The following is a 144179-nucleotide window of genomic DNA, read 5'->3' on the forward strand; positions in this document are numbered from 1 at the left end:
AAACTTTTCCAGGTTAGGTATTGAAGAACTAAGCTGGAATCCTCTGTAATCTTCAATTCAATCTCAGAGTTCGATATCATTTTGGAGAGTTGCAGATTGCCCATCAGAAACTTAAAATTCCCAGACAATTCCTGTGTGCTCAGGTGCCTTGGGACTTCTGCCTGCTTCCACAAGCATATCCAGTTACACTGCTGCAACAGCCATCTTCCTATCGGAAGATCTGGGCCATCATTTTTAATTTGCCTTCATTATTTCTGATTTGTGTGTTCTTTCATTCTTGTTGAATGCCAAACAACAGACAATTTGGCAAAGTAGACACAAACAGACTGACTCATTTTAAATGAGCATATGAATCAAACAAATGCCATTTTCAAAGTGAGGTTTTTCTTATTTCTTATTGCTCCTTGCAACATGAAAATTGGTAAGTTGCATAAAATTGGCCTTTTTCATACAAACTTCCTGCAGTCAGAAATCATCATTACTCTCCTCCCCATCCTTGATGTTGATGTCAATCATGTTGTTAAAGCAATTAGAGCCCTGCATCCTTGCACCTCTGAATAGAAACTAATACAAAATGAGAGATGCAAACATCTCTGGACCATACATGTGATTTAACCCTTCCCTACCACTTCTCCCCAAATCATCTCATTGACTATCATGATACGGTATTGTGAAATTGTACATGTGTGTGCATCCCAGATACAAGTTACAATCAACCTGCTGGACAATTTAATGTGTATCTGTGAGTTAACCCATCATAAACCAAATTCCTCTTCAAAGCAGCATCATAATATGAAATTAGTCTAGATTCCATCCTCGAGGAGAAAGTGAGGTCTGCAGATACTGGAGATCAGAGCTGAAAATGTGTGCTGGAAAAGCGCAGCAGGTCAGGCAGCATCCAAGGAACAGGAAATTCGACATTTCGGGCATAAGCCCTTCATCAGGATGACGGGCTTATGCCCGAAACATCAAATTTCCTGTTCATTGGATGCTGCCTGACCTGCTGCGCTTTTCCAGCAACACATTTTCAGCTAGATTCCATCCTAGACAATATAACAAAACAATCTTGGAGATGTGATATTTCTTCCTACTCTGAGGCATTGTTGAGTATCTATCATGTCTGAAATAGTGATGGGGTAAATGGGGAAGCTTACCAAGTTACACAATGCTGTTATATTCAAGACCATATCACCATAATACAACTTGCCTTCAAGGTCACATTCTGTATAAACTGCCAACAAATCACAACTGCAAATGTTGTAAACAGTGTACAAATATTGAACCTCCTGGTTTCTTTGATTTTTAGGCAACTTGCATCTTCCAGAAATTAACAAGCCAAACTTCTGCCAATCTACAGAAGTTCTGAACAGCCTCCAATGTTTGGACGACTTGCCCTTCGAAATTACCTATTTCAGTAGCTTTAAAGTAACAAGTCAAAATAAATCCAGTGTCATCTCAGGTCTTCTCCAGCCCCAGGCATTTCTCACAGGGTCGAACAACAAAAAGACATTCTTATTCTCCTTAACATTAAATAAAACATATTTTAGAATCTGGAGACAAAATCTATTATACGAACATTGAGAGACTAATATCGTTTAATGCAAATAAATCTGCAACTTTGGACAAGGAGAAGATGTACAGTTAAATTCAAATATTTAAAAGTTACTGCCAGGATGTGGACTCAATGATTAGCTTCTTAAAAAGATCATATTGACTGCCTTACTCTGGAATTGTACTGTAGAACATGAAGTTATTGTATTCACACTCCATCCAGGGAGAAGGAGAGTCTCAACATTTCAAATATAAGAATCCCTTTATCAATGTGATCCATGTTTTTATTGTTCTTAAATGTCTTTGGCTGTGAAAATCAAATATTAAAATTATGGTATCTTATGTCTTCATATTTTCGTTTTTGCTCGATGTTCGTAAAATATTGAATTAATTTTCTTCGCTTCTCCATTACACCTCTGTCTTCTGCTTCTCAATGTTTTCACCTTTCCTCTCTCTGTCTTTTTTTGTCCTGGATTGGGTTTTGAATTGACCCATTCTAATGTGCATGACCTTCTCATTGCATGGTTATTTTCGTAGTCATTTAGTTTCCTAGTTAGGAAAGCTGTTTGCCATGTTCACTCACAATCCAGACACCCTGCTTCCCTCGCCACACCAATATTACCTGGTACAAGTAAACAACCCTTTATCCAAAATCCGAAAACCGAAGGTTTTATTTTACCAACAAGGCTGTTTGGCGTGCAAACAGTTAACCCAACCCCACACCTACTCGATGCGTGTCACTCAAATGTGACGTGAGAGGGTGTGGCCCAGCACTGGCGGGCTTCAATTCTGTCTCAGGGCCCCTAGTACTCACTGCATGCATGACAACAGTTAATGCTGCCCACAGCCAAACTGCACAGACCACAGAAAAATTAATCACAATTGGATGAAATTCAAGGCAGCAATGTTTGCAGGTTAATAGAATCCATCACTTTTTTATTATCATTTTGTGTGCAATTGCATTTATCTGACACGGAAATGTATGTTCTCAGTAACTCCAGCGAGTAATTCAGTCAACTTAAGCCCATGTCCACAAGACAGGATGTTTCCATGGACTATTAGATAGGTAAGAAAGGGAGACACAGTGGGATTACATAAACTAAAGTACTGGGATAAATGGTTTTATCATGCACCTTAATGTCTTGAAACTGTGTTACAAAGATTGCTTGTGATGGTTCATGTACTAGGGATTTTATTAAGTCCAATTTTGTTTTGGTGGATTAAAATGATCCTGTCTTCAGACCGTGAAACTCAGCGCTATGGTCATTGAGAGATTTTCTGGGTAAGTACGCATGAAATTAAAATAAACTGCTCCATCAATAATATTCAAACACATATTAAAGCTTTGGCAGGGGAAAGTTCCACAGGGATTGGTGCTTCTGCAAAGCCTCACCCCTTGTGATCTGTATGCCTCGGCTCCATCAGTAAGCCTTGTGAGATTCACAGTATATGTAGGTATGTAGGCATTTATTGCCCTTGGGAAGGTGGTGAAGAGCTGTCTTCTTGAACATTTGGGTGGGTACAGCCACAAGCCTATTGGGGAGGGTGTCCCATGATTTTGACCAAATGACAGTGAAGGATATATTTGCAAGTTAGGATATGCAGGAGAACTTTCAGGGGTTGGCGCTCCCATCTATCTGCTGCCCTCATCTCCCTCAATGGTCATGGTGGTTGGTTTTGGAAGGTGCTGTCTAAGCAGTCATAGTGAATTCCTCCAATGCATTCTGTGGCTGGGACACAATGCTGTTCCTGAATGTCAGTGGTAGAGGGAGTGAATATTTGTAGATATGATGCTAATCAAGCAGGTTGTGGGTCTATCACTTTCGTGTTTGATTTTGTCAACACATGCATAATCCCAGCAATTAATATATAGTGTAGATCAGGAGTGAACTCGGTGAAGATTGGTAGGGGAGTGTTTTGGCTAACTCAGCTGTTAGACAAGGAGAGAGTCAATGAAATGATTGATTGAGTAGCAGTCAATGTGAACTAGGGGTGGTGGGAGAACAGTTGAAAATAGATTCTGACTGCAAAGCTCTCTAGGGTTGCTTGTTTGTGAAATACCTCTAAAGAAGAAATATATGAAATTTAAGACAAGGGTAGTTATGGTTTGGAACATGATTTATTCCTGTTTAGCGTTTCACAGGGGATAGTCACAACATTGTTTGACCACCTTCACATCAACCATCATTTTTGGATTTGATGACTGGACTTTCAGGCAGATGCCAGTATCTTACCCCATTTATGTTCCCAGTTGGGGAACATCAATGATACACCCTCACTTGTTTGGTTTTGATATATTACTAACTAAATATTCTGGAATTCAGACAATAGACATCCTGATTACTACACCATCCAGCATGGAGGACATCTGCAGATTCTTTGAGTGCAAAAAAAAAGGTTATCAAAGGATGAATACAGCTAAGACAAATCATGAAAAAAAAGAGTGACTAAAACATAGATAGTGTCACACAAACATACTGAAAGGAGTTCTAAAACTTCTAACATTCTCAGTATGTTACATATATGTCGACTAAAATGTCAACTAATCATGTCTAAAATGAAGTTGAAGCTTTTCTTTTGTTAACTAAACAATTATTTTTTCATCACATTTTTCATCACGCACAATGATCCGAAGACTAGGAAAGGTAAACACACAAAAACTCTGTGGGACTCGGGCAAATGTAGGTCAGGTAGACTGTGGATTTATGACTCTTCTTTAAAACTCCTCACAGTATTGGCACTGATAGAAATTCTGTAAGTAGTGAATAGAGTTCTAGGGCTAGAAAATATTACTCAGACACTTCAGTGTTCTCAAACTTCTTTAAAGAAACCCATAAAGAGTCAACATTTAACTGATATGAGGCAAAACCCTAAGAAGCGTTATTTGAGTAATGGTGTATTTTTTTCATGGGAGGCCGACTGTCTAAAAAACATTTTGGGTTGAGGTAAACAAGGCAGTGTACAGTCCTCCAGCTGCACTAGACTGTACTCTGGCTCGGAAGCACTTTATTAGGCTTTTAAATGGAAATTTTCTAATTTGCAGCAATCAGTTGAAAAGTACATAATGAAAAGTTGTATCCATTGAATGACAGGGCAATGAGATGGTACAAGCTTACGATGACCACTAAAACATTGAAGGAAAATGGAGTCAGAATATAAAACTCTCATTCTTAAAGTCCGTGAAGTCTGTTAAATGGTAATCAGCCATTGCAGTGAATTTATAGTGGGCTGCATTACTTAAAAGGGAGAATTCTGGGACTGTTACTCATTGTTCTTCAATAACTCATTCTTTTGGAATTTTACCAATCAGTCAGGAAGAAAATGGCACTACTATTGAAACTAACTGGGCATTAGAAGCTTAAACTTTGGAATCTTGTAATTATTGAGTGGAGGATTTGTTGATGCACACTGTTCTGATTGTTTGGTGGGTCGATTTTGTGACCACCCTGGAGCATCAAGTACGTGGATTACAGGAGGACAAGAACACATGAGCGACTGCCAACGGTTGGTGGTATCAATGGCAGGGGATTTCGGGAGGTAAATGGTGCAGGAAAAGAACAATGAGCATAAAGGGAAGCCTGACAACAAAGTTACCTTGGCTGGAACAGGTGAGGCAATGGCACAGTTTGCAATGTGGAAGAATGGGAAGGGGTGGAGGGAGAATGCATGGCAGATATGGAATAGTAGGTGGCATGGGAGAGGTGGGATGAAACTGGAACATGAAAAAGCATTGGGATGGTGGAATAGGATAGGAATTATATTAGAAGAAGGGAAGGAAGGGAAGAATAGAATAGCATGCAAAGAACATTGCTACAAAAAAGGCATTATTTTAGTGTAAATGTTTTTTGTGGGTACCTCTAGTTCAAAATAAAGCTGTTTCAAATTGTTTCTGAATTCTGGAGGGTATGAGATTTAATTGAAAAGAAGTTCTTTGACCTATTACAGGTGGGGGCCACTGATGGAATGCAGCTCAATGAGATTGGCTAATACTATAGACCCTCACGTAGAAACATAATAGAAACTTGCAAGTGAGAATGGTGCCAGGGTTTAAATGATAAAGCCTAGTGGAATAAACACAGTTTCTATTCCTCAAGTTTGGAAGATTGAGTAGCTCTAATAACAAGGTTTCTAAAATAATGAGAAGAATTTCTAAGATTGATCCAGATAAATTATTTCCCCTGGTGGAGGAACCCAGAATAAATAGGCACCACCAATAAATTATACCAAAGTATTTAGAAGTCAGTTCAGGAAGTACTTGCTTAATAAAGGGTGGTGGAAACCTGGAACTCTCTCTAAGACCTGTGGATGCTAAGTCAAATTAAATTTTCTAAGACTGAAGTTGATAATGATTTGTTTGATAAATATATGGAGGGATTTGAATATAGGAAAAGTAGAAGTCGGGCTATGGATCAGCCAAGATCTAACTGAACGGCAGAATAGGCTTAAGGGTCTACACGGTCCTAACCTGTATAAACTGTTCTCCAGCTTCAACACTGGGAAGTTTATACAGGAATAAGGTTTGTTTCCCCCCACCCCCTGCATGGTTACCTTCTCTACCTGTTTAACTTCCTGGGGAAAATGTCTTGGTCACCAAACTTAATCAAAGAACAATCCATCTTGTCTATTCATCCAAGTTGTTCCCTGTCTCCAACGTGATGATGTGACTGTATCAATGTCACTACAATGGATATTCGCAAGGTGTGGAACAACAGAGAACACTTAAAGCCACAGTTAAGTAGAACACAGCCATTAGTGTCTCAGTGCCAATGAGTATCTGGCTCAATACACCTGGATTGAAATATTTAAAGAAGCAGCAGAAGTTTGGGGAAGGGTCAGATATCATTCAATGATGCCACATGAGCACCTGGGCACAGTGGCTCAGTGGTTAGCACTGCTACCTCACAGTAGTAGGGTCCTGGGTTCAATTCCAGCCTCAGGTGATTGTGTGGAGTTTGCACGTTCTCCCTGTGTCTGTGCGGGTTTGCTTCAGTTTCCTCCCATAATCCATAAAAGCACAGGTTAGATGAGTTGGCCCTGCTAAATTGCTCATAGCATTCAGGGATGTTAGTCAGGGGTAAATGTAGAGTAATGAAGTAGGTGGAATGGGTCTGGATGGGATAATCTTTGGAGGGCCAAATGGCCTGTTTCCACACTGTTGGGATTCTAAAAAGCAAATGGTAACCCAGAAAGTATCAAGGCAGATTGTGTAAAATTGTAAATAATGGCCCTTGACGAATAAAGGACATTCAAATTCACTTATTACAGGCAGGATGAATGGGCTTATAAAAGAATGGCATTGATAATTGTAACTCCTGCTTTCACACAGCACCTCCATAAAAATTTATTCCAACAACTTACTGCCTCCGAAGCATTTCAGCCACGTTGTTAGCCAACAAAACTTCACTGTTTGAGAGGCGGGCAAGCTGCCCATCTGGGAATTGTTTGGTTTAGCAAAGTATGGGAAAAGACATGTTTGCTTGGGTACGGGTGCATTGCTGAGAAAGTAATGATTCACAAAATGGACCGATCCAACTGTGAAATTGTCTACTGGTAAGACAATCTCTCTGTGAGCCTCGCTGCAGTGTAAATACTTCCACATGAATGAGATGTGATGACTGTTTTTAATGGATCAAACTCTGAAAAAGGGAAATCAGAGAGTGACCATGGGGCTTTTTTACAATAAAGCTGAAGCATTTTACAAATCAGTGAAGGGGTCTCGTTGAGAAAATATCAGCTGTTCTCACCAATACACACTCTCAGCAAGGAGCAGCTCTTACATCAGGAATTGATGGCTCAGACTATGTTGTGACAGTACATCTAACAGCCTCTGCCATCTGTTAGAAATGTCCTCCAACAGTTAGGGTTTAAATATCTTTGTGTGGCAAGTTGCTGAAACTGCAAGCAGGCAATGACAGAGTGAGGGAAGACAGGAACCTGGTTCCTGCAGGAACAGGACACACAACCTTGTTTCCTTAACTGATCAGTTTGAGAGACAGTGAAATGTAAAGTGTAGGCACTGAGAAGGAATTGTAGATGAGAGTGGATGAATTCCGTAACAAATCAGGCGCAGAAAAGCGAAGTAATGAGACAAAGAGAGACCAGGTTATGAGAGCGGGAAAAAAGAGACAGAAAGGAAATGTCAAAAAAAATGATGTTTTTAAGAACTTTGAACACAAAATTCTTAATAGTACAGCGAAGGTCATCTGCCAATTGCATCTGCACCAGCTCTCTGAATAACGATTAGGACTGACTGCCATTGTCTGGCCTTTTCCCCATAACCCTGAATATTGTTTCTATTTAAATAATCATTAAATGCCTCCTGAATGCTTCAATGGAACCTGCCTCCACCACATACCCGGCAGTTCATTCCAGACCCAAACTACTCGTTGTGTGAGTGAGTTTGCTGCTTTTGGAAATTACCTTATGTCTATGCCTTCTTGTTCTCAACCATTTTATGAGAGGGAACAGTTTCACCCTAATTCTCTGAATAGCTCCAATGTGATTTTGAAAACTTTCATCAAATTTCCTCTGAGCCTTCTCTCCAAGAAAAATGGTCCCAACGTCTCCAATCTATCTTCATCAGTGAAGTTTGTCATCCCTGGAAATATTCTCATAAACCATATCTGGACTTTCTCCATGCTTTAACCTTCTTCTTAAAGCGTGACATCCCAGAACTATGCACAATACTCCAGCAGAGGTCTACCTAGTGTCTTGAACAAATTCACCATAACCTTCATTCTCCTGTACTCTATATGTCTCGCTTAATGCTGTATGGCTTATTAACTGCTAGCTCTGTCCTGTGACCTTTAGTGACTCTGCATCCAGGTCTCTCTCTGCTCCTGCAAACTCTTTATTTTATACTAATTCTGAAATAATTCCACAGAGGTTGGTATCCTGTCACCAAGTCACCCGTTCTGTACATATGTCTAGTACTTGATACTGATCCAGTTCCCTCAGTGCTAGCTCTCAGAGTGACCAAAACCTCTGACACTCCTGTTTTTATCTCAGGATTACAGTGGTGCTGGAAATGCACAGCAGGTCAGGCAGCATCCAAGGAGCAGGAAAATCGTCATTTCTGCCTCCTGATGAAAGGCTCCTCCCTGAAACATCGATTTTCCTGCTCCTCAGATGCTGCCTGACCTAAAGTTTCTGCACAATTTACACCTGAGTACCACTCTAATCTTAACTCTAATCTCCAGCATCTGCAGTCCTTACTTTTGTCCTATTTATATCTGTCAGCCAGGGCTCCCTGATTGGACCAGATTAATCAAGGAAAACATATTCTATGAGGTACACTGGCTGATCTCGTTACAATCCGTACAATCTCCATGTTCTTTTGACTAAAATGTACCACCTCACACTTAATCTCATCGAAACTAACATTGCAACCTTTTTGAACAAAGTGTTACATTTGAGATTTTCCTGTCCCCTGGAACCACCTCTGAGCCCAGGAAAGAGTTAATGGTAGTGAATGGAGTGAATAACCTTGGACCCAGTGCCTTATCAACGTCAAGAATTAGCAGCCCATCCAATACCTCTTCACTATCTGAAACCCTCCTAGTGCATGAGTTACTTCTACTGACACTGTGATTTGGACAGCATCTCCTTTCTTAGTAACTACACAGGCAGAGTATTTATTTGACTCCACAGCCATGATCACACTTAAAATCTGAAGGTATGAGATGCCACACTTGAACTGTTCAATTTTCAGTGCCAAACAATACTAAACACATTATTAGATTTGAACTAATTTCCAGCTGAAAATTAATTTTGCATCTACAGAGCAAACACAGCAACTTCATGCCAATCAATGCCAAACTGAAGTAACACAAAGGGCGGCTTGGTGGCTCAGTGGTTAGCACTGCTGTCTCACAGCACCAGGGACCCGGGTTTGATCCCAGCCTTGGATGACTGTCTGTATGGAGTTTGCACGTTCTCCCGTGTCTGTGTGGGTTTCCTCTTGGTGCTCCGGTTTCCTCCCACAGTCCAAAGATGTACAGGTCAGGTGGATTGGCCATGTTAAATTGCATTAGTCAGGGGGAATGAGTCTGGGTGGGCTATTCTTCGGAGGGTCGGTGTGGACTTGTTGGGCCAAAGGGCCTGTTTCCACACTATAGGGAATCTAATCTAATCTAACTCAAACTGCAGTGCTAAGATATTTATATTGAACGGCACCATGACACTCACTCTAAAGTTTCTGCACAATTCACACCTGAGTAACACCATGAGTTAATACTCTCCATGAAAACAAATCAGCCAAACCTAGGCACATGGAACATTTTTAATATAAATGAGGAGCCTGTTTTGCACACTCTCTGAGGAAACATCTACTTGTCCACTTCTTATACACTTTGGGGAAATTGTCTAAAAAAATCCTGACGAGACAAGTAAGAGTGCATTCTGTTAAAGTAAAAATGCTTTTTTTCTTATTGAAATCTAGGTCATAAATCTTGTCATTTATTATACTAATAAGGAATATAGTTACAATGCTGGTTCGCTGCTCGTTGGATGCTGCCTGAACTGCTGTGCTCTTCCAGCACCACTGATCCAGAGTGTGGAAAATTGACCAGATTTGCCCTGTCCTTAATAAACAGAGCAGATTAATCTGCCTCAAATAGACAAGTTGAAAATTATTGTAAAACTGCAGGTTTGATTCTGTCACATTGTAAATGTCATATGAATTGTTTAAAGTACAAAGGAACATGTTAGTTACTTTTAATATAACTTTCATTTTCCTAAATCATATTAAATCAGATACTGCCGTACCAGTCTATTCTCCTGATGGAAGAGGTGAGGAATCAATTAAGCAGCACCTGCAAGGGAATAACCTGCTCATTGACACTCGGTTTGGATTTCACCAGGGTCACTCAGCTCTTGACCTCATTATAACCTTGGTCCAAATATGCATGAGAGTGCTAAACCCCAGAGTTGAAGGAGAGTTTTTGACATCAAGGCAGCACGCGACTGAGTGTAACACAATGAAGCCCTTTCAAAATTGAACTCCAAAGGAATCTGGGTCGGGAGGGGAGCAACTCTCTACTGGTTAGAAGGATACCTGGGGCAAAGAAGGATAGTTTGTAGTTATAGAAAGTCAATCATCTCATATCCAGGAATTCCTCAGGATAGCGTCCTCAGACTAACTACTTTCAACTTCTTCATCAGTGACCTCCCCTCCATTAGAAGGTCAGAAATGAATCACAACGTTCAATGCCATTGCGACTTCTCTACAAGCACATAGCCACCAATTGTTCGCTTCCTCATATGCAAGTAGCCACCAAGTTTCTAAGTCACAAGATTTTTGGAACAAGTCCCTCTTCAAGACCTGAGCATAAATATGAAGACTGAAATTCTAGTGCAGTACTGAAGGAGGTGCTGCACTGTCCCAGATACTGCCTATCTACTGGACAGTATGAACTGATGCCCCATCTGTTTACTTGAGTGAATGTAAAAGATTGCCTGGAATTATTAGGAAAAGAACAGGAATTAACTCTGGTGTAAACATCATAAAAACAAATTATGTGTTCAGTACCACACTGTTGTTTGTGGGATCTTGTTGTGTACCAGTAAGCCATTTAAAGCAGAGGTTATTCTTTAAAAAGATAGTAGTTTGCTGAATGTAAAACACTTTCAGATGTCATACAGTCATGAAAACATGCTACATAAATTCAAATATTTATTTTTCCTTTCAAGCCATTTTAAGAAAATGAAAGTTATATTAAAAGTAACTACCATGTTCCTTTCTACTTTAAACAATTCATATGACATTCACAATGTGACAGAATCAAACCTGCAGTTTTACAATAATTTTCAACTCGTCTATTTGAGGTGATCCAGTCCTCAGCAGCTTGAAGTATTGGGGATTTCAGCAAAGTGGAACAGAATCAAGTCTGCAATGTGCTCCCTCCCCAACAGCCAACCAGTCAGTGTCAGAATTGTAGCAACATCTGTAGCTGACCAGGTCTCCTATCAGAAGAGCTCATTGTTAATTAAATCTGACTCAGTGGGTTAGTTATTATCTTCCAAATTGTTTTCAGTCCCCAACATGGAAAAAAAACTGTCTTCTGATGAAAGCTTTATTTGATCCCCCCTCTCCCTGCCACAACAACCCACGGAATTAGAAACAAAACACAGCAACTGCTGGAAAAGCTCAACATCTGTCAAGAGAAATCGGATTTAATGTTTCAGGTCAAGTGATCCTCCCTCAAAACTGTTCTCCACAAATCTGAGGAAAGGTCACTCAACCCAAAACTTTAACTCTGATTACTCTCCACACATGCTGAGCTTTTCCAACAATTTCAGGTTTTGTTTCTGATTTACAGCGTCCATCGTTCTTTTGGCTTTTCTTTAGCCCCTAGAATTGTCTCTGTTATGGTGACTAATTAACAAAAGCATAAACCCTACCACCTACCCCTCCTGACAGAAAAGCCAGCAAAATATTAATAATGCTTAGAAATGAACAAACAGCAGCTCCATTTTGGGGTATACACAATGAATCAGAACAAGAGGCGTCTTTTGCTTGTTTTACTGGTTTTATTTAACCCCACAGTAAAATAACTCATACAAGTTGCATATTGAATGCCATTTTGCAGAAGGGTAAGTAATTAGAGATCATAATTACAACTTGTTATGGACCAACCAAACTCTCTCAAAATGCATCAAGAAGATAGCCTAGACCCTCACGTTTTCTTATTTTAAAGGCATTGCCTTCCAGATGTAATTTGATTCATCCAACTATCAGGCTTGAAGCAAAACACGCTTTATTCAGACGCTATAGTTAAAATATCGACAAAACAAAAAGAAAAGAATTGACTTCATTGTAATTCTATGGAGATACCTAACAAAACAATAAATCACTCATTAACTGTGCCGATACAGGAACATTCCATAAACACATCTTTGGCAAAGACAAATTCAGAAAAATAGGTTGTCTTACATGCAATTCTAGCAGCAGGAAGAGGAAAAAGAAAGCTTCCACATCCAGCTTCTTAATCCCAGCAACAGTTACTGAAAGCTAAACTAAAAATGTGGTTCTGTGGGAGCTTGACCCCACCCATTCAGGCTGCTTCTATTGTTCCATCTTTTTTTAAGAAACCCCAAGGACTCACAAAGCTATTTACTAGCTTGGAGCTGACCACTCAGCACCTCTGTCTCAACCGCTCTTCATAAAAACAGGACAAAATATGCGTCTTAAAGCCAGAGTCTCGTCACAAACCTAAGGAAAATAAATGCATTATATCATCAGGTTCCCCCTGGTGTCTGTAATGAGTATGGAGAATAATCTCCCTGACTAGGTAGCAGAATGATAGAATTAGGAATTGTTCTAATGCCGTTTGGACATTGAATTAAAGTCTATTAAGGCCAAGAGGTTTGGTGGATGAAGTAACCTCTTAACTTTTCTCATGTTCTCATCTGTATTTGTACTTTTTTAGAGAATTCAACTCCTTGGAATGAAATGATAATTTCATTCATGAACAATAACATTTACTTTCATGGAGAAGAGGGGTATTAAAGCTAGACAAGCTGTGACCATTATTGGAAGACAGTGGAGACTTGGGCAGTGTAATTAATTTGGGTTGAGCAGAAAAGCAGATGTGCAAAGTTGCATCATCAACATGATTTAAGATAGATTTAGATTAAATTCCCTACAGTGTGGGAACAGGCCCTTTGGCTCAACCAGTCCACACCGACCCTCCAAAGAGTAACCCACTCAGACCCATTTCCCTCTGTCTAATGCAGCTCACACTATGGGCAATTTAGCATGGACAATTCACCTGACCTGCACATCTTAGGACTGTGGGAGGAAACCGGAGCAAACCCACACAGACATGAGGAGAATGTGCAAACTCCACACAGACAGTCACCCGAGGCTGGACTTCAACCTGGGACCATGGTGCTATGAGGCAGCAGTGCTAACCACTGAGCCACCGTGTTGCACCAAAGGAAAGACATTTTTCTTTATTCTCTGTGGAATAAGTTTATCCATAGAATCCCAACAGCATGGAAACAAGCCCACACCGACCCTCTGAACAGTATCCCACCCAAACCCATTCCCCTACCCGATTACTCTACATTTACGAGAGTATGGTGCTGGAAAAGCACAGCAGGTCAGGCAGCATCCGAGGACCAGGAAAAACAACGTTTCGGGCATAAGCCCTTCATCACGAAAGCAATGCTGCCTGACCTGCTGTGCCTTTCCAGCACCATACTGTCAACTCTGATCTCCAGCGTCTGCCGTCCTCACTTTCTCCTACCCTACATTTACTCCTGACTAATGCACCTAACCTACAGATCCCTGAACACTATGGGCATTTTAGCATGGCCAATTCACCTAACCTGCACATCTTTGAACTGTGGGAGGAAACTACAGCACCCGGAGGAAACCTGCACAAACACGGGGAGAATGTGCAAACTCCACACAGACAGTCGCCTGAGACTGGAATCTGTAGAATGTTTATTCTCCGTGGAATAAGGCCTGTGCACCACAAAGTATCAACTTGGCCTTTGGGGAGTTGCAATAATCAGCCTATCAGCATGAAATAAATGCATCTGGAAGAAGTTCAGAAACCCTGAAAACTGTTCCCACTTGAAGGCAACTCACACTCAGGAGAACTGACCAAATTAACTGAGGCCATCTTCCAATGGGGCCAGTAATGTCCAAGCTGGAGTAGGAAGGATCACTCAGCTTTTATTGTCAGTACTGTGCTTCAGAAATAACATCATTTGGAAAGCTACTGTTGAATCTGATTGTATTGGAAGCCATGAAGTCATTGACTCAGGGTAACATCAAAGGAAGCTTTTCATCCTGTCAAATCCATGCTGCCTCTCTATAAAATAATCGAGTCAATCCCATTCTCCTCCTCTGTCCTTGTGACCCTGTAAGTTTATTTCCCTTCATTCTCAGTTCTCTCCAAACTAAAATATCTGCTTATTCTTAGCTGGTTGCAATAAACATTGCAACAGGTGAGTTGCTTTCAGCATCTTTGTTATCAGTCTTTTAATTAGTAGAAATTATTTTGCCATAATTTCATCCTTGAATAGCCTTCGGCAGAGGTCCCCACCATCACTGAGGCCCGTCTACAACCAATCAATTCACTCCACACGACCATCCAGAAAGGCTGAAGACACTAGCTGTGATCCCTGACAATATTCCAGCCATGGTACAGAAAGTGTGGGAAAAGACTTGCTAACCCACAATAGGCCCACAAACACAAAATTGACCAAACTATACCAGAACACTCAGAATTCCTGAGCAACACACAAGCTGGGTCAGACAGCATGCAGACAATGGAATACACTTTAAGCTCCCATGGACTTGACAGAGCACCACAGATATCTCAAAGCACTAAGAGCAGTTTCACAACCCAGCAATATCAAAGCCACACAAAGAGCAGGACAGACAGACAGGCACCAGCAAGGACATGCTCCAGGAACAGGACAATGGAAGCGCCTCACCACTTTAGAAGAGACTTTAACACCTACCTGTGAAGATGAATGGAACCATCGATACTGTCAGGATGTTGCATTGTGTGAAAGAACAGGACATTTATCCGATATTTATTTTCCAATTAGCATCCTTGTAACTAAATCACTCCATTTCCAGATATATTGTAGTTTCCCATTTCTTCATCAATGTCATTGTGCAGCATTACTATAAAACTGGCCTCATCCTCAGCTATGGGAGGAGAAATCTGATCTACCTGTCAGTTCTGTGTCAGTCTAGTCAATTTCTCCTCCAGTGATATCGCTTGCAGTAAACTGTTTGTCAATTTCACTTTGAGCTGAGTTTTATGATCTCTAACCTATTGGGCAAATTTCTCCGACAGTTTGGTGTAATTGGCAGGTCCTTAAGAACAAGGTAGGAGATGCTCTTGTTACACCTGGGTCACTGGCAGACACCATGCGAAAGACACCCGTTACGTTATCCCCTTCACAATGGACCTTTATACCTGGTCCGAAGGGAATTGGCCATATGGGGGGTCCTTCAAAATTGATTACTGGATCACAACCATTACAGGTGGGCACGGAGATCCTGCATGGGACACTGTCCACATGTTGCAGTGTCTCGCAAATTTCAGGACATTGCCAAACACCACCAGCCCCCTAAAGTTAAAGCCCGCAGCAATAAAACCCCGACTGCTGAGACCCTTGCCAGTCCGGGCACAGCCCTGCCACCATATGCCCCGCAATACCCTAAACCTCCCCTAGCGGCCCCAGAGCCAGACCCGCTGCTAAATGAAGTGACTGCCTTTGTTACCAAGCAGCCCACGAGAAGCTCGCAGCAGAATGTAACAGTCGCTGGGCAGCCTCCACTCACTACCGCCTCCCAACTCAGATAATAACCCCAGGCTCACAAACAGCACGGTCACTGCCCTGAGAAACCAGGGCATTGAATGCCAGCTTCCATGCATTATGATTGGATCTACTCCCCTTGATAAGCCCTGGACCCGCGCAGAGGTCCGGGCCATATTGCAAGATGCCCCAGACGCATTGAAAAGACCACACTGATAAAAATCACCCAAGAAACAGGAATGAGCTGGCCAGACACTTTGCCACTTGCCCTCTATACTATACATGCGCAGGCAAACTGCACATCTGCGCTCACCCCTTTTGAAGTACTTAGGGGACAGCCTATGCCCACTGTGGCCAAACCCCCGAAATTCACCACAGACAGGGCCTTCTTCTGACACAAGAGGCCCTACTAGAGTATGTCCAGGCCCTTAGCAGGAGCATTAGTGCTACACACAACCGGATTAAGGCCGTGTTGCCCACACCCCAATCAGTGCCCATTCATCTGTTCTGACCCGGGCACTATGTCATGATTAAATCACTAGTAAAAGATTCTCTCTCCCCTAGGTGGAAAGGCCCGTACCTGATCCTGATGATGACCAGGACAGCTGTGAAACTGGAAGGACAGCCCGAATGGACACATGCCACCTGCTGCAAGAGGGCTTCACAACCAATGAACAGTGACCACAGAGAGGAAGACACCACTCTGACCACTGAGGATGGATCCAACTGCTCGCAGCAGCCATCGGCCATCAGCACCCTCAGCCTGACCTGTCTGGCCATCACACTGTGGCTTGCTGGTAAACAGGAACAAGGGCAACACATTTCTTAATGCGCTGTGACTTACGGGCCAACACCTTCCTCAAAATGGCCCATGGGTATGCCCAGAGATTTAATCACACCCCCTGCTGCCTCTGCACTAGGATCCCTGTCCACTCTCATAAAGGCATTCCCTTAGCCTCAATCCCCTTAAACATCTCTGACATGGCGGAGTGGTGGCTAGACCCAGACAGATCCCCTGAACTTACCACACTGGCCAAGTCCAGCTATGGGGACAACAGCCCAGCCCGCTGGAGGTTGGCGGGGTACCACCTGGACAAATTTAAAGAGTGGTTTTACCCGGCCTACAACCTCTCCCATGAGCCCCCAGCCCTGACCATTGCAGGCACTAACACACACTGGCCACCAGCAGGAGCCATCTGTTTAAAAAGCACACAGCCATCTGGGTGGGAGGCTGGCTGGAGCTGGTGCACTGACACCCTGCTCCTAACTCTCACAGCACATCAAAGGCAGCATTTTAAATCTACAGGTCCTCAGCAGGACCAGCCAGAACATCACTTTCCTCACCATTTGGATATGGACCCAGACCCATCATCTCCGGACCTACAATGGCACCTATTTTATCTGTGGTCGCAAAGCCTACCCCTGTTTGCCATTATCCGGAACTAGGAGCTGTTGTGTCGGGTACGCCATACCATTCATGTATCACTCCCAGTCCTCTCCCTTCCCAAAGCCCATGACCCGCAGCAGACGAGCCCTCACTGCCACTGAAGCAGCTCTCTACCTGATGTCACCCCACTCTGCAACCCTATGGTTACAGGTAGAAGCGCACAAACTCGCAGCCACACTCAAGCAAACTCCACAGCAGGCGCACTCGCCCAGCTGAATGCGGAGGCTGTTGCCATCTGTACTATGTCTCTGGAGAACAGGATAGCCCTGGACTACCTGCTCGCTGTGAAAGGGGGCACATGCGCCCTCATTGGTGCTGACTGCTGACCCCAGTGAAAACATCACAGACCTGGCCCAACGTATCTGGCAGGGAGCTTCTGTCCTGCATGATCAGAACACCCGTTGGCACTCATGGGAATGAGCAGTCTCCTGGCTGGGGTCACGGGGCACAGCCCTACTGCAGGGACTGATAGCCCTCATTGCTATCATTGCTGGCCTTATAGTGCTAGCCATGACCATCCGACTGGGCTGCTCACATCCATGTGCAATCCTGTTACCCTCTGGCCCCCTCATCACTCAGCTAGCACAGATCCACTGGGAGAAAACCCTGCCCCTGGGATAGCCTCTACTGGGCCAGACACGGATACTGAGAGCTATCTGTCCAAAACAGAGCTCCCCTCCCCCCACCTCCCAACCCCACCTGACAACTGATAATCTCCCTGGCTCTGGCTATGTTGCCCCCTTCTTGACTCTCCCCTAAGCAAAATAGAAAGAAAGAGGGGGGATTGTGAGAAAAGACTTGTTAACCCACAATAGGCCCACAAACGCAAAATTGGCCAAACTGTCCCAGAACACTCAGAATTCTCAGAACACACAAGCTGGGTCAGACAGCATGCAGACAATGGAATACACTTTAAGCTCCCATGGACATGACAGAGCACCACAGATATCTCAAAGCACTAAGGGCAGTTTCACAACCCAGCAATACCAAAGCCACACAAAGAGCAGGACAGACAGACAGGTACCAGCAAGGACATGCTCCAGGAACAGGACAATGGAAACGCCTCACCACTTTAGAAGAGACTTTAACACCTACCTGTGAAGATGAATGGAACCATCGATACTGTCAGGATGTTGCATTGTGTGAAGGAACGGGACATTTATCCGATATTTGTTTTCCAATTAGCATCCTTGTAACTAAATCACTCCATTTCCAGATACGTTGTAGTTTCCCATTTCTTAATCAATGTCATTGTGCAGCATTACTATAAAACTGGCCTCATCCTCAGCTCTGGGAGGAGAAATCTGATCTACCTGTCATTTCTGTGTCAGCCTAGTCAATTTCTCCTCCAGCGATATAGCTTGCTGTAAACTGTTTGTCAATTTCACTTTGAGCTGAGTTTTGTGATCTCTAACCTATTGGGCAAATTTGTCTGACAGAAAGTCCAGGCTCTAGAACAATCTGTGCTGTCAGGTAAGATGTTCAACATTGGCATCTCACTGACAATTTTTAAAATTGTCTATGTATGTCCTGTCTACAGAAAGCAGGTCAAATCCAATCTGGTTGATTCTCATCCCAACAGTCTCCTCTCAATCAGCAAAGTGACAAAGGGGTTGTCCACAGTGCTATCAAACAGCATTTACTGATGAAGGGCTTATGCCAGAAACATCAACTCTCCTGCTCCGCAGATGCTGAATGACCTGTTGTGCTTTTCCAGCGCCACCCTTTTTGACTCAGTGTTTACAGAGGAGTGACCTGTTCTCCAACAGTCAATTTGGGTTCCACCACTTGGAGCCTGATCTCGTTGCAGCCATTGTACAAACACAGACAAAGCAGCTGAACTTCAAAGTGGAAACAGACCTTTTGGTCCAACTTGTCCATGCCAACCAGATATTCTAAATTAATCTAGTCCCATTTGTCAGCATTTAGCCCATATCCCTCTAAAGCCTTCCCATTTATATACACATCCAGATGCCTTTTAAATGTTGCAATTATCCTAGCCTTCACCACTTTCTCTGGCAGCTCATTCAATACACGCACCACCCTCTGCGTGGAAAAGTTACCCCTCAGGTCCCGTTTAAGTCTTTCCCCTCCCACCCTAAACCTATTCTGTCTAATTTTGGACTCCTCCATCCAGGGAAAATACTTTGTCTATTTACCCTATCCATGACCTTCATGATCTTATAAACCTCTATAAAGACATCGCTCAGCCTCCGACGCTCCAAGAAAACAGCCCCAGTCTATTTAGCCTTTCCTTATAGCTCAACCCTCCAATCCTGGTGATATCCTTGTAAGCTTTTTCTGAACCCTTTCAAGTTTCACAACATTCTTCCTATAGCAGGGACAATTACAAGCATTATTCCAAAGAGCCCTCCCCAGTATCCTGTAGAGCCAGAACATGATCCCCCAAATCCTATACTCAATCCACTGACCAATGAAGGAAAGTGTACCAAATGTCTTTTTCACTATCCTGATGACTTGCAACTCTACTTTTAAGGAACTATAAACCTGCCTCCCCCTCCGCGCCCCCCCCCCCCCCCCCCCCAAAAAACGCCCCAAGGTCTCTGTTCAGCAACAATTCCAGGGCCCAACTATTAGCTATGTAAGTCCTGCCCTGATTTGCCTTACAAAATGCAACACCTCATATTTATTTAAATTAAACTCCATCTACCACTCCTTGGCCCATTGGCCCATCTGATCAAGATCCTATTGTAATCTGAGGTAACCTTCTTCGCTGTCCACTACACTGCCTATTTTGGTGTCACCTGTAAACTTACTAATCATACCTCCTGTAGTCACATCCAAATCATTTGCATAAATGATGAAAAGCAGTGGACCCAACACTGATCCTTATGGAACACTGATGGTCACAGGCCTCCAGTCTGAAAAGCAATCCGCCACCACCACTCTCTGTCTCTTACTTTCAAGCCAGTTTTGTATCTAACTGGCTAGTTTCCCCTGGATTCCGTGTGATCTAACCTTACTAACCACTCTATGGTAGTATGTCAACTGGTCTCTCAGTGGCTTATGACGTTGTCCCAGTTTGGCATCCAAATGAATCCTGCCTGGGCATGTTCCCACAGTTTTAGCACCTGCGACAGTATCTCTGGCAGCAAGAATAGACACCTGAGGTCTCCCAGAGAGTGAGGTAAGTGGACCATTCATCAAAGACACTTGAACTTTTAACTTATTCCTTTGTTTTCCTAGTTTAAACTATGAAAGACTTTAATGTAAATTATTACTTTTTTTTATTTTCCCACTATTCCATAATGTAATGCTTAACTTTTTAACTCCCATTTCTCTTACTACAGAGGAACCTTGATTATCCAAATATCAATTATCTCAATTGGATCTCAAGGTTCAAATAAGAACATTACATCAAAAAGATGTTACCAACACTGATTGCATCTTTTGTTTACTGTGGGATATAGGTAAATTAATGTTACTTCTGCAATTCTGCAATTATAATTGATTATATAAAAATAAATGAACTCACATCAGTGTGTAATTGTTTCAGCCAAGAGCTGAGTCAACAAAAATGGGAACTATGTGGAAGAAATGCATAATTGTTTTCTTGTATTAGCTAAAAATATATGCAAGAAAGAAACGGGACTGCAAGACAATATTACAGGCACTAGATAAAAAGCTGTGAAGAGAGGCAGTTAAACTAGATACGCCTGTATAAACAGTAGGTATAAACATCTGTCTCCCACTTTTACAGAAACACAGGAACAAACCCCAATTAAAAGGGCTTAGTGATAAGATGCTATGAGGGGCAGCACAGATGGAGGGAGTAGATAATGGTAAGGCAAGAAATACCTAACAATAACCCACAGCAGGATGAGGTCAAATGGTCTTGTGAGGCTAGAAATAAGCATTTTGTCACAGACAAGGCCGGATAAGACAAGAGATAAACCGGAGTAATGGGTACCGGTCTTAGGGAAGTGGAGGATGTAAACGGGGGGGAAACAATGAAATAAGAAAAAAATATGTAGGAACCAAATTATATAAATATCGAGTATTTGTTGAATTCAGTGTGTTTTGTCCCTGCCTTGCGGACATCACACCGACTTGCAAGTGTGAAATAAATGACACTACTGATTCAGATCTTGTCTCAGACAGAAATTATTGAAGTGAGTGAGCTTTGTTTCTCACATTTACAATGATTAAAAGTGGACCCAGCTTACAGAAATGCTGCCGAGAACGGTCCTGGACATGAATGGGAGGCTAGGCACCATCTCCAAATGACTGCCCTGCCGTCTTCTCTCTCGCTCTTTCTCCCCACATTTTCCCTGGAGTTCTGGACAGGGGTGTACCCTAAACCCACCTTTCCCCAGATAATCTCCCCAAAATTGTCCTGTACAGGGCAGAATTGGAACTTGTCAAAAAGGTGTGTGTGTATATGTGTGTATGTCTGTGTGTGTGTGTGTGTGTGTGTGTGTGTATATGTGTGTATGTCTGTGTGTGTGTGTGTGTCAGTGTGTGTGTGTGTGTATGCGATTGTGTCTGTGTACGTGCATGTGCATGTGTATGTGCATCTGTATGTGTGTGTGTATGTATGTGTGTCTGTGTCTGTGTCTGTTTGTGCGTGTGCATATGTGTGTGTGTCTGTGTCTGTTTGTGTGTGTGTGGGTGTGCATGTGCGCATGCACTATTTTGAGACTCACCCCGCCAAAGGCAGCAACAATCTTACTGTTGGTGTCCAGGTCAGCCGTCATCTCCATTCCGTTGCTTCATTTTGTTCTGAAGAGCCATCGGGGAGAAGAGATACGAGGCATCTGGCCAATTCATACCATCCACTGGCTGGAAACGTGGAGAGTTGAAAGCACACAGTAGGGAGTGGTTTGGTGGGGGTGGCGGGGGTGGGGGGGTAGTGTGGAGGGGTGATGCAGGCGTAGTGTGTGTGCATGGTGTGCTGCTGCCTAATCTCCTGAATAGGAAGCGGACATAACAAGTGGTCACCCTATCAATCCCATTGAACCGAAGCAGCGGCGGGGAGATGCTTTAGCAACGCTGCAGGTTCCTTACACACAAGTGTGTGTCCACTCAAAAACAAACCCTGAGACAGAGAGGGGGAGCAAGGCAGATAGAGCGAGGAGAAAGAAAACTCCAAGTCCCACAGAATAGGTATTGAATCAGTTATCTGAATAATCAATTAAACGAACGAAATACTGCCCACCCATCTCGTTCAGATAATCACGGTTCCTCTTTACTTTGTATCAAAGTGGTTTTTTTGTACCTGGGTACCTTGGTATCTAAGATGGTGCCATGTGGGTGACATTGTACACTGTTCACTGTACTCCTGTACTTCTGTACTTGAGTACACGTGACAATAAAATCTAAAATCTAAATCCATGCGGAACCTTGTTGAATACCTTGCTAAAGTCCACATAAATAATGTCTACTGCTCTGCCTTCATCAATCTTCATTCTGCCTTCATCTCTTTGAACAATTCAATCAAGTTAATGCGATATGATTTCCCACGCACAAAGCCATGTTGACTATCCCTAATTAGTCCTTGCCTTTCCAAGTGCATGCGAATTCTATCCCTGAGAATTCTGCTCAACAATTTACCCTGATGTCAGGCTCACTGGTTTATAGTTCTCTGGCTATTCCTTCCCACCTTTCTTAAATAATAGCACCACATTGCCACCCTCCATCTTCCGGCAGCTTACCTGTGGCTGCTGATGATACAAATATCTCAGCAAGGGGCCAGCAATCCCCTTCCCAGCTTCCTACAAAGTTCTGGGATACACCTGATCGCAACCTGGGGATTTATCTACTTTTATGCAATGTAAGACCTCCAGCACCTCCTCTTCTGTAGCAAGGGCAATTTTCAAGATATCACTATTTATTTCTCCAAGTTCCCTAGTTTCAATGTACTTTGACACAGTAAATACTGACTCAAAATATTTGTTTAGTATCTCAGTCATATCTTGCGGTTCCACCCATAGACGGCCTCATTGATTTTTAGAATGTTTTATTCTCTCCCTAGTTACGCTTTTGCCCTTAATGTATTTCGAGTCATAGAGCCATAGAGATGTACAGCATGGAAACAGACCCTTCGGTCCAACCTACCCATGCCGACCAGATATCCCAACCCAATCTAGTCCCACCTGCCAGCACCCGGCCCATATCCTTCCAAACCCTTCCTATTCATATACCCATCCAAATGCCTCTTAAATGTTGCAATTGTACCAGCCTCCACCACATCCTCTGGCACTCATTCCATACACGTACCACCCTCTTTGTAAAAACGTTGCCCCTTAGGTCTCTTTTATATCTTTCCCCTCTCACCCTAAACCTATGCCCTCTAGCTTGGGACTCCCCAACCCCAGGGAAAAGACTTTGTCTATTTATCCTATCCATGCCCCTCATAATTTTGCAAACCTCTATAAGGTCACCCCTCAGACTCCGATGCTCTAGGGAAAACAGCCCCAGCTTGTTCAGCCTGTCCTTGTAGCTCAAATCCTCCAACCCTGGCAACATCCTTGTAAATCTTTGTTGAACCCTTTCAAGTTTCATAACATCTTTCCGATAGGAAGGAGACCAGAATTGCATGCAATATTCCAACAGTGGCCTAACCAATGTCCTGTACAGCCGCAACATGACCTCCCAACTCATGTACTTAATACTCTGACCAATAAAGGAAAGCATACCAAATGCCTTCTTCACTATCCTATTTACCTGCACTCCACTTTCAAGGAGCTATGAACCTGCACTCCAAGGTCTCTTTGTTAAGCAACACTCCCTAGGACCTTATCATTAAGTGTATTAGTCCTGCTAAGATTTGCTTTCCCAAGATGTAGTACCTCGCATCTATCTGAATTAAACTCCATCTGCCACTTCTCAGCCCATTGGCCCATCTGGTCAAGATCCTGTTGTAATCTGAGGTAACCCTCTTCGCTGTCCACTACACTCCCAATTTTGGTGTCATCTGCAAACTTACTAACTGTACCTCTTATGCTCGCATCCAAATCATTTATGTAAATGACAAAAAATAGAGGGCCCAGCACCGATCCTTATGGCACTCCACTGGTCACAGGCCTCCAGTCTGAAAAACAACCCTCCACCACCACCCTCGACTCTTCTTAATCCTATTTGCCAACGCTAGCTCATGTCCCCCTTTTGCCCTCCTGAGTTCCCTCTAAAGTAAACTCCTGCTGCCCTTTCATTCCTCCAGGGCTCCTTCATTTTCTTGACCACAGCCCAAATTTTCTCTATTCATTTGACATTCTCTACACTTAACCCTTTGCATTAATAGGAACATACTGTCTCTGGACTCTCATTATCTCATTTTTGATGACTTCTCATTTTCCAACCATCCCTTTACCTGTGAAAATCCACCCTCAATCAATTTTTGAAAGTTCCTGCCTAATATTGTCAAAAGTGGCCTTGCTATAATTTAGAAATTCAACTGTTCGATAAGGTCTATCATTTTCCCTCACTATTGTAAAACAAATGGAACTATGATCACTTGCCCCAAAATGGTCCCCCACTGACATATCAGTCATTTGCCTGACTTTTTTCCCCGAGAGAAGATCAAGATTTGCTCCATCTCTAATAGGTACACCCACATATCAAACACAAAATGTTTCTTGTACACGCTTAACAAACTCCTCTCCATCAAGTCCTGAACACGATGGCAGTCCCAGTCTATGTCTAGCAAGTTAAAATCCCTTACCATTACAACCCTATTATTCTTACATATATCTGAGGGCTCATTACATACTTGCTTCTCAATTTGCCACTGATTATTGGGAAGGGGGGGTCTATAGTACAATCCAAATAAGGTGATCATCCCTTTTTTTATTTCTCAGTTCTACCTATCTAACTTCACTGGACATTCTGCCAGGAATATCCTCCGTAAGTACAACTATAATGTTATTCTTAACCAAACGTCACTCCTCCTCCTTTCTCAATCCTCTTTCTATCCTTCATATAGCATCTACACCTTAGAACATTAAGCTGCCAGACTTGTCCATCCCTCAGCCATGTTTCTGTAATAGCTATGATATCTCAATCCCATATTCCCAACCATGCCCTAAGTTTGTCTGCCTTATTTTTCAGGCCTCTTGCATTGAAGTAAATGCAGTATAATTTTTCAGTCTTACTTCATTCTCTGCCTTGATCTTGCTTGCCTTAACTATTTAACTTTCTCACCTTCTCTACTGTAACAGTCTCAGATTTATCGCGTTTCCTGCTATTTCTTTGCATAAACTTATATCCTCCCAAATAGCACTGCCAGGATATTGGTCTACATCTAATTCAGGTGCAACCCCTCCCCTTATACAGGTTACTTCTACCCCTGAAGATATCCCAATGGTCAAAAATTGTGAATCCTTGCCCTTTACACCAGCTCCTTAGCTATACATTCATCTGACATATCCTCCTATTCCCACTCTCACTAGAACATGGCACCTGGAATAATCCAGATATTACCACCATCAAGGACCAGCCTTTGACCTCCTGCCTAATTTCCTGTATTTCTTCAGCAGAACCTCATCCCTTTCTCTACCTGCCGGCAGAAGCTGTGGAAATGATAATGGGGAACAAAGAAATGACAGAAGAATTGAACACACACTTTGGTTCTATCTTCACAAAAGAAGAACAAAGAAACTCTGAGAAATGTTAGGGAACTCAGCATCCAGTGAGAGGGTGGAATTTAAGAAAATCAGTATTATTAAGAAAATGCTGCTGGACAATTACTGAAGTAATTATCCCAGAGTACTAAAGGAAGTGGGAGTGGAACTATTGGATGTATTTATTGGTGGTCAACTTTGCAAAATTATTCGGAATCTGAAACAGTTCCTACAGGTTTAAGGGTGGCAAATATAACACCATTTAAACACTATTTGAAAAGAGAGGCAGATAAAACACAGAATCACAAATCAGTTAGCCCAACTTCAGTAGCAGAGAAAAGGCATGAGAGATGTGATTGCAGTACATTTGGGAAGCACTGACCAGTGGGGTAATGCACAGATCAGTCCTTGGGCTCCAGCTGTACACAATATGTATGAATAAGGGAATCAAATGCAACATTTTCAGGTTTGCTGATGATACTGGGCAGGTTTGTGAGTTGTGAGGAGGAGAATTTAGATTGGTTATGAATGGGCAAACACATGGCAGATGCAGTACACTATGGCCTTTGGGGTGTAAAATGGAAAGGAAGAGTATTATGATATATTGACATGAACAAAGGGAACCAGGTGTCCTTGTACACCAGTCAATGAAGATAGTCAGGCAGGTGCAGCAAGCAATTATGAAAACAAATGGTATCTCGACCTTCATTGCAAGGCAAGTTGAGTTCAGAAGTAGGGATGGCTTACTGCAATTATACAGGGCCTTGGTGAAACCACACAGAATATTGTGAGCAAGTTTGGTCTCCCTGCCTAGGAAAGGATAGAGTTGACATAGAGAGAGTGCAGTGGAGATTCACTAGGCTGATACCAGGGGTGGTAGGACTGACCTATGAGAAAAGGCATGAGAGACTGTGCCTGTATTCACTGGAGTTTATATGGATGAGTGGGGACCTTATTGAAATGCATATAAGTCTAATATGTCTAGACAGACAAGATGCAGAGAGGATGGTTTCTCTGGGTGGGCTACAGTCTCAGTGTACAAGGTAGACCATTTAGACCTAAGATGGAGAAGATCTTCTTACACTACTAATCCAATTTCCTGTGCAATACACCCCCAAATATAATAACCTAAATGTTACTTTTAAAATGGGTTAATCCCCAAATTCATGAGACAAGAAATGTTTGGGCTGTTTTCCTTGGAGCAAGGAAAGTTGAGGAGGGATCGGATTGAAGTTTACGTGATAGTGAGAGGCATGGATTGATTCAACGTTAATGAAGTTTTGCCCTTAGAAGAGGGATCAGTTACCGGAGGCATAAATTTAGGAAAAGGGACAGGAGATTCAGAAAAGTTTTAAGGAGAACATTTTATCACCCAAAATAGGTGATGGGTATCTGTTAAACACTATGCAGAAATCTCACAACAGTTACAAAGTATTTAGATGAATATCTGAAACTTAACAGCACAGATTGTTAAATGTTATAGAGGCTGAGATTGACAGATTTCTAATCAGTAAGGGAATCAAAGGTAATGGGAATAAGGCCGGAAAGTGGAGTTGAGGATTATCAGATCAGATCTCTTTGAAAATGGGAGAGCAGAGTCAAGGGCTGAATAGTCTACTTCTGCTCCTATATCTTATGATCTTGATACATCATAGTATAGCTATGGATGATGTGCTGGAAATGGATTAGAATGGATAGGTGCTTGATAATGGGAGCAGACTCAATAGGCTGAAGGATCTCTTTCCATACTCTGTACTATAAGGTTTAGGGTGAGAGGCGAAAGATATAAAAGAGACCTAAGGGGCAATGTTTTTACAAAGAGGGTGGTACGTGTATGGAATGAGCTGCCAGAGGATGTGGTGGAGGCTGGTACAATTGCAACATTTAAGAGGCATTTGGATGGGTATATGAATAGGAAGGGTTTGGAGGGATATGGGCCGGGTGCTGGCAGGTGGGACTAGATTGGGTTGGGATATCTGGTCAGCATGGATGGGTTGGACTGAAGGGGCTGTTTCCATGCTGTACATCTCTATGACTCTATGACTAAAGCACTTCTCTGTGTTTCAGTTTATCGTTCAGTTATATGTGTCAGCCTAGAGTAGATATATAGCAGTGGGAGTGCAGTTCAAAATTACCCTTCTGGAATTAGTTGCATTTTCTCTAAACTGCACTTAAAAAAAAGCAAAAAAAAGGCAGTAAGGCAAAAATAGAAGTGTGAGTACATCACATTTTCTTTAAGGCTGTGGTTTCCTTGAAACGTTCAAATTAAAAGTAGATAATTGTTTTTTTTATGTACTGTGGTTAGAGCTGTCAAAATAGTGCATAATTTAATTCAAAAACATGCAGGGTCTTTCAATCTACAGGAAATATCGGCTAATTTTGACGTATCAGGTACCCTTTAGACAAAAAGAGATTGACACAGATATATTATATTCTGCCAATCATAGCTACTTACGACAAACTGCCTTCAAACACAAACTGACTTTAATTCAAATGTTCAGACACCCTGACTGAATCTTAGTCCTAATCCTACTGAAAAAAAAATCAATGTGTTTATTGGATTTCAGTTTCAGTAGTTTTGAAATGTAGGGCAGCATTTTAACTGCTTGGGCTGGTAGGTCAGAACTTGACCCCACCCATTTCTGGGTTAATCTAAAGTGGGTTTGGAAGCAAATGGGAAGCACCCTGAGAAGAGAATGGGTCAGTTGGCTAAAATATTTTTAAAATTATTGATAAATTCAGCACACACTTTTCCTGGGGTGGGTGGAATTCATTAGGATCGAAAAGGCCAGTGTTATTGGTGAAACAGTCAAGTAGAGCGCAGGGTGGGGTGGGGCAGGGAGGCGATATTCTAAATAAAGTCTTATGACTTGTGCTCAGAAACATAAGAAGGGACAGCCACACTGTTTGGTTTAAACTGTGCATCTCCCAAACAGTGGAACAAGTTACAGGAGTGAACATACAAGGAATTTCTGAGTGCAAAATAGTAGGGGCTTCAACTCACCAAATATCCACGAGATACAAATGAGTGGCACAGTTGCTCAATTATTCAAGTCTCCCCTTAAGCGGCTGTCCGTGTGGAATTTGCACTTTCTCTCCATGTCTGTGTGGGTTTCCTCTGGGTGTTCCAGTTTCATCTCAAAGTCCAAAAATGTGCATGTCAGGTAGGATAGCCATGAGAAATGCAGGGTTACAGGTAAGTCTGGGTGGAAAGCTCTTCAGAGGATTGATATGGACTTTTGGTCCTTTTCCATCTTTGTCTCTTTCTATAATGATGCTAAATCTAACTCTGTCATGGACCAAATGGCCTGCTTCCACACTGTAGAGATTCTGGGGGATTCTAGGGGATTTTAGGGGATTCTAGACAATGTCAAAGGTACAGAGGACAACCAACTCTTGAACTACATTTAAGACAAGTTTTTTTTAGCCAGCACATAAGAAGCGTAACTAAAGAGGGTACAGTTCTAGATTCATTCTTCTTAAGAAACACTGACTAGAAAATAAATAGCATTAGGTGTCCATTTTGGAAATAGCAATCATGACAGAGTTAGATTTAGCATCATTATAGAAAGAGACAAAGTTGGAAGAGGACTAAAAGTTCTAAACGGCTGGAAGGCAAATTTTAGAAGCTGAGAGGTGATCTGACAAAAGTAAGTTGGATATAGCACCTAGAATGTACATCAGTGGGAAGAATTCAAAAGCAAGATTTTATGGGCACATTCTGGAGATATGTCCCAAGAAAGAAAAGGCTTGTACTGCCAAATCTGGAGCCCCATCCCCTGGCTGTCATTAAGATACAGGGTAAGATAAAGTAGAAAAATAGAGATGATGTCAATCTCAAAAAATATAATACTTTCGGAAGCTTGGAAGAGTATAGAAAGTACATGAGTGACATGCAAAGAGGAATAAGGAAAGCAAAGAGAAGATATGAGAGAACATTGGTTCATAAAATCAGGGAAAATTCAAAGATGTCTCCTCAGTACAATAAAAGCAAAAAAAACTGACTTGGGAAAGGGTAGGTATTATCAGAAATGTACTGGAAACTTTGATGCAGAAGATGTGGGCAGGGTTCTCAATGAGTATTTTGTCTCTGTCTTCACAAAATGGAGGGAGGTTTCAGGCATTTTTAGTTGAAAAGGAAGAGTGTGAAGTATCAGATTAAATAAGCAAATGAGAAGGGTGCTAATGGAGGGACTGGCCTCCTTGAAGGTGGACAAAGCACCAGGGAGAGAGAGATTGTATCCTCAACTCAAACAGAAATTGCTGGAGAAACTCAGCAGGTCTGGCAGCATCTATGGAGAGAAGGCAGAGTTAATGTTTCAGGGCCAAGACCCTTCTTCAAAACCAGATTGTATCCTGGAATATTAAAAGAGAACAGAGAGAAAGTATTGGATGCTCTCAGGAGATACAGGTGAAATACCAGAGGGCTGGAGGTCAGTAACTGTCCTAACATTTATTCATAAATGGTGTGAGGGATAGCCCAAATGATAGGCCAATCAATCTGACCTCAGGTGTGGGCAGTTTACTCTTATCAATGTTGAGAAGTAGGTTTTACTGTTACTTAGGCAGGTGTGGATTAAACAATGATAGTCAGCATGGTGTTGTTAAGGGAAGGTCATGCCTTACCAACTTGTTTGACTTTTGTGGAAGTAACAAGGAGCCTCTTTGAGGATGAGGATAGTGCAGTGGACTTTGTCTACATGGACTATAGCGAGGAATTTGACAAGGTCCCACATGGCAGACTGGCCAGTAAAATTACAGCTCGTGGGATACAGGGAAATGTGGTGAGTTAGATCTAAAATGGCTCAGTTACAGGAAACAAAGGGTAGTGGTAAATGAGGCATGATTGGAAAATTTGCAGATGACACAAAGTTGGCCAAGAAATTGCTAGGAAGGAGGATGACTATCAACTGCAGGAAGGTATCAGTGATTTGATTCCGTGGGCAGAATAGCAGAAAATGGCATTCAGAATACAAAAGTGTGAGGTTATATAAATGGCAAAGTCAACAAAGCAAAGGCATAAACTGGAGGATCTTGAGAGAGTGCACCTTGAGATGCATGACCACATGCATGGAGAAAGATTGGACAGGTCAGGATTGATTTCCTTAGAACCAAGTGACTTAATTGAGCTATACAAAATAAAGAGGGTCTTGGATAGTGTACACAGGGCAGACCTGCTTCTCCAGCGGTGAGGTCAGGGTGCACAGATTTAAGGTGATTGGTAGAAGGATTAGAGGGGACATGAGGAAACAATCTTTCACTCAGAGGAGAGTGGTCGTCTGGTGGTTGAGGCAGAAATCCTCAACTCCTTCGAATGGACCCTGAATCTGCTGCTGAGCTGTTGTAGCCTGCAAGGCTGTGGGCCATTGACTGGAAATGGGATTAGAATGGGAAATTAGGTTATTCAGTCAGCACTGGGATGATGGACTGAATGGCCTGTTTCTGTGCTGTATCCTTTCTACAGTTCTTCGGTGGAAAATCAGAGAAAAAAATCTGTATAGTCGCTGGCCAGCCTATCTGAAAGGGGCAGCTCTCTGCATGTGTTCTGAAGATGTCTTTTGCTCATTCACAAGTGATTCCCAACATTTTTTAAACCGTTTCACGAACCTCAGAGTTTGGGCACCTTGGTCTGAAGCTCCTGGATGGCAGTCATCACTGCAGCAAGTGACTGATGTGCCCACAGCAACAGAATCCATACCACTACCTACAGCAGCACCTGGATGTACAACCAGAGCTATAAAGTAGATCATCAAGATGAAAGCTACTGCCTGTATTGCATCCCTATTGCCACTACACAGGACTAAGGAGATCCATACAGAGTTCCAGATGAAGGTAATTCAGTGCAGTTGCCCTGAGCATGCTGTGCAGGGGATTACAGGAGAAATCCATCAAATCATTCAAGCAACTTGCCCCCCTCCCTAGTGTGATGGAGTTACTAAAACCATTCACAGCTCATAGAGTCATAGAGAAATACAGTATAGGAACAGACCCTTTGGTCTAGCTTGTCCAAATATTCTAAACTAACCTAGTCCCAGCACTTGGCCCATTTCCCTCTAAACCCTTCCTATTCATATACCCATTCAGATGCCTTTGAAATGCTGTATTTGTACCAGCCTCCACCAGTTCCTCTGGCAAATCATTCCATATACGTACCACCCTCTGTGTGAAAATGTTGCCCCTTAGGTCCCTTCTAAATCTTTCCCCTCTCACCTTAAACTTACGCCCACTGGTTTTGGACTGTGCCACTCCATGGAAAAGACCTTGTCTATTTACCCTGTCCATGCCCCTCATGATTTTGTAAACCTCTATAAGGCCACCCCTCAGCCTCTGACACTCCAGGGATAACAGCCCCAGCCTTTTCAGCCTCTCCCTATAGCTCAAACCCTCCACTCCTGGCAACATTCTTGTCAATGTTTTCTGAACCCTTTCAAGTTTAACAACATCCTTCCTATAAGAGGGGGACCACAATTGCTCACAATATCCAGAGGTGGTTTCCTTGGGATTGTACTCCTGACAATACCTGTCTGCACCTCTTTGGTCCCCTGGGACTGCCATCCACCAGTAACAGTGTTTCCAGTTTGGTTCACACTATCTCCAGCATCACTTCCAGTGGGAAGTGGGAAACAGGGAGGAGGACCGTTTCCTCCTATTTCAATCCTTCCTCAGACTGTCACTATGACTACACTCCGGCCTGAAAACCAGGAAGCAGGGTATTAATGCCATAGCTGTGTTAGTGAGTCAGAACAATGCGTGCTTTGACTGTTGATTGAAAGATAAGTAATGGCCATGTCATAAGGGGGAATTTATTCACTTCTCCATCAGAAAAGTGACTGATCCCTACTTCTTCCAGAGTAGCTAAGATTAGATACCTTTCACTGAGCTACAGACATGGAGCTTAGCATCGTGTGGTATAAAATATCAAAATTCCAGCTCCAATTTCGGTCGAGGCTAATGAAGTTACCAACTCTATCATTAATCTCAATTAACTCAGAAAAAAATCCTCGGAGAGAGCCAGCCAAAGGGTTAATTGATGCTATTGGCTTGAAAACTGAAACTACAATAAGAAACAAGGATAACAAGGGCGAGGCAAACTGCTTAGAACTAACCGTGTAGTTTCCTTTTCGATAAAACTTTAATTTGAAATGGCGAATCATTGAGCAGTGCGTGGGTGTAATTCTACCTCAACTCATTACCTTGCACCCATGGAAATATTTACGTCAAAATATGGTTTTGACTGTTTACGCTAAATGCTATTATCTAGACCATCCACAAAACCTCAAAACTGCTTCAGTTTTGAACCAACCAAAAGTGACAAGTTGGATAACTAATAGAGAGAAATAAAGGTTTGAACATCTTTTAACAGATCGAAATATATGGGACGTAATCAAGAGGTGCTGTGTGATGGACAGATTATTGATGGACCATACTACTGAAAGGTAAGATTTCAGTTAGCGGATGGCAAATTCCTTGTGTGGCCATTTACAGGATGTTTAGAATGTGCATTATCTTGAAAACTGAGCATTTATTGTCTGTGTGCACAATACTAAAAGAGCTGGCATGTTGACAGCTAGTTAAGGTGTGTGTAAGGATTTAGCATTTTATTTCTGAGGGATATGAGTTAGACTGATTGGCTTTAGTTTAGGAATGATGCTTCAACTGTTGGAATAGCAACAAACATTGGCATAGAGACAATGGGATTGGCACTTGAAGAAGATGTGCCTTTATGTAGCATCCATTCTAAAGTGTTTTACAGCCAATGATGTGCATTTTGAAGTGTAGTAATGTAAGAAATCTGCCATTTCCCCCACCCTTTCCTTCTGCTCTCCAAGCCAAGTCAATCAATGCATTGCAGGATCTTCACCCACAAAGCAAAGGAGCAGGGTGAGCGAAAGGTTGGGAATACTCAACTGGTTTGGCTGCACCTTTAGAGAGAGAGAAAAACAGCTAAAGCCTGAGGTTAACTTTCCTTAGAATGATCCTTATGAAAGGCCATCAACCGAAAACACTGGCTTTGTTTCTCTGTCCAGAGAAGCTGCCTGACATTCTGAACAGTTCCAGTATTCACTGTTTTTATTTCAGATGCCCAGCTTCTGCAGTATTTTGGCTTTGTGCAGGAGAAGGATTTAATTCAGACTTCAGCCATAGGTAAGAAAAAACTGAAAGTGCTGGAGAAACTTAGCAGATGTGTGGAAGCACCTGCGGAGAGGGAAACAGAGTTAACTTTTTTGAGTCGAACAGCTTCAGATCCAATTCATGTTGGATTTTTCTTCATTCTCAGGAGTTAAAAAAGAGCCATACTGGACTCAAAACGTTAACGCTGTTGCTCTCTCCACAGATGCATCCACAGCTGCTTGGTTTCTCCAGCAATTTCAGTTTTTATTTCAGATCTAGTGCTAATGTAGGAGGTGATGCTTGGGGGTGTGTAGTGCACCATGAAGCCAGGAATAAGGGAGTATGTGCACAATGCAGAAATGAAAGGCAATATAAATATTACCAGTGATAGAATTAATTCCAAATGCTGAAAATGTAAATACAACATCACAAGCGAATCAGGATGTGAATATATTGCTGTCTGTTTTCTTTCCAAAGGGTAAACACTACCAGTAAACTTTTCAGTAAACTTTTTAACCCTTTCTGGTCCAACACGGCACAGTCCTGCACAAGTGGCCAACAGATAATACATTCCTTATAGAAAGGTCTAATTTTAATTCCTGAGTGGTAACAAACTTCGCAATGTGGTTGCTTTTCATTTTTACAATGTTTGTAGCAATAGGTTATTTCTTAAGTCACACTCCACACTATAAGTGTGGAATTGTTTTAGCTTCTCAATACTGCCTGCACCAATGAAGATGTAATGAGTGATCTATTAGAATGGGAGAATTGGGAGGCCCCCTCTCCACAGCAGTAACTGCAGTATAGACCCTACAAATAGTGACAGATTGATGGGTCACGCAGTCGGAAATATTCAAGTCTGTAAGGCAGCAATGAGCTGCTGACATATTGAAATTGTTTAAATTCAGAATAGATGGAGGTGATTAACTGCTGAAATATGAGGCCATAACATAATGTGAAATTACACTGGAGCTCCAAATTAATTAATTTGGCAGAACATGTTTAATAGTAGAAAATGTGAGAGAAAGGGAACAATTTAGTTTTCATTAAGAATAAGGATACTAACTCCATTGTTCTGTGGTTAGACAATACTAATTGCGTCTTGCAACCTCTTGGCTTGGACAGTAGATCAGGGGAATGGATGGCAGAAGCCAAATTCCATGGCACGACATGTAGTCTCTCCAATATAATTCATGATTTAATTCCCATCCCATCAAAACAATTTCTAAATGTATAAATTGTTTAAACATCAAGGTTAACAGTTATAACAGCCTGCATTTATATAGCAACGTTAATGTTGTGGGATGTTTTAAGGCACTTCAATAGAGGATTTGAATTTGACACCAAGCTGTATAAGGACATTTTAGTCTAGGTGGCAAATGCATGGCCAAAAGGGTAGGTTTTAGAAGTACCTTAAAGGAGGAAAGAAAGCAGAGCGACAGAGAGCTCTAGACAGAGAATTCTAGAGTTTAGGGCCTAGTTGAAGTATGCCTGCCAAATGGTGGAACGATAAAAATCAGGATTGTGCAAGAACCAAAATATTCTAGATAACTACATACCAAAGGCTTTTATAGCAACTAATAATCCAAAGAGCATTTATAGTAAAAAGTGTCAGACTTGATATAGCATCATTGTCAAATGGAGACTAATGAGCAAAAAGCTGTGTATCATAGTAGATACTTCAAATAGATCATTCTAAGGACAACGTCAATTGGTATATTTACCTCAATGAATATCTCTACTTTATGAGTTCAGCTTCAAACGTAAAGAGCAGCACTTTGATTATATTGATAAAAACATGTGAGTGGCATTTGAGTATTGCAAAAGTAAACATGTCATGGAAAAATGACTATGCAGCAACTTGTTCAAAACTTTACCTCTGATCTATGTTGTTCATAGCTGAATGCTTGCTGTGACTTACATTGGCCACATTAGCTTAACAAAATATGTTAGTATAAGTCGCTAAATTGCAATTCTGGATATTTCAGACCCACTGTACGATGGTCCAATTTGCATTAGCAACAGAAAGATCTGGTCTTTCTGAAATGTCATGAACTAACCATTCCCCCTAATTGTACTAACAACAACTTGACTTTATATAACTTCTCTAAAGTAATAAGCTGCCCAGACGTGCTTCTCAAATTATGCTTGATATGGAGCCATGCAAGGAGGCATAAGGAGAGGTAACCAAAGCCTTGACAAAGAGATAGGTTTCAAGCAATGAAAGATGATAAGAGAGATAGTGGGACTGAGAGGTTTAGGGAGGATGTTGCAGAGCTCAGGGCTTTGACAGTTGAAGACATGGCCACCATTGGTTGAGCAATTAAAATCATGGATAACTAATTGGCCAGAATAGGATATCTTGGGGGGTCAGGAAGCTGGAGGTGATTACAGAGGTAGGTAAAGCTTAGGCCGTGGGACTAGAATGAGAAAACTAGGAGGAGCATTTTAAAATGGAGACGTGGTTTAACTGGGAATTGACACAGGTTAACGAGCACAGGAGTGATAGGGCAAGGGCAACAACACTTTACAAGGTCTCTAGTTAAGAGAGGATAAACATAGAAGACTGGCCAGGACTAATTAGAACAGTTCCAAATAAAGATAAAGCCACTGTAGTCCCAGTGGATTATCGACTGTGCTCTCATTAGACAGAGACAGCTGGTGGTGAGTGTGACCTGAGAGTTACCGTGCCTCAGGCAAGGGCTAAGGTTGAGAAGGGAGGACCTTCCTGGTAGATACTGAACCCGTGTTGCTGGCGTTATTGGCAAACCAGCTGAGCAGCCAAATGAGCTAACCAAGACACCCCCCTTCCCCCACCACCTCCTCCACAAGGTTAGAAAGGGCTTGGGTGAGGGCTTCTGCTTCAAATAAGCTAAGGTAGGGGCAGATCCAGACAATAAATCAGAGCTGGAAGAGTTTACCTTAGCAACAATGTAGATATGGGGTCAAAAGCCCATTGCAAAAGAGTGTGGTGCTGGAGAAGCATCCGAGGAGCAGGAGAATCGACGTTTCGAGCATAAGCTCTTCTGTCATTCCTGATGAAGAGCTTATGGTCGAAATGTCAACTCTCCTACTCCTCGGATGCGGCCTAACCTGCTGTGCTTTTCCAGCACCACACTCTTCGACTCTGATCTCCAGCATCTGTTTCCCTTTCTCCTGCTCAAAAACTCAAGATCAAGATCATATATGTTCCTGAGGCTGCGAGCAGTCCTATTCAATCTTGGAAAATTGCCAGGGAAAGAGTTGAGATCCATGGATGTTGGAAGAGGCAAGGGCTCATTATAATGTCTTTGCTCTTCGCAATGCCTCGTTGGATGAAATCCCTGCTCACCCAGTACAGTACTTGAGGTCATTAAGGTTGTGTGACCATTGAGAAGCAACAAGGCCTCCATAGAACTGGTACTGAAGTAGCTCTGAGTGTTGCCAACAGGTTCGTAAAACTGAGCCTGCATTTGTGGGTGATTTTCAACAGCACCTTCCATTACTGTGACCTTGACTACTCAGAACAGCAAGGCCAGTCAGGATCTCAACTCTAACCCTTGTGCTTTTGTTTCTTTCATACAAGCAGAAAACACTGAAGATGCTCAAGATTTGTAGCAGCAGCTGTGGCCAGACAAACAGAGTTAATGTTTCTCTCTCCATAGATACAATCATACCTGCTGAGTTCCTCCAACACTTCCAGTTTTTATTTCTGATTTCCAACATTCTCAGTTTTGTTTTTGGTCCCTCCATGCACTTGTTTAACGGAATCTATCAAGCTCAGTTTCTAGCATTTTCAATTTTTCTCAAAAGCCTTTTAGTCCAGCAAGTTGCAGCTTTCCCCTATCCTTCATCTGAACACAGTCAATGATCAGGTTTCACTCAATGCCCCCTTTTTTTTCTGGATTCCCACTCTCCTCCCAACCAGACAAAATGGTTTCTTCCAATCTTCTCCATCATTCCTTTCAGTCATATTAATAGGTCATTCCCTTAAGTCTATAAGCAAATTAATATATTTTTGGAATTGCTGTAAAAAGGCAGTTTATCAAGTTCTTTTGTCTTGTTCTCATGAAGACAATTTGCAAGAAATACTAATTTAAATGGAAATCAACATTTATGCTGTATGAAAGTAGAGGTGTCACTATGGACCAGTTAGATGATGACTGACAGTTAACTGTCAAACTTTGTTTAAATTTTAAGTTTTAAACCATACTGTTTGATTCTGATTGGTCAAAGTGTTGCCCCAAGGGATACACCATGGAAGGGCTGACTACTATTTTAAGTTCAAATAGGAACAGTACTCTTTTCTGTCTGTATAAAACAGGACGCTGCATATTCGTACTCAGGATCCCAGTGCTGCAAGAAAAGCTTCAACAAAGTCCATCTATTTTTCAGCAATACTCAATTTCTGTATTAACAACAGGCTATTTGTATTCTTGGTCTGGGGAGCTGGGTATCAATCTCCTGACTAGATTGCTGTTTTACCAACTGAGATTTCATTTGGGCAGCAGAAACAACAGATATATCCAAGGCATGGGAATATATTGATTTATAATCTCATTAGGGAAGGCAATGGCCTAGTAATATTATCACTGGACTATCAATCCAGAGACCCTGGTAATGTCCTGGGGACCCAGGTTCAAATCCCACCACAGCAGATGGTGAAATTTGAATTCAGTTAAAAATAAAAATCTAGAATTAAGAGTGAATCCATTGCCAATTATCTGGTTCACTAATGCTCTTTAGGGAAGGAAACTGACCTCCTTACCTGATGTGTCTCCCGACCCACAGCCAATGGTTGACTCCCAACCTCTCTCTGGACAATTAGGGTTGAGTAATAAATGCTGACTAGCTAGCGATGTCCTCATCGTGTGAAAGAATAAATAAAGCAAGACATCAGCTTCTCCTATGAGAGTAGATCACTTCAATCAGAACACGACACTGCCTTTGTTCCACAAAGGCCGCACTTTCCCTGGAAACATTCCATCTTCACTTTTGGCACAGCTCTATTCGGCCTACAAAGGCCAACATTTTTGGATGAACATTCACTTGACTAAAAGCATCTCAGCTAAACTATTTTGGGCATGCATTCAGAGACTACAATTGTTGAGGAGTCTCCTAAAACTGTTTTCTCATTGTCTTGCACATTTCCCAAAACATGCAAGTCTGTCAAGGGGCAGCCTGGTGGCTCAGTGATTAGCACTGCTGCCTCACAGCACTGGGGACCCAGCTTCAATAAACCATCAGGCGACTATCTGTGTGGAGTTTGCACATTCTCCCCACGTCTGCCTTTCTGGTGCTTCAGTTTCCTCCCGGAGATGTGCAATTTGGGTGGATTGGCCACGGGAAATTATCCATAATGCCCAGGGATGTGCAGGCTAGGTGGCTTAGCCCTGGGAAAAGCAGGATTACAGGATAGCTTAGGGGGAAGGTCTGGGTGGGATGTTCTTCAGAGGTCTGGAATGATCTGGAAGAGGGCACTGTTGGTAGTGGTCAGTAAGTTTGCAGATAACATGAAGATTGGTGGAGTAGCAGAAAGCATAAGGGACTGTCAAAGAATACAGGAGAATATAGATAGACTGAAGAGTTGGGCAGGGAAGTGGCAGGTGGAGTTCAATCCAGGCAAATGTGAGATGATGCATTTTGGTAAGTCTAATTCTAGAACAAATTATACAGTAAATGGAGATCCTTGGGAAACATTGATGAACAGAGAAAGCTGGGAGTTCAGGTCCATTGTACCCTGAAGGTGGCTGTGCAGGTGGATAGAGTGGTCATGAAGGCATATGGTATGCTTGCCTTCATTGGACGGGGTATTAAGTATAAGAGCTGGCAGGTCATGTTAAAATTATACAAGTCTTTGGTTCGGCCGCATTTAGAATGCTGTGTACAGTTCTGGTGGCCACATTACCAAAAGGATGTGGACGCTTTGAAGAGGGTGCAGAGAAGGTTTACAAGGTAGTTGCCTGATATGGAAGGTGCTAGCTATGAAGAGAGGTTGAGTAGGTTAGGTTTGTTTTCATTAGAAAAAAGAAATTTGAGAGGGGACCTGATTGAGGCCTACTAAATCATGATGGATATAGGCAGGGTGGATAGAGATGAGCTTTTTCCCAGGGTGAAGGATTCAATAATGAGAGGTCATGCGTTTAAGGTGAGAGGTGAAAAGTTTAAGGGGGATAGACACAGCAAGTACTTTACACAGAGGGTGGTGGGTGCCTGGAACGCATTGCCAGCAGAGGTAGTAGAGGCAGGCACGGTAGATTCATTTAAGGTGAGTCTGGACAGATGCATGAGTAGGTGAGGAGCAGAGGGATATAGACGCTGAGGAATTGGGCAACAGGTTAAGACAGTAGATTTCAATCGTCTCAGGCTCGGAGGGCCAAAGGGCCTGTTCCAGGACTATAAATTGTCTTTGTTCTTTTCTTTGTCCGGTGTGGACTTGATGAGTCAAATGGCCTGCTTCCAGACTGTAGGAATTCTATACATATATATGTTATACTGGTTAAGAAATCTTAGCAGAAGGAATGTGAATAACATGGGCTATGGAGAGATTTGAGGCAGAGTCCTGTGAGAAGTCCAGCGAAGCCTCTTGTGATGGGCATTATGGCTTGTTTAACGTCTTATTAATGCCACAACTCACCTCATTAGTATTCAGCTACCTGTATAAACCAAACAAGGTCAACGTTAAGAATTGTCAGTGCTGGAGTCCAAGTGGGTACGTGGTGACTCCAGCTCACGGCTGGCTGTAAGGAGTGTCCATGTTGCTCAGCACCAAACAGCATCTATAAGCACCAACCACACATTGCCCTTGGGTATCCAACATCTCTCAAAAGCTTCATGCCAGCTCTCTAACACAAACACAGTGTGCTCAGGAAACATTGACTTGCATTGGAGGGGACACTGGTAATTCATGTTGAAGGGCTTCTGCAGGACACTCTGCACACTCATGGCTTGGACCAGGCTGCATCTCAGGACTGCTCACTCGCTGTCTTAGCACTCACTCACTCAGTGCCTACCTGCATGCTCAAAGTATCCCTGCCTTGCCTCACGTAACTGTTAGTGCATTGGTGCTTCAGCCAAAACCAAAGGCTATTTGCACCACTGTATTGCACAGACACATGGGCCGGCTCTTATCATTAGGGGTCAGTTTTGGATGGGCGGGGATGACTTGCAGCATGCTACTTTGAGGCTTCAATCTAGCAAGAAGCAATAGGCCAGTTAACATCAGAAATGGGCAAGTTGTTGAAATCAGTCATGCAAATCATTATAGCAAAGCAGCTGGGAAAGATTCAATGTAATCAGGGCAGAGTCAACAGGGTTTTGTGAAAAGGAAATCGTGTTTAACCAATATACTGGATGTCTTTGAGAAAATTATGTGCTATAGGCAAAGGATGTATTGTGCTTCATTAAAGGTTATTGAAAAAGATATAAGCTCAGGGTGGAGCGGGTAATGTATCAGTGTGGATAGAAAGCTGGCTAGCTAACAGGAAACTGACAGTAGTCTGAAACAGATCATTTTCTATAAGAAGTGGGGGGCCACTGGAATTGGTGCAGGGGCCTTAGTGGCTTGTAGTTTATATAAATGACTTGAATGAACAGCTGGAATGCAGGGTAGCTACATTTCCTGATGACAAAAAGATAGACAGGGAAGTAAATTGCAAAGGGGAGCTAAGGAATCTAAAAAGGGAGACAGCTGATTGAGTTGAGTGGCAAAGACCTGGCAAATGGAATGGAATGTGACAAAATATGAAATTGTCCACTTTGACAGGAAGAACAAAAACAAAACAAACTGTTGAAATGGTCAGAGGTTTGCACAGGTCTGAGATGCAGAGGGTTTTCGCTCATAGTGAATGAAACAAAAAAGATTACGATACAAGTTCAGCAAGTACTTAGGGAAGTTAATAGAATGATATGATTTATAGTGAGGGAAATTGAATACAATGGTAGGGAGGTTATGCTTCAGTTACACAGGCCATCAGTGAGACCACACCTATACTGTGTACAGCATTAACCACCATGTTTAAGGTATTGGAAGCAGGTGAAAATTTCTGAAGATTAGTTAAAGATTAACATCTGGAAAAGAGCTGATTGTTTTAAGAGGAAAGGTTGAACGGCTGGACTGTACCCATTGGAATGTACAAAACAAACAGGTAACTTGACTGAACATGTAAGATGTTGAGGGGTATTAATAGGATGGATGTGTAAAGGATAATTCCTCTTGTGGGAGAATCCAGAATTGCTTAGCCTTAAAGCATGCCCATTTAAGACAAAGATAAGGAGAATTTATTTTCTCACGAGTCTTTGGAACTCTTCCTCCAAAGGCAGTAGAAGCAGAGTCTTTGAATATTTTTGCAGTAGGGGTAGATAGATTCTTGATAAACAAACAGTAAGCGGTTAGTGCGGGGAGGTGGGAATGTGAGGTAATCTGATCAGCCATCATCTTATTGAATGGGGGAGCAGACGTGAGGGGTCAAGTTGTTAATTTGTATCTTTATTTATCAGATATAAACACACCCAGTAATGTTAGCACAGCTCAGTGGTAGGACTCTTGCCTCTGAGTCAAAAGATTCTTTGTTCTAGTGCCACTCCAGAGGACTGAATGTTAAAAATCAAAGCTATCACTCTTGTGTCAGGCTGAGGGAATGCAGCACTGTCAGGGGTGCCATCTTTCAGATTAAGTGCTAAGCTGAGGCTCCATGTACCAGGGTGGCATGAAAGATCCTATGGTATTAATACACATTAAAAAAAACGATTTCTGGACACCAGTGATATCAAAGGATATGGAGGTCATACAGGAAAGAGGCATGGAGGTAGATGATTAGCTATGGTCCAAGCTTGAATGGTGGAGCAGCATTGATGGACTGAATGACCAACTCCTGCTCCTGAGACAAAGTTATCTCTGGTGTGCTAAACAAATGTACCTCCATTGCCTCGTTGCTGATGGTGGCAGCTTCCTGTGTGTAAAATTGACTGCTGCATTACCGTAGTGACTGCACTTTGAACGTATTTCCTTGACTGTACGGTGCTTTGGGACATCCACAATTTGCCAAAGCTGTCAATCCGAGGTAAAGTCTTTCCATTCAACAGATACATTTCTTTTTGTGAATCTTCCTTAGAACATGCTAGAGGTGAACATTGGCTGAATTCTGAAAACGTGGTTGCTACATGTGGGTGTGATTTTGGTCACCAGAATTTATTCACATCTAGTAGCATAACTCTGACTGCTTTTTTTAACATGTGGCCAAAGGTTTCTCCACAGACAATGACGCAACAGCAGCAAAGCAAGTTTCTTGTATGGGGAAAGAAGTGGGGTCTGTTCTCCCTCTGGCCAATCTTCTCCCTGTAAGGAATGCAGTATCCTCTTTTAATGGGATCATTAGGATAGCATTTATTCGAGCCCAATAGCTCTAGATCAGGTACGTGTATCTCCTGAAAAGCAGGCTCCCAGAAAAATAGAATGGGGAACTCACCTGAACTAATCTGGATGTGAATAGATAAGGCAGTCCATGTATTCCATCAAACTGTCAATTACTCCATTACCTGAGGGAGCAAACTTCAAAGGAGAATTTTATTACTTGTCCAGCCATGAAATAATTTAAGCTGAAAATGTGTTGCTGGAAAAGCGCAGCAGGTCAGGCAGCATCCAAGGAGCAGGAGAGTCGATGTTTCGGGCATGAGCCCTTCTTCAGGAATGAGGAAAGTGTGTCCAGCAGGCTAAGATAAAAGGTAAGAAGGAGGGACTTGGGGGAGGGGCGTTGGAAATGTGATAGGTGGAAGGAGGTGAGGGTGATAGGCTGGAGTGGGGGTGGGGGCGGAGAGGTCAGGAAGAACCGGAAGGTCCGTCCCCACCCCCACTCCAGCCTATCACCCTCACCTTGACCTCCTTCCACCTATCGCATTTCCAACGCTCCTCCCCCAACTCCCTCCTTCCTACCCTTTATCTTAGCCTGCTGGACACACTTTCCTCATTCCTGAAGAAGGGCTCATGCCCAAAACGTCGACTCTCCTGCTCCTTGGATGCTGCCTGACCTGCTGTGCTTTTCCAGCAACACATTTTCAGCTCTGATCTCCAGCATCTACAGTCCTCACTTTCTCCATGAAATAATTTAACCCTACCCATTGAGGTTAAGCAAGCCTTTCTCAAGGGCAATTGAGAACAAGCAATAAATGTTGGTCTTGCCTATGGTATCCACAAGCTAGGGATGAAGATTTTTATTTAAACATCCTGTGGTCACCATGTTCTGCCATCCATTATGATCCAGCAGCTGGCAAATTAGTTTTGAGGGGCTGAATGGCCTGGCATTATTGTGGTAATCCAAACACCAGGAATCAGAATGTGAGAAAGCAGTGAGACAGTTCCTACCCAGTTGCAACATCAAGTTTGGAACAGGACTATTCTGCCTAATTTATTTCTTACAGCTAAATTAAGCATCTGTGATCACAGGCACATGGAGCTAGATCTTAATTGAGAAAATCAGCCAGCAACTGTGTGGATTTGCTTAAATTTCTACCTACGAGCAAGCTCAACAACCTCCAACCTTTCCTTAATCAATCTTGGTTTTCATCCTCATCCCTCATAGACCTTGACCATATCCTATGACAAGTTGGGGAACCTACTGAAAGCTTGTCATAGCAGGTACCATGTATTTCTGGCATGTGTTAAGACGATGGAAAATGTTTTACCCGTGGCCTGACCACTGAGACCACAATTCATAACCCGCAGCAATTAAGTTCCTTTCTGGTAACGAGCTAAATTATTTTCATTGAGTGTACTTTCCCCTATTCTAGCATGATCTAGTTATAAAACAACCTCATAAACGTTTGCTCTTTAACCACATTTCTTAACTCTTACATTCTTCAATCTTTTTTATAAACACCAGAGCCCACTTGCACCAAGTAGAATATTGCAAACAACATGTAGAAAGTGGGCCGACAAGAAGTAAGAAACTGAAGAAACATAGCCCTTGCAGTGATGTTTGATGTAACTTAGCTGTGTGGCATTTTTCTGGTGCCATTATCTCTCAATTAAGAGGAGCCCATTACAATGCACATTATCTGGGAGTATCCTGATAGTTGTTGGATGTAATGGAGGAATGGATAGATACAGGTATCAAGGAGGTAAGCAGCAAACACAAAGTGATTATAAGGGATCATTTCAATTTTTGCATCATCTGAGGAGAAGCAAAACAGGCTGTGCAATGAACGAAATGCATTTCTGGGAGTGCATTCAAATTTTCTAGAAAAAAAATTTAAATTATACAAGATATAAAAGCAATCCAGATTGAATTTAGTGGTGAAAGACAAAACAAATTATTTGATGGTGGAAGTCCCTTTTGCAAGTATGATTCAATTTGATAATGGCCAAGATTTCCAGGTTGTAATGTCAGGGTAATGGTCAGTATTGATTGTTATTAGTTTCACTTATTCTCTCATGGGACGAGGGTATCGCCGGATAGGCCAGCATTTATCATCCTTCACAAACTGCCCTGAGGGAGGCGATGGTGAGCTATGTCGGCTAGGGGAACGCACAGTACTGTTAGGGAGGAAGTTCCAACATTTTGTCTCAGCAGCATTGATGGAACGGCAATAAGGTTCCAAATCGGGAAGATGTGTGGATTGGGAGGGCACTGGAAGGTGTTCCAATGCACTTACAGACCTCTCATGGGTTTGGAAGGTGCTGTTGATGGAGTATTGGTGAACTTCTGCTGTGCATCTTGTAGCTACATACTGCTGCTGAGTGTCAGTGGTGGAGGGACTGAATATCTGAGGATGCGTGGCCAATCGAATGGTCTGGTTTGTTTTGTGTGGTATCAAGCTGCATTCATCCAAGTGGAAAGTATCCAATCACGTTCCTGACCTTTGCTGTGTGGATGATGGAGAGGCAGGAGGTGAATTACCCACTACAGAATCCACAGTTCTAACCTGTTCTTGCAGCTACCATATTTATAAAGTTAGTCTAGTCAGTTTCTGGTCAATATTACCCCTAGGATGTCAGCAATGAGAGGTAGCAGTGGCAATGTCACTGAATAACAAGGGGAGATGATCAGATTGCCTTGTGTTGATGGCTATTGCCTAGCCTCTGAAATTGACAGAAATATTTGGATCCTGTGTATGGTTGGTAAGTCAGCAAGTTCTGCCAGTCACTTTACAATTCTCCACGGGGTTGAGCTGTGGAAGTCTTCCACTGACTGCAAAAATTAAAAATCACTGAATGGACAATCCTTTTGCATTGTTCATTTGTTGAAACATCCTTGAAAGTATTACACGTTGTTTAAAGAAGAACTAAAATTTTGATGTTGCTCCATTCTCACAATATATTGTTGAACAACATCTCTGGTCCTGAAAAGAAACTTAAGTTGTGGAAAGCCCCTTGTAGATAAAATAACCATACAGATATATTAAAATAATAATTTTAACTTTAAATTTTAAAAAAAATTCTGCTCCTACCTAGACTCATATGTGGTCCAACCACTTATTTTTGCTCTCGGCAAAATGTCAGTACCAGTGAAGGCTAATGAACGTATTTTACTTCCTGGGTTTCCATCTATAAGATTCCTGCAATGTGATTGGCTGGAGATAGCAATATTTCCTGGAGTTCCCCTCAAGTTGGTGCCATTTTCAAACTGAACTCAGGAGAAAGGGGGAAGAAAGGGTTAATGTGCAACACCACAGAGGTCAAGGGGAATTTGAGGACAGCTTGCTTCAAAATCAGCAGCAAACATTACTATCACCTTGGTGCTGATTGCAAAATCTAGCCTAATAGGTTTAAGAGAGAGAAGGGAAGGTTGCAGTGTGACAGTGGTTAGCACTGCTGCCTCACAGCACCAGAGACCCAGATTCAATTCCCACCTCAGGCAACTGTTTGTGTCGAGTTTGCACATTCTCCCTGCGTCTGCGTGGGTTTCCTCCAGGTGCTCCAGTTTCCTCCCACAGTCCAAAAATGTGCAGGTTAGGTGAATTGGCCATGCTAAGTTGTCCATAGTGTTAGGTGAAGGGGTAAATGTAGGGGAATGGGTCTGGGTGGGTTGCTCTTCGGAGGGTCGGTGTGGACTTGTTAGGCCGAAGGGCCTGCTTCCATACTGTAAGTAATCTAACTTATCTAAATTTAAGTAGGGGATGTTAAAAAGGAATTAGAAATTACTTGATCTGGTATTAAAGAGTGAACACTATTCAAAGAAAGTAAGCTATTTCCTCCATTATTCAAAGAAATGTCGAGCACAATACAACACATTCCCCAAAAATGAAAATAATTTTCTTGAGTAATTCAGCGAGGTGATCAACAATTGAGGTCGCAATCGTATGAAGCTAAAAGCAATTCCTTACATCAGTTTGCAAAAACAAAAATGGAAATCTGGAAGTCTGAGGAAACTAAGGAAGAGATAGGAATCAGAATGAAGCAATTCAGAAAGGTCTGCATTTTGATGGCGATGCTAGTGATGAAGACCCACCAGGATCAATAGCAGGAGCCAACTCCATTTCGTTTGGAGGTGGCATCCTGAGTGGCATTTGCCAGGATTAGCCAATTAAGAGATCACTGGCAGAGCCTCTATCCGATTTAAGATAATGACTCAGACCCCAAGCACTGCCAGCCAATCAGAGAACTGCCAGCTCAGCAGCGCCACCTCTGACAACACCAGAGACAGCATGTCCACAGAGTTGCATCTTTTTGTCTCATAAAATGATGGTCTGCCCTGTGGTGATCACCTGTGTAAAGCATCTCCCAGCATGACTCAGCGGCCCCATTCTGGCATGGCAGTCTCTGCTGCATTTGGATCAGTGAGCTGAGAATGTGCCTTATTCACTGATCTCTGTTTTCCCTGAATTTCCTTCTCCACTACCTGAGCTTTCCTCTCCTGCTGACCTCTTCCAACATGCTTCAAAATAGTCAGCCTCCGGAGTCAAGGCTGTCATTGACAATGTCTACCATCCTCATATCTCACACACAGTGTGCTGTCCGTGTTGTGGAGCTGTCAATTTCCGGGAGGTCATGACCCAGCGACACGTTCACCACACAGGGTGTCTTTGAGAAGACTCTGATTGGTAGAGTGTTGATTCATCCTTCAAAGACCACTTGCCAACTAATCAGCACTCTCATCTCATATGGTATAAACACTGGTTTTCTCCTTGAACTGGCATTCTTGTGAAAAGTCCTGATGATTGCCAAATGAAAAGAGTCTTTTTTCAGCAATACTCAAGTTCTGTTCTACTAAATGACTAATTTTTTGGACTTCTTTGAGGGAGTAAAAAGCAAGAACAATAAAGACGAACCTTAGATATGCAGTACTTGGATTTCCAAAAGCCATATATGCAGATGCAACAAGATGAGAGTGGGAATGAATGGTTCATTTATTAAACTGCTGACCTGCAACAAATGGGGTGTGATGGGGATTGGTACTGATTTATAATCTCTGTCAATGACTCAGATGAAGGCATGGAGTAAATCGATGATACCAAAATACATAGGAAAGTAAATTGTCAAGAGGAGATAAAGTGTGTGAAAATGGATGTAATTAAGAAAAGTGAATGGGCAAAAGTCTGGAGGTGGTGGTCTTCCTTTGAGAGGGAAGTAATTATTTTTTCTTCTCTGCCCAATAAATATTGAATGATTTTCATATTCATGTATCTACTGCCCTGACCTTCTAGATATTATTGTTATGTGTACTAAAGTATAGGAATGCATGGGTACAGTAAAAACTGTACAAAGTCGCCATTCTCCAGGACCACCTTGGTTAAAAAAACAAAATGAAAAAACATCACCGAAAAAAATATTTTAAAGAGAGCCAAAAGGTAAGAAAATGTCTAGGCCTTAAAGTTGAAAGTCTCATCTCCATGACAGCGTTAGGAATGCTCAGCCACCAATGCAGGCAGCCGGGCCTAGCCACAGCCTGGAATCTAGGTCAGCCTGCTGTCTTTGTGGGCATGCTGTCTCTGGTGTTGTCAGAGGTGGCGCTGCTGAGCTGGCAGTTCTCTGATTGGCTGGCAGTGCTTGGGGGCTGAGTCATCATCTTAAATCGGATCACTGGGGGAACCACATTCTCGTTGCCACTGACGATGCCACTGCCTCCCAATCGCCAGGAGAAGGTTTACAGCTGCCTCCCCCAGAATGCGGGAAGGAGCTGTGTCATTGCTGCCATCACCGCATGCTACTGCCAGGCCTGATGGAAGGCTGCCGCCATTAGGCAAGAGGTCCCCTCTCGCTGCCGGTGCCTGGGAGGCTGCTGCCTGCGATCCCATCACCGGCTCCAACCACTGGGAGGCTGCAGGTGCAGGGCCCACTTTCTCTTCCATACCATTCTGTCGAATCACTGCAAAGAGTTTTAAATAAAAGAAGAAGAAAAGCAAGAAAATGTAGCAAAAGTGAAAAGAATAAGAAAGAAAGCAGACGAGCCCTGGTTCATGCCCCGTTACTCCAGGTAATAAATGGTAGTGGTCGTGGTTTGTCCCAGGTCCGTTAACTAATTTGATTCTAATGAAAATCTCTCGATCTTAGGTACTATATTAACCATTGCTTCAGCAGCAATGGTCTTTTGTGGAAGGGAAAGTGTCAAACATCTCCTGTCCAGTTAGAGAATTCTGTGGCATTAAATTGAGAAGAGCCTGAAAATACAAAAATGCTCCTTTTGTAAAGTAACAATAGGAGCCACTGAAAGTGTAAAGCTGAACAGACCGGGCCCTCCCTAGCCCATCTACAATCGCCTCTATTCCTATTGATTCTCCTAATCCCTTCTCAGTCGCATGAAAGAGTCAGTTAAACTCGGCTATTTTCCCCCAGTGCAGAGAAGCAAATATTTAACACAGTGTGGTTTTAAATGGAAATCAGTTTCTCAAGTTAATGAACCATTGCTGGTCCCACCCTCCTCGTCTGACACAAACATTGTTATTCAGTTTGTGAATTTACGTCCCCTCTCATCTTAATCAACATCGCTGCTTAACTTTGGAAACATTTGTCTTCTCAGCTCCTGCCATGATTGAGCTACTTTTCCAAAGATGTGCACGATTTCACTCTTATTTCCTTTCAACCTTTGCCCTTTGCCTGATGACCTGAGAGTCAAAAGCTTTTAGTAAGATGTTGCTGGCCGCAGGGGTCTGGGGAATGGAACCTCTGCTTCCTCGTAGCTTCTTCCTCTTGGGCAGTCTCCTAGGAACAAGGATGATTTTCTTCCAGCTCGGGCCTGGGACTTGGATGTGACTAAACAGCCTGATGCTGGGCACAGACCCCAGTCCCGTGTGGGTCAGGAAGTCAGTAAAAATGAGAGCATCATTTGGAACTGAAGGTACTGGTTGAACTGGAGCACTGTTTTGAGGTGTACAACATGAGATGGACCATTCTCATTCATCAGAGGTACTGGTTCTTCCTTCTGGGACACTCGTGATTTTGCAAGCTCCTTCTATTATGGATTCATCCGGGTCCATCAGAGTCGGTCTGAACAGTCAGCACGTTTGCAAATGTTCCTCTCCAACTTAGAGATTCCCAATAGTTGGAGAGAACATTGCTTTTGTCTCCTTCAAGCCTCTGCCTTCCTGTTGCACGTTACCATGACAATGCTCGGAATAAAGAGCATGACCTTTGGATGGTGCAGCCAACTTACTCCACAATTCACACAGTGCCATTGGTTTGTCCTCACTTAGACCTGGAGTTACTCAGAGGTGACAGTCGCCCTGTCTAAAGGTCCAGATTGACATTGCTTTGATTAGATTAGATTAGATTACTTACAGTGTGGAGGCTTCCTTCCCTTCTGTCATTTTTGTGCCTGTCGTTGAGGTCTCCGAATCTCCATAACTCCTATTGATTTATTCTTTCCGCAAATCATTAACTCTAACTGCAAGGCAGCTGCTGCCAATATCCTCCCCCATCTCACCCTTCCTAAAAATGTACACCTTGTAGGGATTAATAAATGGTCCAACAGAGAAGGAATGATATTTACCACTGACCGCCCTGGCAACAGCCTACAACGTTTCCCTGGACTTAGCAGCAAACAAACATCAGGGGGCCGTACCCATGTGACAGAGATTGTGGGTTTTGTAAATGGGTTTTGTCAACCAGTCAGTGAAGAATCTCGATGGCCCAAACCATTAAGTATAAAGCAAGATTAGAAATTAAACCCATCTCTTGGATAGGAAGCCAAAAGCAACTTATTTAATATCTTCAAATCTAGAGTCATGGAGTTATACAGCACAGAAACAGACCCTTTGGTCCAACTAGTCCATACAGACCAAGTTTTCCAAACTCAACTAGTTCCACTAGCCTGTATTTGGCCCATATCCCTCTCAAATTTCCTATTCACGTACCTATCCAAATGGCTTTTAAATATTGTAACTGTACCTGCATTCATCACTTTCTCTGGCAGTTCATTCCACACAAGATCCAACTTCTGTGAGAAAAAGTTGCCCCTCAGGTCCCTTTTAAACTTTTCTCTTCTCACCTTAAAAATATGCCCCCTAATCTCAACCTCCCCACGCAAGAGAAAAGACATTTGCTATTCACCTCATCTCTGCTCCTCATGATTTTATAAACCTCCACAAGATCACCCCTCAACCTCCGATGTTCCACGGTTAAAAGTCCCCATTTATCCAGGCTATGCTTGTGACTCAAACCCTCCATTCCCAGCAACATCCTGGTAAATCTTTTCTGAACCGTCTCTAGTCTAATAATATCCTTCCTATAATAGGGCGACGAGAACTGCATATAGTACTCCTGTACTAACTGAACACGCTGTCCCACCTCTCATACACAAAGTGCTGAGCAATGAAGGCAAGTGTGCTAAATGCCTTCTTAACCACACTGTGATGCAACTGTCAAAGGATTATGTCCCTGAACCCTTAGGTTTCTCTGTTTGATAACACTACCCAGGGCCTTACCATTAATTGTATAAGTCCTGCCCTTGTTTATTTTACCAAAATGAAATGCATTGCATTTATCCGAATTAAACTCCATCTGCTATCTCTCATCCCATTGACCCAAGTGACCAAGATCCATTTCTAATCTCAGATAAACTTTCTTCACTATCCACTACACCTCCAATTTTGGCGTCACTTGCAAACTTACTAACCATGTCTCCTGCGGTCTCATTTTCATATAAATAGCAACAAAGTGATCTCTGTGAAACACCACAGGCTTCCAGTCTGAAAATCAAACCACCCACCACCACCCTCTGTCTCCTACCATAAAGCCAATTTTGTCTCCAGTTGGCAAGCTGTCCCTGAATCCCACGTGATCTAACTTTCCTAATTAGTCTACCATGTGGAACCTTGCCAAAGGCTTTACTAACGTCCATGTAGACAATGTCTACTGCTCTGCCCTCATCCATCTTTTTGGTTACGTTCTCAAAAAACTTAATTAAGTCAGTGAGATACCATTTTCCCAACTATCCCCAACCAATCCTTGCCTCTCCAAATGCATATAAATCCCAACCCTCGGAATCCCCTCCAATAACTTACCCACCACTAATGTCAGACTCATAGGTCTATAATTTCTCATTGAATGAATGAGTCTCCACATTTGTAGAAAGAGAAATCAGGATCAGACAGTCTGTGTAGCAGTAATTATCACTGACAGAACTCTTACAACCTTATTTACTCCCGTAGTCAGAATCCCTGCTTTTTTTTATGCCGTTAGAGTCCAGACATAGTGAGTAAGTACACCATGTTTGTATTGTTGTAGTGAAGTCAGTGCCAAGCCTACCAGAAAGGACACAAGAGCACACCTTCAGGAGGAGCAGGGTGGTTTCTGACAGCACATCAAACTCTGAATTTGCATATTTTCCTGTGCATTTGTGAACACCAGAGGTTTCCTGTTCAAGTTATTTTGTGATGACAGCAAATGCTGATGTTCCTATCACAGTAACATCCAGGCCAGTACTTCTGTGAGAACAGTATATAAAAAAAACATACACATTTGCTTGTCATAAATGTCCCAGAGCATCCCTTCAAACAATAAAGATGTGTGTGGTTCAGGCTTATTAAACTCGAGATCTCATTCATTAGCTTTTCATCAGCATGTGTACACAGGCACCATTGTGTGGAGGGACAGGACTGCCCCAGGATTTCCCCATTCAGGTGTGTATATACTGCCCACTAGTGGGAAAACCAAGTCACAGTCAGCTTTGGTTGGTGTCGTTGGGAAATGTAAACCAAAAGGGCTCCTGTTCAAACATTATCAAAATATCTTTATGATTGTAATATATGCTGAACTGTTAGGTCAAATCATTGCTGGATAATTCTGGTAAACAATATATCCAATGAAACAGGTGGGCCTTGGCACTCTTTGTGATCCACTTCTCAACAAATCAACTTTGCAGATTGTCTGGTAGGAAGTCTGCAAGGTTCACTCCAAATTCTGTAGCTGCCCCTAACAGATTTGCAGCATTATTTTCACTTTTCATCCTTTTGGGTTTTGTAAATTTACAAGATTAAAGCATGCTGAGCAATCCAATCATTCTTATGTCTTTAATCCCTGTCTCTGAGATCTGTGATAGATACATTTTTCTTAAGCAAAGGCCATATGGAATTAGGTCATGGATCAGCCATGATCCCATTGAATGGTGGAACAGGTTTGAGGGGCTGAATGACCCACTCATGGTCCTATGTTCCTTCTGCTCCAAAACTGTAGATAGCAACTTTGAATGTTTTATATGAATCACACAGCAACCAAATTAGATTACTTACAGTGTGGAAACAGGCCCTTCGGCCCAACAAGTCCACACCGACCCGCCACCCACCCATACCCCTAACCTAACACTACAGGCAATTTAGCATAACCAATTCACCTGACCCGCACATCTTTTGGACTGTGGGAGGAAACTGGAGCACCCGGAGGAAACCCATGCAGACACTGGGAGAACGTGCAAACTCCACACAGTCAGTCGCCTGAGGCGGGAATTGAACCCAGGTCTCTGGCGCTGTGAGGCAGCAGTGCTAACCACTGTGCCACCGTGCCACCCACCAAATGTTCAGGGTGCTTTCTTCACAGGATTTCACTGAATGTTTTGAACTGGACTGTGTTTCTCTGGGACTTCTATGGTGAACATTGCCTGGCCTCAGTCAGAAGTTCCAATCATGGGCGTATTCTCCATAGCAAAGCCACTTCAAGCAGAGCACACATGCCAATCAATCAGCACTCTCCTCTCCTGCAGTGTATACGTTGTTTCCCCCGACATTGGCATTCTTGTGAAGTATCCTGATAGGGAGCAAGATTAGGAGCTTTGACAAAATGTGTCATTTCCTTTTAGGAAGACTCGAGTTCCATTTTATAAAAGTTGAAGGGTAAATGCGAATTCGAGGCTGGCTCAATTGCAGTAGCATGCAATAATCCAGCATCAGCCTGCATTTGGATTGCACCACATGACACTGGTGTCCTTTATTGTGAGAGGATTTGAGTAGAGAAGACTTGTTGCTTTGTACAGGGCCTTGGTGAGAACAGATCTGGTATACTGTATCTAGTTTGGATCTCCTTACCCCAGCAAGGATACACTGCCCTTAGACAAAGCAAAATAAATATTCACTGGATTGACTTCTGAGATCGTGGAATTGTTCTGAGGAGAAATTGAGGGAATTGGTCCTAAATCTCTGGAGCTTAAATGAATTAGAGGTGATTTCTTTGAAATATACAACATTCCTTACAGGGCTTGATAGGACAGATGTAGGAAGGATACTTCCAATAACTGGGGTGGGAGTGTGTAGAACCAAGAAACACAATCTCTGAAAATGGCAAGAGCTATTCAGGATTGAGATGGGCCATTCAGGACTGGGGTGGCATAATTCCTTATTGGTTAGTGTTGCTACCTCACACTACAAGGGATCTAGGTATAATTCAACCCTCAGGTGTGTGGAGTTTGCATGTTCTCCCCGTGTCTGCGTGGGTTTCCTCTCACAGTCCAAATTTGTGCAGGTTAGGTTAGGTAGAAAGGCCGATGCTAAATTGTCAGTAGTATCCAGGGATGTGCAGGTTGGGATTAGCCATGGGGAATATAGGGTTATGGGGTAGGGGGAGTGCAATGCCCTTCAAAGGGTAGGTGTGGACTCGATGGGCTGAATGACCACATTGTCAGGATTTGATGAGATGAGGTGGAGTTTCTTCACTAAGAGGATTCCTTGGAGGAATGTGCAAATTCTGCCTTGCATAGATTCAAAAAAGGTGATCAATAGATTTGGATATCAAATGATATTGGTATGGTGTGGGAACATTGAGTCAGTGAATCAGCTGTGATCCAGTGGAACAACAAGTTCAGCGCACTGGACAGCCTGCTCCTTATCCCTATGTTTTTATGCCCAAATGAACTTCACAAATCAGATTAGCATCAAGCACCAGATGGGAGTAGAGTTTGACTGTGCATCCACAAGCACCAACTGAAAGAAGGAACCTACCCCAGCGTGCTGTGGTCATTCTTATCATCCTCACTGTAGCCCAGGTAGGGATAAGGCTAACACAGCACAGACTGGGGTCTTGGCACCCATGTGGTTCAGAGATTGAGAAACATGACCAAAAAGCTGACCATAGCGGTAGGTTTCACAGCAGGGAGGTTCCAATCAGGAGAGGAAGGAACGGGCTGCAGATCTTTCAACTTGAAATAAAAAGGCTGAGAGGTGACTTGACAGAAGTCTTTATAATGAAGAAAGACTTTGGTAGCCTGAATGCCGGGAGAATATTTCCTCTTGTGGAAAAGAGTCTGAGGAGTGGTCTCCAGACAGGAAAGTCTGAGAGGGAATTCTGAATAATTCCCTCTTACCTTAGAATGAGACAAATGAGGACCTTTGTCATAGTGAGCTAGGATTTCACTTTGGCTTTTGGTCAGTGTTGTTTTGTTGCTCTGTCGGGAATGGTTTTTACAGCACTCCTGTCAGGTGTATGCTTGCACAAAGGTCCGAGTGTGAAAGAAATCTGGTGTGCCTCCCCTCCGGCCACCCGAGCTGTCCTGACAACATCAGGGTGGAAAAAGTGAGGTCTGCAGATGTTGGAGATCAGAGCTGAAAATGTGTTGCTGGTTAAACCTGCTGCGCTTTAACCAGCAACACATTTTCAACATCAGGGCGGCCAGACCCCAAAGTTTGCAGCTTGCATCACATTCCAACCAAAACTTTAGGGTCAACTGAACTTGTTGAGCTTCATTGAGCTCTCCCCAGCCACACCTTTAATGCATGGGCAGATGAGCAGAAACGGTCAGCCTGATGGGAAATTGGGGCATTGGCCAGGCTATAGTGTCCAGGGATGTGCAGGTTAGAGTGAATTGGCCAGGCTATAGTGTCCAAGGATATGCAGGTTAGAGTGGATTGGCCAGGCTATAGTGTCCAGGGATGTGTAGGGTGGGGTGGATTGGCCAGGCTATAGTGCCCAAGGATGTGCAGGTTAGGGTGGATTGGCCAGGCTATAGTGTCCAGGGATGTGCAGGTTAGAGTTGATTGGCCAGGCTATAGTGTCCAGGGATGTGCAGGGTGGGGTGGATTGGCCTTGGGGAAACAGTAGGGTAGGGTAGAGTAGGTGGGGGTGGGGGGGAGGGGAAGCGGTGGTGGTGTTGGGATGCCCGTTAAGGAGCTGGTGTGCACTCAATGTTAATTGTCCTTCTGATCATCTTTAAATAAACATTAAGCAGGTCGACCGCCTTCAGTTGACAAAACCAAAGCCCAGAAAGTAAACTTACCAAAATGGAACAGAAACTTATCGAAACAAAATTAAAACATCATCTCTCAGGAAGGATACTGCAGCCCCTTTAGAGAATGTTGCCCCCTACAGGTCAATCTCCATAAGTGTTTCATTATTGGTGATAGAGCGTAAACAGCCTGACAATCTTAGCAAGAAGACTTGACTTAAATAACAAGGTGCAGATTATTGCAATTTTTTAAAAAATTGCTTTGATGATCCATCTCTAAATGCCCAGAGGGCAGCTAAGTGTTAACTACAATGCTGTGGGTCTGGACCAGTAGATTTTATCCCTTAAAGGCCGTTAGCAAACCAGAGGAACTTTACAGTGATGGACCATGGTCACCGAAAAGGCGGCTAACCTTCAGATTATTTTTAAAAATTGAAATCAAATCTTATCATTTGCCATTATGGGCTTTGAACCCAGAACCTCAGCACAGCAGCCAGGGGCTGAGGACTACTTACCCAGTCATATACCACCATCCCTATTAAAGTCAATGTTACCAATTCTGAGGTCTTACTTCAGCTCTTAGTCAGAATGTCTGCTTAATTTTGTCCTTCTTTCTCCTTCACTCTCCTGTGGGTGGCATGGTGTCTCAGTGGCTACCACAGTGTCAGAGACCTGGACTCGGTTCCACTCTGAGGTGACTGTCTATGTGGAGTTTGCACATTCTCCATGCATGAGTTTCCTCTGGGTGCTCAGGTTTCCTCCCATAGTATAAAGATGTGTAGGCTAGAGGGATTAGCCGTGGGAATTACAGGGATAGGACAGGGTGATGGGTCTGGGTGGGATATTCTTTGGAGGGCTGCTTCCACATAGTAGAATTCTATGATTTTTGAGCATCTCAAAGAGTTGACCTTCTCATCAGATTCCAGCCTCGAAAATATCAGAGAGGTGGAAGCCCCTCCCTGCTCAGTGCCCCCCAAACCTGATGGGGCTCCACCTTGGTTATAATCATGGCAGCATTCAGTGCCAAACCATTGCCAATGAGTCAGATTGGCTGAGGATGCCAGAGAGTGAGACCAAATGACTAGTGCCTCATTCTCCACCAACTGAGACCTTCCACTAGGTCAGGCAGCAACTTGAGGGGTGTGGGGGAGGGAGGGGCTAACAGTCCAAGCTGGAGGAAGAAGAGGAGACTCTGGCACGAAAGTCCTTAAAGAACTTGCCTTAATTTGCAAAGAAGAGAAGGTTGTTTCCCCTTGGGGGCGAGTCTCGGACAAAAGGGCATCACCTCAGAGTGACAGGGTTGCATATTTAAGGCTGAGGTGAGGAGTTTCTTCTCTCAGAATTTCGTGAGTCTGTGGAATTCTTTACCACGGAGGGCTATGGAGACTTTGTCATCAACTACATTCGAGGCTGAGATGGATAGATCTTTAATCAGTAACGGAATCAAGGGATATGGGGAATAGGCAGGAAATTAGAGTCAAGGATTAGATTAGATTCCCTGCAATGTGGAAACACGCCCTTCACCCAACCAGTCCACACCAACCATGCTAAATTGCCCATAGTGTTAGGTGGATTAGTCAGGGGTAAATATAGGGGGGTGGGTTTCTCTTCAGAGGGTCGGTGTGGACCTGTTGGGGCAAAGGACCTGGTTCCACACTGTAGGTAATCTAATCTAATCTAATCTAATCAACCCTCCGAGGTGTAATCCACCCAGACCCACTTCCCTCTGACTAACGCACCTAACACTATGGGCAATTTAGCATGGCCAATTCACCTGGCCTGCACATCTTTGGACTGTGGAAGGAAACCGGAGCACTCGGAGGAAACCCACGCAGACACGGGGAGAATGTGCAAACTCCACACAGTCAGTCGCCTGAGGCAGGAATTGAACCTGGGGCCCTGGTGCTGTGAGGCAGCAGTGGTAAACACTGAGCCACCATTCCACCCCTATCAGCATGGATCTCATCGAATGGTGAGATAGACTGTATGCAAGAAAGTGAGGACTCAGATGCTGGAGATCAGAGTCAAAAAGTGTGGTGCTAGAAAAGCACAGCTGGTCAGGCAGCATCTGAGGAGCAGGACAGTCAACAATTTGAGCATAAGCCCTTCATCAGGAATATGCTAAATGGCCTAATTCTGCTCTTCTGTCTTACAGTCTGTTACTGCCAGATAAACTTCCCAGCCAAATATCCATTCTAGGCTTTGCCCATGTTCTACTCCACACACAGGTTATAAAGGGCATCACAGTATGCGGGGACTGTGGGGTTGGGTGAGCTGGTCTGGATGGGAGGAGGTAATATCACTGACTTTCCTCCCTATTAGAAATATGCAAATGTGAATGTGAATGTGAAATGAGAACAGCAGTAGGCTCAACTTGGGTAACTATCACAGCTAAATCCTCACTGTTCAGGTATGGTACTGAAGAATGTTACACATTATACTATAACCCAGTCGACAACCCTTCTGTGCTTAGCAGAGCTGCAAACAAAATCTCAAAACTAAAGTTTGAATGAAAACTAATGTTGTAACAATGCTGGCATCCACCTGGTGGCAGTCTCCACCATGCTGAACAATAGGCTTTGTCAAACATAAATTTTTAATAAATCACACAATACCAGTTTATAGTCCAACAGGTCTATTTGGAAGCACTAGCTTTCAGACCGTTGCTCCTTGACAACTACCTGATGAAGGAGCAGTGCTCTGAAAGCTAGTGATTCCAAATAAATCTATTTGACTACCACCTGGTGTTGTGTGATTTTTAACTTTGTACACTTCAGTCTAACAATGGCATCTGCAAATCATTTTTTTCAAACAGTGGGACACTGTCTCCTTTTGACCAAAAGAGTCCAAAGTATTTCACTCGTCTTTCACTCAGAGAGTACCAGATCATAAAAAAGCGACTTTCCTGAAATCACATTTTCAAGTCATAATATGAGGCAAAGCTTTATTGGCTCCACATCCACAACCATTCACTCTCTCCACCACTGACATTAAGTAGCAGCAATGTGTCCTGTACTATCTACAAGCTTCAGTGCATATATTCACCAAAGATCATCTGACAGCACCTTTCAAACCCATGACCACTTCCATCTGAAAGGGCAAGGGCCGATACATGGGAACACCACCACATGTAAGTTCCTCTCCGAGCCACTCACCATCCAGACTTGGAAATGTAACACCATTCCTTCACTGTCACTGGGTCGAAATCCTGCCTCCCCCCCCCTCCAATAGCATTGTGGGTGTACAAACACCAAATGGACCGCAGCAGTTCAAGAAGACAACTTACCAGCGACACCCATACCAAGTGAATGAATCCACTTTGGAACTCTGCAAAGTCATTATCAAAATGTCTATCTTTGTCCTCTAGTTGGGCTGCTATCTTTATATCAAAGGTACGCCAGTCTTTCCTGTGATAATGCTGCAATGTCAGAGGTGCCAACGTTTGGATGTGATGCACATTGAGGCCTCAACTGCCCCCTCATGGTCGATTGTGCTTTTTAAAGAAGAGCAAATATTCAGGCAACTATTCATCCTACAACCCACATCTTTAAAAACAGATTATTAGGATAAGGTGCCTTTGCGTCCCTGTGGGATCTTGCTGCACATAAACTGCTGCCTTTCCAACACTGCAACAGTGACTGCACCTCAAAGATATCTAATCTGCAGAAAATTATTGGGGTTGCTCTGAGGTCAGGAAAGGTGCTATATGAATGCAAGTTTTTTCCGAAATTGCTCACAGAAACATACCCAAGATTCCCACTCTGCCTGTCCAGCGCACATCTCCTTTGAAAGGGTTACATTAGAATGTCTACTCTCCGGGCCTGTGCAAAAAGCAATGGGAGAGTGGAACTAGTTTGATAGGTCCTTCAAAAAAACCAGCTGTAGCCAAGATGGGTTGAATGGCCTCCTGTGCTATGCAATTCTAGGATTCATTGTGCACAGGCTCTTATTCTGATTTACAAACATCAAGCTCTGAATTCCATGCTAATCCTGGACAGAAAAACAAAATGTCTCTTCAAATACAATGTTCTGCCAGGTTTGATGATGCATGCTTAATGTTCATGCTACATCAACTAGGGGTTTAATTCTTTTCAAACAATTGCTATTCATTAGGTAATACAAAACAACAATGTGGTTTGCTGTACTATGGGGAGATGAAATGCAGACTAGGTGACTGCTTTGCAGAACACCTACGTTCTGTCCGCAAGAATGACCCTGAGCTTCCTGTCCCCTGCCACTTCAACACACACCCCTGTTCTCTGGCCAACATCTCTGTCTCAGACAATGGTGCAGTGCTCCAGTGAAGCTCAGTGCACACTGGAAGAACAACACCTAATTTTCCTCTTGGACACCCTGCAATCTGAGGACTCAACATCGAGTTCAATAACTTTTGAACTTGGACACCTTCCTCTATGCCCTTTACACGGCCCCACATCCCAAGCCTTGTCACGACATGGGCTGCTTTTCTCAACTACTCATGGTTCCCATTATCAGCTTCTCTCCTTCAGTGGTTTACCATTATCCATCTCATTGTCTGCCTAATTGTCTTTCTTTCTCTCTGGCCTTAGACTCTTCCTATCCTCTCATTCCTTTGCCTCTCCCCACACCCTCTGCCATCAGCGTAAGCACTAGCTTTTCCAAGCAGCTATCAGTCCCAAAGATGGGTCACTGGACTTGAAGCGCCAACTCTGCTTTCTCTTCACAGATGGGACCAACCCTGTTGTGTTTCTCCAGCAATTTCTGCTATTAATTGGGAACTCATCTGTAAATATATATGTGAGTATACACAGCAGATTGAAAGAGAGCTTCTTGGTTGAAGATGTATGATAGGGAAATGGCATCTTTAAATAAACATTTGTGAGTGTGTAAAAGATTGAGATCTGTTAACTATTGCTCACATGTGAGTTCTAACACTTTGCCTATGATTACGTGACATTATCTCCAATAGTGTGAGGGGAGTGTAATTTTTTGCTCCTTCCTGAATTCAGATTTTATTCTTTTAATCCAGTAATTGTAATGATAGTCTTTTAAATACCCTGAACCGCTCTAACAGGTTCACACTACAATGAGCATTCTCCACTTACCTGCCTCAGGTCATTAGGTAGTGACTGTGCCAATGTGCCATTAGTCCTTTTAGAATCATCAAGTCATAAAGATGCACAATACAGAAACAGACCCTTCGGTCCAACTCATCCATGCTGACCAGATATCCCAACCCAATCTAGTCCCATTTGCCTCCACCACATCCTCTGGCAGCTCATTCCATACACGCACCATCCTCTGTGTGAAAAAGTTGCCCCTCAGGTCTCTTATATATCTTTCCTCTCTTACCCTAAACCTATGCCCTCTAGTTCTGGACTCCCCCAGCCCAGGGAAAAGACTTTGTCTATTTATCCTATCCAAACCCCTCATAATTTTGTAAACCTCTATAAGGTCACCCCTCAGCCTCCGACGCTCCAGGGAAAACAACCCCAGCCTATTCAACCTTTCCCTATAGCTCAAACCCTCCAACCCTGGCAACATCCTTGTAAATCTTTTCTGAACTCTGTCAAGTTTCACTTTTATCACAAAGCATTTCCTTGATTTGTGAAGCTATTTGTGGTTATTGATGGAATGTCAATGGAATAACACTGAATATCTTCCAGGAGATTCTCAGTCCTGTCTCACTGTTGTACATTTAAATCCACAATGTTTCCACCTGTCTACCACATAAGGTTCTCCTTTTCAACCTCTCCCCATGCCTGAGGCATGGTAAGTGTCAGGTTAAACCACCACTAGTCATCCTTCTCTTTCTCGGTCATGAGAGGCAGCCCTATAGTCCGGTAAGACTGTGATGACATTACCTTTCACTGGTGAATGGCCGAGGTAATGAAAACTTTACTTTGTTCCACCATGGTTTGCACACACTAGAACACTTGCCTCTGTGATCACCATGGTATTGGCTAGTGATATAAAAACCCTACAGTGTGGAAACAGGCCCTTTGACCCTCCAAAGAGTAACCCACCCAGACCCATTTCCCCTGTGTTCTACATTTACCCCAGACTAATACATCTAACCTACACATCCCTGAACACTATGGGCAATTTAGAATGGCCAATTCACTTAACCTGACTGATGTATTCGCCTAACCTGCACATCTTTGGATTGTGGGAGGAAACCGGAGCACCCGGAGGAAACCCACACAGACACGGGGAGAATGTGTAAACTCCCTCAGTACTGACCCTTCAACAGTGCTGAACTCCCTCACTACTGACTCTCTGACAGTGAGGCACTCCCTCAGTACTGACCCTCTGACAATGTAGCACTCCCTCAGTACTGACCTTCTGACAGTGCAGCTCTCCCTCAGTGCTGACCTTCTGACAGTGCAGCACTCCCTCAGTACTGGCCCTCTGACAGTGCAGCACTCCCTCACTACTGACCCTCTGATAGTGCAGTACTCCCTCAGTACTGACCTTCTGACAGTGCAGTACTCCCTCAGTACTGACCTTCTGACAGTGCAGCACTCCCTCAGTACTGACCTTCTGACAGTGCAGCGCACCATAAGGTAAACATTCAGATAATACCTTTTTAAAATCTATAATGGTTTAATTCTGAAATCTGAACCACCGGTGCTATAACAATTCAAAGCCACACTCCTCTCCTAATTAGGGACCGTGTATTCAGAAGGTGTAAAGGCAAATTACTGCGGATGCTGGAATCTGAAACCAAAAGAGAAAATGCTGGAAAATCTCAGCAGGTCTGGCAGCACCTGGAAGGAGAGAAAAGAGCTGACGTTTCGAGTCTAACTGACCCTTTGTCAAAGCTGGACCAGCTCTTTTCTCTCCTTCCAGATGCTGCCAGACTTGCTGAGATTTTCCAGCGTTTTCTCTTTTATATTCAGAAGGTGGTTGTGTCAGTGACTGGTTCTGTAGGAGAGGAGTGTGGCTTTGAATTGTTATAACATGCAGATGATCTTGGAGCTGCATGCCTATTATGTCCGTGCTGTGGATGTTTATTCAGTTCTGTAGCAGCTTTCAGATAACTCCCTTTGCTTTTAACAAAGTCTCTTTGTTTCCCAGGAGTCAGCCTTTGTCTTTGGGATACAGAAAGACACTAACCTCACACCTTTAATGCATTGTCCGAGCTGAGATGTTACCTTTTTTTTCTAAGTTGCGAATCACACAACACCAGGTTATGGCCCAGCAGGTTTATTTGGAAGCACTAGCTTTCAGAGTACTGCTCCTTCATCAGGTAGTTGTGGAACAGGACCATGAGACCAAAAGGTTGCCTTTTGCTATAAAATCTGTGTCTTATGGTCCTGCTTCACAACTACCTGATGAAGGAGCAGCACTCCGAAAGCTAGTGCTTCCAAATAAACCTGCTGGGCCATAACCTGGTGTTGTGTGATTTTTAACTTTGTCCACCCCAGTCCAACACCGGCATCTCCACAACACCCTTTGTCTAGTTAACTTTTTCACCACTTTAGTCTTGGTGCTTTTAACTTTATCCCACCTTCCCAGACATTTGCTAATTTCTTTTTCTGTTCGAACAGAGTCACATAATCATCCCATGGTTGAAGTGTTTTTAACTAACTGACTGGTGATATTCTGTCTGAACCAAAATACTGTGATAAGTATAAGTCCCTTCTCTGTAAGGAAAGATACACTGGCAATGGAAGCAGTCCAGAAACGGTTCTATTGATTGAACCTGGACACGGAGGGATTTTCTATAATGAGAGGTTAAACGAGTTGAGCCTGAATTTGTTGGATTTTTGGAGAATGAGAGGCAACCTTATTAATACTGAGAAGGTTCTGGCAGGGCTTGACAGGTTAGATTCAGAAAGGTCATTTTCCCTTATGGGGGAGTCTCAGTCAAAAGGACATCATCTCAGAATAGGGGGTCACATATATAAGGAGGAGAAAGTGAGGTCTGCAGATGCTGGAGATCAGAGCTGAAAATGTGTTGCTGGAAAAGCGCAGCAGGTCAGGCAGCATCCAAGGAACAGGAGAATCGACGTTTCGGGCATAAGCCCTTCATTCCTGAAGAAGGGCTCATGCCCAAAACGTCGATTCTCCTGTTCCTTGGATGCTGCCTGACCTGCTGCGCTTTTCCAGCAACACATTTTCAGGTCACATATATAAGACAGAGATGAGGAGGAATTTCTTTGCCCAGAAGAATCTGTGGAATTTCTTAATGCAGACAGCTTCTAAGATGATACCATTAAGTATACTTGAGACTGCAATAAGCAGATTTTTGATCAGTAACAGAGTCAAGGGTTACAGGGAAAAGGCAGGAAAGAAGAGTTGAGGATTATCAGATCAGTCATGATCTCATTGAATGGCCATGCAGACTCGATGGGCTGAATGGTCTACTTCTGCTCCTCTGTCCAATGATTTATATGGGCATGCAGCAGTGCAAAACCTTTAAATCTGTGGGATCAAACGATCTGCACATGCGACGTAGTCCGTTTAAGATGCTAACATGAGCAGCAACCCAGCGGTCTTAAAGGGGTCACGCAGTGCAGGGAGCACACGGGGACATGAGATGGTCTTCAGCATGTGTGTAACTAATCCGTCCCTGCCTTCAGCTTCACAGTAGGTTACAGCTTTATTACTTCTTCAGTATCGGCGAGGCACATCCTGTGTGATTTGTTTAGCATTCTGAGACTCACGTGGAATCCTAAAGCTTTAACACACAGCTCAGCTGCGGAGGTTTCACACTCAACTCATGTCTTTTATCTGCAACAGCTTTTCAGCCTCCTACAGTTTGACTTTTTTTTCTGCGACAGTGTCTCTAGTTTCTGAACTTTCTTATTCTATTTAGAGGCAAAAACCCAACCAATACAAAACCAGTTGCCCATCTCTCTAAAAGCAAAATCTGAAATTAAAGAAAACAAATATGCAGGAAGTTGTCATACAGTCAGGGAGCATCAGAAAAAGAATGAATTGTTCAGGACAGTGACCTTTAGAGAGATTGTTGATTTGAAACATTTTAGCGACATTCATTCTCTCTGCAGAAACTGCAGAGATTTTCAAGAATTTCCTTCAACAGCAACTTTTATTTCTAAAATCCTTTTATATAATGAAATAGCTCCAGGGGTTACACACCCAAATTTGACAAAGCAGAACAAACAATTAAGGCAATTAGGACAGATGATCAAAACTTGTTCAGAAGTAATATACACCAATTGTGGTGGTGGTGTCCCTACCTCTGAGCCCTGAGGCCCAAGTCCAAGTCGCAGAAGTGTGTCAAGACTTACCTGAACAGGTTGACTGAGAATATCTGTCTTGAGGAGAGATGGCAATGGTTGCTAGGGCTGAGGTAGCTGGAGGTAAACCCAGTGGTGAAATTCTTAAGAGACAAGTATTTGAGCTGCAGATATCTCAGAGCCGTGTGGGTTTGGAGGAGATTACAGAGGAGAGGAGAGGGTTTACATCAAGGTGTTGCTTGACCAGCATCCAAATGTCGGTCAGCATGCTCCAAGGAACTGGGTAAATGGGACTTGGATCACATGAAGGTACGTGCAGCAGAGACTTGGACAATCTCAAGGTTCCTGAGAGCTGAAGCCAAGAGGCGAGCCAGGAGAGCATAGTCAAGTCTGGAAGTACCAAAAATATGAATGAGGGCTTCAGTAGTGGATGTGCTGAGGAGCAGTGAGGCTAGACATTGTTACGGGAATGTAGGTGGACTTGGTGATGATGAAGATAGGTGGTCGCAAGCTCATATTGAGGTCAAATAGAAAAACAAGGTTGCAAGCTGTCTGGTCTAGAGTCAGACTGCTGACTAGGTGTAGGGTGGCTCTGGTCATGAGGGATCAGTTCCCTTTCCCTGCTGTCCTGAGGGGAAGGGACGCCAGAACTGCAGCCATCCATCAACACCCAATCCTCCCCCCCCCCCCCCCCCACCCCCCCCCACTCCAAATGACCAGGTAACTTTTCCAGGAGTTAGGTAAATGGGATTTGGAGTACATTAAGGTGCAGGCAACACTCCTTGTAATGGTGGTCCTTCGACACTAGTGTTGGGTTGGAAATTCCAGGCTATTGGCCCAGCGACAGTGAAGAAACGATGAATCATCCAAGTCAGGATGGTCTGAGTGTCGGAGGACATGGTATTCCCACACACGGCTGTTCTTTAGTGATAAGTACACTCAAAGTGGACGATTGTGTTCCATTTGTTTGAAAGGATGAAGCTCATTAGTGATATAGTGCAGCCATTCTCTACGGGGGTCTTATGGCCCCCACCCCCCCAGGGGCCCTGGCACATTTGAAGGTAGCCACAGACTAATAACTGTGAGAAGGGGAGCGCCAAGGGTTATCTAATCTGGTGCCCAATATCATGAAACTTACAGAACAGCACCAAGCACAGGGATTGCAGTAGGCCTGATGGATGTTTAATTGCAGTAGGCCTGATGGATGTTTAATTTCATTTTTTAAAGTTTTGTCCAATGTGTCAGAATGTTCAAATTTTCTTGGTATTCAATAATAAAGGATTTTCTGCCTATCTGTTTGTGTTGTATCCCTGTTGAAAGGGGGGCCCTGGAACCTGAGAAGAGTTCCTAGGGGAGTCATGGCCAAAGAACAGTTGAGAATCACATCTATAGTGGATCCAGTATATAGGCAAGAAATTCACTGTTATACCCCATTTATGCATGAGACAATCTGTGCCACGTGTGTCTGAGAATTTGGGCCACTGCAAATCTGATCAGGGCTTCTTTTTATAGATAACCATGGGAGCTACTTAAAAAGGAGCAGAGGCCATAGATTCGAGGACCTGTAACACTGGTCAGAGCATACTCTGTGCATGTGGCAATCCTGTTACAAACTAACGGGCAGTTCCTATGGGGACCACTTGACGCTCATGGGAGGTGTGGAGAAGTATATTTTCTTTCAGTTTTCGTTCTGTTGGGCCAAGGGGAAGTGGAAGTAGGAAGTGTGTTCCTTCTGGTTGTGCAACACCATTCAGATGTGTGCCAGCCAATCACCCCCACCTCCAGCACTCCCACTCCTGCCCCCTCTAGTCTGTACCTCCACGCTGGGTCCATGCTGAGTGGCTCAGAGGCAAACAGCTCACAATTCATCGGGCTAATGAAGGGGAGGTCCCAGAGGCACATACAACACATCCCAAATACTGCAATGACACCTAGGCAACATGTGGTTACACTTCAATGATTTGGGGACTATTACTTTAATATCTCGGAGGTTTGTTACATTCTTTCGACAGAATGATATCACAGCACTCGTAATGCAGAAGGCTGAGGTAATGTTCTGGAGAAAGAATCGTCTCAGATGACTGAAACTGAAAAGAAGCAGATCAGACAAACCGACAGACTGGATAGGAACGGAAAATTTCTCGTGATTTTGATGGACTGTAAAGTGATGGTGTTAAGAAGCAGGTGTCATTTTGCAGAGTATTTTTTTAGATTAGATTTACAGTGTGGAAACAGGCCCTTCAGCCCAACAAGTCCACACCGACCCGCCGAAGCGCAACCCACCCATACCCCTTACCTAACACTACGGGCAATTTAGCATGGCCAATTCACCTGACCCGCACATCTTTGTGACTGTGGGAGGAAACCGGAGCACCCGGAGGAAACCCACGCAGACACGGGGAGAACGTGCAAACTCCACACAGTTAGTCGCCTGAGTCGGGAATTGAACCCGGGTCTACAGGCGCTGTGAGGCAGCAGTGCTAACCACTGTGCCACCGTGCCACCCACCAAATCTTACAAGCTACGACACATGTAGATAACTGTTTTATTTTGACTTCTTTGAGTAACAAACTTCTGTTGTATTGTTAAAACCAAGTCTGCAGCCTCATGTGCTTATGTTTCAGTGAAGGCTCACCTAGTTACAAAACAGACAAACCAGATTTCATTCTAGAATCTGACTTGTGCAGCAAGTACATCAGCGGAGATCGTAACAGCAGGGATGTAACAACTGAATTATCTCTGTCGCTAAAGCGGATGAGGGAGAACCACCAGCAACAACTTATGTTTATGCAGCCCCTTTAATGCAGTAAAATTATCTAAATACTTCACAACAGGCATAAACCTAGAAGGACAATACTGATGTTGTGGCCCTGTCAGAATGCAGAAAAACCAAATATTTTGAAAATTAAACAGATTACATTTGAGACCAATTACTCAGCATTTGCAAAGAAACCTTGCAATAAAGTTTCACAGCAGCGGAGTAACCTTTTTTTTACCATTTATGCTTTTATATTATATTCAATGTAAACTACTCAAACACTGAGATGGTTCCATACTGCTACAGAAACATGATCAAAAGCTACTGACTTGTTTCTTGAATAACTGTATCAAGAATTCCTTGGAAATTCATTGCCAAAGTTGCAGTTTCAAAGGTCGATTGCCTTCGTTTTCCTCAGTAAACCTATGCTCAGATCTAAATTAGAAAGCAGAACAGAGAGTTTCAGAATGCCAGGTGATAATACCAGATTTCCACATATGCACATGTACGGTGCTGCTTTATGCAAACACCATTAAGGGGATCTCATTATAGTATTGTAAAGCAGTACAGAACAGTCTGAAATGACGCCTTCAAGTTTGTTCACTCCTCTGCTCTTTCACCTAAACCGCATATCGTTTTCCTCATTTAAGTTTTTTTCCATTCGTTTTTGTTCATATGTAGGATGTGGGCATCATAGTGTGGACCTACACTTATCGCTCATCCCTAATTTCCTTTGCAAAGTTCATGGTCATGGTACCTTCATGAACCACAACAGGTCTTACAGTTAAAGGACACCCACATCTCCGTAAGAAAGGGCTTTGACCCAGTGACAGTGAAGTAACAGCAGTAATGTTTTCTGTCAGGGTGTTGTGTGGCTTGGAGGGGAACCTGCAGGCAGTGGTGTTTGCATGCATCTGCACCTCTTGTCCTCCGAGATGGTAGGGGTCACAGGTTTGGAAGATGCTTGATTGAAAGAGCCTTGATGAGTTGCTATGGTGCATCTTGTAGATTGTACACACTGCTGTCACGGTGGTGCAGGGAGTGAATGTTGAGAGAGGTGGCAATCAATTCGGGTGCTAATCAAGTAAGCTGCTTTGTCCTGAATGGAGTCAAGCTTTGTGAGTGTTGTTGGAGCTGCCCCCACCCAGTCATGTTGCTTGTCATCTGTGTGTGTGGCTACTAGGGATAGCTGAATTTAACTGGGACAACACTACTATTATAGGACAAGCCAAACAGAGAACAGCCAGGGAATTCTTCGAGGCATGGCACTCATCCACAGATTCAATCAATAAGCACATCGACCTGGACCCAGTATACTGACCACTGCAGCGGACAGCTGGAACTGACAACCGGAAGCGGCAGAGACAAACCACTATAAATGCCAGAGGAAAGATCACAGAAGCGCTTCACAGGAGGTTCCCAAGCAACTGAGGATGTCACCTAGACAGGGGACGAAATGTCTGCAACACAAATTCCCAGCTCGGCAAACAGAACCACAATAACGAGCACCCGAGCTACAAATCTTCTCACAGACTTTGAAGTTCACCTGAGAGCTGGAGACCTCAGGAGAAGGCACAGGTGGATTAACCACTCAGCACTTCTGGTGAAGATGGATGTAAACACTTCAGCCTTTATCGAATGTCTTTTGTTGAAAATGTACCCACCCTTACAAATCGTGCCTTTTACATCCTAAATACTTGTTACATATTTGCTATTTTGGGGTCTGGTAATGTGTGATGAGGAAAGTTTAATTTACATTATTTGAATGAGCTCAGACTAAAAGATTCCCTAGAAAACGGTGACTATAAGGTGGAGGAGTTTAGCATTCAATGTGAGAGTGGGAAATGTGGATCAGAAGCAACTGTGCTAAACTTAAACAGTGATGTGCGCAGGGTTGGCTGCAGTGGGCTGGGAAAGGAGGTTAGCACAATTGAGATGATTTAGTAACAACGGCAGATATTTAAGAAAATAGTTCATGCTCACGACAAAGATATATCCCTGTATGGAAGATGGATTTTAGGAAGAACATACACTAACCATGATAAACCGAGGATGCTAAGAGAGCATCAAATTGGAAGCAAAAAAAAGCAAAGGGTAATGGTTAGCTCTAGGATTGATAGTTTTCAAAAACGAACAAAAGATTATCAAAAAACAGGGAGAAAATAAACTTTGAAGGTAAACTTGCTACTAATGAAAACACAGGCAGCAAGAATGTCTTTGCTGGGGAAGTAATAATTGGGAACCAGAAATGGCGGTACTTAATTAAAAATTGAAATAAGTATTTTGCATCAATCTATCAGTGTTCACAGTAGAAGATACTAACAGCATTCCAAAATGACGAAGTTATCAAAAGCGAGAGTGGGAGAGGAAATAAATAATTGGTAAAAATAATTAAATAGAAAAATAAAGTTAGTAAGTTAGTGAGTAAATAAATGTGCGTGAGTGAATAAGTGAGTGAGTGAGTGAGTAAGAAATTTCAAAAATAGAGTCGAAAACCAGATGACATTATCTCAGAATCAGGGATTGTCCAGTTAGGACAGAAATGAGGAGGATATTTTTTCTCTCAGAGGATAGTCAACCTGTGGAATTCTTTACACAGGGGGTTGTTGAGGCTGAGTCGTTAAGTATATTCAAGTGTGAGTCAGACTGGTTTTCAGTAAGTACAAGTCGCTCTGCTATAATACACATTACATTGACATGAATTCACTCTAACGCAATTGATGAATTGGGGACACTGTTCGTAAGGCACGAACTTTTAAAACCTGTATTGGCTGTAATGCCATTACATCACCAACACTTTAAGCACTGTTTCTAAAGTCTGATTTTTCTATAATGCAGGGTTGCACAAGAATGCAACTATTGTGTTTAGAAGATCTGAATGTAAGGGAATTTAGTGTTGTGGGGATAAGGCAGGGAAGTGGAGTTGAGGATTATCAGAACAGCCATGATCTCAATAATTGGTAAACAGACTTCTGTTCCTACATCTAATGGCCTTATGAATGAGGAGTGCAGTAATTTGCTCTTGTCCCCCATTTTCATCAATACAACATGATGGCTGCCTGAGATAGAAATGAGTAATTTGCATAGTTATCATATCTGAGCATATTATCGTTTCATGGAAATATTAAGATGGAAGTTGCATTGTTGAATACTGGGAACTTTGCATTCCCATGAAATCTCAGTGTCTACTATTAATCTAATAATCTCAATGTTTTAAGTAGTGTGACTTAAAACTATTACTCAGTTTTTGAAAAGTGCAATAAAACAATTGACTGGGAAAAGTAGAATAAAAAAGATCCCTCACGTAACACTAGGAGATCTTAAACTTACTGCCAGACAGCCAGTGAATTACAGTCAAAAAGTATAGTGATGGAAAGCACAGCTGGTCAGGCAGCATCTGAGGGGCAAGGGCATCGACATTTTGAGCACACACTCTTCATCAGGAAGAGCTGATGACGAGCTTATGCTTGAAATGTCAACTTTCCTCCTCGGATGCTGCCTGATCTGCTGAGCTTTTCCAGTACCACACCTTTTGACTCTGATCTCCAGCATCTGCTTTCCTCACTTTCTCCTAGCCAGTGAATTACAAGTTTTCTATCATCAGAAATTAATTATTTTGTGACATTCTTTTATTCTTTGAATGCACTACACACATTATGCATTCTGATTGATTGATTTACTGTTGTCACATGTACCAAAATACAGGGAAAAGTGTTGTTATGCTTGCTATACAGGCAGATGGTGCCATATAAGATGCGTCAGGATAGAGGAGCAGCGTGCAAAATACAATGTTACAGCTGCAAAGAAGGTGCAGAAAGAGATCATAATTAACATTTGAGAGGTCTGTTCAAAAGTCTGATAACAGTGGGGAATCATATGGGGATTCAAAATGTTATCTCCTCCGACCAACGGAAGAGGGTAGAAGAGAGTATAACCGGGGTGGGAGGGGTCTTTGACTATGTTGGTTGCTTTCCCAAGGTAGCTGGAAGTAAAGATTGAGTCAATGGATGGAAGGCTGGTTTGCATGATGGACAGAGCTGTGTTCGTGACTCTCTGTAGTTTGTTGTGGCCTTGGAAGAGCAGTTATCATACCATCCAGATAGGATGCTTTCTGTGGTGCATCTATAAAATTTGGTAAGAGTCCTATGGACGTGCCGAATTTTGTTAGCATCTTGAGGAAGTAGAGATATTGTTGTGCTTCCTTGCATTCAATTATTTAAATTGTCGCACGTCTAAAGTGTGAATTAAAACAATATATTACCTGAAAAAAATACCGTCAGCTTGATTGCCTCCTGTTGATTATGTTGACAAATGTGTTTCCAAAACTAGTGCCACACAATATATCATTCATTTAGTGATGGTGTCATCAATATAGCCATAAAACAAAGGCAAAGCTAATCCTATTAATGTTCGTTGTGCTCAAAGTCAAAATCGGAAGTGCCCAATTTGCTGTTGAGGTGGGTTCAGCAAAGTCAAGCCTTGTGTATCACCTGATGTATACGTCATACTTCAAATGCAATCTCATATTGTGAGATCGATTGAGAGCGTGGTAGTTGGTGTTTACGTGGCTTCAAAATGGCGGTACCATACTTTGAAGTTACCACTGAGGTTTGTAATTGAAAATATTTTACAACATTTTCAGCGATTGCAACTTGTTAAGTTTGCTCTGTGAATTTTTTGCTGTTTAGTGCACGACGGGCAGGATTGAGGACTTCGGAATGAAGATAAATACTTTGCTTTGGTAACAGACAACTGACAATTAAATTTGATAAAAATGAATAATTCTATTTATGACATTTTTTATGTAATGACTAAGGTAACGGAGGTGTGTGTCACGTATTAGTAATCATTTGAAAATGTATAGATCAATTTTTTGTGGTCTCCTGAACAGATTTCCTTCTGTGTATTTCATTTCATTAGATATCACAAAGTTCTCATGCTATAAAAGTTAATTAGGAGATTTGAATACTTTGTGGTAAAGAGCATTTAAAATTAAGCTCATGCATTGATGTTTCATGATCGAGAGAGGATTGCCTTCACAGTTCTTGTATCTTATCAGCCAAAGGATCTACACAAAGCGGCTGTTAGCACACAGTGGTCATTGTCAGCAGACCTGGTCGTGAAATTAACAAGCTATAACTCCTTTCACACTTGCCTTATACTTCTCTATCAAAATGTGCACTATGGTTTTTTGAAAAATCTCTGTTAATTAAATGTTCATTGTTATGGAGGTTTCAGTCGAATCTAACTTTTTGTCAATAGTGGGTTATTTGTATTTCAAAGAACGTTGGATGAGTTGATGTTTTGCTTAAGTTTTGAGATTCAGACATAAAGTGAATGTTTTGACTTCAGCTGTCAGACATCTTCGAAATAGAGAGCTTGTCATCTAGCGTTTTCTGAAACTAATGTTCAGTGGGATCTTAAGAATAGAATGAGTTTTCCAATCTTGTGCGTTTGTCAAGAATCTGCAGTTTAAAAAAAGCACCTCTTTTGGAATGCTGCAGAATAAAAGTTGTAAGTTGCATTTCCAATGGAATCATTTGATCAGTTTTAGTCATGAGATGTGGTTTAATCAGATACAGAAGGATTGTGTAAGTAGAGAAACATTTAATTTTCCAGTGTTTGAACAAATTTATCCAGTGAGCAGTTGGGCACATAAAAGTTATGAAGGTCTATGTTTTAATCCCTAGGGTGTGCTGCATGAGTGAATCTCAACTAGAGACAGGAATGTTACAACTAGGATCATAGCTATTAGATTAGAAAGGGAGAAACACATCCCACTTTCAATTACTATTGAGTAATACATGGAAGCAGAAGAGAACTTTTCTCAATAACAGTGTAAGGAAAAACTTTTAATTGTGTTAACGTCAGTCAAGTGGAAGGCTCCTTCCTGTGGAACTATATACGTGGGTCCTTGCATTATTGAAATCTATAGGTATATCTGTCCTCCAAGAAAAGTACACACAGGGTTGTTGAATCTTGATGGACAATTCCAGCATTTCTTGCCTAGCAATCTTAAATTTAAAAACCCATCTACTGTCATCCTGCTCTGTCACCACACTCGGACATGACACAGAATGCCAGTTAGTGCATGGGCAATGGAGGATGGGGAGCATTGTCAACAATGCCCAGATCCCATGAATTAACTATTAAAAAAATAAGCAAACTACTGCAAATGCTGGAAATCTGGAAAAAACACCCAGAAAATGTTGGAAATACTTGGCAGGTCAGGTAGCTCCTCTGGAGACATAGATAGAGTTAATGTTTTAGGTCAATGACCTTTCATTAGAATTCCATAATCTGTTATATAGTATTATTTTGATGTGATAAAATGCAGGATTTTGATTCAGTCAAGGGCTTTTTAAAATCAAGTTGATAAGATGCAGTAAGAAGCAAAATCTATGAAAGGGGAATCTAAAATAAATCAAGGTGTGCTTGCTAGAATGTATGTGAGTCAAACTGAAATATGATACTTAGGGGAGAGCACCTACATATTTTCAGTTTAATTAGCACTTTTGGTGTAACCGCTTTGTCATGAAATAGAGCTGATTCGGCATGGTTATCATCACAGAGATAGACAAATTTAAATATGGTAGGGAATACTATTATTATTTCAGAGCTGGTTACATCATGCTTGTGCAATATGCCAGTCGATTGAGCATATATTGTTTACTCATGCTTGACCTACTTTTAGAGTCAAGGAGAAAGTTTGCAAGTTTGTTTCTTATAAGGAAAGATAAATTGGGGGGAATTCATTATGTTTAATCTGATTTACTGCTACACTTTAGGCGTAACAAACATTCATACCCCACTAACATACATGCAGGTGCAAATATGACCCTCCAGAAATGGTAGTCCTAGTTAGAAAAAGAGATCTGATTGTATGCTGATGCTTAGGTGTGGTATTTTGTTCACAATGCTATCATAATTAGATCTGGTTATTTAATGATAATTATAATAGAATTTGAATTCAGGTGGCAAAGTAGAACTCACTGCTCTCCCATTTCTCATTAAAATTCAGAATTGAATTTTCAGAGTTGGTTGTATAAGTATTTAACACAATTATATCATATTTCCCATTTTAACAACAGGCAGAGTGGAAACAGTAAACTGAGGTATCTCAAATTACTGAGTGAAGTATCACTGTGCCAGTGTTATTAATTCCCAGGTTTAGACGCTGGGCGACATTGTTGAAGACAGTTGCATAAGTGCAATTAATGTCCTGGGACCAAGGTGATTTTTATTGCTGCTCATCCATTTATTCTTTGGGAATGGGACATATTAATGTTGTGAACTATTTTTTATTGAACATTTGTGAGGAAGATGAGCACAGTGACGAAAGTTCCTTACACAATAGTTTTACTACAGATTCCCAAAGTGCCAAGTTAACTCTGGTAAATTCCATAACTTTAACAGGAATGTTGCCAATCAATGCCGGAAAATGCTCTTGCACATTTTTCTGGAGCATTACCAAAACCCAACAGTATCAGGCAAGTGAGCCCAATTTGTAAGAATAGTGCAAGGTACAGAGGATTACTAAGAAGGAAATACACACAACTGAGGATTACTAAGAAGGAAATACGCAGAGAAAAAATGAGGTACAAAGGTAAACTGGCCAAAAATATAAAGGAGGATAGTAAAAGATTTTTAGGTATGTGAAAGGCAAAAAAAATGGTTAAGACTAAAATTGGGCCCTTGAAGACAGAAACAGGGGAATATATTATGGGGAACAAAGAAATGGCAGAAGAATTGAATTGGTACTTCAGATCTGTGTTCACTGGGGAAGACACAAGCAAGGTAACAGTGGCTGAAGGACCTGAACTTAAGGGAATTTATATTTGCCAGGAATTGGTGTTGGAGAGACTGTTAGGTCTGAAGGTTGATAAATCCCCGGGGCCTGATGGTCTACATCCCAGGGTACTGAAGGAGGTGGCTCTAGAAATCGTGGATGCGTTGGTGATTATTTTCCAGAGTTCGTTAGATTCAGGATCAGTTCCTGCAGACTGGAGGGTGGCTAATGTTGTACCACTTTTTAAGAAAGGTGGGAGAGAGAAAGCAGGAAATTATAGACCAGTTAGTCTGACCTCAGTGGTGAGAAAGATACTGGAGTCTATTATAAAGGATGAAATTACGACACATCTGGATAGTAGTAACAGGATAGGTCAGAGTCAGCATGGATTTATGAAGGGGAAATCATGCTTGACTAATCTTCTGGAATTTTTGAGGATGTAACTCTGAAGATGGACGAGGGAGATCCAGTAGATGTAGTGTACCTGGACTTTCAGAAAGCTTTTGATAAAGTCCCACATAGGAGGTTAGTGAGCAAAATTAGGGCTCATGGTATTGGGGGCAAAGTACTAACTTGGATTGAAAGTTGGTTGGCTGACAGGAAACAAAGAGTAGTGATAAACGGCTCCATTTCAGAATGGCAGGCAGTGGGGTACCGCAGGGATCAGTGCTGGGACCGCAGCTTTTTACAATATATATTAATGATATAGAAGATGGTATTAGTAATAACATTAGCAAATTTGTTGATGATACAAAGCTGGGTGTCAGGGTGAAATATGAGAAGGGTGTTAGGAGATTACAGGGTGACCTGGACAGGTTAGGTGGGTGGTCAGATGCATGACAGGTGCAGTTTAATGTGGATAAATGTATGGTTATCCACTTTGGTGGCAAGAACAGGAAGGCAGATTACTACCTAAATGGAGTCAATTTAGGTAACGGGGCAGTACAAAGAGATCTGGGTGTTCTGGTACACCAGTCAATGAAGGTAAGCATGCAGGTACAGCAGGTAGTGAAGAAGGCTAATAGCATGCTGGCCTTCATAACAAGAGGTATTGAGTATAGAAGCAAAGAGGTTCTTCTGCAGTTGTACAGGGCCCTGGTGAGACCACACCTGGAGTATTGTGTGCAGTTCTGGTATCCATATTTGAGGAAAGAGATTCTGGCTATTGAGGGAGTGCAGCATAGGTTCACGAGGTCAATTCCCGGAATGGCGGGACTACCTTACGCTGAAAGACTGGAGCGACTGGGCTTGTATACCCTTGGGTTTAGAAGACTGAGAGGGGATCTGATTGAGACATATAAGATTATTAAAGGATTGGACACACTGGAGGCAGGAAACATGTTTCCGCTGATGGGTAAGTGCCAAACCAGAGCACACAGCTTAAAAATATGGGGTAGACCATTTAGGATAGAGAGGAGGAGAAACTTCTTCACCCAGAGAGTGGTGGCTGTGTGGAATGCTCTGCCCCAAGGGCAGTGGAGGCCCAGTCTCTGGATTCATTTAAGAAAGAGTTGGATAGAGCTCTCAAGGATAGTGGAATAAAGGGTTATGGAGATAAGGCAGGAACAGGATCCTGATTAAGGATGATCAGCCATGATCATATTGAATAGTGGTGCAGGCCCGAAGGGCAGAATGGCCTACTCCTGCACCTATTGTCTATTGTCTATTTTCCCTGTTTATGTACAATTTACATGATTAATCCCTTTATCATGGATGTGGTTAGAATCTTGTTGCACAAAGTACCGTGCCATATGCCAATTAGTGTTCCCTCTAAGTTTTATCCTTTCTGTGTGCACTTCTGGGTTTGTGTGTGGTACATCAAACCAGAGTGGAAATCATAACGGCAGAGGGAACATTGATGATGATGTTAAGTATGGAGTAATCCAACAAACATAGTTGATCCATCAAATTTATCTCAGTCAATGGCACATAGACTCTCAGACTTTGCCTGGAAAGTGCTGTCAGTTCCCATTACACATTGTTTACTTACACTTTATTAAAGGCTTTGACAAGGTTCTGCATGGTAAATTAAAAATTGAAGTTTGGAGAAAGTGAGGACTGCAATTGCTGGAGATCAGAATCAAGAATGTGTGGTGGTGGAAAAGCACAGCAGGTCAGGCAGCATCCAAGGAGCAGAAGAATTGATGTTTCGGGCAGGAGCTCTTCATCAGAATTATTGAAGTTTGATCATATGGGATTCGGGATGAGCTTGACAACTGGATACAAAATTGGCTTAACAGTAGGAGACAGAGGGTAGTATTGGAGGGTTATTTTTTGGACAGGATAAGTACACAAGTAAGAACTTATTGGGGTGATATGGGCCAAGGAGAGGCAGATGGGACTCATTTAGTTTGGGATTATGGTCAACGTGGACTGGTTGAACCAAAGGGTCTGTTTCCATGCTGTATGACTTCATGACTCTATGGTAGTACATCTTGCTCATGTCCAACTCTCTAATCTGGGCTGTCAGAGACCAGCTTTAAAAATTGTACAAATTGTGTTATCTTGATCCGTATTAGCAAGTCAGCACATTTTCAATATTGATCTGCACTGCATTCCCCAGTCGATACACTAATATGTGATGTAACTGAAAGTCATGGTGTCACTTAAACATGTGAATGTTTCGGTGGTCTTAATAAAGGGAAGTTATTTTATTGAACCTGCTTTGGGGATTCCCACTATGAAGGACCAAACATCTGAAAAGATTTGAAAGCCATTTCATGTGTGTGTAAATGTGTTAAATTGCCCTGCTTCTTTGTACCCACACCAAATAAAATCAGGTCAATAATCCTTTTAATGACAAATAAAGAACATAAAATTACAAACGTAGATCAGACCATCAGTACTTTTTCTTGAAAATCAGTTTTATTTTCACTGTTATCAAATACCTACAATGCACACAGTCACTTTTATTGTTAATTTATCTTTAATCATTCTCATTTAAATTGAGATTTAAAGTGGTTCAACAGCACCACATCATGAACTAGCTTTTTTTCCTAAAAACAAAGACAAGTTGCTGAAAAAAAAATTATTCACTTAAATTTTGCAAGCTTATGTTTCTGAAGAAATTGAAATGGAGTTGATGGAATCATGGAGTCATAGAGATGTACAGCATGGAAACATACCCTTCGGTCCAACCCATCCAGATATCCCGACCCAATCTAGTCCCACCTGCCAGCACCCGGCCCATATCCCTCCAAACCCTTCCTATTCATATACCCATCCAAATGCTTTTTAAATGTTGCAATTGTATCAGCCTCCACCACTTCCTCTGGCAGCTCATTCCATATACGTACCACCCTCTGCGTGAAAAAGTTGCCCTTTAGGTCTCTTTTATATTTTCCCCTCTCACCCTAAACCTATGCCCTCTAGTTCTGGACTCCACCACCCCAGGGAAGAGACTTTGTCTATTTATCCTATCCATGCCCCTCATGATTTTTTAAACCTCTACAAGGTCACTCCTCAGCCTCCAATGCTCCAGGCAAAACAGCCCCGGCCTATTCAGCCTCTCCCTGTAGCTCATATCCTCCAACTCTGGCAACATCCTTGTAAATCTACTTTGAACCCTTTCAAGTTTCATAACATCTTTTCAGTAGGAAGGAGACCAGATTTGCATGCAATATTCCAAAAGTGGCCTCACCAATGTCCTGTACAGCAGCAACATGACCTCCCAACTCCTGTACTCAATACTCTGACCAATAAAGGAAAGCATACCAAATGCCTTCTTCACTATCCTATCTACCTGTGACTCCACTTTCAAAGAGCTATGAACCTGCACTCCAAGGTCTCTTTGTTCAGCAACACTCCCTAGGACATTATCACTAAGTGTATAAGCCCTGCTAAGATCTCCTTTCCCAAAATGCAACATTTCACATTTATCTAAATTAAACTCCATCTGCAACTTCTCGGCCAATTGGCCCATCTAGTCCAGATCCTGTTGTAATCTGAGGTAACCTTCTTTGCTGTTCACTGCACCTCCAATTTTGGTGTCATCTGCAAACTTACTAACTAAACCTCTTATGCTCACATCCAAATCATTTATGTAAATGACAAAAAGTAGAGGACCCAGCACCGATCCTTGTGGCACTCCACTGGTCACAGACCTCCAGTCTGAAAAACAACCCTCCGCCACCACCCTCTGTCTTCTACCTTTGAGCCAGTTCTGTATCCAAATGGCTAGTTCACCCTATATTCCATGAAATCTAACTTTGCTAACCAGTCTCCCATGGGGAACCTTGCTGAATGCCTTACTGAAGTCCATATCAATCACATCTACCACTCTGCCCTCATCAATCCTCTTTATTACTTCTTCAAAAAACTCAATCAAGTGTGTGAGACATGATTTCCCATGCACAAATAAATAACTGAAACTTCAGGAAGTTTCAGCTGTTAGATTAAATAAAACCCCAAGAACACTTAATTGAGATTGGATGATTTATGTCTTACCACAGTTGACTGTGCCTTTCTGAGCACTTTTATTGTTATAAAGTTCTAACTTATAAAAGTAATCTGTTTGTCTTCTCCACCATCTTGTTCTCCTGATGACTCATTCCTCCACCCTGGCTTGATCGGAAAAGTTCATAATTTTGACTTCTTTCACCAATTTACACAGATTCAAATCTCTGTCTTATCACTGTGGTACAGTGCATAACATCAGTGATTCATTATGTCTTACTGTGGGTCATTTAGAGGAATCTGGCTTGTTGCAATGATACCAGAGCAGATGAGATCTGACCAAGCAATTAAGATAATGATTAAAGATATCAGTGTATGTGTTTTATTACAGTTAGAAGCAAATCAACCTTCAATCACAACTAATGTGAAGAAAGAATGGTTTCCTATAATTTTATTGCTTGCTAACTGGTAGTTGTCAGATTCAGAACAATGTGTGATTGTTAGTAAAATGTAAGATTTTAATTTATTGGAATGTTAGGATTGAATCAGAGGAATATCGCTCCAACCTTCAGTGTAAGTGGCAGTTTTAAATTTACTAAATCAATCTCTCATTTCCTTATATTTCGACATAGGAAAAATATCATAGATGACAAGTTGAATTTATATAATGACTTTAATGTAGCAAAATGTCACAAGGTATTTAGAATGCTCCCACAGGAGGGTATAAAAAATAAATTATTCAGTGGTTGTAAAACAGAAGTATATTGTTTGAAAGCTTAGTACCAATGAATGTGGAAAAATATTTTCACACTTTTAAAATTACTGTTAGCATTTGGCATTTTTCTCAAAACTCACAAAAAAAGTCCATTGCAAGTCAAGATTAGATTACATACAGTGTGGAAACAGGCCCTTCGGCCCAACAAGTCCACACTGACCCACTGAAGCACACCCCACCCATACCCTTACATTTACCTCACACTACGGGCAATTTAGCATAGCCAATTCACCTGACCCACACATCTTTGGACTGTGGGAGGAAACCGGAGCACCCGGAGGAAACCCACGCAGACACGGGGAGAATGTGCAAACTCCACACAGTCAGTCGCCTGAGTCGGGAATTGAACCCAGGTCTCTGGCTCTGTGAGGCAGCAGTGCTAACCACTGTGCCACCGTGCCACCCTCAAGTTTCACATTATATAGCTCATGAGAGAAAAAGCTACATTTGGTTATATGATCAAGTCAAACATACCATTCTTTTAAGAATACACACAATCAGCATCAGTTTTACTTGTACTGAATAGATGAAAATCTCAATTTTTGCATTGTGGTCTCAATAAAAAGATTTCTTGTGATACAACTGGAATATTTCACTGTCATATTATTATCAATGTTTAGTGATAAAATGATGGCAAAGATACATAACCTCATAGGAGTGGTTTGTTTGACCTAATCATATAACTAAATGCAAATTTTGTCAAATGTCTAGGGAGAACATTCATTTTGGCAAAAGAGCCAAAAAGTAACTTTAACTGGGAACTTTGGGAGTAACAGGAATAAATCTAATATCTGTTTAAGAGTTTAGATGATAAGCTATTAACTTGCTACTCAGGAGTTAAACTGTCATTGGAAATCAGCTGTCCCTTAAGGATACCGCCATTGATTACAAAGAATCTGAACATTGGGTAGTTTCTGTAATGAATGACCAACTCAGCCTCAGTCTTGCACACCAATGGCAAGTTGAAAATCTACCTATCAAAAAAAATGGATTTAATATTTGAGTTTGGGATTGTATGCAGAAGCACATGGTACTGAATGGAAACATATCAAGGAGATATTTAGCTTGTGCTGTCTTTATTCATAAGTTGAGATGAGTCTTGCTAAAGTGATACTCTTTCTTTTCTTGGCAGAAACCAGTGCAGCCTGTGGATGATCCCTATGGGCTAAATGCTGTCATTGTTTTTGGAACTTTCTCTGTCCCATTAGCAGACATGTATCCTGAAATTACACATTTGGAGTAAGTGGAGCTGCTTTATATTTTATCGTGGTGTCTTCAAACTGGCCGTATAGTTTTTTTTAAGTGCATAGAAACAAGTTCTTTACACTTAGAACTCCACTCCCTATTCCTTGGAGCGGCCTCTATTTCTCCTGATGTTTACAGTGATCTTCAGAGCAACATTCCATTATTCATGAAAATTATCATTTTTTTATGGAGGTCTTTGTGAACTTCTCTGTGTTGTTTACAGATATTTGAGCAGACCATATAATAATCATCAAAAGCAGTTTGATTTCTCCCTTCTCTTTCCTCTTTGTCAAGTAACATCTACTGTCCCAACTCAACACAACCTGAAGATCAGATAACTTCCTGGTTTGAGATTTAAAGCCAATGTCCTATTCTGTATTAAGTTTTGTTGTTTGCTTTTCATTTCAGTAACAGTGATCATTTTTGCCCTTAATTCATTCCCATTGCTGAGACCCACACCGTATTTAATGTTCAACCCCTCAATCTTCCATTCTCCACCCTACCTAACATCTCCAAAACAGCACCATGTGCCAGCGACCTCATTAGCACCTACCACCTAGAACCTCCTTTCTCAGATACACACACTGACTCCATGTCTTATAATTCATTTGATTCAATATCATGGTTTTCTTTTATTGTTACCTACTCAGTGTTATGCTAGTTTAATTCCACATTCATCTCTATCCTTATGTCCCACCTGGACTCTCCCATCTCCTCACTCTTCTGGATTACTGTGTCCAGTTCTGGTTGCCCTGTTATAGGAAGGAAATTATTAGACTGGAGAAGGTTCCAAAAAGATTTACCAAGATGTTGATGGGACTGGGGGCTTTGAAGTACAAAAATAGACTGGGTAATTTTTCACTGGACCGTAGGAGGTTGAGGAGAGACCTTATTGAGTCTTATAATATCATGAGGGGCAGAGATAAGATGAATGACAAGATAGGGTGGGTGAGTTCAAAACTCAGGGGCATATTTTTAAGGTGAGAGGAGCAAGATTTTAAAAACACATGGGGGCAACTTCTTTTACACAGAAAGCGGTTCATTTGTGGAATGAGCTGCCAGAGAAAGTGATGGATGCAGATACAGTTCCAATGTTTAAGACATTTGCGTAAGTTCATGAACAGGACAGGTTTGGAGGGATATGGGCTAGAAGCAGGCAGGCGGGGCTAGTTTAGTTTGGGAACATGGCTGGCAATGATGTATTGGACCGAAGGATCTGTTTCATGCCATATGACTTTACGTCTCTGTGAGTCTGGATCTATAACACAGGCTTCCTCTTTCTCACCATTTTCCAGCTTTCCAATGTCGGATATAGAGTCTTCAACCATCTCAGCTCTAATTTCAGGAATTCATCTTAATCTCTCATCTACCATCACCAAAGATCATATTTTCAGCTACACCTTTTGTTACCTTCCTATAATACACTTCCTTCCATTACTGATATTGGCTTTAGTTGTTCACTAGAATAAAGTTGTCATAGTTCCAGATGATCTACATAAATGCAAATAAAACCAACACATTAAAACTTGATCCACAGATAACTTCCCCAATCAGAAATCACGTTTGTTGTTAAATGGCAGCATATCTTAAAGTGACATCCCAATCACTTCCATATCTTTAATAGAAAACAAAAAATCCTTACTTTAAATACCAAATGCTATTGTCTTCATTGCCACATGTATCCTAATGAGATTAAAACATAGAACAGTATAGCACAGTACAGGCCCTTCAGCCCTTGATGTTGTCCCAACCTTTTATTTTACTCTAAGATCAAACTAACCCACATACCCTTCATATTACTACCATCCATGTACCGAGTTGCTTAAGTGTCTCTAATGTATCTGACTCTACTACCACTTTTGGCAGTGCATTCCACCAGATGGTGGCATCTGTTAGTTTCACGAGACCATGAATCTGCACCAGGGAGGTCTTGCTTCAATCTTTGTTGGCAGAGCAGCGTCTGTTGTGGCTGTAGAGGCCTACATGGGAGTGGCAGTCTCAGCTGCAGCGACTGCACTTGACAGCGCTGTCCCCCGGTGTTGTATTGGCGCTGTGTTCATGGTGGGTGTGCTTTTCTTCAGCAGCAACCTCAGCTTCTCTTCTCCTCTTTTTAGACCATTTCGTAATTCCAGCTTCCAACAAGAGCAATCGCCCTCAATGTCCACCCACCTCTCAAAATTCATGTTCAGTGACTTCATGTCTCTCTTGCAGACATCTTTGAAATGAAGATGGGGCCGTCTTTGTGCTCTCTTGCCAGAGACTAGTTCTCCACTCTCTGTCTAAAGAACTTATCTCAGACATCTCCCCTAAACCTTCCTCTAATCACCTTAACATTATGCCCCCTTGTGATAGCCATTTCTGCCCTGGGAAAAAGTCTCTGAGTATTCACCCTATCTATGCCTCTCATCATCTTGTACACCTCTATCAAGTCATCCTTCTTTGCTCCAATGAGAAAAGCCTTAGCTTCCTCAACCTTTCTTCATAAGACATGCCCCCCAGCCCAGGCAGCAGCTCCTCTGCACCCTCTCTAAAGCTTCCATATCCTTCTTGTAATGAGGTGAACAGAACTGAACACAATATTCCAAGTGTGGTCTAACCAGGACTTTATAGAGCTGCAGCATAACCTCACGGCTCTTAAACTCAATCCCCATGCCAATGATAGCCAACACACCATACGCCTTCTTAACAACCCTATCAACTTGGAGGAATCTATGGACATGAACCCGAAGATCCCTCTGTTCCTCCACATCGCCAAGAAATGAATCACTCCACACTTTTCCAGGTTGAACTCCATCTGCCACTTATCAGCTCAGCTCTGCATCCTGCCAATATCCTGTTGCAATCTGCAACAGCCCTCCACACTATCCACAACTCCACCGGCTTCATGTCATCAGCAAACTTACAAATCCACCCTTCCACCTCCTCATCCAAGTTATTGATAAAAATTACAAAGAGCAGACGTGCCAGAACAGATCCCTGCGGAGCACCATTGGTTACAGTGCTCCAGGCTATATACTTTCCATCTACAATCACCTTCTGTATTCTATGGGCCAGTGATTTCATTATCCAGACAGCCAAATTTCCTTGTATCCCATGCCTCCTTATTTTCTGAATGAGCCTACCATGGGGAACCTTATCAAATGCCTTGCTAAAATCTATATACGCCACATCCATTGCTCTACCTTCATCAACATGTTTTGTCATATTTTTAAAGAATTCAATAAGGTTTGTGAGGCATGACCTACCCTTCACAAAGCCATGCTGACTATCTCTCATCAAATATGATTTTTCACGTAATCAAAAGTCCGATCTCTCAGAAACCCCTCCAATAATTTGCCCACCACAAATATAAGACTGACTGGTCTGTAATTCCCAGGATTATCCCTACTCCCTTTCTTGAACAAAGGAATAACATTTGTCATCCTCCAATCATCTGACACTACTCCAGTGCACAGTAAGGATGCAAAGATCATCACTAAAGGCACAGCAGTCACTTCCCTCACTTCCTGAAGTAACCTTGGGTATATCCCATTTGGCCCAGGGGACTTATCTATCCTCACATTTTTCAAAATTTTCAGCACATTCTCTCTCTTAACATCAACCTGTCCAGCATATCAGCCTGGTTTATGCTGTCCTCATAAATGATAAGGTCCCTGTCACTAGTGAATACTGAAGCAAAGTATTCATTAAAGACCTCCCCTAACTCCTCCAACTCCAGCCACATGTTCCCTCTACCATCCCTGATCAGCCCTGCCCTCACTCTGGCCATTCTCTTGTTCCTCATGTAAGTGTAGAATGCCTTAGTATTTTCCTTAATCTTATCGCTAAAGCTTTTCCATGCCCCCTTCTAGCTCTCCTAAGTCCATTCTTCAGTTCTTTCCTGGCTACCTTGTAACCCATTAGAGCCCTGCCTGATCCTGCCTCCTCAACCTTAAGTAAGCTTCCTTCTTCCTCTTGACGAGTTGTTCCACATCCCTTGTCATTCAAGGTTCCTTCACCCTACCACCCCTTCCTTGCCTCAGTGGGACAAACCTATCCAGCACTATCAACAAGTGCTCCCTAAACTAACCATTCTCAAGGGGGGGCCATATGGCCCTCTTAGGGGCCCTGGCATATTTGAAGGGGTGTTGCACAGACTGAAAGCTATGAGAAAGGAAGCCCCAAAGGTTGTCTAATTTGGAGCCTGATATCATGACACTTGCGGAAAAGCACCAAGTTCAACGATCACATTAGGCCTAATATTTGTTTAATTTCATACAGTCTTTTTTTTTAAAGTTTTGTCCAGTACATCAGAATGTTTTGTTCATGTTCAGTAATAAATGATTTTCTGTCTATCTGTTCATTTTGTATCCTTGTCTGAAAGAGGGAACCTGAGAAGAGCTATGAGGGAGACCGTGGCTAAAAAATGGTTGAGAACACTGCCCTAAACAACAACCACTTTTCTGTCATGCATTTTCTTGAGAACATTTGTTCCCAATTTAGATGCCCCAATTCCTGCCTAATAGCATTGTAATTTCCCCTCCCCCAATTAAATACTTTCCCATACTGTCTGCTCCTATCCGTCTTCATGACTATAGTAAAGGTCAAGGAGTTGTGATCACTCTGACCAAAATGCTCTTCCACCAGAAGATCTAATACCTGGCCTGGTTTATTGCCGAGCACCAAATCCAATACGGCCACCCCTCTAGTGGCCAAACTACATATTGAGTCAGGAATCCTTCCTGGACACACCTGACAAAAAGTGCCCCGATCCAAACTATTTGAACTAAGGAGGTTCCAATCAATATTGGGAAGTTAAAGTCATCCATAACAACAACTCTGTTACTTCTACACCTTTCCAAAATCTGCCTCCCAATCTGCTTCTCAGTGTCTCTTTTGGAGGATCTTTAGGAAACTCCCAATAAAGTGACTGCTCCTTTCCTGTTTCTGACTTCCACCCATACTGACTCAGTCGACAAACAATATTGTAAAGCTCAATTGCCCAAAGTAGCTTCAATAACTCAGGGTTATGTTAAGTTAATATTTTTCTTCCATTATTAGTTTCCTTCATACAATCTGGCTGAGTGACACCCCCAAGTCCAATATTTTTCATTTATTATTGGATTAACAATAATAGGACCTGTTGAAAAGCTATCATGCCTGGGCAGGTTGTTTCTGTTAACAAAGAACAGAGTCCGTGTGTGAACGTATGTAATTTCCAGCACACTCTGGCCCTGAATGATAGTTTTAAACTGGGCATTGGTATAATTCTTAGCACAATTAAGATTATTTAACAAGATGTCTCCAATAATGACCAACATACAGTAATGTTCATCCAAATTCTCAGTAATTGGTGTTTGAAAAGGGAAATAGGTGGTAAAACACAGTTGATATGAAACTGTTAAATGATGGATTCATTATTTGTTAGCTGTAGTCAAGAGGTATTGATGCCAGGACCATATTATGTACTTTCACAGGTGAATAAAGAATTAAGTTAAGAAATATTGTGGGACCATTTTAATTTTGGGGGATTGTGTAAAACAGAGGAGATCAGGGGTAGTTATGTTAGCTCTTATAACATGAATACTGAGATGGGGTTCTGACAAAGAACAATCACCTGAAGATTTATTCCTAGGACTAAATGGATTACAATCTTATCAGAGATATTTATATAGTCTGGATTCTATTGATGAACCTGATGTTCCTGATGGATATTCCTGATGGATTACAAAGCACAAAGGCAAGTATTCAAGATGAGGCTGATGCCTAGATACGCAAATGTCACATGACACTATCTCATGGTTTGATTACACTATTAGTTCTCTTAAAGTCGCACATTTGCTCAATCATTGATATATGCAATTTCACAACAATTAGATTAGTTGCTTTCAAGTTAGCTCCAACAGAAACAAAAATGAAGAGAGGTCAAAGCATAATTAATGGTAACTTTCTAAAGGAAATTGGAATAATATTTGAAGAGGAAAAAGATGCCCACATAGTACAGGAAGAAATTGGGTAGTCGGATTATCTTTCAAAAAGCTGTCGCAAACATGATCAGCCAAATAGCCTCCAGGCTTTCTGTATTACTCTTGAATCATAGGACATTATCTTGAGGTTGCTATGTGGTAGTATCCCTCCCACTGAGCTGGGAGGCTTGGGTTCAAGACTTACCTACTCCAGAGATGTATAATAAAAATATCAGAATCTTATTTTGAATTTTCTTTCAGGCAGAGGTAATTCTTGAGGCAGTTTTCAAAGTCTACATTATTTCAATAGTCACTAGATTGATCATCTGGAAAATTCATCCTCACTGTTGTTCATGACTTTCAATGGCTATTCCAACATTTCCACCTAAACATCTAATGTAGGATTAATACAATGCGATCAGATCAATCACCTCATCACCAATCCTTTATATGAATCACTTTTTCTGCATCCTGATAAGATTACAGGCTAGATTTTTCCACTAATTTTCTGGACCTCATACCAGATTGATACCATTCTCTAAGGATTGATACCAGTTGAACAATTCATTTGTAATAATCAATACAAGATGACAATTGCATTTAAATTTCAGAGAACCAACAGTTGGAATTCCTGAACCTGAGGAAGAGAATTCTGCATCTTAGGCAGCACCAGTGGAACAGGTTAGTCTTCAACCTTTCACACATTTTTTTTAACTTTCCTTAATTTGTAAGTCTTTTCAAGACTGGAAACATCCAACAAATTATTAATGAGAAATCAGAGAATTATCAGAGAAATGAACTCTGGCAAGGAATTTTAATATGAATAAAAACTGAGAATACTGGAGAAACTCAGCAGGTCTGGCAGTGTCTGAGGAGAGAGAAACAGAGTTAACATTTTGAGGTTCTCCTTCGGAACTGATACCGCAATTGGTTTGTTTGCGGGTAATATACTGAATAGATGAATATCACAATAGAGTGTATATATAATCTCATAATTTTGCCTATGTGAAGACAAAGACTATGTTTAAGGTGGTTGAAAATTGTGTACTCTAAATATATTATTTTAAGGTAGATTTATTGGCAGACTTTTCTCTACTTGCGCCCAATTTCTTAGGACACTATCTAGAGAAAAATCAAATGGACTCCCTTTCACAGCTATACAGTCTCTCTGTCAAATCTGTCCCGAATCAATCTGTGAAGGTGAGCTAATGTGCCTGGGTGGAAGAGCAGGGAGGTTGGTCTAACACTTCAGCGTTCTTTTACAGACAAATGAAAATCCATCAGTCCTCTAACCTCCCTCCCAAGTGTCTGAACAATGAACATAAAGTGCATCCTAATTTTACAACTCATCAACTAAAGACCCTACGTTTAAAATTACCACAACGCTTGGTAAATTCCAAAGACTGTCATCAAAGTATCTTGATGTCTTAAAGCAGTATATTGCTCCCTGCAAGAGCACCCATGCTACGCATCTGTTATTGACTGCTAACCATTGAGAACACCAGAAAAGGCACACTTCACAAAATGGTTTATAGGCATTGAAACATTACTACAAGAGAAATGACTTAATTACACACTCTGGCCCCATGACTGACCTAAAACATCTCAATGCCCAGCATTCATTTTTGTTTCCATATACTTCTAACAAGCACATTGGGGTTTTGTAATACATTAGAACGTGCTGCATAAACTTTGCACACCAAATGAATGTTATTGTGAACAATACAACATTTAGAAATTTAAGAACTTCTTCCATTGGATGACTAAATATTGCCTACCTGTTTTCACCTTAATTTGCCAGTTATTAAGTTCTTGTATCCCTCTCATGCTGGTGTTATATAACATTTCCCAAGATTAATGGGAAGACAGGCAATGTACTGCCCCTGTTTCATTCACAAATAGGAGATATACCAAAAGTTGTTGTGGTTTTTCACCTCCGAATTCCTCCTTCCCACTCAGTGAGGAAGCACACTCTCTGCAGATCCTAACATCTTTCTATTGTTCCTTTGCTAGACAAAAACATGGCAAGTCACTTCACAGGAACATTAAAAATCAAAACTTGACACTAAGCCACAAAAGGAGATATTAGAGCCGGTCACGAAACTGGATGGTCATTGAGGTGGTGGGGCTAACATGGACAGCATTTGGTGCCTTTGTTATGGTGTATTAATGAGTTTGGGACAAATAAGATGCTGCTGTTATTAAGGACCATGTCAGATTACAAAACACAGTAACTGCAAATGCAGGCCAGTGTATGTTGAAAATTATTTCCAGACCATTTGCAATTAAAGCCTGAAGCAGAACAAGAAAAAGAATTTCATTTAAACATGTCTGTGTCAGATATGTATACCATGAAGACTAAAAGGTGTAGGTTTAGATGAGAGGGGTCAGATTTAAAAGGAAGCAGAGGGGCAACTTTTTCATACAGTGGGTGGTGTGTATATGGAACCAATTGCCGGAGGAACTGATAGAGGTGGGTACAGTTACAGCATGTAAAAGACATTCGGACAGGTACATGTTTAGGAAAGACTTAGAGGAATATGGGCCATGCACAGACAAAGGGACTAGTTCAGTTTAGGAAAAGTTGGTCGGCATAGACGAATTGGGCCAAAAGGCCTGTATCCAAGCTGCAGGACTCTACAATCTATGGCAGCAAAAAGCCTTCATCCAAATTTCAAAAGGGAATGAACTCTAGCATTGTGATGAGAAACAGTGCGATTTGAGTTGGCCTGAAGGGTCTGTTTTCCATGCTGTACATATCTATGACGCTATAACTGTTGACCAAAATGTTTGCCTTATTTGTTATATGAGCCAGCTTACTGCCAAGGATGTGCAGCGGCTTTGAGGCATAGAACAATAAGCAACATTCGTTAAAATTAAGTAACTAGTAACAGCATTGCTAGTGCTGAGGTTCTATGACGTTAATAATGACGTCAATGTGATGCCAGTGAATTGGGACTTAGAGTGATGCTTATTCAGTAAGGACAACCAGTTACAGTTTCATCCAAAGCATTAAAGCAAATTGAACAATATTACATTCAGATCAAGAAAGAATGTCTAGTTATTGTCTCTAATTGTGAACATTTTCACCAACACTTACTGGAACAGACAAAATGACATTGACTCCAACCACAGTGCACTTCAAAACATTTTTCCTTCAATTGCAACCATCTGCTCTGAAGTATCTTCAAAGAATTTTACTCTGATTGGAGACACCATCTGACTGGGACAAATGAGAAAGGGACAAAGAGGCATATTGTTGGCCCGCTGCCAAGAGTGGCACTCCTTACGAGAAAAGTCGAGGATGTCAATACAGAGTGTGAAATTATCCAGACTCCATGAGAAGTAACAGCTAGACAGAAAGTCAATAATTCAGCAGAGACATTGAAGAGAGAGAAGGAGAGACGTTAAAGTGGAGCCATATACAACACCAAAGGAATTAGATCGAGTTGGATTAAAAGAGAAATGTGGTATGACCAAACATAGGCAATGAGATTAAGTACCACATCAACTAGAGTGGTACATGTAATAAGTTTCAAGCAAACCAATCTACACAGCGGACCTCTTCACTCTCGTATGGACTGGTTCACCTTGTTACTATAGACTACTATTCTGACTATTGAGAGTTAGACAGATCTCAATAACTACTTTTGAAACTGCAGAATGCCTCAAAACACACTTCAGTCAATATAGATTTCCAGACACTGAAATGAGTAGCAATGTTCCTCAGTTCAGAGTGAAAAATTTAGCCACTTCCTAAATAATTGGGTAATTTAACACTACACAGTCACTACCGAGTCAAATGGTAAGGCTAATGTGGCAAAGAAAAATGTTAGTAGAATTATAAAGAATCTGAGCAGAGCCAACACAGCTCAGTTCACGGCATTCTGAAACTAAATTGCAAACTGTTACCAAATTACTCTCCTAACAATGACTAAACTGCTGAAGGCAGAAATAAAAATATGCATGAGTTTCAAAATCATGGTGAAACAACAAAAGAGCCAAATTTCATTTTCACAAAAGTGCCAAACCATTTCAAATTTAAGCACTGGATAGACAGTCAGGGTACAAACCCTCATTGCTCTCAACAAGATTCTGGATCAGTGGTGCTGGAAGAGCACAGCAGTTCAGGCAGCATCCAAGGAGCAGTGAAATCGATGTTTCGGGCAAAAGCCCTGCATCAGGAATAAAGGCAGAGAACCTGAAGCGTGGAGAGATAAGCTAGAGGAGTGTGGGGGTGGGGAGAAAGTAGCATAGAATACAATGGGTGAGTGGGGGAGGGGATGAAGGTGATAGGTCAGGGAGGAGAGAATGGAGTGGATAAGGAGATAGGCAAGTAGGACAAGTCCGGACAAGTCATGGGGACAGTGCAGAGCAGGAAGTTTGGAACTAGAGTGAGGTGGGGGAAGGGAAAATGAGGAAACTGTTGAAGTCCACACTGATGCCTTGGGGTTGAAGTGCTCCAAGGCGGAAGATGAGGCGTTCTTCCTCCAGGCGTCTGGTGGTGAGGAAGCGGCGGTGAAGGAGGCCCAGGACCTCCATGTCCTCGGCAGAGTGGGAGGGGGAGTTGAAATGTTGGGCTATGGGGCCGTGTGATTGATTGGTGCGGGTGTCACGGAGATGTTCTCTAAAGCGCTCTGCTAGGAGGCGCCCAGTCTCCCCAATGTAGAGGAGACCGCATCGGGAGCAACGGATACAATAAATGATATTAGTGGATGTGCAGATAAAACTTTGATGGATGCGGAAGGCTCCTTTAGGGCCTTGGATAGAGGTGAGGGAGGAGGTGTGGACGCAGGTTTTACAGTTCCTGCGGTGGCAGGGGAAGGTGCCAGGATGGGAGAGTGGGTTGTACGGGGGCGTGGACATGACCAGATAGTCATGGAGGGAACGGTCTTTGCGGAAGGCGGAAAGAGGTGGGGAGGGAAATATATCCCTGGTGGTGGGGTCTTTTTGGAGGTGGTGGAAATGTCGGCGGATGATTTGGTTTATGCGAAGGTATGTAGGGTGGAAGGTGAGCACCAGGGGTGTTCTGTCCTTGTTACGGTTGGAGGGGTGAGGTCTGAGGATGGAGGTGCGGGATGTGGACGAGATGTGTTGGAGGGCATATTTAACCACGTGGGAAGTGAAATTGCAGTCTTTAAAGAAGGAGGCCATCTGGTGTGTTCTGTGGTGAAACTGGTCCTCCTGGGAGCAAGATACAGCGGAGGCGGAGGAATTGGGAATACGGGATGGCATTTTTGCAAGAGGTAGGGTGGGAAGAGGTGTAATCCAGGTAGCTGTGAGAGTCGGTGGGTTTGTAAAAAATGTTGGTGTCAAGTCGGTCGTCACTAATGGAGATGGAGAGGTCCAGGAAGGGGAGGGAGGTGTCAGAGATGGTCCAGGTAAATTTAAGGTCAGGGTGGAATGTGTTGGTGAAGTTGGTGAATTGCTCAACCTCCTCGCGGGAGCACGAGGTGGCGCCAATGCAGTCATCAATGTAGCGGAGGAAGAGGTGGGGAGTGGTGCCGGTGTAATTACAGAAGATCACTTGTTCTACGTAGCCACCAAAGAGACAGGCATAGCTGGGGCCCATACGTGTGCCCATGTCTACCCCTTTGGTCTGGAGGAAGTGAGAGGATTCGAAGGAGAAATTCTTAAGGGTGAGGACCAGTTCGGCCAAACGAATGAGAGTGTCAGTGGAAGGGTACTGTTGGGGACGTCTGGAAAAGAAAATGCGGCTGGCTTGGAGGCCCTGGTCATGGCGGATGGAGGTGTAGAGGGATTGGATATCCATGGTGAAGATGAGGCATTGGGGGCCGGGGAAACAGAAGTCTTGGAGGAGGTGGAGGGCATGGGTGATGTCTCGAATGTATGTGGGGAGTTCCTGGACTAGGGGGGATAGGACAGTGTTGAGGTAGGTAGAGATGAGTTCAGTGGGGCAGGAGCATGCTGAGACAATGGGGTCGGCCAGGGTGGTCAGGCTTGTGGATCTTGGGAAGGAGGTAGAACCGGGCAGTGCGGGGTTTCCGGACTATGAGGTTGGAAGCTGTGAGTGGGAGATCTCCTGAGGTGATGAGGTTCTGTATGGCCTGGGAGATGATGGTTTGGTGATGGGGGGGTGGGGTCATGGTCGAGGGGCAGTATTCAACAAGAGTCAGCCTGAGTAGCAACACGGAACCAATGTACAGTGGTTGTCACCTCAAGCTTACACTGTGACATGAATGAAAAGATCAAACATCTCAAACACAGGAACATGGGCAGAACTAAGAAAATTGCTCTTTTGCTGCAGGCAGCCAGTCGAGAAACTGTGAACTCATCTTGTGCATAGAACTTGATCAAACATTAATCTCGGAGGTCCACAGCTCCCTAACAAATGAAATGGAACAATCGTTAATATGACAACTACAAGTAACACAGTGATACTCCCCTGAGAGGTAACATAACCCAGACAAAAAGCCAAAAACATTGCTTTAGTGTGCCAATAAGGAATGAGCACAATTTAAAGATTATGACCTGATTTTTGGAATAAGGCCATTCAGCCCATTGAATCTGCTCTGCTATTCGATCATGGCTGATTTGCTTCTCAACCCCATTCTCTGCCTTCTCCCTTTAACCCTTGATCCCCTCACTAATCAAACTCTACCTTCAATAGATTGAATGATTTGGCCTCCACTGCCCTTCGCAGTTTTGAGCTCGACACATTCACCATTCTCTGGCTGAAAGAATTACCTCCTCATTTTTCTTTATATAGAAATGACTGAAAGACCAGGTAAGAGTGTAGGTGGGTGAAAATGTTTTGGCCTTGGGAGAAATTGTTCTCTATTAATACTAATAATCGTCAAGTCTAGATTGATTGAAAAAATTGAGATTGCAGTCAATAACAAACTAATCCTTCAGCAAGTGTGCAACAAAAACAAATCTGTTTTCTGTAAATCCTGCTTTGAACTGACTGTCATGAATACTGAGAAGCAGTCCCCTCTAAAATGTGGTATTGTAGTGGTTAGATATTGGCACGAAAGAAACATGAGCAGCAGAAAAGCCACAGCAATAAAATTCATTTGAAATGTAAGAGTTTAAAGTTGTAGGTTACCTGGACTGGGGATACCAAAGCTATGTTATACCATGATACATACACAGTCATAAATTAGTCACAAATTAAAGTAATAGGACTGATCCTGTAGTATACAGACCTTTACCAATTATAAGACAGGGATAATGTTACTATTGGTAGAAGGAAGCATATGTAAGGTATCGATAGGATAGATCGAGTGAATCCTTAGAAGAGAGAATAAAGGCAGTAGGAGTATACTTAAGAGAGAAATCAGGAGGGCAAAAAGGGGACATGAGATAGCTTTGGCAAGTAGATTTAAGGAGAATCCAAAGAGGTTTTACAAATACGTAAAAGACAAAAGGATAACGAGGGAGAGAATAGGGCCCCTCAAAGATCAGCAAGATAGCCCTTGTGTGGAGCCGCAGAAAATGGGGGAGATACTAAATGAATATTTTGCATCAGTATTTACTGTGGAAAAGGATATGGAAGATACAGACTATAGGGAAATAGATGGTGACATCTTGCAAAATGTCCATATTAGAGAGGAGGAAGTGCTGGATGTCTTGAAATGGGTAAAAGTAGATAAATCGCCAGGACCTGATCAGGTGTACCCTAGAACTCTGTGGGAAGCTAGAAAAGTAATTGCTGGGCCCCTTGCTGAGATATTTGTATCATCGATAGTCACAGGTGAGGTGCTGGAAGACTGGAGGTTGGCAAACATGGTGCCACTATTTAAGAAGGTTGGAAGGACAAACCAGGGAACTGTAGACCAGTGAGCCTGACCTCGGTGGTGGGCAAATTGTTGGAGGGAACCCTGAGGGACAGGATGTACATGTATTTGGAAAAGCAAAAACTGATTAGGGATAGTCAACATGGCTTTGTGCATGGAAAATCATGTCTCACAAACTTAATTGAGTTTTTTGAGGAAGTAACAAAGAGGATTGATGAGGGCAGAGTGGTAGGTGTGATCTATATGGACTTCAGTAAGGCGTTCAACAAGGTTCCCCATGGGAGACTGGTTAGCAAGGTTAGATCTCATGGAATATAGGGAGAACTAGCCATTTGGGTACAGAACCAGTTCAAAGATAGAAGACAGAGGGTGGTGGTGGAGGGTTGTTTTTCAGACTGGAGGCCTGTGACCAGTGGAGTGCCACAAGGATTGGTGCTGGGTCCTCTACTTTTTGTCACTTAAATAAATGATTTGGATGCGAGCATAAGAGGTACAGTTAGTAAGTTTGCAGATGACACCAAAATTGGAGGTGTAGTGGACAGCGAAGAGGGTTACCTCAGATTACAACAGGATCTGGACCAGATGGGCCAATGGGCAGAGAAGTGGCAGATGGAATTTAATTCAGATAAATGCGAGGTGCTGCATTTTGGGAAAGCAAATCTTGTCAGGACTTATACACTTAATGGTAAGTGTAGCTGAATAAAGAGACATTGGAGTGCAGGTTCATAGCTCCTTGAAAGTGGAGTCGCAGGTCGATAGGATAGTGAAGAAGGCATTTGGTATGCTTTCCTTTATTGGTCAGAGTATTGAGTACAGGAGTTGGGAGGTCATTTTGCTGCTGTACAGGACATTGCTTAGGCCACTGTTGGAATATTGCATGCAATTCTGTCTCCTTCCTATTGGAAAGATGTTGTGAAAGTTGAAAGGGTTCAGAAAAAATTTACAAGGCTGTTGCCAGGTTTGGAGTACTTGAGCTAAAGAGAGAGGCTGAACAGGCTGGGGCTGTTTTCCCTGGAGTGTCAGAGGCTGAGGGGTGAACTTATAGAGGTTTACAAAATTATGAGGGGCATGGATGGGGTAAATAGATAAAGTCTTTTCCCTGGGGTCGGGGAGTCCAGGACTAGAGGGTATAGGTTGAGGGTGAGAGGGGAAAGATATAAAAGAGACCTAAGGGGGAACGTTTTCACACAGTGAGTGGTATGTGTATGGATTGAGCTGCCAGAAGATGTGATGGAGGCTGGTACAATTGTAACATTTAAGAGGCATTTGGATGGATATATGAATATGAAGGGTTTGGAGGAATATGGGCTGAGTACTGGCAGGTGGAACTAGATTGGATTGGGATATCTGATCGGCATGGATGGGTTGGACCAAAGGGTCTGTTTCCATGCTGTACATCTCTATGACTCTCTAACTCGATGGTAATCAAGATTTATAACATAGGGAATGGACAAGGCGGTTTTTTGGCTCAATTATTTGAACTGGTTGCATGAGGGATATTATGACCAGGGTGAAGTTCTCCAGTTTATTACAGTTCCAGATGGGATGCTCAAAAACATTAAGCTTCCTGCTGTGGTGGGATGAATTAGCAGCTCTTCTTTATTGAACCACGGCCTCCATTGGTCACAGCAAGGTTAACTTAAGAAACATCACTTCCCATGGAGATACCTTTACCCAAACAAAGGAACTCAGCTTTTAAAAGGAGCCACTTTAAACAGGTTTCCTTGATAAAAGAGTGAGTTAATTAATTACTAACCATGAGATAACACAACACAGAAACATAGTGGTTAGGAATAAGAAGTGAACCCACAAAAAAGATAAACTTTTTTTTAGAAAAATGAATCAGTCTGAATCGTTTGTGAAGAATAGATGTAGCCATTACATCGGATGACATCGGTAGTATTAACATTGATGTCTGAATAATCAGTTTCAAGATGCTTGTCTCATTTGTAGCTTTTAGGTTTCTCCTGTCCTTGTTCCATTTGGCAGTAGCTGGTTGGCAGAACACAGTGTGAAGGTGTTATCTTTATAACAGAGCAGTCTGTACATTAGTATTTCGGGGTTACTTGTATACTGAGGCCAAGATTGAAACTTACTTTTTGCCTCTGTCCGTTTGTACTCCAGAAAGAGAAAAAGACAAGTTTGTCTCTTGCTCAAACTGCTGTCTTTTTTGCCCACCATGTTCAGAGTCTGGGAAAATTACCATGGATTTCTGTTCAGCTTGTAGCATATTTCTCTGTTTGATGCTTCATTGACACCTTCAGGTGGAACATTCCAGTATTCCTCTCCAGACAGCCACTAGATTCACATCTGCTATCATGTCTTGGTTGTATCAGTCCTCCTTTGAAAATATATGTTGGAATCAAAAGTTCAATACATTCGTAGGTGATCTAGGTTAGCATTCATAGTCATGACAGGGAGAACCAAGAGTCACACCAGACATGTTATGTATGTTAAAACTATCTTAATTTACTGACTGATTGGTGATGGACTGCATGGTATGAGACACTGTAACATAACAACTGACCGAAAAAGACTCACAGCTCTATCCAGCTTGTCACATATACATTTGATCACATTGGCATCATGATGCTTCCTTTCCCTCAGGTGCCATGTGATCTCTTGGAAGGTGTAAAAATAAAATATAAAAATCCAAGTAAATTTGAAAAGACTGGATAAAATCCTCTCCAATTGCTTTAGGGGATAAACGCTCGCACAGGATGTCGCATTGGCCCTGATTTTTATGATAGGGCACTACGCTCTTGTACAAGGTCAGTCCCCCAGACAGAAGCAGCTCCGCTTTGTAAAAATGCAGCAACTCAGCACACGTGAGACAGCAGCCCATTTAATATCCTGGAGGAATCGAAGGAACATCCAATCTAGCCCTACTTTTTACTTAATTTGTAAACACAATTATTGTTTCACCTTGACCCAGCTAACTGATACATAATTAATTTGATATGAATGGTCCAGTTTAAATACAATCTATTTTCTGCATTATCTTATGAATCTCAGTCAGTTCTCCACTGAATATACTTGACTGGGATTCAGGTATTTTACACTGGGTTCTTTTCCAAAGCCTCAAAATCAGCCACCTTCTAAGGGGATAAAACCATGACACCATGTTGCCATGGTGTCATGAGATCTTCTCTATCCATGCAAGACAGCAGACAAGATCTAGTTTTAACAACATGTCCGAGAGGCAGCCCCTCTGACCATGCAGCACCCCTTCTGTACTGTAGTGGAGTATTGCCTACCTGAAGTCATTAGAGTGGGACTTGAATTCACAAGCTTGACACAAAAGGAAATGTGTTACTTGCCTAGCAACAGCTTATATCTGCACTGTTTCTTTTCAGACGTCATTTCAGACACCCATTCTCCTGCCCAAGGTTTACACAAGATCTCAACACAACACTGAAAGATGTTAATTTGGGGAACATCTTTACAAGTGTGGTGAGATATTATGCAAAAGATTGTTTTTAACCTCCAAATCATCAGAACATTCTTCTTTAAATCTTCTATCTTGTGCCTGAAAGTCATCATAGTCTCAGAGAACCATAGGGCTGCTCCCTGATTAGAGGGAAATGACTGGTCGTGAGTTTAACCTAAGGGTCAACACACTTCAGGACAGGTTGAGGAGGCATGGCCTTCATGGTGACCTCTATCTTCTGCAGCATCTCCTTAGCTATGCCCAGACTTGTAACTATCCACTGACGGTGTGTAAGTACAACCAAGATTAACTCACTCCCTAATTTATTTCATCGCCTGCAAGCATCTCCCTTGGGGTTGGAAAATCTAACCCCCCACCCCACCACCATCACCACCACCCCTCTCAGAAATTCCAGGCAAAACCCTTCCCTAAATACTCAATTATGACAAATATACAAAAGAAAAGTTAGCATATTTTAAGTGATTGTGGATTGCATTTAAAATAGCTCTGGAATATAAACTTCCATTGTTGCTTTCAGAAATAAGTAAATGCACATTAAAATACTTGTAAGATAAGAGATTAGTTTCTAAACCAAAATTGGAGGTGTAGTGGACAGTGAAGAGGGTTACCTCAGATTACAACAGGATCTTGAACAGATGGGCCAATAGGCTGAGAAGTGGCAGGTGGAGTTTAATTCAGATAAATGCGAGGTGCTGCATTTTGGGAAAGCAAATCTTAGCAGGACTTATACACTTAATGATAAGATCCTAGGGAGTGTTGCTGAACAAAGAGACCTTGGAGTGCAGGGTCATAGCTCCTTGAAAGTCGAGTCGCAGGTAAATAGGATAGTGAAGAAGGCATTTGGTCTGCTTTCCTTTATTGGTCAGAGTATTGAGTACAGGAGTTGGGAGGTCATGTTGCTGCTGTACAGGACATTGGTTAGGCCACTGTTGGAATATTGCATGCAATTCTGGTTTTCTTCAGAAAGATGTTGTGAAGCTTGAAAGGGTTCGGAAAAGATTTACAAGGATGTTGACAGGGTTGGAGGATTTGAGCTATAGGGAGACACTGAACTGGCTGGGGCTGTTTTCCCTGGAATGTCAGAGGGGTGACCTTATAAAGGTTTACAAAATTATGAGGGGCATGGATAGGGTAAATAGACAAAGTCTTTTCACTGGGGTTGGGGATTAGATTAGATAGATTACTTACAGTGTGGAAAAAGGCCCTTCGGCCCAACAAGTCCATACTGACCCCCCCAAGAGCAACCCACCCAGCCCCATTCCCCTACATTTACCCCTTCACCTAACACTACAGGCAATTTAGCATGGCCAATTCACCTAACGTGCACATTTTTGGACTGTGGGAGAAAACTAGAGAACCTGGAGGAAAGCCATGCATACACAGGGAGAATGTGCAAACTCCACACAGACAGTTGCCCAAGGCAGGAATTGAACCTGGGTCTCTGGGGCTGTCAGGCAGCAGTGCTAACCACTGTGCCACCGTGCGGGGAGTCCAGAACTAGAGGACATAGGTTTAGGGTGAGAGGGGAAAGATTTAAAAGAGACTTACGGGGCAACTTTTTCACACAGAGGGTGGTACGGATATGGAATGAGCTGCCAGAGGAAGTGATGGAGGCTGGTACAATTGCAACATTTAAGAGGCATTTGGATGGATACATGAATAGGAAGAATTTGGAGGGATATGGGCTGGGTGCTGACAGGTGGGACTAGATTGGGTTGGGATATCTGGTCGGCATGGATGGGTTGGACCGAAGGGTCTGTTTCCATGCTGTACATCTCTATGAATCTCTGACTCTATTAACATCTGTTCTCCAGTTGTGAAAATTGTGGGCATTTTAAGATATTGTACCACATGCATTATTACATGCGTAAACATCCCCAGTTAATTCAACTGAGTGAGATTATACTGCACCTGCCCATGATTTAGCAGGAACAGCTGTAGCATGCATCCAGTCTTTAATGTTATGTATTTATATATATATATTGACTGTTTTAGATTCACCAATATCCAATATGACCACAATCTAAAATGGGTTTTTGTAAACCACATTATGTGCAAGGAAGGCACTTTTTGGTTTTAAGTGCCCATAATTTTCTGCATGTAAATATATACATAATTAGAAAAAAATTGAGCTACTGTGCACTTTTAAGGCTTGTTTTTAGGAGCAGATGGGTTCACCTGTACCTGACATTCCCCAATCCCTAATACACATTATTGCTCAACAGGGAAACACATAAGAAACTGAGCATCTAGAAAACAAGGAGAATTTGAACAAAAGGTACTCTCCCTAAAATATCCTGTGTCTTTATATAGAGGTGGCCAATGACTTGTTCTGGTATCATGAGAGCTCTTCCCATGCAATTAGAAAGAAGGACAATAGAACAGGATGTTTCACCCTTGAACCTACTCTTCCTCTCATTTTGCAGAATGTCTGAAATCATGAGTGAAAAGTTCACTCCATGCAGTAAGTTACAAGAACAAAAAACATTGTACAGCTTGGCATCAGACATGATTGAGTGTCTTCATCAAAGGTGGGACTGGAGTGAGATTTGTAAAAATGCAACAAATAAAATTGAGCCTCATGAATTATTTTGACAAACATTAATTTCTAATTTCCTATCTTAAACTTTTATTTTCTGTTACAGAATTTACAATATGGCTCCTTCCTACCATTTCAATCTGAAGACACATTATTTGCACAAGGAAATTAAACATCATCAACACAATCATTTAAAAGCTAGATAAAAGTAGTTTAATTTTGTAGCATTGTTGTTTTCCAATTAAATGGTGCTTTTCCTTTATCCAGCATTCAGAAATGTTCAAAAGAAGCAACATTTGTAATGTTTATAGTGGATTACTCTGTAAGTTAATAAGTGAAAACGAAAGAGGCAAGAGGTGTGCTTTTTTGGATGGAGATAGCTGGGTTTGGAAAACAAGGTGTTATTTCACATTGCTGTGAAAAAGCCAGCTGTCTCCCAATGGGAGAGGGATGTAATGGACCAATGATAGAAACCGTTCATTGAACCATTGTTGCAAGTGTCCAATCCCTGCTCTGGAAGGAAAGAAAGTGAAGGTTTCAGAGCAATCACCTTCCACACTGTGAGCTGGAAGCAATATAACCATAATACAACCATAGCAGAAACAGTGAAACATATTAAATGTGTAAAATATGCTCAAACATAATCAGTGATATCTTTATAAAATATCATCTATAACTGCAATGCAATCCCCCACACCTTCCCAACAATTCCTGAACATTTTTTGCACCTTCAGTGGCACCTCTTGCTAATGTCCATTGCATTATGTATGATTCAGTATTATTTTATATAGAATTAGCATGTATTTTAGCTCAGAGTCACTAAATTATCCTGAGTGCAATGTTATTGTTAATTATTATCTACATTATTGTATGGATTGAAATGTGTGAATGTGTAAGTTTTAAAGTGTACAAATGTTTGGACTGCACTTTGACAAATGAGTCCTGGTGGTTAATCAGGCTGTGAACTATTTGAATGTTTTCATCTCCTTGAAATGACTGCAAAGGCAGGATATAGGAACTTTGGGCTAATTACATTCTGGGCATTTATGGTTATCAATGGTGATGGGATGGTATACAGACAATCTGAAAAACAAATGAGAATAAAGGTTACAATGAATGGATCAGCAATTGTGCTGTCAGCCCCAAATTCTATTTGGATACAGGTCGTTCTGCTATATTGCAACAGTTACGTTCCTCTGCAACCTCACGCTATAGCAAATTGTGCTGTACAACACCACTATAGAAAATTGCTATACCCGTTTGGTCAAAGATTGGCATTGTCCAAACATCGTTCACAATTCACCAATCGTGTTATTGTCAATTTGTGTTGATAAACTACACATTATACTGGAACGTTATACTTTACTCTCAGTATGTTTCCATTTATGCTCAGTGACCACTCAGCTTCCTAAATTTGGGAGGATAGAACTACAATCAAAAGGAGGAGACAGTGTCCTAGTGGAATTATCAGTGGGCTATTATTCCAGGGACACAGGTAAAGGTTCCAGGGACCTGGGTTTGAATCCCACCACAGAACATGATGGAAATTGCATCCAGTAAAAAAATCTGGAATGAAGATTCAATTGTTGGAAAAATATCATCTAGTTCACCATGTCCTTTAAGGAAGAAAAGTGCCATCCTTACCTATGTATGACTCTCAATTGCACCCTCAACAATTAGGGATGAGCAAAAAATGTTGCCCCAGCCAAAGAAACTCTCATCTTGGGAATTCCATGAACTTCAGCTCAAGCTGTGCCTGCCCAGCATTCCTCTCTTTACTTGAACTAAAGTGACACAAACTTCCTAGTTTTATATTTAGAACCTTTTGTAAATCTATTTATAAATATTTATAAATTGCCTCTGACTGAGCCGTTACCTATGTCTGTGTTTGTCTCTGCCCAAGAAACACACTTCAATATATTTCATTCAGCAACTCTGGCTTTTGTACTCATTGCTACCAACATTTATGGCTGTGCCTTCAGCACCTTTGGTCTTACTCTTTTCAGTTTTCTTCCTCTAACTTTCTCTTTTAATACTTTTATCACACCCATGTTTTTATTAAAACTTGTAATAACCCTTTCTAATCATCTAGGTTTGACTCAGTGTAAACGTTCTTCACACCTTTGGATAATTCTACATTTAAACAATGGTGACTATTGACATTGTCACCACGCTAATCTTTACTTGTATTTTAAAATTTAAAAATCAGGACTTTTTGTTCATAACTATCTCTAGTTGTCCTTCAGTCATTTTGTTTGTGAAAAATGTTACCTTTGTGCTATTACTGTCAGATTTTAAATAATATATTACAAAATCTGCTAACTGCTTACTACCTAAAAATGTAAGCTAAATCATGTTTTGTTGCATAATGTTGCAGGTTTTTTCTCTTAAATTGTAATAAATTCCATTCAATCTTGCATTGTAAGGCAGTAAAACATTGATTGTTACTTCTGAAGTGAAATCTTTCATGAATGTCAAGAATATGCTTCAAGCAGCATGGATTGAGTGTATTGATCCTAATATTGCAAAAATAAAACTTGATTGAAGAACAAAATTCCATAAATAAGCATCTCTTCATTTGACTCAAAAACTTCAATGGCATGATTTACAGCTTTTTAGAATTGAAATAAAGCTCATTTATCAAAAAAATCCATAAATAAGTTCCACAAAACAATAAAGAACACAACACAAACATATTTTCAATAGGCCAAGAGCTGTAATACTCCATCATATCCCAGTTAAAGTATGCCTAAACAGAGTAACTTGGCACTTCAAAAACTAGAAAAACTAGAGCAGAGGGATACAGATACTTAGGAATTGGGCGACAGGTTTAGGCAGTAGATTTGGATCAGCTCAGGCTTGGAGGGCTGAAGGGCCTGTTCCTGGGCTGTAAATTTTCTTTGTTCTTTGTTCTTTGTATTGCCTTACATTCAGCGCTTATCAGGACAGACACAAGAATACTACATTTCAAAAGGAATAACAAGTTACACTGCATGAAAAGAGGATACCATTTGAACTCTGATTGGTTAAGATGTTGCCATGGAGACTACGCCAGGTGGCAACTATATATATGCTGTTTAATTTCAAAAGTCACAAATTGACCCTGAAAGATCAAAATATCACAATGGGGAATGCACCAAGTAATACATAGCTTTTGTTTAACTGAGAAAAGCACAATGCCCTGACATGTTCTTTCTTTTGGGACCAGGCCATTCATATGAATACATGTAGCTACTAGCATGATTAAGTGAGCCATACTACAAGCCTAATTTATAATATTAAATTGGTTGGTAGTGCAATTCTTAGTACACTCATGATTTTACAGTCAGCAATATCCAATCAGCATTTATGTTGGATACAGTGTAGTGAATTTTGCAGCAATGGACTGGTTGAAAAATGGTCAGTTCTCTTTCTCTCATGAACATTCAAAGGGACATGCTGTTATTATATTATCCAGCAATCGCTGGAGCATACAGCCTATAAATTTGACAACATGTTGGCACTGAAATTCATATACCACATTACTTATTTGTGAGCTGTTATTAGAAAATACCATGCATCTTGATACAAATTAGTAGAGAATAAAATAACTAGCATCACCTGTTGCTGAAACCTGTTTCATTGCTCACCTGTTCCAAAAATAAGACACTGCCTTTAAGCCAAACAATCAGCTTGCAATGTATTTCTCAGACTCACTCAAGCAATGATGTGGAAAGTATTAGCCAAAGATGTAAATATACCAGTATATTCAACTATCCAGTAATGCAGAAAAAGACAGGAACACCATCCCCCTCAAATTAGATGATCAAACTCTGTCATGTATCTGGTCTTAAAACTTGGCAAAGTAGCAAATAAAACCAAGAGTGGATAGGATTTGCAGCTTGTTCAAAGGTTTTTTTTCAAGTTAGACTGCCACTTGCCTGACAGTACATGCCAGGATTGATTTTCTTACTGTCGCAGTCATTCTGCAGTACTGGCTGGGGTGATTCTCTTGGAGACAGTCAAGTTGATTTGGAATTCTCTCTTAAGAAATTTCGGGTTGCTGTAATGAAGACTTCTGGTGGGCCTCCAAGTCACAACTCAGCTTTAACAGATGCTTCAAAAATGGTGAGAAAAGCTTTCCTTTCTGTTCCATGGCAGTCTGTCTGCCTCTCTGATTGTTTGTTCAAAATGCAATAAGGTTTTAACCCCTTACAGAAGCTCCGTCATGAGAGCACTATCCAAGAGCTTTGTACAGTTTGGACCTCCAAAGCAAAAGTTTGCATTCTTCACAAATACAAGATCTTAGCTAGTGTGACCCAGAATCCTATGCTTTTAGAAGCGTTCTTTTTAACTATTTGACTATACATATAAAATATCATAGATCATTCTAAACTTTTACTTTCTAACGAGAGTTCAATTGAAGTTAAAAAAAATCAATTCACAATTGTGAAGTTTCGTGGCCAGTTTCTAACCCTCAGTCAACATTGCGAGAGATGATTACTTGGTCATTGCTGTTTTGCATGAGTTTGCTGCATGCAAATTGGTTGCTCTGTTTATTACATTACAACATTAAAGTCAAAAATCACATGACATCGGGTTGTAACAGTGAGAATACTATGAAAAGTACTTGAAATAATGTAAATCACTTTGGAATGCCCTAACGTCATGAAAAGCACTAGATAGAAATGTTTCTCTTCATTCAGAGTATTTCACATCGGTCTGTATATTAATTAAACAATGTCTTTGCATGACATGAATTTATTTGGTGATTGGGAAAACATTGTAATTATCAGCTGGAGAATATCCTTTCGCAGTGTTGGTAGGAATTCAGTAAGAATCCGATTAGGATAATGTAGTTTGTATGTTGTTACATGACTTTTTCTTATTTCAAAAATAATTTTTATTCATAAAAGATATTTTTATATGTATATATAGTCACACATGCATTTTGGTTCTGTACAGTAGCATATCAAAGAAACAAATAAACATTGGAGTTTGACTCTATCCAAATAAACCAAAGACATCTCTTACATGTACAAGAGTATATTACATGTACAAGACAATACTAACATGTAAAAGACAATATTTACATGCATTTCTGGCACCGGGACAGTTCAATAACTGAATGGAGCCCCTTTTAACTTCAGCAGAAAGACCTCAGACTGTGACCCCCACCTTTTCCTCCGCTACTACATTGGCACCACCCCCCACCTTTTCCTCCGCTACATCGATGACTGTGTCGGCGCTGCCTCGTGCTCCCACGAGGAGGTTGAACAGTTCATCAACTTTACCAACACCTTCCATCCCGACCTCAAATTCACCTGGACTGTCTCAGACTCCTCCCTCCCCTTCCTAGACCTTTCCATTTCTATCTCGGGCAACCGACTCAATACTATAAACCGACTGACTCCCACAGCTACCTGGACTACACCTCCTCCCACCCTGCCCCCTGTAAAAACGCCATCCCATATTCCCAATTCCTTCGTCTCCGCCGCATCTGCTCCCAGGAGGACCAGTTCCAATACCGTACAGCCCAGATGGCCTCCTTCTTCAAGGACCGCAGATTCCCCCCAGACGTGATTGACGATGCCCTCCACCGCATCTCCTCCACTTCCTGCTCCACCGCCCTTGAGCCCCACCCCTCCAACCGCCACCAAGACAGAACCCCACTGGTTCTCACCTACCACCCCACCAACCTCCGTATACAGCGTATCATCCGCCTTCATTTCTGCCAACTCCAAACGGACCCCACCACCAGGGATATATTTCCCTCCCCTCCCCTATCAGCATTCCGCAAAGACCACTCCCTTCGTGACTCCCTCGTCAGGTCTACCCCCCCACCAACCCAATCTCCACTCCCGGCACCTTCCCCTGCAACCGCAGGAAATGCAAAACTTGCGCCCACACTTCCTCCCTTACTTCTCTCCAAGGCCCCAAGGGATCCTTCCATATCCGCCACAAATTCACCTGCACCTCCACACACATCATCTACTGCATCCGCTGCACTCGATGTGGCCTCCTCTATATTGGGGAGATGGGCCGCATACTTGCGGAACGCTTCAGAGAATACCTCTGGGACGCCCGGACCAACCCAACCATCCCGTGGCTCAACACTTTAACTCTCCCTCCCACTCCACCGAGGACATGCAGGTCCTTGGACTCCTCCATCGCCAGAACATAACAACACGATTGTTGGAGGAAGAGCGCCTCATCTTCCGCCTGGGAACCCTCCAATCACAAGGGATGAACTCAGATTTCTCCAGTTTCCTCATTTCCCCTCCCCCCACCTTGTCTCAGTCGATTCCCTCGAACTCAGCACCGCCCTCCTAACCTGCAATCTTCTTCCTGACCTCTCCGGCCCCACCCCACTCCGGCCTATCACCTTCACCTTGACCTCCTTCCACCTATCACATCTCCATCGCCCCTCCCCCAAGTCCCTCCTCCCTACCTTTTATCTTAGCCTGCCTGGCACACTCTCCTCATTCGTGATGAAGGGCTCTGGCCCGAAACGTCGAATTTCCTGTTCCTTGGATGCTGCCTAACCTGCTGTGCTTTAACCAGCAACACATTTTCAGCTGTGGCCTTGATTGATCTAGTTCAGGAGCTCAACCAGATTTAATTACTGGACAATGTACCCATTGAATACATTTACCATTGAGAGCATAATGTTATGTTTAGCATAAGACCACATCACCTAAAAACAAAGTAAGAAAGCACTTCTGTTTACTTCTGGATTACGGCTGAAAACGTGGAAAATGGACACTGCTTTAAATAGGAAAGAATGTCCAAGGAGTTGTTCACATTTTGAACTTGCAAGTTAAGTTAATTGATGCATTTGATATAATGTTACCTTTGGGGGACTTTGAGTCCAGACAAATTGACACCAATTGTTATGAGTTGAGGAAAACTCAGCATAGCAACGGCCCTCTGATTGTTCAGGTTGGAGCTAAACAAAGACTCTGTGAGGGGACTGAAATCCAGGAGTTAGTTGCATCGATCTTTCTCTTGCCTCTTTCTACGTAAAGTTTCTCTGTTTAATTTTCATTCAAAAGTACAGAAAAGACTGTATTTGAGATGCTGAAAGAAATGATTCTAAAATCTAAAGACAACCAGAAAGACCCACAATGAACTGATCACTGTTCTGCAGATAACATCAAGAAATCATCGCAGAATAGAAAGGATTGTGACACAAACACATCTAGTTTAGTGATTTGGGCTGGTGATTTGGGGTGGCATGGTGGCTCACTGCTGCCTCACTGTGCCAGGGACCCGGGTTCAATATCCACCTTGGGCAACTGCCTGTGTGGAGTTGGCACATTCTCCGGTTTCCTCCCACAGTCCAAAGATGTGCCGGTTAGGTGAATTAGTCAGGGGTATATGTAGGTGAATGGGTCTGCTTGGGTTGCTCTTCGGTGTGGACTTGTTGTGCCAAAGGGCCTGTTTCCACACTGTAGGGAATCTAATCTAAGAAAAACAAACTGCATTTTCCTGACTATTTTCTGTCATTAGACCATACAACAAAACATAGGACCAGAAGTAGTCCATGCAGCCCATCAATACTGCTCTACATTTCAATGAGATCCTCAGGGAAAATCATAATCTTTAACTCTACTCTCCTATCTTTTCACTATAATCCTTGATTCCCTTACTGATTAAAAATCTACCCAACCTCTACAGCCCTCTGCAGTACCGAATCCCACAGATTCACTACCTTTTGAGAGGAAAAAAATTATTTTTAAATGGGTGACCACTATTCTGAGATCATGCCCTCTCGTCTCCAACAAAGAGAGTCAACCTCGCTGCATCCCCTTATCAAGCTGCCTAAGGAGCTTACATGTTCTAAATATGTACACCTCTCATTCTTCTGAACCTCAATGATTACAGATCCAACCTATTCAATCTATCTTCATACAGAAATCCTTCTATGCCCAGGATCAACACTGTGAACCTCTCTAGATTGCCTTCAATGTCAACTTTCCTCTGATGTCATTTTTCCTTAGATAAGTGCCCCCCAAAGTGTTCACAGTGCTCCAATGTGGTCTTGTGCATTCTTAGCTGAACTTCTCCATTTTTATACTTTATTACTATTAAAATAATGGCCAAGGAACTATTGGCCTTCTCCATCACCGGCTGAAGTTGAATGCTGACTTTTTGTTATTTACACCCAAATCCCTCTATGCTGAAAATTTCTGCATCTTGCTCCATTCAAATAATATGAGTTTGATAATATATTTCCTGCCAAAGTGCATAACCTCATATTTTCCCACAATATATTCCATCTGCCAAGTTTTTGCTCTGTCACTTAAACTATCAATATTCCTCTGTAGACCCCTTGTCTCATCCTTACCACTTGCCTTCCCTCCAGTTTGTGTGTCTTCTGCAAACTTGGCAATCATACATTCATCCATATATGTTGAAAATTAATGTGGCCAAACACAGATCTTTGTGTCTCTTCAAGAGTTACAGGTTGCTATTCTAAAAATACACTGCTTGTACCAAATCTCTGTCTCCTATTAGTGAACGTTCCTCTATCCACACTGTTATACTACCATCAATGCCACGTGCATTCTTTACTTATTAAGCAGCTTCAAGGTGTACCTTGATGAAAGCCTTTTACAATCTAAATGCATTACATCTGCTGCTTCCCCTTTATCTGACCTAATCATTACCTCCTCAAAGAATTTTAACAATTTTTCCTCCACTCATCATATTATGGTTTAGCCTGTTTTTATTCTCTTTCTGTATCTCTGTGTGGGAACATTTAAGAATAAAGCTTAATTTATGCAAATCAAAAACCTACTCTTTTCAGTTTGTGTTAAACGTTAGAGAATGGTAATAAATAGAGTTACTGCTTACTGTTACAAAAAAAAATGTCTGGTGTGATTTGCTTTTATTCTTCAAAGGCAAATTGCGATTTTTAATCGTTACGTTAAGTCCTCACATCTGTTGCAACTCTAGGAACATTGAGGCTTGGTTTCCAGCGTGCTACCTCAGTGAGTCGTGACAACAAATATTGTAGAATGAAAACGATACAGTCCAAAGAGCAGAATTGGGAATGTGAGTCGGAAGGGAAAACTGAGAACCATTGAAAATACTGCAATTGTATGCTCGCTGTTGCCATGGGCAATTCAAGCATTCAGTTTTGTAAGCAGATACCAAAGCAAATGCAAGCATGGAATTGGGGGATGAAATAACCCACAGAAATAGTAAAATAACTGTATCTATCCATATCGTAAGACAGGTTTTAAAAATATGAAAGAAACCAATCAGGCAGATGAGGAAATTGCAGACTTTGAACCAGAGCAGAACCATGAGTAACCATCAGAAGTAACATTCCTTCCTTGAGACAGTAATCTGATATCAGAGCTGACCCCATGGTATGTCAAGACACTTATCTTCAAAAGCCGATCAGCAACGATGGTCCAGTGAATGGTGATATTCTGAGTGGACGAGTTGTGGGAAGCATCTTATATGTCTGTAACAGTAGGCTCTGAAGTTGTAACCAGTTAGACTTCTACATATTTTTGTACAAAACGGAGGGTCCTCAAAGTTTTGACTTATGCCAATCTACAGTCAAATTAGTGGAATTTCAACATAAGGAAATAAGCTGTATTCCAAAACAGGCCAACAGAAACGTTGAGCTGAATTTTGCCCAAAATGAAATGAGTGCCAATTTCAGAGATTTTTATGGAGGGGTCCTCTTTGTGAGCTCCAGTGATTTTTCTCAAGTAGTTGTCTATTGCTCACCCCAGTTTGTATACATATCACCTCTATGGTGCCCTGCCCATGATTTCAACCACACGACAGCAGAAGTACTCGTTATTGCTGGGAACTCCAGGATCTTTTTCTTCTGGACTGCCAGTGGAGACCATGGTACCAGACCATGCCAGCCTGGTTCAGAGCTGCCACCTGCCACAGAACCATGTCCATGGTCCAGACCACGTGCAGTTGCAGAAAAAAGCTTGTCACCTTGTGCGCTCTGCAATACTCAGGGTCACTACCTTCTTTTTGCTGCCCTCACAATCACTCTGACTCTGCTACTGCACACACCTCCCACAAAAGCTTATGCTCCACCACTCTCACTGTTGAAGACAGCATCTTCTTGCACTAGCATTCAGCAACCACACCCCCCCCCCACACACACACACCCAACCCCACAAACTGCTAACCCTGCATGCCATTTCACTGCCAACTCACTCATTGAGGACACTAGGATCCAAGCACTGATCTTTAGGCACTCAGATGGTCACTGGCTGCCACTTGGAAAATGGCCTACTCTTTGTTCCTGGCTGCCAACCATTCTCTATCCATCTCAATACACTACCCTCAATCCCATGTCCTTTAGTTTAAATGGCAGTCATTTAGGTGAGACCTTATGACCTTCGGGGACATCACTGAATAAAGGAGCATCAGATGCTGAGACAGCTTCTAACCTTTGTAACAGTAGATTTTTACTAAACAGCATGAACTGTGCAGAAAGATCATAGTGTTAAGACATTGGGATACACAGAGGATACTGGCCTCAGCACCACCAACCCGCTATGGTCAGTGAAAGATGAATTCATGCAGCTCAGTTCCATCCTGTCAGTTGTTGCTCTACTGGATGTTGCTCACTGTAAGATGCTGACTGGCGTACTGGCTTACTCAGCACAGTGGTGCAGCATTCTATTGTCCATCCTATTGTCTGGGTGCATTCTCCAGATTTCCAGGGCAGAGTTTGTGAGGATCAAGCCGTGCCCTTTGGCATCAGTATGTATCCGTGGACATGACCCGCATGGAAACATGATGTAATACGGACATCCTATAGCCCTCAATGATCCCAGAGGAAGGGGATGTTTCATTGTAGATACCCTGGACAGCACGCCATAGCATTATAACCTCCATCTCCGCATAAAGCCACTGCCTTTCTCATCTGCCCAACATTCCACAGGAAAACAAGTGACTGTGGCTCTCTTTGCCACATCATGATGGCACCTGTGGCAGACGCTCTGTTCATTTATACATCCACTGGACATTGATGTGGATGCACATGTTCCTCACCCATTTATGTCGTACCCTTAGTGCAGTGACTATAGGGACATCCACTGTTTCTGTGTCTGGATCCATTGGTGACAGTTCCAGGAATTCTGTGTGGACTATAACATAGTTAAAGCACTACCTCAGTAAAGTGATAATTCAGCAGTCACAGCACATGCATAAATAACATTTGAACCAAGTATTCCAAATATCAGGACACGGAGAATCCTGTAATTGGGTCTAATCTGATGCCTCCATATGGATTTTACACATTGCCCTGTTACTGACATCTGTTGCTCAAACATTTTGTTGAATATATAGTAGCAGTTTGTACACATGTGAGAAATAATGGGAACCTGTCCCCTCAAACCCCTACAAGAAAGGCAACATTGCACAGAGGTGAATAGTGTGGGCCTGTTATGATCCAACATTAGAGGTGAATATCTCTTGCACTTTGTGTAAACTGTCATTGATGCCTTGGCAATGAGGGTGAATCTTTCTGTCCCACAAGTCATTGCATGTGCCTCATGGTCATGAGTAGGATTGGTTTGTAATGATGAGTGATGTAGTCAAGTGTGCTTGGGACCAGGATCTTTTGTGGGTACAGGGGAGGTGATGCATTGTTAATCACGAGATCCAGGTAATTTTCTGGGGACCAGGGTTCAAATCCCACTATGGAAGATGGTGGAATTTGAATTAAATTAAAGAAAATCTAAATTAAGGGTCTAATGATGACCATGAATCCATTGTAGATAGTTGGGAAAAAACACATCTGGTTCACTAATGCCCTTTAGGGAAGGAAACTGCCATCCTTATCTGGTCTAACTTATACATGACTCCAGACCCACAGCAATGTGGTTGACTCTTAGCTGCCCTCTGGGTAATAGTGATGGGCAATAAATGCTTGTGATGCCTTCAGCCTATGAATGAAATTTTTAAAAGGGTCAACACAAGATGCTTATAGACAGCATCCTGTGATAACAGATTTCCTTCACCAATCCTGTTTAACATATTGTGCACCCCTCACAAAATGAAACACTCTAATGTCCACTGCGGGAATGATGGCAACCATTTTCATGTCCCCAATACATTCGAGGGTGAGAAGCAAAATGCCTAGTCATGCTGAACAAAGTCACACTCTGTCTCCCCCATCGAAGCCAGTTCCGGGGTTGGCTGTCAATGACAACTCATCCCCACCTCCAGCAGCAATCCTTGCTCTGCCATGCTCCAACCATCCAGATGGTGAGTCACCCTCTTTCACAATTATTATTCCTTCCACACCCCAGCAGGCTGCCCTCAGTGCCCACAGTTGATATCTCCAGCACACCAGTGACCCCTGATAACCCCACTATGGACCAGTGAACAGACCACCTGAACTGACTGTTGTCTATCCCGTTTGCCAACTTGGAAGGACAGCCCCAAATGATGAGTGGCCAAACCCCTGAGTGATCTCCATGCAGCTCCCCGACTGATGCTTCACAAATCCTTGGAATGGATTGAACTGAATCCAAAGGAGTGCCCATTTAACACTCGCCAGACTGTAGAGGTAAGGACCCTTAACTCTGGACATCCCATACAGCCACTGACTGTGACCAAGTCCCTGGACTGATACTGGACAATGCTTTTGACTTATGGTAACAATATCCCCTGACTGAAAGCTGATTCCCTTCAAAAAGGAAAGACAAGGCATTGCAGAGGTGCGATGAGAATCCAAGCAGGAGCAGAATGAGTGGTGACTCAGACATTAAGTGACAGGTCCTGAGTGCACTTTGTCCAATCCTTGAGGTGGGTATCTTCTCTGTGCATAGAGTGTCCTAGCTCAGTGGTTAACACTGCTTCCTCACAGCACCAGGGTCCTAGGTTCAATTCCACCCGCAGGTGGCTGTCTATGTAGAGTTTGCATGTTCTCCCTGTGTAGGTGTGGGTTTCCTCCAGGTACTCTGGTTTCCTCCCATTGTCCAAAGTTGTGCAGTTTAGATGGATTGGACATGCTAAATCAACCATGGTGTGCAGGCTAGGTGCATTAGCCATGGGAAAGCTGGCGTTACAGGGATGGAGTAGTGGGGAGTGGGTCTAGGTGGGGTGTACTTCAGAGGGTCAGTGTGGACCTGATAGGCTGAATGGCCTGCTTCCACACTGTAGGGATTTTATGAATTGATTCCTCAAACAGTGGGTGTTCTCCAGTACTTTATATTGGAGACACCCATGGATTTCTGTCATGCCCGAAACATCGACTCTCCTGCTCCCCAGACGCTGCCTGACCTGCTGTGCTTCTTCCAGCACACTTTTCAGCTCTGAATCTCCAGCATCTGAAGTCCTTACTTTCCTGTCATATATCAAATTGTCTTAAAAACTAAAGTCATCTGTAAACCCCCATCACTGTATCAAAATAAGAAGGATTATTTGATGACACACTAATGGTCAGATATTGCAATCAGTAATTTTTTGGAAGGCAGGTTCAATAGGTCTGACCTAAGTGTAGTTTTGTTTTGTAAAACACTCACATTCCTTATATGGAAATCTAGAACAAATACCAGACCACTGCTGGTCACAGCAAACCCAGCATTGTCTTTCACGGCTTGCAGTTACCACATAGAATCAAAAAGCAATTATCTAATATTACAACGTAGCCAACGTAGTATGTAGCAATGTAGTATGTAGCAAACCACTTCAGCATTAAAGGAAATACTAGCCAAATCTTTAACTCAAACTAAACCTCACTAGAATATATGTGCTCTCTCAGGTACCAATGCTGCATCTAAACTATTTTGTCTTTCATCTTTGTCAGCCAGCTTTTAGTTCCTGTCATTTCTTTTTGTCTTAGCAACCATCTGACACCTGGCTTCTCAAAGTGAGTCCCAAAGCCTTTGTGGGCACAACGTACCACAGCTTTTGACACACGGGGGTTTTTTTGCATCTTTTTAAATCCAGCAGAAGAAAGTATAATATTCTTAAGGAGGGGTAAATGGCATCATGTTCATCTATTATTTCAGCTTTTAGCAGAGAATGTTCACACTGACTGGTAACTTTGCAGTGGTTTTTTGAGATGGTAAACTGATAGCATCAGAAATTAAGGTACAAGTTATGCTGAATTGGATGTCTGATGTTGGTAAACTCTATGTAAGAAAGAAGAAGTCTGACAATCATGTCATATTTGATTGCACTACTCAACTAGGCACAATTTCTCAAACAGTGCCTGTGCCATGATAGTTCCTCTTTCTGATCAGAACTGGAGAAATGAAATGTTGACAGATAGTAATGGTCTGAGAAAGGTTGCTTCTTTTTGAGAAACCAGGGCAATATTTTCATTTTGATCTTTCTGCTACAATGCATTGAGATAAGATTAAAATTGTGAATTAATAATGCAAAACAGCTTGAGGCACTTAGTAATGTATTGGTATAGAAGATTGTATGTATTGCCAATTTCCAAATGGATTAAATACTTAGGAAACCTTTGAAAGTTTAGAACTAGCTTAGACTGAAATCTATTGAAGACCCCACCATGAAGGCTTATCTGTATAAATAATACATTGGTGCCAGGCAGAATGAAATGTCAATGATCTTTTTAAATTACTCATTCACAGGACGAGTCCTTCTCTGGCTAAGCCAGCATTTACTGCCCATCCCTAATTGCTCAGAGTGCAAATGAGAGTCAACCACCTTGCTGTGGATCTGGAGGCACATGTAGACCAGACCATGTAAGGATGGCAGATTTCCTTTCCTGAAGGACATTCGTGAACCAGATGGGTTTTTCCAACAATCAACAATGGATTCTTCATCATCAGACCCTTATATCCAGATCTTTAAAAAATTGAATTAAAATTCCACCATAGCAGGATTCAAACCCCAGTCCCTGGAACAATCCCTGCAAGAGGTGGGGGATTAACAGTCCAGCGATATTACCACCAGGCCATAGCCACCCCATGCTGAAGTTAGATTAATTTCAAGCTGCTGCATCTTACTTTTTTTTAGCTTAGTGCGACTTGTGTTAGGTTTTTTTTGGAGAATTCCAGGGCCCAGTTAGATTTCTTGTTGTATCTTAACAAAATCATCTCATTAACTACCTACCCTCCCCTTATAGAATCCCTCACATCCAATTTTAGCCCCATCATAACACACACCATTCCAAAAACAACCCACCACTCAAAGGATTTCGACCGATATCTCTTGTGCTCGGGCAATCACTGAAACACCACTGTGTACCTGGACAAACGTTGGTAACTTGGCAGTACTCCATCACCAACAACATTATGGCACAGCAGTCACGTTGCTTAGGGTACATAGTTAGAATAGCTGACACTCCTTCACACATACAATTCCATTCTTTCTCCTTTAACAACATGCCTACACAATTTACCTGCCATTAGCTACACTCCATCTAACTATCATATATATTGTGATTGACTCATCTATTCTAGAGACTTCTACATTCAATCTCACTACCTTCCCATGATCCCTCATCATGTGTGTCTCTGACAGTCGATTTCATGATCCTATCACATTCCCTTATAGTGTGTTCCTGACAGTTGATCCCATATCCTATCACATTCCCTCACTGTGTGCATCTCTGACACTCTGATAGTTTCCCCTTGAACAATTTGCTTTGGACAAAGCAAGTTTGGAAAACTCAACAGTCGTTTTATTTTCAAACCAGCAGCAAAAGCCAAGGCCTGCAGTGAAGAAACATTTTGTGTTTACCGTCATCTGGCAAAACACAAGAAATCATTCACAGATGATGAAGTAGTTGAAGAAAAAATGACTGCGGCCCCGCCTCTTTACTAAGTAATTTTAAAAACAAAGGAGAAATAAGAATGGCAATCTAGAGCCTGGCACTTGGTACTTTTAGCTCAGTTGGCTGGACAGCTGGTTCAGTTCCTGCCCTGGCTGAGGTCAACATGAAGGATGCTCCTTCTCAACCTCTGCTCTCATCTGAGGTCTGGTCACCCTCAGGTTAAACCACCAACAGAGAGCAACCTATTGTCTGGGAAGACTATGATGTCTTTACCCTTTTCTTTTTAACGTGGTGCTTCCAGACTAGCAAGACAAGTGGAATCATTGTCTGAAGATGTTTTCCAGCAGCTATACTCTCTCCCAATCTAATGGGAGCATCTCCAAACCAAGGGAGTTTTGGAAAAATCAGAAAGTAATCAGGAATGCTAATGGGGTGCTAGCCTTTATGACAAGAGGAATTAAAATTAAATTAAGGACATAAAGGACTGTGAATGTTTCTCACTGCAGTTTAATGAATTGAATTGAATTTAATTTACTGTCACGTGTACCGAGGCACAGTGATGAAGCCACTGACATGACCAACACGGCCCGGCTGATTGTTTTTGAGTACATGGTGTGAAGGATAAAAGAAATAAAGGGGATTGTTTTGTCCCTTAAAGAGAGAACAAGGACATGGGGATTTCTCCATCAAATCCCGAAGGTTGGTGCTTGAGACAGATGTTCCAATTCAGAAACTGGTTTCCATTACAACTGGTGCTGTCCCAGCCAAGCTCAACACGAATGATGTATTTTGCTGGAATGATCCTGATTTCCCACCTTTTGTCAATCACCACCATATAATCCACCAGCTAGCCTTATCAGCAAATGAGGGTCTGGACTTCTCACATGTAATGTAAGTTGTTGTTAAGATTGTAAACTCGATTCAAATAAGAACCCTTCAGCACAGCTTGTTCAAATCCTTACCCGACAAACTTGATGCGGCCTACAGTGGACTACTCATCCTCCATGCTGATGTAGGTGGTTAGGTCAACAGAAGATCTAGTTAAGGATTTCACGCTGGAAATTGTCATTTTCTTAAATCAAGGAATTAAGTGAGAAGTGTGTCAGACAATGTGTGGTTGCTTGACTTTGATTTCCTTACACACATAACATCAGTACTGAACAATTTGACCTGTTGACTGCAGGGAAATGACAGCAACTTAGTGCACATTGAGTACTGTAAATGACCTTCCTTCCATCTTAAGGTCAGAAGTGGGGATGTTCACTGATGATTGCACAATGTTCAGAACTATTCACGACTGCTCAGACATTGAAGCAGTCCATGTTCAAATGCAAAGACCTGGACAATATCTAGGTTTGGGCTGACAAGTAGCAAGTAACATTTGCACCACATAAATGTCAGCCAATGACACAACCTAACCAATGATGTTACCATCACTGAATGCCCTACTATCCACATCATAGGGTTACCATTGTTTAGAAACTTAACTGGACTTAGCGTATATTGGCCACAAGAGAAGGTCAACGGCAAGGATTACTGCAGTGAGTAACTCACCCCTCGAATCCCCAAAGTCTATCCATCATTTACAAGGCACAAGTCAGGAGTATGATGGAAGATTCACAAATTGCCTGGATGGGTACAGCTCCAACAACACTCAAGAAGCTTGCTACCATCCAGGACAAAGCAGCCCACTTGATTGGCATGACATCAAATAAGCATCGACTCCCTCCAACACTGACATTCAGTAGCAGCAGAGTGTACTATCTACAGATGCATTGCAGAAATTCAGCAAAGATTCACCCTCAGCCACTTCCATCCAGGAGGATACAGGCAGCAAATACATGGGAACAACACTACCTGCAAGTTCCTCTCCAAGCCACTCATCATCCTGTCTGGGAAATATATCACTGTTGCCTCACTGTCGCTGGGTCAAAATCCTGGAATTCCCTTCCTTAAGGGCATTGTAGGTCAACCTAGAGCATGTTCACTGATACAGTTCAAGAAGACAGCTCACCACCACCTTCGCAAGGGCAACTAGGGACGGGCAATAAATGCTGACCAGCCAGTGACACCCAATTCCATGAGGGAATTAAAAAAACATTTAATTGAACACAAATAAAAGAAACAAAACATTGCAACCCTTCTAGAATCTAGAGAAAATGTTAGAAAAAAATTGCAGACGAAGAAAAATACTGAGAAAACCTGAAGAAGTTAGCAGAGCAATTCAACAGACAATTTCAGGAATTAGACATGATGGAGCAAATTCTCATGTTTATCTCAAATCTATTTCTTCAAGTACACATTGGTGGATTGGTGGTCAAATTTCATCAGGTATTTGATTTACAAAGCAGTTGATATGGAGACAATTACTGTGCAAAGTCATGTTAAGCTGAAAGTCAGATCATGGGACAGTGCTATTTGTTACACATGAACAAAGAGAAAAAGTCCATTTCTAGTATCCTGTGCGAAGGCTTACTTTGATTCCACATATCTCTGTTCTCCAAAACAAAGATAATCAAGTCCAAGTATCGCACTTGTCTCTTAGATCCCCATTTGATGGACTTTATATGACTATCAGGCTCAAACTACAACCCAATCTGCAAGGCACTGCCCAGATAATGCACAGTGACAGGTGTCACACTGAGGGTTGATGATTCGAGGTTAAAATAAGCAATTGTACATACTTGGTTTAGATTTATATAGCACTAAAAATAAGCTATTCATTTTATATTTGGTTTGAGGAGATCCTGGCTTGCACTTAAATTCAAAAGGTGATCTTGTGCTTAAGACGATTGATGAACACTGATTTAATGTAAAGCACTGTACATTCCCCACTACTTCAAAAGTAAAGATAAATCTGCAATAGTCACAGAGGACCATAGAGCTGCTCTCCCATCAGGAAGAGATACTGATGGTGTTGTGTACTGGTGGTGTTGTGTATTGTTGGTGTTGTGTACTGGTGGTGTTGATGGTGCTGTGTATTGATGGTGTTGTGTATTGGTGATATTGTGTATTGGAGGTGTTGTGTATTGGTGGTATTGATGGTGTTGTGTATTGGTGGTGTTGTGTATTGGTGGTATTGTGTATTTGTGGTGTTGTGTTCTGGTAGTGTTGTGTATTGGTGGTGTTTTGTATTGATATTGTGTACTGGTAGTGTTGTGTACTGGTGGTATTGTGTATTGGTGGTATTGTGTATTGGTGGTTTTATGTATTGGTGATGTTGTGTACTGGTGGTGTTGTGTACTGATGGTGTTGTGTATTGGTGGTATTGTGTATTGGAGGTGTTGTGTATTGGTGGTATTGATGGTGTTGTGTATTGGTAGTATTGTGTATTGATGGTGTTGTGTATTGGTGGTGTTGTGTATTGGTGTTGTTGTGTATTGGTGGTGTTGTGTATTGGTGGTATTGTGTGTTGATGGGGTGTATTGGTGGTGTTGTATACTGGTAGTGTTGTGTACTGGTGGTATTGCGTATTGGTGGTGTTGTGAATTGGTGATATTGTGTATTGGTGGTGTTGTCTATTGGTGGTGCTGTGTATTGGCAGTATTGTGTATTGGTAGTATTGTCTATTGGTGGTGCTGTGTACTGGTGGTGTTGTGTATTGGTGGTGTTGTGTATTGGTGGTGTTGTGTATTGGTAGTGTTTTGTACTGGTGGTGTTGTGTATTGGTGGTGTTCTATATTGTTTGTGTTCTGTACTGATAATGTTGCGTATCAGTGGTGTTCTGTATTGGTGGTGTTGTGTATTGGTGGTGTTCTGTACTGGTGGTGTTCTGTACTGGTGGTGTTGTGTACTGGTAGTGTTGTGTACTGGTGGTATTGCGTATTGGTGGTGTTGTGTATTGGTGGTATTGTGTACTGGTGGTGTTGTGTATTGGTGGTATTGTGTATTGATGGTGTTGTGTATTGGTGGTGTTGCGTATTGGTGGTGTTGTGTATTCGTGGTTTTGTGTACCAGTGGTGTTGTGTCTTGGTGGTATTGTGTGTTGATGGTGTGTATTGGTGGTGTTGTGTACTGGTGGTATTGCGTATTGGTGGTGTGTATTGGTGATATTGTGTATTGGTTGTGTTGTGTATTGGTGGTGTTGTCTATTGGTGGTGTTGTGTATTGGCGGTATTGTGTACTGGTGGTGTTGTCTGCTGGTGGTGTTGTGTATTGGCGGTATTGTGTATTGGTGGTATTGTCTATTGGTGGTGTTGTGCATTGGTACTGTTTTGTACTGGTGGTGTTGTGTATTGGTGATGGTCTATATTGTTTGTGTTCTGTACTGATAATGTTGCATATTAGTGGTGTTCTGTATTGGTGGTGTTGTGTACTGGTGGTGTTCTGTATTGGTGGTGTTGTGTATTGGTGGTGTTCTGTACTGGTGGTGTTGTTTATTGGTGGTGTTGTGTATTGGTAGTGTTTTGTACTGGTGGTGTTGTGTATTGGTGGTGTTCTATATTGTTTGTGTTCTGTACTGATAATGTTGCGTATCAGTGGTGTTCTGTTCTGGTGGTGTTCTGTATTGGTGGTGTTGTGTATTGGTGGTGTTGTGTATTGGTGGTGTTCTGTACTGGTGGTGTTGAGATTAAAGCAAAGGATTCAACACACTGCTCTCCTACTATTTTTGGTTGCAGTATTGTGGGCAAATCTCACTGACAATCAAGTACTGAACTAGTAATTTATACTGCTTTGCATGCAGCAACCAAAATAAGACCCCTTAAGGAAACAAGTTAAGTCTCACAACTCAACTTGGCTATTACCCAATTAATAGTGGAATAATGGATTAATGGTGGTAAGGTGGATTAATGGTGATATGATGGATTAATGATTCCAACCAACAGTGTCTGTCTCTGAATATGTCCAGGGTTCAATCTTAATGCAGTGTTATTCTTCCAAGTTCTATGAAGGGAGAGTTCTAGAGTTGCTTTCTTATCCAGTTTTTCACCCTTCAATCGATGGTGGCAAGTTATTGATGATGCTTTAGACTCCCTTTTTTCCAAAATATCAATTACTCTTTCAGAGACCTTCAGAATGCAGCTTGCTTCTTTATCAGAAGTAACTTCTTTGTTCCTTGTTACATTTGGCATTGACTATCTATTTAAAGACATAGCTTTTCATTGATTGACTCCTTAAATTCTTCTGCTGGGTAATCAATTGTCCTTGTGGCATAAAGCAGCCAGTTATCAAGCAGATGTCAAAACAGTTTTCTTCATGTAGCTTTGACTCCCTCATCTTCCATGCATGGCTAATTGCTTTAAATTCCTATATAGCATTAACTTTGTCCCTTAATAGTTTATTCCAGACGGAGTTTTTGCTGCTTCTTTTAATCAATGGACAGTTATTAAAGTTCTTGAAGTTTATACTGCCACAATGGAAAACATCAAACTGGTGGCCCTTGGAAACTAAGTTGAATCACACAATTTATTGTCAATCTTAATTTATGCTTCCTGGAAAAAAGTAAAGGATTCAACACACTGCTCTCCTACTATTTTTGGTTGCAGTATTGTGGGTAAATCTCACTGACAATCAAGTACTGAACTAGTAATTTAAACTGCTTTGCATGCAGTAACCAAAATAAGACCCCTTAAGGATCATTGATGGGTTGTGGATATCATTGGCTAGACTGCCATTCATTGACATGCCTAATTGTCCTGAAGAAGTTAGCAATGAGCTGTCTTCTTGAATTGTTTCAGTCAGGGTGTATACTACTGTTAGATAGGGATTCCAGGATTTTGACCCAGTGATACTGAGGGAATGGTGATGTAGCTTCAAGTTGGGATGGTGTTGGTTTGAAGGGGAACATTGAGATGGTGGCATTCCCAAGCATCTGATTCCTTTCTCCTTCTGGTGATAGAGGTTGATGTTTCGCAAGTGACTGAGGAAGGAGCTTTGGTGAGGAGTGAATCTTGTACATGGGTACACACTGTACAACATTGTCAGTGGAGGATTTGAATACTGAAGGTGGTAGCTCAGGTGCCAATCAAGTCCAATTGTTTTTTGATTCTTTACTTATTGAGTTGCAGCAACACCAAGAAACTTGAAGGGCATTCTTCTTCAAATGACCGGTGTCAGAACAACATATCCAGGTAATAAAAAACAAAGTATGTGTCTTGGCTTATCCTTCCCTTCCAGCACCTACTTCCACAAGCTTTGAATGGGATCATTATTCTAAGGCGTGCCGTCTTTTTATCAAAGTATGCTATTCTTTTCTCAAGCTCTTTTGTTTCCTAACACATTTTGTAAGATCTGAAGAAGTGTTATTATTTTTAAAAATCAATTGAAACTGAATGTCTTTTGGTCTTCTGGAATAATAATAATTTATTGATCACTGATTGAGAAAGGAGTAAGTGTTCTTGTGGTCTAAACATTGCCCAGTTTATGAAATAGTCAATTCCTGGGTTCTGGAATTTGTGCTAGCTGTTGTTGCGATGAGTGTCAGTGTTGCAGCATAGAAACCTATTAGTAAATTTTCTCATGTTAAATTGTAACCGGAAGATATATTCACTTTCTTGATGAGGCCAATGTATTAAGTATTCTTTTATTAAATATAATTTAAAAGAATTTCTGCACACTCGTCTCAACAATCATTTTCAATTACAGACATTTCTCACAATGTTTGGGGGATTATGACAATCCATTAATCAAAGTATGTCAATATTGTAGTGTTTGCTGAACGAAAGCATGGTTTGTAAAATTAATTCTAAAAGGACATTAAAATAGTCAAGCTCTGTATTAGCATAGCGACACGTACACAACATAATGATATCTAATACAACTATATAGAAGAACAAACTATACATTTCCTTCTTTACAGACTTTGAGGGCAGATTTTCTGCTCTTGTGCTAAAACCCAGCACCTGCTGCTTTGCTTGAACTCTAAGTGTGTGAGGTTTCCTGTGGTCGTTCTCTGTAAGACATTGAACTGCAGGTACATGAGCTCACAGCCAACACTGGGTCTGGACCTGAAAGCTTGAATTCGTAAAAAGATGTTGGGAAGGAATTTAAAAGTAAATAGCCACCATTAGGGGTAATAATTCTGTTTCTATTACACACGTATCAGCAATTTTCTGAAGCTTATCTTTGGTACTTAAAGGACTTCAAAAGACTAATTAGTAAAGTTAGATGAGCTTGTCAATTGGATACAAAATTGATTTCATTGTAGAAGACAGAGAATGGTGGTGGAGGGTTAATTTTCAGAGTGGAGGCCTGTGACCAGTGATGTTCCACAGGGATTGGTACTCTGTTTGTCATTTCAATTAATGATTTGGATGAGAATATAGAAGGCATGGTTAGTAAGTTTGCAAAATTGGTGGCATAGTGGACAGTGAAGAAAAGATTACAAGGAGATCTTCATCAATTGGGTTCATGGGCTGAGAAGTAGCAGATGAAGTTTAATTTAGAGAAATGAGAGGTATTGCATCTTGGTAAAGCAAACATGGACAGGATTTTTACAATTAATAGTAGAGCCCTGGTTGGGGCTTCCCCCACTCACCCCTGCCCCCTCCCCCCCACCCTCCCCATTTATCACTCCACTCTGGAGGCTTCCTGTCTCTATTCCTGATAATGGGCTTTTGCCCAAAATGTCGATTTTCCTGTTCCTCAGATGCTGCCTGACCTGCTGTGCATTTCCAGCACCACTCTGATCTAAACTCTGGTTTCCAGCATCTGCAGTCCTCACTTTTGCCCAGACAAGGCAGTTAAGCAGGCATTTAGCACAGTTGCCTTCATTGCTCAGACCTTTGGGTATAGGAGTTGGGATGTCATTTTGCGGTTGTGCAGGACATTGGTGAGGCCTCGTCTGGAGTACTGTGTGCAGTTATGGTTGCCCTGTTATAGGAAGGATATTGTCAAACTAGAGAGATTTCAGAAAAAGATTTACCAGGATGTTGCCAGGAAAGAAGGGTTTGAGATATAATAATCAATTGGAAAGACTGGGACTTTTTTCACTGGAGCATAGGAGGTTGAGGAGGTGAAACCTTACTGAGGTTTATAACATCATGAGGGGCATAGGTAAGGTGAATGACAAGAGTCTTTTCTGTAGGGTGGTGGAGTTCAAAACTGTGGGGCTATATTTTTAAGGTAAGAGGTGAAAGATTTTGAAAAGGACATGAGGGGCAACGTTTTGACACACTATGGTTCATGTGTGGAACGAACTACCAGAGAAAGCGGTGGATGCAAATACAGTTACAACATTTAAAAGACATTTGAATAAGTTCATGAATAGGAAAGATTTAAAGGGATGTGGACCAAATGAAGGCAGATGTGATGGGACTAGCTTAGCTTGGGAACATAGTTGGCATGCACTGGTTGGACCGAAGGGTCTGTTTCTGTGCTGTATGACTCTATGACTCTATAACCCAAGTTTGTGGGTCATGGAAATGATGTGAGAATAAGTAATTGGCTAAAACATTGCAATTTTCTTGGTTAATTATTCTCTGGATGCCACTGCTGCATTTTTTGAGTGGAAGCCTGATTAAGCACACACCTAGTAACCATTCAAGATCGGAGATGGTTACAGAGAGTGGTGAACTCAGCCCGGACATCTCAAAGGCCAGCCTCCCATCTATAGAATCCATCCACCAGGCCCACTGTCAGGGAAAAGCCGCCAACATTCTCAAAGATCCATCCCACCCTGGCAATGTTGTTCTACAACCTCTACCATCAGGGAGAAGGTACAAAAGCCTGAACACGTGCACCAGCCTGTCCCGAAACAGGTTCTACCTTACTGTTGTTAGAATACTGAATGGACTCACAAACTCTTAACATTCGCCTGTATTTGTGTTTTGTTAATGCGGCTGTTTACCTACTATTTGCTTATCTATGCTACTTAACTCTGTGATCTGCCTGTATTGCTCGCAAGACAAAGCTTTTGAATTTTCAATTCAAATTCAATTCAATATATAGTTTCTTTGGTTTACAGATTGGGCAGAAGACCTGCCCAGTGACCTTTTGATTCCCCCAAAAAATGTTAACTAAAGCTGCCTAAAGTCCTAATTTAAAGTGACAGATGAAAGCAAATTACTTTCATTCAGCCAATTGTTAATGTTTCATGACATATTTTCACAGTAATGGTTATGCACTATTAATTTGCAAAGAATTCTTAATACATAATAATTTGCCTTACACCCTTTAAATATGTTAATCTTAGTTTAATCTCCAATTCCTTAATAATTTTCCCTACCTTGTACAGTGATAGTCCATGGGGGGAATGTTTATGAAATGGGGAAAGAATAGAACCATCCTCGCCAATATCACAGAGAAACTGACTCCACTAACTCCTTTCAAGTTTTCAGCAGCACAGCATGTTCTTAACTAAGAATGGCTACAATCATATTTCTGTGATTCCACAAAGCCTGTCTACCATTTATATGGCACAAGTCAGGAGTGTGCGAGAATATTGACTGATTGATTGCAGCTTCATCACAGATTCCAACTTAAGGGAGTTGGATAAAAGGATAAAAACAGCTTGTTTGATTTGCAACCCAACTGCCATTTCAATATTTACTCCCTTCAACACCCACACACAATGACAGTGTTGCATGCAATCTACAATATGCATTGTTCATCACTGCATAGTATTGGTAGGGTTTGAGTCGCATTCAAGATCATGAGTGCCAATTCAACAGCGTTGGTGTCCTGGCCCCTTGCATCTTATTAAATGTCCTGCTCTCATTGTATCAGTTTTTTGAGGAAAGATCTTGATTTGTTTTTCCACAAAGTCAGCATGTCTGCCCAATGGGCTGCATCTACGAAAGTAATGGATCGTGTTAAAAACTAATGATTGAGATCTGCTAAGGCCAGCATTTATTATCCACTGCTTATTGCCTTGAGAGGATGATACCAAGCTAGTTTCTTGAATCTCTGCCATCTGTCTGGCAATGGTACATTTGCAGGGCTTTACAATGCAATGCTCTAGGATTTTAAAACAGAGTAAGAAACATTGCCCATGTCAGCCTGGTGTGTGACTTGGGAAAGAAGATGAGGATGCTGATGTTCCCATAAACATAGAAGATAGAACATTTAACATTACAGTGCATTGCAGGCCCTTCGGCCCTCGATGTTGCACCGATCTGTGAAACCAATCTGAAGCCCAACTAACCTACATTATTCCATTTTGTCCATACACCTATCCAATGACCATTTCAATGCTGTTAAAGTTGGCGAGTCTACTACTGTTGCACGCCCCTACTACCCTCTGAGTGAAGAAACTAGCCGTGACAACTGTCATAGAATCACAGAGTCATAGAGATGTACAGCACGGAAACAGACCCTTTGGTCCAACTCGTCCATGCCGACCAGATATCTCAACCCAACCTCGTCCCACCTGCCAGCACCCAGCCCATATCCCTCCAGCCATGTGGTGAGTGAATGATTAACAAGTCCTTTTGCAGTGTACAGGTATAGCACTGTTATTCTAAGCCTCTGGCTGTGCTGACAGATTGCTTTCCAAGGATTGCAATAGCAAACAAGTGGTCAGTGTTGTGATACTATCACAAAAGACTTTTCAATCAACCTTGTGTTGGAATACACTATTGATGTGATTTAGTGTATGGCTGCAGGTGTAAATGAGAGGCATGCATAGTAACTCAGGGTGGTCTGTAACATCAGCTTCATTCAGTGACTGACCGCTATTACAGTCAAGAATGGCTTGGAATACCTTCACCAAACATTAATGATTTCTCAGTTCTGAACCTATCTCCATCTATTCTCGTCTCTGCAATGCCAAGATGCTATACAAACTAGTAACCCTCTCACGTATGAAGTTGAGGGTTTTAAGTTGAATGATTCCGATGAAAGACACCACCTTGCATTTGCTTCCCATCCCACTTCTCCCCCGACCCCATGACCCCAATCTGCAATACCCCTCCAATATGTTACTTACCTGTGACTTGGATCATATGTGATACTGAGACTCTGGAAGGTTTCCTCCCGACAGGAGCCCCAACCTCAGTGCAGCTGCTGAGTGCAAGAGCTGCTGGCCTTGGACTGTCCAAGTGCTCTTTGGGTGGAACGTCCATCTCTAGGGTTTAATTCCCGAAGGGTGTTATTCACCAATAGCATTGCTTTTGCCTGAATGTTGGGTCGTGTGACTGACCTTCCTGAAAAGAGCCACTCTTGGTCTCTCGCCAGATCTCTGGCCAGCTAGTGAGAGCCCTGACACTGCTATGGGGCAAGTGCTAGAGACTCGATGGACTAAAGGGCCTTTTCTGTACTCTATTACTCTATGGCAATGAGATTCTGCCCATTAAGGGGCATTAACAGTAAACTACTAGATTACAAAATACAAACACTGTACAACCAAGTTCAAAGCTTTAACCTTCCAAAAGGTAAGTACCTTGTTGGGTTAGAGATTACGTATTAGACCGAAGGCATTACACTCCACATTTACATTTAAAACTGGAAGAATTTTAATCCTGACTGCAGGAACATTTTGTTCACAAAAATGTAATTAGATTGAATTACATTATTTTTATAGGCAAAACCATTTGTTAGTGCAAATATGCCAAGATTTCAGTCATAAATTACAGAGTTACTATACATAGTTAGCCAGGAAAGAATTCTGTGAGATATTGGCATTGACTAACAAACAGCATATGTGCAGCAGATGCCTTTCCAACATTTGGATGCATATGTAGTCACGTACCTGGTTGGCTGGGTTTACCTTGCAAGAATGTACATAGTGTAAGGACCAAACTGTTATCTCCTGTTCTGTTGTCCTCAAAGTGTGTGTGGTCAGTAAGTCAATTCCTCACACATCCCTATTTGACTTGTCCCCATTTATCGTCAGGTGAGGAGCCGTGAACCAGCTCCTCACGTTTTAACTTCTTTAGTCGGACACAAGCAATATTAAATGAAGGGACCACAGAAAGTGCACCTGAGTCTTTTATCTCCAAGATGTGAAATTTATCATATAGGTACATCAAACAGGAAATTGACTGATTTCAGTCTCTTTGAATTTGTTCATTCAATTTGCACTCCTTCTTGTTCATTGATGGCTCTAACAGAGGGTCAGGCGACACTAAGGCGATTTTTAAGTTTTTGTTTTTCCTCTTAAGCACCATTCTGGTTCACAAAAAGCTTCCAGATATTTAGATTAGAGGATGAAAAGCAAAAATTGATAGTTCATATTTTGCCATTGCTGTAACATTACAAACAACATTGTTTCATCAATAACCCGCCAGTCTTTCTAGAAGCTGAACCATCGTGTGGTCCAAACCAAGAAACAGTCCATTTTCTGTTGACTTTGACACTGAAACTTATGTGAATGAAACAATCTCAGAAATAATGTGTCCAGAACTGACTATTTGCTCTTGCTTCCTAAACTGCACTGCCTGACAGTTTTATTGCTGCTAATCTCGTGCATACTCTTCATTGTTGCAGTCAAGGTATGTATTCCTGACTATTCATCCATGCAAAGCATCGAAGCCAAGTCATGTTGAACTGCCAGCAACATCTATAAATGATTCTTTTCCCCATCAGAGTTAACTGCAAAGTGGTCAGGAGCAGAACCCTGGTTGTTTAGATTCCCACCTGTCTCGTGCCTTTGAGCACAGAAGCGAATTCAATTCCGTTAAGTTACTTTCAAATACATTGACTAACTCACCACTGACTTGGAGCTTCCTCAGTTGAAAGGCTACCACCATTATCCCAGCTCCATCCACCTATCACATTGTCAGCTACCTTCTCCCCAGCCCCACCCCCTCTCATTTATCTCTCCACCCCCTAGGCTCCCAGTCTCATTCCTGATGAAAGGCTTTTGCCCAAAACGTCAATTCTCCTTCTCCTCAGATGCTTCCTGACCTGCTGTGCTTTTCCACTCTACAGAATGGTTGCCAATTCAGGACAGAGATGAAGATCTGGATTAACCCAGGCTCTGATATAATAGTCTGGAGACTATGTAAATGGTTCCTTTGGGCCAGCCAGTGACACTTATGTTCCATGAGTGAATTAATATCAGCATTGAGTAGTTGCCAACAGCTGGAAAATTAATTTTGAAGTAAAAGCAGATAAGAAATATGGACAACATTGGTCAACATTTTTATTATAATCTATCAACAGAATGGACAACACAGTTACTACAACAGAAATAGTGAGGGCAGCTGAGAGTTACAGAAGCAACGTTTTGATCTGATAGCTAGAGATATGGTTTGACATTATTATGGTCTTCTCAATGCTTTTGGAAAACAGCACTTATTGTCTAAAAACTGCACTCATTGTTTATTTCATTGCATCAATTCGGAAAATGTCTCAACGTTGTTGAAGATTTATCACCTTTTAAAGTAACATTTATCCTAACTTTGAGAAACTGGATTGTCATTTTTCCACTTACTTTTGGCATCAGTAGTAAAGATTACTGCCCATGTATTCCAGTTCATAGTCAAACTTGTAGCAGAATCAAAATGATATTGAACTTTATATTGTCTTGCTTGTCTTTTGTAATTACTATGTATAAAATAAAACAAAACCAGAAATGCTGGATAAACTCAGTAGGTGTGGCAGCATCTACAGAGAGAAAGTACAGTTAGTGTTTCAAGTCCAATGGCCCTTCTTCAGAACTGATAGCAGTGAGAAAAAGATACTATATAAGCTGAAGATGGGAGATGGGAGAGTGGAAGAAATGGGCAGTAGGTGGAAACAGAGCACAGAGAGAGAGAGAGAGAGAGAGAACTACAAGACATAATTATATAGACAACAGAATGAATGATAGTCTGCCAGGGAGAAAGAAAATCTGATAATGGGAACCATGAAAACGTGAAAGTCATTTGGCGGAAAGCAATCATGTGTGAAGTGCAAGTAACCCACTGCTTCGCCTGGAAGGTGTGCCTGCAACCTTGGAGAGTGAAGAGGGAGGCAGTAACTGGGCAGGTGCTACACATGCTGCAATTGCAAGGGAAGGTGCCGTGGGGGTGGGGGAGCTGTTGGAAGTGGAGGAGAAGTGGACCAGGGTGTTTGTGGTAGGACCAGTCCCTGCAGAAGGCTAACAAGGCAGGGGAGGGGAATATGGGCCTGGTGGTGGCATTTTGCTGGAGGAGGCAGAATTGGTGGCCAATAATCCTTTGTATGTGGATGCTGATGAGGTAGGAAGTGAGGACCAGGAAGACTCTATCGCTGTTTTGGGAGGGAAGAGTAGTGATCGGGAGAGCAGTGTGTTAAGTGGGTCAGACTCAGCCAAGGGCCCTGTCAAACATGGTGGCAGGAAATCCTCAGTTGAGGAAAAGGGTGGACATTTCTGAGAACCTCCCCCCACCCCCCCCCCCCCCCCCCCCACCCCCCCACCTCCCTCTCATGGACAAAACGGAGTACTGAGAGAATGGAATAGAGTCTTTACAAGAAGCGGGGCTGTCAAGGTAACTGTGGGAGTCCGTGGGTTTGTAGTAAATATCGATGGCCAGCCTATCCCCAGAAATGGAAACAGAGATTTCAAGGAAGAGAAGGGAGTAGTCAGAGATGAAGGTGAAGGTGAGAGCAGGATAGATATTGGAACAAAATATACATGCGAGTGTCATTGAATATATTCTGTTAGAATTATATGCAGATGAAAGAAACAAACTTCAAGATTCTGAGGTGGATTTGTACAATTTACAATCTCTCTCGCAGTAGGTGTAACTGTGTTATCTTAGCATCTTTACTATAAAACATTGATATTTCATTTGATGGAGGAGAGTGGTTTCATCAATGTAAACCTCAAACACTTTCTGTTTAAATGCTTCCTTGCCAAGAATTATTCAGTTTAGTCAAAAATTTCTGCCCTACCCTCAGGCCAACAAAGAAGGAATTCCTTCTTGAAAATATCATGGAACATTATTAAAATATTAACAAAATATTTGACACATCTTTGTAAAGACATTAAGACAAAACTATCTCAGGTTCAACAGAAGTATCACATACACACATGCAAGGGTTAAATGCTTTCTTTTCGCATTTCGAACTTTCAACATCAGTGCAGTTTACAAACCACAACCAGTAACTGTTCTTCAGAAAAAAAACCTCAATTATACATCTGAAATAAGTACGAAACATTTTTGTTTTTAAATGCTGCTTTTGCTCCCTAATGCTATATCGAAAACTTGTTAGTTGTGTATGTTTCTCAAATAACTTTTACACGATTGAGCCTATAATGTACCAGTCCACCTAATAGTGGGGAGTATCATGCGAAACCCAGTCCTCTCCTCAATGCTCTTCACATTTCCTACCTTTCAATAGGATCGCTTGGTTTATAACTCCCCACCATGTCAATTTGGAAATACAGAGACCTACTGCAGCAAAACTTCTATTTTCCAAGCAAATGCTACATAAAGTTGCCAAAGTCCCACACTCCCTTTAGAGAGAGAGAGAGAGAGAGAGAGATAAGTGGTGCTGAATTTAACCTGAGGCTCACCACACCTCAGTGAGGGGTGAGGTTGGAAGGCAGGATCTTCATGGTAACCTTAGCTGGTACTGGAACTGACCTCACACTGTTGACATTTCAAACCAGCCAACCGAGTTAACCACTCTCCAAGCAAATGATTAGATCACTTACAGTGTGGAAACAGGCCCTTCGGCCCAACAAGCCCACACCAGCCTGCCGAAGCGCAACCCACCCATACCCCTACATTTACCCCTTACTTATCACTACGGGCAATTTAGCGTGGCCAATTCACCTGACCCGCACTTCTTTGGACTGTGGGAGGAAACCGGAGCACCCGGAGGAAACCCACGCAGACACGGGGAGAACGTGCAAATTCCACACAGTCAGTCGCCTGAGTTTCTGAATGAAGAATTGAACCTGGGTCTCTGGCGCTGTGAGGCAGCAGTGCTAACCACTGTGCTACTGTGCCGCCCACTGGTAACGCATCAGAAGTCCCAGACTGACCCTTCTTGGCTTGTACAGTTTAATTATTCCTTTACTTAATCTATTGAACCATTGAACAATTTAACATTCTAATTTGATCACAGCCAATCACATTTGGATTCCAAAACAAAAACGTTTATCTACTATTTTGATAGTTTTATACATGTTACTTTTCTGTTTCATTTAAAATTCAAACACAAATCAAATCAAATCAGTGCTGTACTGGTGTGCTGAGTTTTCTACTCAGTGTTGTATCAGAGTAATTGAGATAGTTAATTGGAAATCCAGGCCATGTTCAAATCCCACCTTAGCACCTAGTGAAATTTAAGACTAATTTGAAATATAAAATCAGCTAGCCTCAGTAACGGTAACCATCATGACTATCGCTTCTTGCTGTAAAAGCTCATTCTAATTCACTAAGGTTCAAAAGGAAATCTGCCATCCTTACCAGGTCTGGCTTACATGTGACTGCACACTCATAGCAATGTGATTGCTGTCTAACTCCCCTCTAAAATGACCTAGCAATCTGCTCAGTGCATGTGCAGTCAAGGATGGGCAACGAATGCTGGCCATGCCAGTGATTCCATTAATAAAATAAATTCATAAATGTTCAGTGTATCATTGCACTGCTCATAAACAGTGTACCATAGAACCTCTATATCCGTGGATTCAGTTTCTGCGATTTCAGTTAACCACAGTTCACTGCTGCCCAAAAATATTACCTGGAACATTCCAGAAATAATTCCAAGGGGCTGCCAGGGAGGTAAATTTCCCATTTAAAATAATAGGGTTCGCTACTATCTGCGGTTTCAGGCATCCACAGTGGGTCTTGGAACGTAACACCTGCAGATACGGGGGAGGGGGAAGACATCTGTATACAACATAAAACAAACTTGAGTAAAGGTTTAGTGCATGTTTTTTTTCAATGGTTTGCAATGCCCTAACCCTATCATGAATGACTTTCAATGGGTACCCATACCTGGCAATGCAGGGGAGACACTCACTGTTTGTTTTAGTTAGAATAATATTAATTAGCACTTCTGGGCTAGGGAGAACTAAAATCTACCCATGGGTTGAACACTAGACTACTGTCCAATCCCCTATACTGGAAAGTATGTGTCTGCATCTCAAGTAAGGACAAAATTGGACTTCATGATCAGAAATGCGCTCAACATAGTTGCACAGAAATGAAGCAATGTGACTTGAAATAGATTCTCAATAGGATCACATGAAAGACAAACAGTTTTGAAATTGGTCAATTTTATCAGGAATATACAAATTTTGCAGTTTAATAAGAATGAAGCAATGTTAAAATTATTATAATATGCAGGAAGTTTAAAGAAACACAATAATTACAAATTGCTTCATATATTTTTTGTTTTACAACATTATAGTCTGGCCTTCATCCAACATCATCATTCACATTACTTCTTAATCTTAATGTGGAAGTACCAGTATTGGACGGGGGTGGACAAAGCCAGAAGTCACATGACAACAGGTCCAACGGGTTTATTTAGAATCACAAGTTTTCAAAGCATTTCCCCTTGGTCAAGTGAGTGAGAGAGAAGCACACAGGCACAGAATTTATAGGCAGAAAGATCAATGGGCAGAGAGATCAAAAAATCATACAAATGATGTGGGTGGAGTGTCGGCAGGTTGAATAATAAAGCTCTGCTAAAGGGTGTCACATGGTTTGGGTAAAATGTCAATGGCTGAATAACAAGTGGAGGGATGACCTATAACTCAACTAAATGAGGCAGAGAGATAATTAAAAAAAGTTAAAAATAAGGTGGTGCTGGAGACAAATCAAATGACTGGAATAACATGATAGGTATAAGAGTCACATGCCAAAGGTCTAATCAAAGTAATTAAGTTATCCAAAACTGCACAAAAACCAATCAAGGTAGAGAGATCATCACAAAGTATCAAAATGATGCTGTAAAACAGGACAGTAATGAGGTTTTACAGATATCGAACGTATGGTGAGGTTACATGTAGCATGACATGAATCCATGATCATGGTTCAGGCTGTCTTCATGGGTATGGAATTGGCTATCAGTTTCTGTTCGGCAATTCTGCGTTGTTGTGTATCTCAATGGCCACCTTAGAAGATGCTTACCTGAAGATCTGAGGCTGAATGTCTTTGATCACTATGTGTTCCCAGGCTAGGAGGGAACATTCCTGTCTGGGGATTGTTGTGCGGTGTCCATTCATCCAATGTTGTAGTGTATCACACCTCACCTCCATCTCAGCTTACATTCTTCATTCACCTCGATCCACAGAAATCTACCACAGGTTTCTTTGTAACTGTTTAGCAAAATACAGGAGGAATCAAAAATTATAACAGAAACGATCATTCTCAATATTTGCCATTAGGTATATTGTTTTTAGTTTTGAATCTGAAGCTTCTAGTCTTAGCCAGAACTCAGAATGGTTAATGTCAACACTGCTGCCAAAAGTGGAACTGAAATCTTCAGATGGAAGCATTAAAAAAATGTTCAAAGTGCTCTTTGTCTTCAAGTATTTGTCACTATGGAGATAAGCTAAATGCAATCTGTTTATTTACCAGATTGATTTTGTCTACTCCATGCTCAGATACATTTCCTGCTTCATACAGAACTAAAATTCATCATTTGATGGTGACCTAATGGTAAAGCTGATAGATTAGTAATCCAGAAATCTTAGGCTAATGGTCTAGGCCCATGTGTTCAGATCCATCATGACAGTTGGTGGAATTTAAGTTAAACAAATAAATCTGGAATATAAAAAATACCTGGTCTCAGTAATGGTGATTGTGAAATCATCAGTGATTAATAAATAAACTGGCCTGGTTCATTAATGTCTTTTAGAAGAGGAAATCTGACATTCTTACTTGATCTGGCCTACGTGTGACTCCAGATCCACAGAAATGTGACTGATTCTTCACTGCCCTCATTCAATTCAAGTGCAATTAAAAATGGGCAGCAGGTACTTTCCACGCCAGTGACACCTACATTCTGTAAAAGAAGAAAGAAAAAAGCTTGAACCTCATGCAAACACTAATGTTAGTTATTGAAGTCAGAAGTTATACCATATTAACTCGTACATGTTAGCGTGTTACTACAAAATTCCTCAGCAGCAGATCCTGCTACCAATTAAACTCATTTTAATTTGTCCTTGTTTCGATGTACGTTTATCTAAAATAAGTTTAAGCACAGACCCCAGCCATTCGGCCCTACAGATTTCTGAAAATTAAAAAAAACGCTTAGAATTATATGGTACCTTTCATAACCTCATTCCAAAGTGTTCTTCAGTCAGTGAAGTTCATTGAAGTGTAGTCACTCAGGTAATGTAAAAACATATTTGTTTTATATGAACTCCTCCTGTTTTCTAAAATACTCAGGTCTCACATTTCAGATAACACCAGGATTATGGATTAATTGATTAGCACCTAGAATGAAGAATATAGGATAAAGATAGAATGAACATTTATAAGTAATGAACAGCAAACAGGAGCTAATATGAGAGACAGAACCAAAACCTTTAAAAATAAGTACAATTATCTTCCATCAGTAATCGTAATTGTTTTAGGAAAATAAGCAGACATTTTCCCAATAATAATATAAAACAGTGGAATTCCCTTTTTGTTCTTTTTGGCAGCTTCCTATGATGGATTATGGGTTTGAGTAATCTTTTAGTTTCTTACTTTTTCTTTGTTTTATGACCTTATGAAATCACTGTTACCTTCAGAAAGGCTGTAATATATTATGTAAATCATAAACAAATGTGTTCAAACTAAGCTTTTTGATGTTTTTCGCAAATCACATACAGATTCATTTCTCTCGGTTCAGGAGCTTTATTTTTTAATTCATTTGTGGGATATGTCTATTACTGACAAGGCTGGGATATAGACCCCCACTCCTAACTGCCCTTGGGAAGCTAGAGGTGAACCATGTTCCTATACTGAAGAATGTGATGCAGATATACAATGCTTTGAGGAAAGCATACTCAGGGATTTTGATCCAATGATAACATAGGAACAACGATATAGTTACAAGTCATGCTGGTACACAGTTTGCCATGACAGGGGAGCGTGGAGGATTTTACACTTGGTAATGTTCCTTGCATTATGTTGGCTTTGTTACTCTCCATTGTAATGATCAGAGTTTGGTAGGTGCTGCCAAAGGAGGCTTATCAGTTTGCCGCACTACATCTTGTAGATGGTGCACACTGCAGTCATTATGTACTGATGGTGAAGAGAATGACGATTGAAGGTGGTTGGCAGAAGTCATTATTCCTGAGGATGTGCTTTTGCCCAAAATGTCGATATTTCCTGCTCCTCGGATGCTGCCCGACCTGCTGTGCTTTTCCAGCACCCCACTCTAATCTATACAGAAGGTGGTTGATGAACTTCCGAAAAGGTGCTTTCTCTGTGCTGGCTGATTGGAGAACAGACCTGCACACAGTAGGGGTGCTGACAACTGATCGGGCCATATAAGCAATTAAAATGGGACTTGCCATGGTATTGGAACTCAAACATAATGTTTTAGATGCAATGTCTGATGGTAGAGTGTGGTCCTTCAAAACAGGTTAAGGTGCCACAACAGGTGAGGAGCTCAAGAAGGGTAGGTGACATCTTCCATCAGTTTCAATATGTAAGTTCTCCTATTATATACCTACTCTGTTCTGTTCAAATCAGGAAACCCTTATGCTGGCTGTAAAATTTGGAAGAAATTTTCAGTTAGTTGGTGATTCAAATATCTTAATTACTTCCTTATCAGGGTTTCCCATGTGCTTGCTAACCAATTCAAGTTATACTTTGAGATGTATGGGACCATCTAGACAACTCCCTTGAGGCTGTAACTGGCATACATAACTAAACTCACACCCCTTAGTAGTTAAAATTCTGACCTACAATCAAGTCTAGAGTTGTTAAGTTTAAAAGAACTGAAGCACGAGAAACTGTTATTCTGAACTTTCTTATGAGTCACATGACTAAACCTATGGTTAACCATGTCATGTATATAGTTTCTTCAGGGAGAATGAGAGGAATAATAGAAGGCATTGAGAAGATTGAGAAATGGAGGAACTGTAAGGTGTCTCCAAGATATTACTTTAAAAGCTAAAAGGTTATGAAAGGAATAAAAGACAAAAAGAAGCAGGAATCAATTCCTGCTCTTTTGGTTGTAGCAAAATCACAGGAATGTTCTTTTTTGATTGATTTATGATTTTGTTATAAACAAAATATTTATATTATATTTTGTTATGATGCAGAGGGAACTTCCCAATGATAATTGTAAATCAAGATATGGAGAAATGAACTGAAAACAATTGTCACCATCCGAGAAAGGTTGGAAGGAAATCTAATGAATCTAAAGGTTGGTAAACCTCATGACCAGATAGCATGCATTCTGAGGTTTAAAACAGGTGGTGGGTCAGCTAGTAAATGCATTACTTATTACCTTCAAAATTCCTTAAAATCTGGAAAAAAACCCAAGTAGATTTGTAAATACTAAAATGTAGCATTTGTATTCAAGAAAGACCATAGGAATAAAGCAGAAAACTAACACTGGTCATGGGGTAAGTGCTACAGTTTTGAGAAAATCATAATTGCATCAGGCAGATGTGAAAAGAAGCTGTGTTTAATTAATCAATTAGTGTCCTTTGATGAAGTAACACTCACAGTGTAAGGGGGAACTGGCAGTACTTGAATTTCCAAAGGCATTTGATAACTAATCACACCAAAGTTTGCTGCACAAATTAGGGGCACATGTTGTTGGGTAAAATGTTAGTGTGGAAAAAGGATTGGTTAGCTAACGGGAAGCAGAGAGGAGATAGATGAGACTTTTTCAGATTGGAAAACTATCAGCAGGAGAGTGCCACAGGGATCAGTGGTTGGTCCTCAATATTTACAATCTGTATCAATGATTTGGATGAGGGAACCAAATGTAGGCTTGTTAAATTTGCCTATAACACCAAAATAGGTAAGAAAATAAGTTGTCAAGTGGAGGTAGAGAGACTGCCCAGAGATTTAGATAGATTAAAAGAGAGAAAATAATGCATGGTGGAGTTTAACATGGTAAAATATGAACTTGCCCAATTTTGACAGTGAGAACAGAAAAGCAGCATAACATGTTGCTGGATAGAGATTGCAGGAGTTGATGGTATAAAGGGATTCGGGTGCCTTGGTACATGAATCATAGGAAATGGAATAAAAAAGTAGAAATGTTTCACTGCAGCTGTACAGGGCATTAGTGGGACACATCAGGACTACTGTGTACTATTTCGGTCTTCTTATTTGAAAATAAGGTATATTTTCTTTTGAAGAGTCACTAAACCTATAGCTATTGGACTTTAGAAAAATGAGAGAACTTCTTGAATTATATCTTGAGTGGACTGAATAGAGTGGATACCTGGAGGATGTTTCCCCTTCTGAGGACATGGTTTCAGAATAAGAGATGGAGATCTTAGGAAAGTTGGAGCTAATTAATGTGTAGAATCCATCCTCAAAGGCAATGGATTCTGGGTGTTTAAGTTTATTCAAGGCGGAGTTAGGTTGATTTTTTGGTATATGAGGGAGCCAAGGGTAATTGTGAGGGTGGGTGCAGACATAACAGTGGAGCTCAGACTACAAGCAGATCAGCCACAATCTTATTGAATGGTAGATCAGGCTCAAAGTGCCAAAATGGCATTTTCATGTGAGTTATGTCCTATGTTTTTGCATCTACATTTCAAGTTCAATACAGGATAAAGGAAGATGGAAAAGCATCTAACATTGCTACTCAGAGCTTACATCTAACACGGAGAAAGAGAAGAAAGTCCACTCATTTGAGATAGTTGTTGGAATGTAACGATGAGGGTGGGGAGTGGGTGAGCTTTCTCTCATATCACATAACAGGGTGTGGAAAAGACGTTAAGTGAGCCTTCCCAATTATGAAGGTAGTATTAACATCTCAGTGACCTTAGCCTTTCTAGGCTGTCGAAAGCACCTGAGAAGAGAAGTGTTTGCACAAGAGAAGAAACAAAGGGTGCTATCTAAGAAAGCCGACAGGACCCTCACCATTGGCTAGAAGGTCTGCAAATCCTCATGTCGCCTCAGTTCTGGAAGACCTTCTGAATTAAGTGTCACTCAGGGCAGCTGCTCTTTCCCTGGATCAAGGATACGAAGGCAGAAGACCCACTCACTGAAAACTGTCAGTCAATCAAAGGCTGGCAGGTCTTCATTTCTCAGCAGCACCACTGGGTGGCTGCTGTCAGTACTACATCCAGCCAAAGCCCAGGTTTGCTGATGAACCCAGGTACAGATGAATGAAACATCTGCCTGCTTACTTGCTCCCTCTTCACTATCCCAGACTCCAACTCACCTTCCAAGTGAAGCAGTGATACACCTGCACTTCACTCAGTCTGGTCCACTATATTTGCTGCACACAATGTGGTTTCTTCTACAATGAGGGGGATGTAACACAAATTGGGCGGCCATTTTGTGGAATGCTACATTGTGTCCACAAAAATGACCCTGAGCTTCCAGTTACCTGCCACTTCAACACACCATTGTGTTCCCAACAACTCAATCTCTGGCTTGCTGCAGTGCTCCAGTGAAATTTAACACAAACTGGAAGAATAGAATCTCATCTTCCTTTTGGGAACCCCTGCAGCCTTCAGGACTCAATAATCGAGTTCTACAACTATAAAAACCTGAACATCATCCTCTATGTCCTTTACTCACTACCACACCCCATGCCCTGTCATGACATGGGACTGCTTTCAAAACAATCAACGTTTACTCCCTTACTTATGGTCCCTACTATCAGCTTTTCTTTCTCCCTGGCTCACCATATCCCTCCTTTTCTCTGCCAAACTGACTTTATCTCTGTGGGGTCCGTCTCCACTTATTCTCTTGCTCATCATCACCCCCTCTCCTCCATCAGCACATAAACCACCTTTATCCCAGCTGCTAAAACTTATAAAGAAGGCTCACTGGACCCAAAATGTTAACTCTTCTTTCTCTCCACAGATACTGCCAGACCCACTGAGTTTCTCCAGCAATTTTTGAACTTGTTTCAGATTTCCAGCTTGTGTGGTTCTTTGTTTCTTTTTTATTAGATTAGATTCCCTACAGTATGGAAACAGGCCCTTCAGCCCAACAAGTCCACACTGACCGTCTGAAAAGCCACCCAGCCAGACCCACTCCCCCACCCTACATTTACCCCTAACTAAGGCATTTGACACCTTGGGCAATTTAGCATGGCCAATTCATCTGACCTACACAGGTTTGGATTGTGGGAGGAAACCGGAGCACCCGGAGGAAACCCATGCAGACATAGGGAGAATGTGCAAACTCCACACAGACAGTTACCTGAGACGGGAATTGAACTCAGGTTCTTGGCGCTGTGAGGCAGTAGTGCTAACCATTGAGCCACTATGCCACCCCATAGAGGTGAGTGATGGTGGGAGGGAGTTCACGATTTGCAGATCCTGAGGGAGGTAAGGTCTTCACAGCACGATGGTGTCTCTCAGTTGCCCGCACCCCCGTTTCCTGATGCCATGTCCCTCAAACTGGCACCAAGTACTTTTGAATAATGCTGAATTAACATTCCAACCCCCAAAAAAAGAATATTATGAAACCCATTTTGCCTTAAATAGTTTACAGATTTCTAAATGCTCAATTTAAAACCACAATTAAAATGAAATTGATGCTTAATATATGTATGTTTCAAAACATCCTTTTGTTGGGGCCTGTAATTTAGGTCCACCCTCTATTATGAACAATTGGGTGGTTCTCAGCTGAAGTAAGTAATTATTGAGTAGGCCAGGCCTGCCTCCAGTTTCCTTTTGGCTGTCTCCCAATTAAAACAGATGTATAAAGGAAGGTCTTAAACAAAGTTTTAAAGAGGATTTAGGAAATGTATGAAGTCTGGCCTTTGTCACCTTGCAAAGTTTTAAAATAGCTGACTCAGCTTCTTTAACCTATAAGCTCTGATCCATTTAACTCAATTTTATCATTCTCTTAAACTGTTGTCAATTTAAAGTTCTCACGCTTGTCTTTTCATGACCGTACCCCTGTCTAACATTATTTTCCTGGCACCAGAACCCTGTTATCTGACTCTGGCATCTGATACATCTACCCTCTTTGTGGTTGACTGTGCCTTCAGCTATCTAGGTCATCCACTTCCATTCCTGAACCACTGTATATTTTCTCCTCTCTCTCACTTTAACTTTCTTGAAATTAATATTCACTTCTGGATACAATTCCATGAAGTGCCTTGGGTTTTTTTTAAGATATGCAAATATAAATTATTGTTGTTGCCATCTTCTTAGATCAAGATTAAATTTGACGTTCTGAGATAGGCATTTGATTTAAACTTCTTAGACTCTTTAATTCTGCCTCTTCATACTAACACATATAGACATTACAGGTGGCAAATATGTTGGCTTTTTTAACACAAATAATGGAGTATCATAGAATCCCTACAGTGTGGAAACTCTGGCCCTTCAGCCCAACAAGTCCACACTGACCCTCCGAAAAGTAATCCTCCCAGACCTACCCCCCTAACCTATTACACTACATTTACCCTTGGCTAATACACCTAACTTACACATCCCTGAATGCTATAGGCAATTTAACTTGGCCAATTCACCTAACCTGCACATTGTTAGATTGTGGGAGGAAACCAGAGCACCCTGAGAAAACCCATGCAGACACGGGGAGAATGTGGAAACTCCACACAGACAGTCATCTGAGGTTGAAATCAAACCTGGGTCCCTGGGCACTGTGAGGCAGCAGTGCTACCGTGCAACCCCTAAGTAAAAATGCCTTACTACAATTTTATATAGCAATTCCTGAGACCACACCTGGTGAATTATCTACAGTTTTGGCCTTCTTACCCAAGGGAAGTTCACTTGACATGGAGGACGTGCAAAGGATCAACCAAATTAATTTCAGTATCATGAATGGAGTCAAAAATATCTAAATAAATATGCTGACATATATTTTATGATGTTTATAAACACAGCAAACAGCCCAACAAAGGTGGCTGCTATAATCATGTGACTAGACTTAGCAATAACAAAGTGCAAAGAAAATTACAGCACAGGAACAGGCCTGTCGGCCCACGAAGCCTGCACCAATCCAGATCCTCTATCTCAACCTGTTGCCTATGTTATAAGGGTCTGTAACCCTCTGCTCCCTGCCCATTCACGCATCTGTCTAGATACAACTTGAATGATGCTATTGTGCTTGCCTCTACCACTTCCACTGGCAATGCATT

At 41.9% G+C, this 144179-nt stretch overlaps 1 long non-coding RNA gene across 2 annotated transcripts; it reads left to right on the forward strand.

Moving 5' to 3' along the window:
* Positions 1-33179: 33179 nt before the first annotated feature.
* LOC132830519 (uncharacterized) lies at positions 33180-104373 on the forward strand. Of its 2 annotated transcripts, none has more exons than XR_009646376.1 (4): positions 33180-33305; positions 82578-82684; positions 89247-89316; positions 103779-104373. It is a non-coding gene; the product is annotated as an uncharacterized LOC132830519 (long non-coding RNA). The 2 variants fall into 2 exon arrangements; XR_009646377.1 differs by lacking the exon at positions 103779-104373 and adding an exon at positions 102492-102573.
* Positions 104374-144179: the final 39806 nt, after the last annotated feature.

This window comes from Hemiscyllium ocellatum, chromosome 31 (assembly GCF_020745735.1).
Source record: "Hemiscyllium ocellatum isolate sHemOce1 chromosome 31, sHemOce1.pat.X.cur, whole genome shotgun sequence".
NCBI classification, from domain to species: Eukaryota; Metazoa; Chordata; class Chondrichthyes; order Orectolobiformes; family Hemiscylliidae; genus Hemiscyllium; species Hemiscyllium ocellatum.